This window comes from Moschus berezovskii, chromosome 14 (genome assembly GCF_049115385.1).
Source record: "Moschus berezovskii isolate FMDL1 chromosome 14, NW_MosBer_1.0, whole genome shotgun sequence".
Classification (NCBI taxonomy): domain Eukaryota; kingdom Metazoa; phylum Chordata; class Mammalia; order Artiodactyla; family Moschidae; genus Moschus; species Moschus berezovskii.
Window position 1 is genome coordinate 23994805 of NC_142473.1, and position 125119 is coordinate 24119923.

General features: G+C 39.3%; 1 protein-coding gene across 7 annotated transcripts; it reads left to right on the forward strand.

Moving 5' to 3' along the window:
• The first annotated feature begins 36975 nt into the window (after positions 1 to 36975).
• ZC3H12C (zinc finger CCCH-type containing 12C) lies at positions 36976 to 121667 on the forward strand. Of its 7 annotated transcripts, XM_055422987.2 has the most exons (8): positions 41170 to 41371; positions 72777 to 72836; positions 75291 to 75597; positions 76533 to 77281; positions 95922 to 96061; positions 111095 to 111329; positions 113322 to 113428; positions 114380 to 121667. In XM_055422987.2, exons 4-8 carry the CDS (start codon positions 76605 to 76607, stop codon positions 115777 to 115779), a joined length of 2559 nt encoding a protein of 852 aa, XP_055278962.1. In that variant the 5' UTR covers positions 41170 to 41371; positions 72777 to 72836; positions 75291 to 75597; positions 76533 to 76604; the 3' UTR covers positions 115780 to 121667. The 7 variants fall into 7 exon arrangements, with proteins under 7 accessions (XP_088699044.1, XP_055278960.1, XP_055278962.1 ...); XM_055422986.2 differs by lacking the exon at positions 75291 to 75597; XM_088842918.1 differs by lacking the exons at positions 41170 to 41371; positions 72777 to 72836; positions 75291 to 75597 and adding an exon at positions 36976 to 37239.
• Positions 121668 to 125119: the final 3452 nt, after the last annotated feature.

The window sequence follows — 125119 nt, forward strand, 5'->3', positions numbered from 1 at the left end:
AGAAAATTATGAAAGGGAAAGCTCACCAGTAAGAACAAACATAGAGTAGAGGTAGAAAATCACCCACACAGAAATATGCCATCCAAACCAGCAATCCTGAGAAGAGGAAAGCACAAATGCAGGATATTGGAAATGCATTTGAAATTAAAAGAACAGCAACTTCAAAAACCTCTTGGTAAGTACAAACAGAAAATCTACAAGGGATACACAACAAAAAAGAAAAGAGAATCTAAACACAACACTTAAGTTCATCAGCAAATCACAAGAGAACAAAAGAGGAATGGAAGTAAAAAGACCCACAAAAGCAAATTCAAAACAATTTAAATGGCAATAAGAACACACAGATGGAAAATTATCTTAAACATGAATGCTCCAACCAAAAATCATAGACTGGCTGACTGTATACAAAACAAGGATTAAATCCAAGAAGAAGATATAACAATTGTGAATATAATTCTCACCCAACAAAGGAGCATCTCAAATGCTAACATCCATAAATAGAGAAATCAACAGTAACACAAGAAGTGTGTTTTAACACCCCACTTACACTCATGGACAAATCATCCAGACAGAAAATCAGTGCAGAAACACAGACCTTAAATGATACATTAGACTAAAAGAAGTTCTAAGAGGGGAGTTTGTAGCAATAATATCTTACCTCAACAAACAAGAAAAATCTTATTAAATAATCTAACTTTACACCTACAGCAACTAGAGAAAGAAAAACAAACAAAACCTGAAGTTAGTAGAAGGAAAGAAATGATAAAGAATAGAGTAGAAATGAAATAGAAATGAAGAAAGCAATAGAAAATATTAAGGAAATTAAAAGCTGGTTCTTTGTAAAGATAAACAAAAGTGGTAAACCTTTAGCCAAACTCATCAAGAAACAAAGGAAGACAGCTCAAATCAATAAAATGAAAAAGGAGAAGTTACAACTGACACCATAAAAATACAAAAGTCATAAGAGACTATTACAAGCAACTACATGCCACTAAAATGGAAATCTAGAAGAAATGGACAAATTCTTAGAAAGACTCTTAGATTCTTAAAAATCTCTGAAGACTGATACAAAAAGAAAAGAAAATATGCACAGACAAATCACAAATACTAAAGTTGAAATTGTGATTTAAAAATTCCAAGCAAGCAAAAGTCCAGGATCATTGTCTTCATAGATGAATTCTACCAAACATTTATAGAAGAGTTAACATCTATCCTTCTGAAACTATTCAAAAAAAAAAAAAAATGCAGAGGAAGGAACACTCCTAAACCCATTCTATGAAGCCACCATCACTCTGATACCAAAACCAAACAAAGATATCACAAACAAAAAAAAATTACAGGCTAATATTACCGATGAACATTGGTTCAGTCACTCAGTCGTGTCCAATTCTTTGTGACCCCCTGAATCGCAGCACTCCAGGCCTCCCTGTCCATCATCATTTCCCAGAGTTTGCTCAAACTCATGTCCATTGAGTTAGCGATGTCATCCAACCATCTCATCCTCTGTCATCCCCTTCTCTTCCCACCTTCAGTCTTTCCCAGCATCAGAATCATTTCAATTGAATCAGTTCTTCACATCAGGTAGCCAAAGTTTTGGAGTTTCAGTTTCAGCATCAGTCCTTTCGATGAATATTCAGGACTGATTTCCTTTAGGATGGACTGGTTGGGTCTCCTTGCAGTCCAAGGGACTCTCAAGAGTCTCCTCCAACACCGCAGTTCAAAAGCATCAATTCTTCGGCGCTCAGCTTTCTTCATAGTCCAACTATCATATCCACACATGACTACTGGAAAAACCATGGCTTTGACTAAATGGACTTTTGTTGGCAAAGTAATGTCTCTGCTTTTTAATAAGCTGTCTAGGTTGGTCATAGCTTTTCTTCCAAGGAGCAAGCATCTTTTAATTTCATGGCTGCAGTCACCATCTGCAGTGATTTTGGAGTCTGAAAACATTTTGGAGTCTCTCAAGGTTTCCATTGTTTCCCCATCTATTTGCCATGAAGTGATGGGACTGAATGCCATGGTCTTAGTTTTCTGAATGTTGAGTTTTAAGCCAGCTTTTTCACTCTCTTCTTTCACTTTCATCAAGAGACTCTTTAGTTCTTCTTCACTTTCTACCATAAGGGTGGTGTCATCTGCATATCTGAGGTTATTGATATGTTTCCCGGCAATCTTGATTTCAGTTTGTGCTTCCTCCAGCCCAGCCTTTCTCATGATGTACTCTGCATATAAGTTAAATATACAGCCTTGATGTACTCCTTTCCTGATTTGGAACCAGTTTGTTGTTCCAAGTCCAGTTCTAACTGTTGTTTCCTGACCTGCATACAGATTTCTCAGGAGGCAGGTAAGGTGGTCTGATATTCCCACCTCTTTTATTAATTTTCCACAGTTTCTTGTGATCAACAGAGTCAAAGGCTTTGGTGTAGTCAATAAAACAGAAATAGATGTTCTTGTGGAACTTTCTTGCTTTTGTAATGATCCGACGGATGCTGGCAATTTGATCTCTGGTTCCTCTGCCTTCTAAATATTCAGCTTGAACATTTGGAAGTTCACAGTTCACTTATTGTTGAAGCCTGGCTTGGAGAATTTTGAGCATTACTTTCCTAGCGTGTGAGATGTGTGTAATTGCACAGTAGTTTGAACATACTTTGGCATTGCCTTTCTTTGGAACTGGAATGAAAACTGATATTTTCCAGTCCTGTGGCCCCTGCTGAGTTTTTCAAATTTGCTAGCATATTGAGTGAAGCACTTTTACAGCATCATCTTTTGTGATTTGAAATAGCGCAACTGGAACTCCATCACCTCCACTAGCTTTGTGAGTAGCGATGCTAAGGCCCAGCTGACTTTGCATTCCAGGATATCTGACTCTAGGTGAGTGATCACACCATCATGATTATCTGGGTCATGAAGACCTTTTTGGTATAGTTCTGTGTTTTCTTGCCACCTCTTCTTGATATCTTCTGTTTCTATTAGGTCCATACCACTTCTGTCCTTTATTATGCCCATTTTTGCATGAACTGTTCCCTTGGTATCTCTAATTTTCTTGAAGAGATCTCTAGTCTTTCCTATTCTATCATTTTCCTCTTATTTCTTTGCATAGATCACTGAGGCAGGCTTTTTTTATCTCTCCTTGCTGTTCTTTGGAACTCTGCATTCAGATGGGTATATCTTTCCTTTTCTCCTTTGCCTTTAGTTTCTCTTCTTTTCTCAGCTATCTGTAAGGCCTCTTCAGACAACCATTTTGCCTGTTTGCATTTCTTTTTCTTGGGGATGGTCTTGATCATTGCCTCCTGTACAATGTCATGAACCTCCATCCATAGTTCTTCAGGTATTCTGTCTATCAGATCTAACCCCTTGACTCTATTTGTCACTTACACTCTATAATCATAAGGGATTTGATTTAGGTCATACCTGAATGGTCCAGTGGTTTTTCCCTACCTTCTTCAATTTAAGTCTGAATTTGGCAATAAGAAGTTCATAGTCTGAGCCACAAGCTTCCAGTCTTGGTTTTGCTGACTGTATAGAGCTTCTCCATCTTTGGCTGCAAAGAATATAATCAATCTGATTTCATTATTGACCATCTGGTGATGTCAATGTGTAGAGTCTTCTCTTGTGTTGTTGGAAGAGGGTGTTTGCTATGACGAGTGCGTTCTCTTGGCAAAACTCTGTTAGTCTCTGCCCTGCTTCGTTTTGTACTCCAAAGCCAAACTTGCCTCTTACTCCAAGTATCTCTTGACTTCCTGCTTTTGCATTCCAGTCCCCTATAATGAAAAGGACATCTTTTTCGGGTGTTAGTTCTAGAAAGTTTTGTAGGTCTTCATAGAATTGTTCAACTTCAGCTTCTTCAGCATTACTGGTTGGGGCATAGACTTGGTTTACTCTGATATTAAATGGTTTGCCTTGGAAATGAACTGAGATTATTTTGTCATGTTTGAGATTGCATTGAAGCACTGCATTTCAGACTTTTGCTGACTATGAAGGCTACTCCATTTCTTCTAAAGTATTCTTGGCTACAGTAGTAGGTATAACGGTCATCTGAGTTAAATTCACCCATCCCAGTCCATTTTAGTTCACTGATTCCTAAAATGGGAAACAATATCTGCAAATGAAGCGACAGATAAGGATTAATCTCCAAAATATACAAACAGCTCATGTAGCTCAATATCACGCAAACAAACAACCAATCTAAAAATGGGTGGAAGACATAAACAGACATCTCTCCAAAGAAGATATACAAGTACTCAAGAAGCACATGAAAAGATGCTCACCATCACTAATTGTTAGAGAAATGCAAATCGAAACTTCAATGAGGTATCACTTCACATTGGTCAGAATAGCCATCATCAAAATATCTGCATACAATAAATGCTGAAGAGGGTGTGGAGAAAAGGAAACCCTCTTGTACTGTTGGTGGGAATGTAAACTGATACATCCACTTTCAAGAACAGTAGTGGAAATTCCTTAAAAATCTAAACATAGAGTTACTATATGACCCAGCAATCCCACTACAGGGAAAATACCTGAGAAAATTATAATTCAGAAGGACACATGTACCCCAATGTTCATTGTAGCACTGTTTACAATAGCCAGGATGTGTAAACAATCTAAATATCCATCAACAGATGAATGGATAAAGAAGGTGTGGTACGTTGCCCAGTCATGAAAAGGAATGAAAAAGGCCATCTGGAGACATGGATGACCTAGAGTCTGTCACACAGAGTGAAGTAAGTCATAAAGAAAAACAAATATCTTATGTTGACATATATATGTGGAACTTAGAAAAATGGTACAGATGAACCTATTTCCAAGGTAGGAGTAAAACAGACATGGTGGACACAGCGGGAAAGCGGGAAGGGGATGGTGGGATGAATTGGGAGACCAGGATTGGCATATCCACACCACCATGTGAGAAACAGATAACTAGCAGGAAGCTGCTATAAAGCACAGCAAACTCAGCTCCACGTTCTGTGTTGACCTAAAGGGGTGGGTTTGGGGTGTGGTGAGAGGAAGGCCCATGAGAGAGGGGATAGACGGGATACATGCACCCCAAGCTTCACTGCAGTGTTGTTTACATCATCAACAGATGAATGGATAAAGAAGATGTGGTACATATACACGATGGAATGATACTCAGCCATTAAAAAGAAAGAAATAATGCCATTTGCAACAACATGGATGGACCTGAAGATTATCATGCTAAGTGGAAAATATATAATATTGCTTATATGTGGAATCTAAAAAAAAATGATACAAATGAATTTATTTACAAACCAGAAACAGAATCACGGAGTAAGAAAACAAAGGGGGAGGGTTACCCAAGGGGAAAGGTGGTAGACAGTGGTAAATTGGGAGTTTGGGTTTGACATGCACACACTATTTAAAGTAGATAACCAGCAAGGACCTGCTGTATAGCACAGGAAACTCTGCTCAGTATTCTCTAACAACCTAAATGGGGAAAGAATTTGAAAAAGAATAGATACATGTATATGTATAACTGAATAACTTTGCTGTACACATAAAATTAGCACAACATTGTTAATCAACTATACTCCAAGATAAAATAATTTTAAGAAAAAAAAAAAAGAAATCTTGGTAATTCTTCCTGACATCAGCCTGTCTGTTCCTTTATTTCTTCAGCATCTCCACTCTGGCCAGCCCCAACACCTCCCTGCTCCTTTGTGGCTGCTACAGTTTCCATACCATACTTTGCCCACTCATTCTTTCTCCATTGGTTTAGAAGCAAATAAAGTGGAATCCAAGGTAAAATGCACTGACCCAACATAACGAGGCATTTCATACAAATAAAGAGAATCATCCAAATTTTAAAATTCTTAGAAGAAAACATAGGCAAAAAGCATTGGTGATTACTTCATGTATGTGATACCAAAAGCACTGGAAACAAAAGAAAAAGGTTGAACTTTATCAAAATTAAAAATTTACATGTATCAAAAGACATTATTGACAGTGTGAGAAGACAATTATTACTCTAGAATGGTAGAATAATATTTATAAATCATATCTAACAAAGGGTTAATATCCAAAATATACAAAAGAACTTCTACAACTAAACAATAAAAACAAAAATCTGATTTTTAAATGGGCAAAAGACTTGAATAGACTTTTCTCCAAATGTTATACAAATGACAATAACTTCATGAAAAGATGTTTGGAATTTCTAGTCTTCAGGGAACTGAAGTCAAAGTCACAATGAAATACTTCATACCCACTAGGATGGCTGTTATTAAAAAAAAAAATAGAAAATAAAGTGTATTGGCAATTGTAGAATTGTAGAATTTTCTTCATCATGTACACACACTAATTTAAGATGCACAAATCTTATGTTCAGTTCACTGAGTTTTGACAATTGCGTTTTTTGACAAATCTGCATTTACCCATTCAAGCACAACCCAAAGTAAAAATCTCCTGCAAGGAACTGTAGGAGACAAAGGTTCGATCCCTGGATTGGAAAGATCCCCTGGGGAAGGAAATGGCTCAGTTCAGTTCAGTTCAGTCGCTCAGTCGTGTCCAACTATTTGCGACCCCATGAACTGCAGCATGCCAGGCCTCCCTGTCCATCACCAACTCCCAGAGTCCACCCAAACCCATGTCCATCAAGTCGGTGATGCCATCCAACCATCTCATCCTCTGTTGCCCCCTTCTCCTCTTGCCCTCAACTTTTCCCAGCATCAGGATCTTTTCCAATGAGTCAGCTCTTCCCATCAGGTGTCACATTAAAATATTGCTTTATGATGTACACACACTAATCTTAAGATGTACAAATTTTGTGTTCATTTCATTGAGTTTTGACAATTGCATTTACCCATTTAACCACCACAATGTAAGGCCTAAGACAGTTTCCTCAGAAAATTCCTTCATATCTCTTTCCAGTCAATTCCTCTCCTCAGTCAATCCATAAATTCAATTTAAATCTGGATAAAGCTTCAACAAGAATAGTATGAATCCTTAGCTGATGCTAAGTTTCATATGACAAAGAAAATATGAGTTAATAGCAAAGAATTTTTAAAAAATATTATGAGGAAAGCACTCTCCCAGACATTCTTTAAAATATTTTGAAGCTATAGTAATTAGATTAATATGACATGGATGTAGAAATACAGAGATAAATGAAACAGAATACAAAGTCCAGAAACACGTTCGTAAGTAAATAGGACTTCAGTATATTCCATAAAGTTGACATCACAGTCAGTTAGGAAATATACTCATTGAAGAAATAATATTAGAATGTATGTCTATTTGGAAAAAATAAAACCAGACTTTTATTTCAACTTACACATATACAAAACAATAGTGGCAAATGTAATAGAGAACTAGAGGCAATATATATAAATATTATAATAAAAAACAAAAGTAATTTTGAAATCTTAAAATTGATAAGGCTTTCTTGAACTGTGCGTGTGTGTGTGTGTGTGTGTGTGTGTTAGTTGCTTAGTTGTGTCCAACTCTTTGCAACCCCATAGACTGTAGCCCACCAGGCCCCTCCATCCATGGGATTCTCCAGGCGAGAACACTGGAATGGGTTGCCATTTTCTTCTCCAAAAGGAACTATAGAAAGAAAGAAAGTGAAGTCGCTCAGTTGTGTCCGACTCTTCGTGACCCCATGGACTGTAGCCTATGAGGCTCCTCCATCCATGGAATTTTCCAGGCAAGAGTACTGGAGCAGGTTGCCATCTCCTTCTCCTCTAGAACTGTAAATCTCCAAAATTCAAAATGGGAAACACTGATGGATTTACTTAAATAAAACTAAAATTTCTTAATGATGAGATTTGCCATAAAGTTAAAAAACAATACCAGTAAGAAATAGTAGAATGTAAAACAAATGGAGAATCAATATTCAGTCCACACTTTACCGTATGAGCCACTGGGGAAGCCCAAGAATATTGGAGTGGATAGCCTACCCCTTCTCCAGGGGATCTTCCCGACCCAGGAATCGAACTGGGGTCTCCTGCATTATAGGAGCTACCAGCTGAGTTACCAGGGAAGCAATATTCAATCATATAAATCGAAGCTTGTAAAAGATAATTGGTAGAAGAAATACAAATGGCCAATAAAAACCTATCAAAAAGTGTCTGACCTCACTAGTAATCAAGGAAATAAATTTCAATATAATATTTTTAAAGATAATATTATATTTCCCTCATCAGATTAATTAGAATTTAGATGATTTATAATGCCTAGTATAAGCAAGGATATGGGAAAATAGTTACTGCTAGTAGATAAACTGGAAAACTCTTTTGGGAAGGGAATTTGGCAGTACTTAGTGAGATTTTAGATGCATATACCTCTGATTCATTTATTTCATTTCTAGAAATTTATAAAAATTTTATTAAAAAATATACATTAGGATCTCCATTTAGTATCATTCAAGACATTTAAAAATATAGCTACATGTTAAAAACAAAATTAATAGCAAATATTGAGGTTAAATGAACCATGAAACAGTCATATGGAATGTATTACTATTACTAGGATGAGGCAATCTGGATTTTCTGAAATGCAAAAATTTCACATGCATAGTACAATTTGTAAAGCAATGCTTATATAACAGACCCATTAATGCATTTTAAATTATATATATCTATGTCGTGTAAATATTCAGAAAAAGACTTGAAGGGTACACTTCCAGAAGTTATAGAGGTTACTTCTGGTAAGAGAATTGTAAAAAGTAAGAATAGACAGTTTCTTATATTTTATTCGTGTATTTTCTATTGTTTGAATCTTTTATTAAGTTATACCTCTTTTATTAGATTGGGCTATTTGAAATTTTGCCCTACAAAAAAAATAAACTTCATAAGACCCAGTTTAATAGAAAAAGAATATTTTGTGTATTGCCTTTGTAACTTAAACAAATGGATAAGAAAAGAGAAAACTAGAATATGTATACACTCCCTCCCGGACTGAGTTAAATGAGCAGCATCAGCCAAGACCCTAAGGATTTACAGGAAGCTGACCAAGAGGAGGGCCACCTGAGTCACTTCTCATTTTAAATGGCTGCTTATTCATCATGTTGTCCTTCCTGCTGTTTGTCCAGGAGTTGTACAACCTTTTCAGCTTTGGAGAGACAGGACCTCTTGCCTTCTCCCTGACCCTGGGACCCTGCCTATTGAGTGTGACAGTGGTTCTAGAACAACGTGTTCCTCTTTGAACACATCTTGACATTTTTATGTGCTAGAAATAAAAATTCTACATTTTAAAAAGCATTGAGAAATGTGATAGTCACTATTTTTACACCTCCATTAGTACTTTTCTAAAATAATCCTGAGATCAGTGGTGTGTTACTGTAAAAACAATGACCCAGACATATATTTCTTTTTTTTTTTTTTTTGCATTACCGAAAACCCCATTAGCAATCTTATTCGAATAGACTGAGCCTTTTCCTGTAACCACTACAAACAATTTTTAATCAATCCGTCTTTTTTCTTAATTGAACATAGAGTTATTAAAAGTTTCATTTTTTTTTTAAACCTTGCTTTTTGAATGATCGCTGCACTGATTTACAGAGAATATATCATCTTAGTTAAGAAAAGAATCTCTCCTAGTCTATTGAAAGATGACAGGTATAATAACCCACTTTTTAAATTTTTACCAAAGTCAATTTGAATAAGGTCTGTAGGTTAGATAATAATACTAGATTGATGTTAATTTTCTGATTTTAAAAATTGCTCCATGGTTATATAAGAGCATGCTCTTATTTTTAAGAAATACACGCTGAAGTATTTGGAGGTAAAGGAGTCAATATATCTCAACTTATTCTAAAACATATGAGAAAAGATTATACACACACTTACGGGGAGAACTATAAAATAAATAATAAAGCACACGTGGTATGATGTAAAATTCCAGATAACTATGGGTGAAAGGTAAACAGGAATTTTTGCACTATTTTGCATATCTTTAAAGTCTGAGATGATTTTAGAATAAAGATTTTTTAATCTATATTTTCTCCCAAAGTGACCCATAGATTCACTAGTAATAACAATTTCTAATACCCGCCCCCCCCCCCCCAGTATCTCTGTGTGCCAGGTATTGGGTCAGGCCTTTACAATTCCAATCCCTGGGAAGTAACACTGCTATCCTCATGCTCCTGAGCTTGTAAGGGCCTTGGCCAGGAGTTCAGCTGTATTCTCCAGGGCCTGTGGCTGGAGGCCCTGACCTATGGCTTTAAGGGCCGTTCCAAGCCTGCACCGCTCTCTTGAAGTCCACTTCCCCCATCACTCCCCTAACACCCTCCACCCCCTCAGCCCACTAATTCATTTCTTTGTTCTTTCTGCAATTATTTCATTTCTCTTCTGTGTGTTCTGAACCTCTTCCTCTCAGCTGACCCCTTCAGGCTATACACGCACAGAAAAGTTACTCTCATCCTATTGAAAAAGTCCACCCTTAACTCGGTGTATTTCTGTGGCTTCCACCCTCTGTCTTTGTTTACAACCAGGACTTTGAAAAGAATAACCCATAGCTCCAATCCTCACTTCATTCAAGACAGTAGAGAGAGAATCTATATCCCACACTGTGATTGATTTTTGTTGCTTTTTTGGTATGGGTGTCTAATAAACAGGAAAATTTTTAATTAAGAAAAAGATAGTGATGGTGCCTTCAGGAAGGAAAAGGCAGACTTTCTCCTTGGTATGCAAAATGTACAATAAATGGAACAAATAGTTCCTGGGTATCTCTGTACTAAGCACTCTGAGGGATTCATTGCTGGATGTTTAAGAATCTTGTTCATAATCGATTTCTGGTTGTAAACATAAATCTCATGACCAGAAACAAAACAAATGCTAAAGACAAAGATTCTTAAAGTAGTGGGACACTATCAAACAAACCCCAGCTTTTTAGGTCAAATAAGATACTGGCAACCAAGGACAAGGAACAAAATCTGCTGCTGCTGCTGCTAAGTCGCTTCAGTCGTGTCCGACTCTGTGCAACCCCACAGATGGCAGCCCAAAGGCTCCTTTGTCCCTGGGATTCTCCAGGTAAGAACACTGAAGGGGGTTGCCATTTCCTTCTCCAAGGACAAGGAACAAAATCTACACTCAGTTGAACCTGAATCTTCTATTACCAAAAGAGAGTCAAGTAACATTCTCACTTAAAGAAGACTTAAAATCTAGGACAGTTTGGGGCTTTGCTTGTTCCTTTTGGTTCAAACTATCCAGTAGATACCAATCTTGAGTTAAATGAGCCCCTCCCAGTTGCCTTCTTCCTCCAGGAGGGGGTTGTAGGACATTTCCTCACCATTTCCTGAGGGCAAGCCTCCATTGTCTGCATCTGGACATTTAGCACTATGCAAAGACAAATGGAGCCACAGGAACAGGGGGCATCATTCAGCATTGTTAACTGAAAGGATGAATGAATGAACTGTATCTCTAGTACCCAGCACATAGATGAAATTTTAGGAATATTTCTTGAATAAGTAAGTTAAATTCAGCCCAATAGATGAAAGTTAGGGCAGAATTTCTGGCCTTGTGGTTATAATTCCAGTTTCCTCATTGCCCTCCCTCATCCCCAACCTCACCCCTCTCTTGGAAATATCTGAGGAATTAGATGAGGCTGAAGACCATAAGCTTTACCTAGGATCTTTTCTGATCTTAATGCAGGCAAAAGCAAATAACTCACAGAGCCAGCTCAGTGGTGTGGATGGATGGGTAGCTCAGTTCCATAAGTCAGCACTGCGTAGTTTTTCTTAGTTTCTTTGTTTCATTTATCCATTCATTTAACAACTAGCTATTTAAACATTTTTGTAGGGCTTCCCAGGTGGTCCAGTGGTTAAGAATCTGCCTGCTAATGTAGGAGACATGGGTTGGATCCCTAGTCCAAGAAGATCTCACATGCCTCGGAGCAGCTAAGCCCGTGCACCCCAACTACTGAAACCCAGGCGCCTAGAGCCTGTGCTCCATGCAAGAGAAGCCATGGCAATGAGGTGCCCTCACATCGCAACTAGAGAGTAGCCCCCACTCACTGCAACTAAAAAAAAAAGAAAGCCAGTGCAAACCAACAAAAGGCCCAGCACAGCCAAAAATAAATAATCTTTAAAAAATAAAATAATAATAATAATTATTATTGTGAGCCAGTTTTCTAGTCCCTTGAGGCAGAGCAATGGACAAGCCAACAGTGTTCTTTCATGGAGTTTACCAGTGGATATACATTCCTGCCTCCATGAAGTTTACATACCAATAGATGAAAACCAGAAAAGAACAAATACTGACATATTGGAAAGCAATAAATCCCAGGGGTTTACAGGTACTGAAACAGGAAAGGAGATGGAATGTGGATAGAACGTGCAATAAGGTGGTCAAGATAGAATTCACTGAGAAAGTGATACTGGAGCCAAGTCTTATAGGAGGATAGGGAGCCGGATGTCCAGGGAAACACATTCTAGGAAGAAAAAAGCAAATGTAAAGAGTTGGGAACACTCTTGGCTTGTTCAAGAAATAGCAAAGAGCCTAATTTGATTGACGTAAAGCAAATAAGGAAGAGAAATGAGATGAAGTGGGGGCAGAGGGAATTGTGTCGAGCCTTTTTGGCCACTTTATAGACATTTCCCTTTCCTCTGAGTTAGGAAGCCATCAGATGATTCCTAACAGAGGAATAATGTAGTGTGACTCAGGTTTCAGCAGGATTGCTCTGGCTGCTGAGCCAGGAACAGGCTATAGTGTGGCAGGGACATGCTGTGATACCTGCAGGGTTTTGTAAGCCAATGGGTGTTGTTCTAGTGAAAAGACAAGAAACGATGCTCCAAGGACAAGAAGGGATAACTGCTGGGAAATGCACTGAGTGGGCAAGAGAGCGGGGGTTTGGTATGCAAGCAGAGGAGCGCACAACACAGAGGTTCCATCAATAGTCATGGGGGAAGGCAGAGTTTATGGGCATAGATGAATGTAAGTGGGTAAATGTGATGGGGGAGCATGTGTTATTTGTTTCACATTTCCCTCGATCTTTCACTGAAGTAGGAAGCAAGACCATCAACAGAGAATGAAGATGGAGTAGGCAGTATTACAAATTTGAGGAGAAAAGAATCATCCATATATGAATGCATTTTTAAATAATGCCCCCAAAATCAAAAGATAATACACATAATACTAAAATTTTGGCTATAGATGTAGTTTCAGGGAAAAAAAAAAAGATCAGAAAATATTTTTACACACACAGCATATGTAAAGCCATCTGAGTACAACAACATGTACAAACCAAGTGACATGATTTGGCACAATTACATGAAGCAATGAAAACTGTAAATCAATTCCGTAAATTCTATTGAGATTTGAATTGGGTAAACATCTGTTTAAGGCTTCCCAGGTGGTGCAGTGGTAAAGAATCTGCCTGCCAACCCAGGAGAGGCAAGAGACACGAGTTTGATCCCTGGGTCAGGAAGATCCCCTGGAGTAGGAAATGGCAACCCACTCCAATATTGTTGCCTGGAAAATTCCATGGACAGAGGAGCCTGGTGGGCTGCTGCCCATGGGGTGGCACAGAGTCGGACACGACTGAAGCAACTTAGCAGCAGCAGCAGCAGCAGCCAGAGATGGGGAACCTGAAATTCCCAGGAATATTTTTACCCTTCTCTCCTCAACCCACAGGACCACTACCAAGGAACATGCTTAGAGTACACTCAGTGCCACTACTACTGGATTTTACCAGCTAGATAAGACAACCTCGTGGTGCACCATGCACACAATGAAGGTGAAGAACAAACCCAAACACGTCTGTCTATTAAATTTGTTTTTTAACCCGGAACATTTTAAAGTATTAGGCGCCTTCTTGCTATCTTGGGAGACTGTCCTCCAGCTGAAACCTTGTCAACATTGTCCAGCAACCAAGGCTGTTTGTTGGTACACCAAGCCGGGCCATGTACAGCTATTTCGTAGTGCAGGGACCCAGTTGTCCCACAGCACACAGAGCATTTAACCAAGACAACCTGTGGGCATGGTGGGAACCAGCAGTGCAAGGGGCAGACAGAGGCCACAGGTCTTTGCTCGGGTCCATCAGCAAACCAGGGACTTACCTTGGAAGTAAGTGGCCTCATTCTGGAAGCTTTGAAGGTTTGTCCTCATGTGGAGAGCTTAGAATTTTTATCTGTTTTGCATTTTTCGCTTTCATTTCTAACTTTTTAAATTTCTCAATCTCGGCTTAATTGCATTATTTTAACATACTGTGTGCGTTGCTGGACTTTTTTAAGAAGAGTGTGTGCTTCTCATTTTATATAAATTTATTTATATACAATATCTGTGGACATAAACAAAGACCAACCAAATGAGAAAAGCAAAACCAATTTATTCAGAGCTTGCTATAGCAAAAGAGTGAACTGCATCACTTGGGTTTGGCTCAGAGAAACTTAAAAGCAGACAGAGGAGTAGGAAATGTTCTATTAGCAAAAAGAGAAGGCTTCAGGTGTGCCCTGACTGGAGGTTGTTGGCATGGGGATGCCGTGGCTGGGGTAGCTAGGACTGGGGCATCCTGTGTGATTGGTTAGGGGTACACATTGGGCTTTCTCCTGTTGGCCCTCAGTTGGAAGCAGGGACAAAGATCAGGGAAGCTGTTAGTTATTAATCACATTCTGGTCATTTCGGAGTGGTTGTTACAGAACTCATTGTTTAGCTCCCTAGATTATCACTAGAGATAGCAAGCTGACCTCCCTCAAGATTGATTTACAGTGGACTGGCTTCCTAGGCTCAATTTAAGGGGGTTGTTTTCCTGGTAGGTTGCTGCAGGTTGTGAGTTAGAATTTTATTTGTGTATACGGTCTAGCCATTGTCTGTATATTTAGTCTCTCATGCTTCACTATTGTTTAGTCTCTAACTTAGGTCTGACTCTTCTGCGAACCCATGGATGGTAGCCCTCCCAGCTCCTCTGTCCATGGGATTTCTCAGGCAGGAATACTGAAGTGGATTGCCATTTCCTCCTCCAGGGCATCTTCCCAACCCAGGGATCAAACCCATGTCTCCTGCATTAACAGGTGGATTCATTACTGCTGAGCCATCTTAGAAACTCACACTTTACTATCAGTTCATTCTGTCAGTCGTGTCTGACTCTCTGCGACCCCATGGACTGCAAAACGCCAGGCCACCCTGTCCATCACCAACTCCCAGAGTTTGCCCAAACTCATATCCATTGAGTTGGTGATGCCATCCAATCATCTCATCCTCTGTCGTCCCCTTCTCCACCTACGTTCAATCTTTCCCAGCATCAGGGTCTTTTCTAATGAATCAGTTCTTCGCATCAGGTGGTCAATGTATTGGAGTTTCACCTTCAATATCAGTCCTTCCAATCAATATTCAGGACTGATTTCTTTTAGGATAGACTGATTGGATTTCCTTGCAGTCCAAGGAACTCTCAAGAGTCTTCTCCAACACCACAATTCAAAAGCTTCATTTCTTCAGCACTCAGCTTTCTTTAAAGTCCAACTCTCACATCCATACATGACCACTGGAAAAACCATAGACTTGACTAGATGGACCTTTGCTGACAAAGTAATGTCTCTGCTTTTTAATATGCTATCTAGATACAACCAGTCCATTCTAGAGGAGATCAATCCTGGGTGTTCATTGAAAGACTGATGCTAAAGCTGAAACTCCAATACTTTGGCCACCTCATGTGATGAGTTGACTCACTGGAAAAGACTCTGATGCTGGGAGGGATTGGGGGCGGGAGGAGATGGGGACAACAGAGAATGAGATGGCTGGATGGCATCACCGACTCTGTGGACATGAGTTTGAGTAAACTCTGGGAGTTGGTGATAGACAGGGAGGCCTGGCGTGCTGTGATTCATGGGGTCGCAAAGAGTCGGACACGACTGAACTGAACTGAGGTTGGTTACAACTTTTCTTCCAAGGAATAAGTGTCGTTTTATTTCAGTCACCATCTGCGGTGATTTTGGAGCCCAAAAATATAAAGTCTGCCACTGTTTGCACTGTTTCTCCATCTATTTGCCATGAAGTGATGGGACCAGATGCCATGATCTTAGTTTTCTGAATGTTGAGCTTTAAGCCAACTTCTTCACTCTCCTCTTTCACTTTCATCAACAGGCTCTTTAATTCTTCTTCACTTTCTACCACGAGGGTGGTGTCATCTGCATATCTGAGGTTATTGATATTTCTCCCAGCAATCTTGATTCCAGCTTGTGCTTCCTCCAGCCCAGCATTCCTCATGATGTACTCTGAATGTAAGTTAAATAAGCAGGGTGACAATATACAGCCTTGATCTACTCCTTTTCCTATTTGGAACCAGTCTGTGGTTCCATGTCCAGTTCTAACTGTTGCTTCCTGACCTGCGTACAGATTTCTCAAGTGGCAGATCCGGTGGTCTGATATTCCCATTTCTTTCAGAATTTTCCACAGTTTATTGTGATTTATACTTATTAACAAGCATATTTTGTGTAATATATTTAAATTGTATATAAAATTATCAATTTAAATTTTATATAAAAATAAAGATATTTAACTGTGGAAAAGACAATAAAAAATCTTTAAATAAAGTGGGCAAATGAATGACATAAAGGAGAAAAATGCCTCCTCTCCTTAGCACTTACATTAATATGGTAGTGGTTCTCAAACCTATTTATATACATCATCACACTATTAAAAAGAATAGGAGTTTATTAAACTAAAATGGGAAGGATGATCCTATTTGTATGGGAATCTTTTTTAACTGAAAGAACTCCTAAATGCTGCTTTCGGTTGCCCTAACTATATCCTACTGATAGATTGACAGCCCCATCCATCTGCTACAGGTGTTTGCTGAGGACTGTTGGGCAGCAAGAATGAACCTGGTTTGGTTAGCTAGGCAAAAGGGCAAGTGATTGCCAAACTGCCCCAGAAACACCATAATCAACCATGCTAGGCACTTGCCCCAAGTCCTCTCATTGAGGAAGTTAAAACTGAAAAAATACCTAACTTGAGGAGAGTTGGGGCAAAGGAGTTAACAAACAAGTGAGCCAAATACTACAGCAGAGGTGAGGCCGGCTCCTTAAGTAAGCCTAGAGTCACTAGAACTTGCCTTTTTTTGCAACTGGAAAGAGTCAAGCTAACACGTAACCACTCAAGAAATAAATATTTCAAAATTTTGAACATATTTTATTAAAAAGTATTAAAAAATATCAAGATGGCAGGTCCTATGCTTAGTTTGTAAAGATGTATTTATTGACAGTTTTTCACTGTGTGTGCATGCTAAGATGCTTCAGTTGTGTCCAACTCTGTCCAACCCTAAGGACTGTAGCCTGCCAGGCTCCTCTGTCCATGAGATTCTCCAGGCAAGAATATTGGAGTGGGTTGCCATGCCCTTCTCCAGGGGACCTTCCGAACCCAGGGATTGAATCTGTGTCTTTTACATCTCCTGCATTGGCAGGTGGGTTCTTTACCAGTAGTGCTGCATGGAAAGTGTTTTCAGAAACGATACTGGAAGCCCAGACAAAAACTAAAGTCTGAACGGCCTATTTCTTCTAGCTTTATAATTCTAAAGGGACCTTGTGTGTCTTCAGCTCCTCAAGTTTCCAAAACTCCAAGCTGTTCTCAAACGGAACCCAGTCACTACTTTTACAATTCATCTGAACATATCTCTAAAATTGAAGTTTAGGGGGACTATGCTTTGTCACAGAGCCATTTAGTATCTACTCCCAGCACTGACTGGAGAAGGAAGTGGCAGCCCACTCCAGTATTCTTGCCTGGAGAATCCATGGACAGAGGAGCCTGGCAGGCTACAGTTCATGGGGTCGCGAGAGTCGGATACAACTTAGCAACTAGATCATCACCCAACACTGACTGTAACACTTTCATCTCACAGAGAAATCAGAAAAGAAAAAGTTAATACTGGAGTGAATGCCCACTTGAGAATAAATTTCCATTATTTTCTTTAAAGTGAAAGTTGCTCAGTTGTGTCCACCTCTTTGCAACCCCATGGACTGTAAAGTCCATGAAATTCTCCAGGCCAGAATCCTGGAGTGGTTAGCCATTCCTTTCTCCAGGGGATCTTCCCAACCCAGGGATCGAACCCAGGTCTCCCTCATTGCAGGTGGATTCTTTACCAGCTGAGCCACCAGGGAAGCCAAAGGGATACTGACTCACCTCCTGCTACAGAAACGGGAAACTTGAAGATTCATCCCTATAGAGGGGTGGGTAGACATTTAGTGCCTCCACCCTTAGGCCAGGGTGTAGGGATTAAAGTTAGGCAGCCTGGAAAGGAGGATGTTAGGATTTAGTGCAGCTACATTTCCAAGGGGTGCATGGGTAGTTAGATAGAGTGACAATCTATAAAAAGGAGAACATAGCCCCATTGGCTGGAAAAGAGGGTGAGAGAGCCAAAAGGTGAGGTCACTGGGGATTAGAAGCTGGATGGGATGAAAGAGTTGTGTCACAGAGAAGAGCAGGCACCTCCATTACTACTGCTTGCAACTCTCAATTGCCCTTTCCATCAGGCAGCTTGCCTCTGAGCCAAGCTGCATGAACTTAATATAGACTCTGGCTATTTATATTCACGCAAAACGAGGGTAGGTACAAGTGACCTCCTGAGAAGTCAGATGATAACCTCCAGTGGTTTATGTTCTGGCCCCACTTCTTTTTAATTTTTACATTCATAGCTTAAAATTGCTTTAGATGGCCTGGAGGGTATCCCCTCCCATACTTATTAAGAAGACAAGTATCTCACTACATGCTATTAATAAGGTTTTATTATGAATAGGGGATGGATTCACAAACAACTGGTTCTTGAATCTATTGCCAGAAAGAGAGTCTTGGTATTAATTATGCACAAACTAAAGCATATTGTCTTTGATAGGCTCCAAAATTAACTCCAAAGGTTAATATAAAAAAACCACTTCAGTTCAGTTCAGTTCAGCTCAGTCGTGTCCGACTCTTTGCGACCCCATGAATCATAGCACGCCAGGCCTCCCTGTCCATCACCAACTCCCGGAGTTCACTCAAACTCATGTCCATTGAGTCGGTGATGCCATCCAGCCATCTCATTCTCTGTCGTCCCCATCTCCTCCTACCTCAATCCCTCCTAGCATCAGAATCTTTTCCAATGAGTCAACTCGTCACATGAGGTGGCCAAAGTATTGCAGTTTCAGCTTTAGCATCAGTCCTTCCAATGAACACCCAGGATTGATCTCCTTTAGAATGGACTGGTTGGATCTCCTTGCAGTCCAAGGGACTCTCAAGAGTCTTCTCCAACACCACAGTTCAAAAGCATCAATTCTTTGGCAATCAGCTTTCTTCACAGTCCAACTCTCACATCCATACATGACCACGGGAAAAACCATAGCCTTGACTAGACGGACCTTGGTTGGCAAAGTAATGTCTCTGCTTTTTAATATGCTATCTAGGCTGGTCATAACTTTCCTTCCAAGGAGGAAGCGTCTTTTAATTTCATGGGTGCAATCAGCATCTGCAGTGATTTTGGAGCCCAAAAAAATAAAGTCTGACACTGTCTCCACTGTTTCCCCATCTATTTCCCATGAAGTGATGGGACCAGATGCCATGATCTTTGTTTTCTGAATGTTGAGCTTCAAGCCAACCTTTTCACTCTGCTCTTTCACTTTCATCAAGAGGCTTTTGAGTTCCTCTTCACTTTCTGCCATAAGGGTGGTGTCATCTGCATCTCTGAGGTTATTGATATTTCTCCCGGCAATCTTGATTCCAGCTTGTGCTTCTTCCAGCCCAGTGTTCCTCATGATGTACTCTGCATATAAGTTCAATAAGCAGGATGACAATATACAACCTTGACGTACTCCTTTTCCTATTTGGAACCAGTCTGTTGTTCCATGTCCAGTTCTAACTGTTGCTTCCTGACCTGCATACAGGTTTCTCAACAGGCAGGTCAGGTGGTCTGGTATTCCCATCTCTTTCAGAATGTTCCACAGTTTATTGTGATCCACACAGTCAAAGGCTTTGGCATAGTCAATGAAGCAGAAATAGATGTTTTCCGGGAACTCTCTTGCTTTCTCCATGATCCAGCGGATGTTGGCAATTTGATCTCTGGTGCCTCTGCCTTTTCTAAAACCTGCTTGAACATCTGGGAATTCACGGTTCCCATATTGCTGAAGCCTGGCTTGAAGAATTTTGAGCATGACTTTACTGGAGTGTGAGATGAGTGCAATTGTGTGGTAGTTTGAGCATTCTTTGGCATTGCCTTTCTTTGGGATTGGAATGAAGGCTGACCTTTTCCAGTCCTGTGGCCACTGCTGAGTTTTCCAAATTTGCTGGCATATTGAGTGCAGCACTTTCACAGCATCATCTTTCAGGATTTGAAATAGCTCAACTGGAATTCCATCACCTCCACTAGCTTTGTTTGTAGTGGTGCTCTCTAAGGCCCATTTGACTTCACATTCCAAGATGTCTGGTTCAAGGTGAGTGATCCTGCCATCGTGATTATCTTCATCGTGAAGATCTTTTTTGTACAGTTCTTCTGTGTATTGTTGCCACCTCTTTTTAATAGCTTCTGCTTCTGTTAGCCACTTAGCATAAATAAATTTGAATCATTACCTAGAGATACATTTTGCTGTTAATTTATCTTAGAAAATATCCCAAGAAAGCAACTGAAAAGCTTTCAAATCCATTTCTTCATTTTTATCAACTTTGCTGCTCTTCAGTGTTTCTTGATTGGACAGTCACAAGTGAGTTCTAACAAGTATTTCATCCTGACTACATTCAATGAACCCACTCTGCCCATACATATGTGTGAAAATATACAAGTCCCACTAGCTGACACTCCCAGCTTCCATCTTTGGAATTTACTCAGGCCACCTCCTGCTCCATATATTCCAATCTGGTATCCTTCACTCTTGACTCTTCTGGGTCTCTGACTCTAAGCTTAATGGTTTCCTTTGGACAATTCTACTCCAACTCAACCCCAGTATCTCTCTCACACAGAATCCTGGTGTTCACCTCATATCACCCTCCACCTAGCACTTGGGTAAGAGAAACCTCTAACCCTCTCCACAACAGTCTTTCAGCGCCTAGGCCAAATGAAACTGGAAACTTCCTAGTTTTAATCACTTTATCTACCCTCTAAACTGAAGCCAGATTCATCTCTCTAAAATTAAAATTCACCCCTGGTTAAAATTCTGCAATGGCTCCTGCAGCCTGACTTCAAGAGAAAGTCGGAACTCCTCATGGCAAACGTGGTAGACAACGGTGTTCATGATGTTGTCCCAAACTTACCTTTTCCTGCCTCCTTACTCACAGCCCCTCCCCAACCACGTCTCTCTTAACTAGTATGATATATTTGCATTTCCTGCAATGTACCATGATTTTCTTTCCTCTCCTATCCCCTCTTTATAGAATGCTTTTGTCTGGATTATTTACCAAGTTAATTCTAATTCAGTCTTTAAATATATAGTCAGAAAACTTTCCTTCACTTCTCCGAGGAAAGTTTATCATTTCATCATGTACATCTACAGTGCTTTTTACTAATCTCTTTATTTATTACTATAATCATTTGTTTTTAATATTTGTCTTCTCAATAATTATTTTTGAATCTCTAGTTCCTTGCATCGTATCTGGCCCAAAATTATTGTTGAGTGAAGGAATAAATTTGGGTCGCAAAGCGTCGGACACGACTGAGCGACTGAACTGAACTGAACTGAAGGAATAAATTAATGTTAAAGTAGATGCAAAACACATTCTTTAAAAAAAAATGTAACTCTACCAGACTTTGGTAATATAGCTGATTCCTTAAGGTGGATGAGAAGAAAAAGAGACATGTATTCTCTAGTTTGAACAATATTTTGTGAGAGTTTCTCTGGGACCCTGGAGATTCCTGCACATTATCCAGGAATTCTGAAATAGAAGAGGTTGTGAAGGGAAGGAAATGAAAGAAATTTAAAAAGATAGTAGCTGAAGGCTCTGCCAGGTTAAAAAAAAAAAATAAAACTTTTCTTTGGTAACATTTTCAAATACATAAGTTACTGACAAAAAAATATTAACCAACCAATACTGTACAAGCTAGGAGGTAAGGAAAATTTACACCCAGTGATGTAAGTCTGTAAGTGATGCTTTGAGCAAACATAGCAGGCAGGACATCAGCCTGGAAAAGATGACACTATAGAATCGCTATTATTAAATGAGTTATACAAGGTGTTCATAATTTTGCTGTTGCTGTTCTCTGTATTACTGAAGGAAAAATAAGATATTTTTGTGTGAATAAATATCATAGAATATCAGAGAGAGAATAAATAGAACCCTGAGGTCTGTTTTCAACATAACATAGCTGATTGTATATAGTTTTGATAAATTATAAATAAAACATAAAAATATGTTTCAAAATTATATAATACGTAATATATTATATATATCACATATAATTATATATAAAATTCATGATATATAATTGAATTTTAATTTTTTTTAATTCTGAAAAGTTGGATGGGGAGAAATAAGTTTATTCTTCCACCCTACATGTCTCAGATGTTTTTGATTTTCTGATCCATTTCCACGTGGAGGTAGAAATGATTATTCCAGAGTGCACTGAAAGAGCTTATATATTAATAATAGGGTGACAATATGACCTCTATTGTTTTTATTTTCAAAGCACATATCGACCTCCACCAGCCCCAGAGACCCCTGGACATATCAGGCACCAGACAGAGAAGGTGCCCTCAGTATGATCTGCCTCCTACTCGGCTCCGATCAAGAGCCTCTCTGAGAGTGGTATGATTTAGCAATTGTCTTTCAGGAAGTGCAGTCCCTCTGTTCCTCTAGGTACTATGTTACTGCATCAAATCAAATCAAACCATCAGATGAGATGCTTATCAACAAAACCTGTAAGAAATAGTCACGCTAAATCCTCTGTTTGATTCCCTATAAAATTAATGACCATCCCTAACAAAAAATTTCATGTGTAACATTTCTTGAGATAAAAAGAAAAAAATAACAGGACTAGGAAGGTCTTAGCTACTCTGAGAGAAATTGTGTATGATTCCTCCTTTTTAGCAAGGGAAGCCAAAATTTCAGCCCAGTAGCTGATTTCTCCAGGTCCTCTGAGCCCAGTTCACAGCAGCAGCTCTGCTAGCCATTAGCAGGTGTTACAGCCACTCCAGCACTTACTTGCTATCTCCTGAGTTTACAAGCTAACTTCTCCACTTATTCTTGCTTTTCGTCTCTTTTCTTTAGGCTTAAGCCTTTTTTAGTGGCAAATTCTCAGTTTTACTGTTTTATTCATTCATTCAACAAAATGTATTGTGGTACACTGAGAGCCCACTATGTGCCAAGTCTTGGAGGTTGTGATTAAGACAGAAATAGTGGGAGTTGGGAGGGAGGTTCCAGAGGGAGGGGATATAGATATACTTATGGCCGATTCACTGTTGTATGGCAGAAACCAACACAACATTGTAAAGCAATTATCCTCTAATTTAAAATTTAAAAAAAGACAGAAGCAGTCATGGAGTTTACAGTCTAAGCTAGGAATCAATTCATGTTGTTAGTTTTGGCTCTTTTACAAACTTAGAATTTCTCCGTCAAAAACTCCAGGCTCTTTGCAATTCTCTGAGCCACTGTATTGGCCTCTCCGAACCAGAGAACTCTGTAGACAGTACCAGAACCATGCCTGTTAAGGACCTGAGCAGCAGGGTAATACAAATTTCCATTCTACCCCTGTACAGCCCCTGACCCCAAGTTCAAAACGGCCCTCATGTGAGATGTAGTTTAATATAGGTACAGATTCTACCAGAGGCTACTGACATGAGGATATTCTAATTCCCATGACATGATCCTCGTCTAACTCTTCTGCCTACTCTGTTCCTTGCACCAAACTACCACAGTTCCCGTGAACACATGATGTCTTCCAGTTCTCAAATCGTTGCAAATGTTCGCTGCCACCCTTCCTTTGCCAACTTGTCCATCTGACGTACTGCTCTCTGTCATTCAGATCATTGCTTGAGGAACACCTCCTCACTGATGCCTGCTGGCCTCCCTCTTCCCTTTCTCTTCTCCTTTCCCAAAGTAATCACTCCCTCTTCCGTGCTGGAGAGGTACAGGGCAATGGTTTCTGAATTCAAATCAATCTGAGTTTCTCTCCTGGCTCTACCACCTAGCAACTATGTGATTTTGGATGATTTATTTAACCTAAAGAGCTTCAATTTCCTGATCCGCAAAAAAGGAAAATAATAGTATCTATCTTATAGGGTTGTTAGAATTAAACAAAATGAAGGATTAAAAGTACTTAGGTTCTGACACATAGTAACCATTGATCATATTATACTGGGTTGTAATTATTTATTTCAGTTTCATTCTACCCAACGAGACTGGCAGCTTCTTAAGAGCAAGAATCTTGTCTCATTCATCACAGGAACTGGAATAAAGTAAATGCACAATAAGTGGGTTTTTTGTTGTTGTTTAGTTGCTAAGTTGTGTCTGATTCTTTTGTGAACTCGTGGACTATAACCCACCAGGCTCCTCTGTTCATGGGACTTCCAAGGCAAGAATACTGGAGTGGGTTGCCATTTCCTTCTCCAGGGGATCTTCCCGATCCAAGAATCAAACCTTCATCTCCTGCATTGGCAGGTGAATTATTTACCACTGAGCCACCAGGGAAGCCCAAGTAGGTTTTTAAATATATATATAATTCTTCCAATTTAATGTAATTCAAACGAAGGGCTTTTAATTAACTTCTACTGTACTAACTGCAATTACAGAGTATCCTTCTCCCATGCCCCCTTTAAAATTTCCCACTCTTTTATGACTTAACATCAGTTACTCAACGAAGTTGTCTATCTAGTGTCTACCATGTGCTAGGCTGTGAAACTTTCTTAGTAAATATAAAGCGGTCCCAAGACTCTAGAAAGGAGACAGACAAGTAAACCAGTTTACGTAACCAAGTCCTGTGGGAGTCACAGTGGAGTAACACAAAATGTCATAGAAAAACTTAAGGAGAAGCAATTGTGCAAATTTTGGAGTTAGAGAAATGAAACCTGGCTGAAATTCAGAGCACAGGGTCTTTGCAAAGTTTACCCGCTAAGTTAACAGTTGAACAATCAGCTGCCCAGGGGCACTCCTGGTCCAGAAGCGCGCTTCTCTAACTGTTAATGACAGGTTCTAGGGTACTTTGGCGAGCAGTACCCTAGGGTCTTGGGCGTCCCCAGCTTTCTTGCAACATTATTCCTTGTTGTTGCTGTTGTTCAGTGGCTAAGTTGTGTCCAACCCTTTGCGACTCCATGGACTGCAGCACGCCAGGCTTCCCTGTCCTTCACCATCTCCCAGAGCTTGCTCAAATTCATGTCCAATGAATATTCAATCTTTAGATGATGATACATGCAAATGTGTTGTGAAAAATATGAGATGCCTGGGCCAGTAGCATCTGGAGTCTCCGTGCCTCCTGGAAATCACAGCAATGTCTTTCTGTTTTAAACAACCACATGTCTCTTCTTGGAAGGATTCAGGAGTTTTTCAAAACACCTGTTAAAGTTATACACGCAAAAACTATTTTACTATAGTCAGCAAGATTTTTCGTTCTTTCTGCCTGTAACCTTTGCTCTACATACAAAACATTCTGAGACAATCTCTAAGTTCTTTCATTAAATGAAACATACTCTGGGATATTATGATTATCACCATAACCCCAAGAGTTATCAGAGCTTGACTTTTTAATTGTTTATTTCCTGACTCAGTTATCATGCACAGTTTTCCTACACCTGTGGGTTTATTTATATAGCCAAGTAATTTGGGAGAAGTGTAAATACACTGAAGAAAAATAAAAGTCAACAGAATCCTTCCTCAGAGATTAAAGCAGCTTCTAGTTATGGCTCGAAGGACCTCATTCTGGAACTTCCAATCTGTTTAGCAAGGGTCCCTTCCTTTGTCTGAGCAGCCCACTGGGGCAGTTGTCTTTAATTCACATTTTCCTTTCCATGTGACATACAGCGCTTTCCCCCTCCTATTACCAACAGAATTTAACTCTAAATGTTGAATTTGAGTTAACTGGTAAAGGTTAAGAGTTCTGGATGTCAGGCAGACTGGATTTTAATTCTGTCTCCAAATCATTAATTAGCTACATGACTTTAGAAAAGTCACTTAACATCTCTGAATCTAGTTTTCTCATTTGAATAGAATTATCATAAAGATTAAATGAAATAACACTTATACATTATCAAAGTGTAGTCAAAAGTTTAACTACACTTTGCTCTAAGTACTTTGTATGTACTAACTAATTTACCCCTTGCAAGGTGTCCATCCCATATCAGATGCTTAGGGATAAATATCATGTGACCACTTTACAGTGAGTTCTACTAGCCCACATCACCCCTACATGCCATATTTTGTACTTGCCAGTCACAAAATAAAAGCAGTTTTCTTGCCATGACCAGCCTTGACATGCTACTAACCCTAGGCATCCAGCCCTGACCATTTCTGAACAGGGCCTTCCGTGTGCTCAGCATGGCTGCTTGGCTCAGATAGGCAGCCTGCAGCCCTTTGCACTAACTGCTAATGCATCACTGCATTTTAATCCAGCAGAGCTGGCTTTGCTGACAGTGAGGACGTGATGCAAAGCACAGCTCTTTAGTTTCCAAATGAATGAAAACTGCACACTGAAAGAGAGGCTGGCCACAGCTTCGAGCTAGAAAACAATAATGACTCACAGGAAAGACAAAGAACTGAGTAAGCACCAACGACAAGCCACTCATCCCTTCAGCATCACTTGGGAAAATGTGATCTCTCCATGGAACAACCAAAAACATATGGACAAAATCTCTCAGGCTTCTGAGGATGGTCTAATTCCCATCTGGCTTATAAATTTCATAACTTCTAAATTAACTACACTAGGAGTTGGGGGAAGATGTACAGGGACCATAGATATTAGAAATATTTACATGTGGTATGCATCTGCATCGTGACTGGCATTGCTAATCAACTGTGAAACAAATGTTAAATAGCTTTGATGAGAAAGCTTGTTATTTACAGTCTGATGACAGTACAGAAAATATTCCACTGGTGACAAAAGGAGACTGAATCTTCTTTCTGTATGTAGACACTGTCAGAGGTCTGGACAGAAATCTAAAATAAATCTAAAAATATATAAAATATTTATATATTTTATAATATAGAAAGTGTGATACTCCTTCCCTAATGATGATGATGATGATTTCCAACATATAATGCTACCTAATCACAGAATATCTTAAGTAAGAAAGTGTCTTATTAATCCATAACTTTTTCTTTAACCTATTCATTATTTTATGGGTGATTAGTCAATATATTCATAACTATTTTTGTGTAAAAACTATCACACCCTAATTTTTAATGCTAGTAAATGTTCAAAATTTTGAACTACGCAAAAGTTTACATAATATCTCACAGTGGAAAAAATTACTTTGGTAAAAGGGTCTAATGAACTGGTCTTGCCTTCACTTTCTTTGGCATTTCTCAGGAATTGCCAACAGGAACTAGAAGCTAAAAGGAAATGTCTAGAAGTCTGAGCATGGTATGCTAAAATATCTTGTACTATCTAAATCAAGAGGTTGTAACCAAAACCAAGAATTCTTAGAAGACATACCTTCCAAACACTTTTAATGTCTGGCTCCCCAGAATCTAAACCTCTTTGTTATACATGAGAAACCTTACAAGACAGAACCCACCTCCGTCTACAGAAGCTCCAGGTACTTGCCTAGCCTCCCTTACATGAACTGTAAGGCTGCTGGCACATGGTCTACACTCCTCTGACTGGATGCAGCCACCTCCAATTTTGAATCTGGACCAAAGAAGGAGGAAACTCAGAGTCCATTCTGACAAGACTGACAATAATTATAAGAGTAATAATAGCAGGGATAGAAGCTGCATTGTTTTCCAGAGCACGGTGACTCCAGACCAACTGCAGTGCCAGCATTAGACAAGTGTCTGAACCTGTGAACAGAGACAGTGATATCTTACTGGGAAACTTCTGCAATGTGATGGTGGACATGATGCCTGGTTCTATCACCTACAAGCTTGGTTTTCAAGCCCTTCTAGAGATGATATCAAATTGTTGCTGTTTAGTCAGTCAGTCATGCCAAACTCTTTGCAACTTCAAGGACTGTAGCATGCCAGGTTCCCTGTCCTTCAGTATCTCCTGGAGATCGCTCAGGTCCATGTCCGTTGAGTTGGTGATGCCATCCAACCATCTCATCCTCTCATCCCCTTCTCCTCCTGCCTTCAATCTTTCCCAGCATCCGGGTCTTTTCCAATGAGTCAGTTCTTTGCATCATGTGGCCAAAGTGTTGGAGCTTCAGCTTCAGCATCAGTTCTTTCAGTGAATATTCAGGGTTGATTTCCTTTTAGATTGACTGGTTGGATCTCCTTGCAGTCCAAGGGACTCTCAAGAGTCTTCTCCAACACCACAGTTCAAAAGCATCAACTCTTTGGCACTCAGCCTTCTCTATGGTCCAACTCTTGAATTATGATATCAAATACCAAACATTTAAAAATAAATTTTATTGTGTAAGACCAGAATCCTGATTATTTTCTTTTATTTATTTTTAAATATTGAACTCATTACTCCAGCTATATGTGGTAGCTTGAGGTAGGTGGCAGTTTTCTTCTAGGTTAAAAGAAAAGGAAACATCGAAACCTAAGCACCACAAGGCAGCTGGCAGTCATTGCAAAAACATTTACTCTTGGCGGGGAGTTCTTACTTTGAATTCCAGCATGTACTTTTCAGGTGTCAATGGCTGTGCCCTACCATGTGATGTGAATTAGCATTTAACTGTTCTCTCTTTCCTGTCCTATAGTCCTCACACCACATTATGGCTTCCAAACTGCTCTTTCTCCACCTCAAATGACCCCCTCAGGGTGCCTGACTGGAAGTAATTCCCATTCACAGTCACTGAGAATAGCTTTGAAATCCTAGGTCAACCTTTTGTTCCATGGGACTTTCCTTCATTTTATTAATTCTCTTTACACTATTTTGTCAGAGTTCCTTAGTACAATATTCTGCTTCTTTGAAGAGGCGCCTTAATTAGCTCTTCTTACCCCATTTCATCCTACTTCTTAGGAGATAAATTCACCGATGTCAGTGTGCTTGCTGGTGTTACCCTATTAGCTCTCATTAGCATTTAGGAATGTCTTTTCCCTATACCTCTGAAAGATGAGAAAATCTTTTGTGGGAATTGTATCTTTGTTCTATTCCCAAAGAGTAGTGCTACTTTACGTAGTATCTTAACAAAATTTTCAGTAAATAACTAATTAAAACCATCCCTCTTCCTAAGGAAAAAGGTTATTTGGGACCTGCTGGTGAAGTTCACATAGAGCTTTCCAAAGCAAGCATCTATGAAATTATGAGCATATCCACTTGATGAAGGAGCAGTTGGGCATTAGAGAAACTTACTAACTTGCTCGAAGTTAGTTGAAAACACTCAGTAAATATTAGCTCTAATTACAGGCACATTGAACCAGACAGAGCTGGTTCAAAGCAAAACTGAATTGCTGGGACTCAAAAACCAGGCTTCAAATCACCTACTTTTCCTCTGCATAACTGCCCCTCTCAGCTCGAAGTGTCATTCATGGTACCTGCCACACCCAGAATCCAGAGCCACTTCTAAGGGAAACTATTCCCTCTTGAGTCCCTGCTGACAGGCAGCCCCTTCCATGGTGGTTTGGTCACACCCTCTCTGGGCTCCACTAATTGAACAAGGCTGGTCAGCTGATCAAAAGGAAGCAAATTCACAGACTGGCCAGCTGTCTATGAAGTGGCCTGATACAAAAAGTTTTGATTCAACAGACCTAATAGTCTCAAACTTATTATAGATCATTGTTGTACACATTATTCTAATTAACACATGGAATGGAACAATCTTGTTCAACTTTCTTTCCACCACTCTCATGTAAACATGCCCTAATGGAACATCACATGTTGGAAGCTCCCAATCTAACCTCTGATAATTACTTTTCTTCTAGGTTCTGTGGCCTCAAACAACTTTGATTCTCTCCACTTTTCAGTTTGTCCTTCAGCATTCTGAGTGCTTTACAGAAATTATCTCATTTGAGATTCATAACAATCCCATAAGGTAAGCACTATCAGTATTTACATTTTACAGATGAAGAAAGCAAGACACAGAGAGATGGTGGTGGTTTGGATCAGGGTGATGGGAGAGGAGAAAAGAGGGCAGATTAACAGATACATTCTGAAAGTGGAACCAACAAGGGCTGGCTTCTAGATTCGATGTGGAAGTGAGGGAAGGGGAGAATCCAGGATGATGCTAAAGCCACAGGGTGAATTATGCAGGCATTTGTTCAGCCCACTTGTCATCTCTAACTGGATGTTCCAGAAGCCCTCCCAGAAGACAAAGTCAATGTGTCTAAAACTGAATTTTATCAATAATTTTTTCCATAAAAGACAGGCTCCTCTTTTTAATATTTTCTTTTTCAGAGAGTGTCACCATCATTGTATTAAGTGGCAAGTACTTTGCAGAAAGTACTAGGGCTTCCCTCGTGGCTCAGTAGTAAAGAATCCATCTGCCAACCCAGGAGATGCAGAAGATGTGGGTTCGATCCCTGGGTTGGGAAGATCCCCTGGAGGAGGAAATGGCAACTCACTCCAGTATTCTTGCCTGGGAAATCCCACGGACAGAAAAGTCTGGTGGGCTACAATCCATGGGGTCGCAAAAGAGTCAGCTACGACTTTGTGACTAAACAACAGCAGCAACTTTACAGAAAGAGACAGGAATGAGAGAAGCAGTTTAAGCGATAGTTTTAGATCCTACTACAGTGAGGATCTGTCTAGTGTTCAAATTGTTTTCTCCAGCTTATTAATGTATTTACTAGACATTTAGCTCCCTCATTTGACCATATGACTCTCAAGGGCAGAGACTGTGCCTGTAATGAGAGCTAACACATACTGAGTGTTTTCAAAATGTCAGGGCTGTGTTATCCCATGAAGTCAGTGGAAGCAGGGGTGGGTGGAAGAAGAGGAGGGGTTAGCAGTGAACAGGGGAGACTGAAGGAAACAGCAACTGCCTTCATCTTAGGGGTTCTCTAAGTCTGCTTTAGGAAGTAGGGTGCAACCAAACAGTACTCAGCATACAATAAATGCCCAATAAGCATTTGTTGAATGAATGAATGCTAAGGCAGACAGAATTATTTGAGATCTGCAATCTGGTGATGACAGCTGACTGAATGAGCCCCTAACATGGGCAAGTTTGGTACTTAATCATATTTAAATTGTGCTTTCTCTACATTTTATTCAGTTGTATGTCTTACCTTTCTGAGAAAATACTTGTTTTTTTTAAGTTATGGATTGTGTCTTTTATGATTCCAACTTCAATGATAGAACTCAAAAAATAAATCAGGAAAGGCAGTGGAATATACATATGTAATGGAAGAAAAAGTTAAACGGTGGTTGATTATATCTGGGTGATGGGATAAAAGATGATTTGTGTCTTTGAAACCGTATGTTTTTATATGTCTTAAAAAACTTTTGGTGGCTCAGTGGTAAAGAATCCACCTGCCAATGCAGGAGATGCATGGTCAATCCCTGGTCAGGAAGATCCCCTGGAGGAGGAAATGGCAACTCACTCCAGTATTCTTGTCTGGGTTATCCCATGGACAGAGGAGCCTGGAGGGCTACAGTCCCTGCGGTTGCAAAAGAGTTGGACACAACTTAGTGACTAACCAACAACAAAACAACAAAAACTTTCTACCATAAAAATGATACTATAAGGTACTAGATATTAAAGCCAGTGAAATCCACCTCCATTAACTCTTGTTCAAGATCCATACAGCTGATGTATTTGAGTCTCAATTTCACTATTGGTCAGCTACATATATTAAAAAAAAAAGTCATGGAAAATGCCAGCTCCTGCTTCTGTCCATAAAGAATTGACCACCAAGACAATAAAGACAATTGTTTAGATCCAATCCTACCAACACTCTAAAACGTTCTTGCAAGCACACATTTTAGCAAAGTAAACACAGAAAGTAGCAATAATCAATTTCATCAGGATAGGGTCTTCTAGTAAACAAGCTGTCCTTGCCAAAGCTTGTCGAGCATTTAGCTGCCTCTTACAGTTACAAGCAGCTCAAAAGGCTTCAAATCTAAGGATTGAATTATATATGAGCCAAGCCCTGACAGCCTTTCTACTCTTGTTTTCTCTTTCTCTGCGTTCTACTGTATTTTGACAAAGTTGTGTTTACAGAACCACTGGTATCCCAAGGCCCTCCTGATCAAAGAGCAATAAGATGTTTCAAAATTGCTCCTGTGTTTGTGTTGCCATGTGAACTTTTCCCTGAGAGGAAGTATTAACATTGAGACTCTGGCCCCAGATCAGTATCTTCTGTGAAAATGGATACTGATGAATGATACTCAAAATGGCCTTCTCTTCAAATGTGAGTTTAATGTAGTTTGTTAGTCCCAGACTCAGGCTAAAGCAAAAGTCTTAGGTCAGGGAGGTTACTGCTATGTATGTTATAGACTTCAGTTCTCATTAAAATATTTACTGAGAGAAAAAATATGTAAGTAAAAATTAAAAAATAAAGTGACAAGTTCCTGAATTTCTCTAAGCAAGATTGCAATTAAAAAGTAGGAACTGTCAAAGACAGAAAATGCTCACTTTTAAAAATACATGTTTGTAAAAATGACCCAAAAGGCCTAAACCTTCTCAGTAAACCAGGGGTCTGTGTACAAAACTAAAAAAACTAGAGGAAGTCATGTGATAACTGAAGAGCTAGAGAAACATTTCAGGGGAATACTGACTTGGTTTCAAATTAGGTAAATGTTTGAACCAAAGGAACAGTCATGAGACACAGAAACAGATAAATGGCTGTTCAGTTCAGTTCAGTCACTCAGTCGTGTCCGACTCTCCGCGACCCCATGAATTACAGCACGCCAGGCCTCCCTGTCCATCACCAACTCCCGGAGTTCACCCAAACTCATGTCCATTGAGTCGGTGATGCCATCCAGCCATCTCATTCTCTGTCATCCCCTTCTCCTCCCGCCCCCAACCTTTCCCAGCATCAGAGTCTTTTCCAGTGAGTCAACTCGTCGCATGAGGTGGCCAAAGTATTGGAGTTTCAGCTTTAGCATCAGTTCTTCCAATGAACACCCAGGATTGATCTCCTTTAGAATGGACTGTTTGGATCTCCTTGCAGTCCAAGGGACTCTCAAGAGTCTTCTCCAACACCACTGTTCAAAAGCATCAATTCTTCGGCGATCAGCTTTCTTCACAGTCCAACTCTCACATCCATATATGACCACGGGAAAAAACATAGCCTTGACTAGACGGACCTTTGTTGGCATATCCAAAACCATTAAAAGCCATCAGATAGCTCCAATCTTTAGTTCCTCTTTGCTTTTTGCCATTAGGGTAGTATCATCTGCATATCTGAGGTTGTTGATATTTCTCCTGTCATGTACGGACGTGAGAGGTGGCCCATAAAGAAGACTGAACGCCAAAAAATTGTTGCTTTTGAACTGTGGTGCTCAAGAAGACTCTTGAGAGCCCCTTGGACAGCAGGAGATCAAATCAGTCAATCCTAAAGGAAATCAACCCTGAATATTCATTGGAAGGACTGATGTGGAAGCTGAAGTTCCAATACTTTGGCCACATGATACAAAGAGTCAACTCATTAGAAAAGACTGATGTTGGGAAAGATTGAGGGCAGGAGGAGCAGGGGACAATAGAGGATGAGATGGTTGGGTGGCATCATCAACTCAATGGACATGAGTTTGAGCAAACTCTGGGAGATGGTGAAGGACAGGGATGCCTGGCATGCTGCAGTCCATGGAGTCACAAAGAGTCAGACACGACTTATCAACTGAACAACAATAAGCTCTAATCTATTTATCTCTTCAGCTAGATAATCTCCTGACTCTGCCTGTGGCACTTGCTTATGAGAAGACTAGAGCCATCTGACTGGACTCCTCATTTCTGGCTCCTGGATGCTCTGCCTCCAGGGGATATTTATCCCCTGGAATGTCTACATTCAAACAGAAAAAGTAGACACTATAAATGTCTCATTGATTTCTACTCTAAGGTTTGACGGGAGTACCTGGAACCCCGTTGTTACTGTAGTTGTTCCGTTGTTCAGTCATGTCTGACTCTTTGTGACCCCATGGACCATGCCAGGCTTCCCCGTCCTTCACTTTTTCCTGGAGTTTGCTCAAACTCATGTCCACTGAGTTGATAATGCCATCCAACCATCTTATCCTCTGTCCTCATCCCCCTTCTCCTCCTGCCCTCAATGTTTCCCAGCATCAGCTGTTTTCCAATGAGTCAGCTTTTCACATCAGATGGCCAAAGCACTGGAGTTTCAGCTTCTGCATCAGTCCTTCCAATGAATATTTAGGGTTGACTTCCTTTAGGATTGACTGGTTTGATCTCCTTGCTGTCCAAGGGACTCTCAAGAGTTTTCTCCAACACCACAGTTCAAAAGCATCAATTTTTTAGCACTCATTCTTCTTTATGGTCCAACTCTCACATCTGTACATTACTACTGGAAAAACCATAGCTTTGACTATGCAGACCTTTGTCGGTACCTAGGGTGACTGTCTCTTTATCCTTCAGACCCCAGCATCTAGGCTCACTCACCCCATCCTAGACTCTGAAACCAATGTAGACTCTAAATCAAGGTGACTCCCACTTCAGCCACCTAACTCTTCAGTGGTACAGTGACTCAGCAGCAAGCTATTCTGTTTATAGTCCTGTTCTTTCTGTAAACAGCAGCCCTTAATTATGCAGTCATCTCTTCTATTTTATTGTTGTGCTATTTGTTTGTTTAGGGAAATTTCTTTGTTTTCATTTGTTTGCTGGTTGGTTATGTTTCTTTTCTTTCTCTTTTTTTAAGCCAAGCCCCTGCCTTGTTCCACTACTTCAGTAGTTGGTTCCTTGCCTTGTTCCTCCATGCTTAAGTATTTTTCTAATGTCCCAATTGCACTGAGATTTGAATTCTGCTTTGCCCAATCTTTCAGATGCTGTTGTTGTTAATCTCTAAGTTGTATCCAACTTTTTTGCAACACCATGGACTGCAGCCCGAAAGGCTCTTCTGTCCACAATATCCTCCAGGCAAGTATACTGGAGACTGTTGCCACTCCCTGCTCCCTAGTGGGTAGGGATCTTTCCTACCCCGGGATTGAACCCATGTCTCCCTGCATGGACAGGCAAATTTTTTTACTGCTGAGCCACCAGAGATACCCCACTCTTTCAAATACTGAAGCCCTAAAATTTGGTTCCCCTGCCTATGTCTTTACTGCTTTCTAAGAGATTAAGGCCTAAATAAGTAGTCACAAGCTACTGAGTGTATGGTCCCCAGTTCCATCAGTCTAGAACCAAGCCAAGTGCCTTCTACACACCAGGCACTGGAGAACCGAAGACACTGCAGCGAACAGAATAGACAGAGTTCCTGCTTTTGTGGAGCTTACATTCTGATGTGGAGATACATAATAAAATGAATAAGCAAATACAATGATGATGAGTGTCATGGGAAAAAAAAACCCAAAATATGCTTCATCTGCCCAGGCCTACTGTTGATTTACAATACCTATTGCTTATTATAGGAATTTCTCCTGCATCTGTTGATGAGAGCTTCCCTTAGTTAAAGCAATTTCTATCAGAAATCTTCACAGAATCTGAGTTTGGAGCTTTTGACAATTACATTGTTTAAAAAAAAAAATGATCAGTGTTATTAACACTGTCTGGGAATCTTTTAGCAATTACGGGATCTCCCCTTCCACATGATCATAAGAATCTTCCCCTCTCCTGGGAAGCCCCAGACTCCACACGTGCAACTCACAGGACTCCCTCAACTTCCTCTTCTCTTTCTCTTCCTTTTCAACTGCTTGAAAAAAATAATATCTGTTTATTTATAGAATCAAATAGAATGACGTGAATAGTAATGTGTGTGCTAAGTTGCTTCAGTCATGTCCAACTCTGTGAGACCCTATGGACTGTAGCCCACCAGGCTCCTCTGTCCATGAGATTCTCCAAGCAAGAATACTGAAGTGGGTTGCCATGCCCTCCTCCAGGGGATCTTCCCTGGGGTAGTACACATCACCAATAAATGCAAACTTAAATTTTTTTTCCGAATAGCTAATTCAAGTACCCAGTTCAAAATTCAAAAGTCATTGTTGAGTGTAGAATAAAAAGTGAATGTCCTTTCCTCCCTTTCTTCCAAATCATCCAGTTTCCTTGTCCAAGATAATACTTACTTGTTTCTTATGTTTCCTCCCAGAGATGTTATATGGATATATAAGCAAACACAGAGATATTCTTTGTCTTTCACACAAATGATAGCATTCTATATACACTGGTTTTTACCTTACTGTTCCAATAAATAAAGGGTCTTGAAGTTTATTCCATACACATAGGGCCACTTCACTCTCTTTCATAGGTGAATGGCACCCTAATATATGCAACATTACAACTTATTTGAATAGTTTCCTATTAATGTACATTTAAGTTGACCCTAATTTTTTTGACTTTGCAAGTAATGCTGCAATTAGTAGTCTTGTGATTTAGCCTTTTAACATAAGTTGTACTCTAACCTGGAAATTCCATAATTCTGTTTCCAACTGTTTCACTTTTGTACATTTGTAATTCTACATGCCTACTTCCTTCTAAAACAACAGATGCTTGCAGAGGTGATGAGGATGTTTTTGGTACATTTGAAAATCCATGTTGAAATAGCAGTTTTAAAACTTTTGGGCAGAATGATCTGCAACGACAAGTGTGGTCCTTATCAAGATGGCAACATGTCACCTTAGGAGTATTTCTTGAGTGTTTGTTTTTTCAAAATGCCTATGTTGATCAAATATGGTGAAATGAGTGCAACCACACTGTCCAGCTTAGGTAGAATAATCACACAAATGTATGACACAAGCATATTGAAAATCTTGCTGTCTGACTTCCCACATGCTGAAAACAAGAGTCATGCTGCTGATATTGAATCCTGTGGTAACGCATCAAAAGAAAGAAGTCGTGGGATTGGCCAACAGCCCATATCTCATACCCTCTAGTTTCCTTTCCCTAAGAACTCAGCATTAAAAAGCAACTCTAACCAGTAACTGTAGTACATAGAAAAGAAGTGTTTTATCCTTCTGTGTCCATACACAGATTATGTGCTTGGGAAGTGGCTGTTTAGCGTAATAATACTAAGGAAGCGTTACATATCATGGGTTGTTGGAACTAACAAGAACTTCTCTGAAAGACAGAAAAGAAACTGTGAATGGAAATTCACAGTAGTCATCTGGATATATGAAGCTCTTCAATCAGAGGAAATCAAGTGCTGGACAAAATGCTGGAGAAGAAGATGCATCCAATGGTCTAGAGACATCACTTCAACTAAGGTAAGTGTTTTGGCATAACTGATAAAGCAGGAAATGTGAGAACAAAGAAAATAATTCTCATCCCCACGTGTAGCAGGGGATGAGAATATTCCTAAGGGCACCACTAGGAAATAGAATTAGAAGTAGTTTTCGGGAATGTGTACCAGTTCTGAACCTGAAGGTGACCTATGGGCCATCAATTTTGAAGCTCCTAGAGGTCTTAGACAAGGTGACTGGGCATCTGGATGATGAGGCAGCCAAGTAAGGTGTGATGGGCTCCTGAAACTCGGTCTTTTTAGGTTCAAATATGAATCTCTGTGTGAGATAGTCTACCTGGAGCTACATTTTAAAGAAGTTCTGCTGTTGCAACCATTCTTCCTCCCACCTTCTGCCTCCAAGCTGTTCTTTCCAAAATATTTGCTTTTAATTAATGAGGCTGTCCCGTCTTTGCCTATTATGGATCCATAGCCTCTCAAATTCTTTAATTATATGCAATTCAAACTCACAATTCAAGGTCCAGGCTGCTTTTATAAAATACAAATGGGCTATCCAGCATTGATAATTAGCAAATGTGCCATATTTGCCTAATGCCTATTTTTGAAGTTTTAACATCAGACATTCAAAATTTGATCCTCAGTTTCACCATTTGCAAACAGAAAATTGTGGTCAGGTTTAATAATCTCTAAAATTTTCTTTCATCCATCTGACATTCCCTGAAGCCATGAAATTTCTTTCCTATATATCTCATTTTCCTTTCAAGTAAATAGAACTTGGAGTAAAGAGAAGAGGAATTCCCTAAAATTTATCTCAGAGCCACAGAAGGATTGAAATATTCTTTGAGTAAACTCTTTGGTTTACTTAAGATGAACACCGTGGTTGGTTATTGTTATAATTTTGACCATATAAAATGTTCATACTTACTCTCTCAGTAGCAAATGAAAGCCTCATTAGCCCAACTTTTTGCCTTTTCTAGATAAAGCTATGAAAGACTTGCCCAAGTATATCCCCACTATTACCACAAACGCAGGCCTAAAACCAGACTCCTCTAAACATTTGCTCAGAACAGTAGTTCCTCTATCCCCACACTTCCCTTTTTTCCAGTCAGAGATGTTACAGGTTTCATATTGATACTCCTAAGACATTTTGGACTTCTGCTTTTTCTTAGGTTAGTCTCCATTAAGTGTATCCAATCGTTTACAAAGTCTCAGTGACTTTTGTCACAATGTCTCACTAACTGGTTCCTTCATTCCCATCTGTTCTCCCATTCTGACCTTCAAACTTGTATCCCTGCGTCAATCCTTCCCCTTTCCAAACCATCCAGAACCAATACAATATTTATTTTACTAAATTAGAAATGTTCTCCATGTCACCGTCTGTTCAAAACCCTTCACAGATTCCTGTGTTTAAAGGCAACATGAGCTCAAACTCTCTCTCTCCCCATTTCTCCCTCTCCCTCTCATTTGTAAATCTCTGTGTAATTTGGTCCTACTTTTCCTTTCCAGCTCTTTTTAATCCCTATTTTTCAGATTTCCCTGGCATTTTATTTTTGCTTACGCTGTTTCACTCATATGCCCTTCCTTATCCCCTCTGCTTATCAAAGTACTATGCATCTTCGTTATCCAGTTTAAATCTCCCCGTTTTGAAACCCTATCTTTTCATCCATTCCATCTAAAGTGATTCCTATATTTTCTGAACTTTCCTTGTCTTTATTTCCCATGACACATATTTAAAACTTAAAAGTTCTTTTGTCTTCTTTTAACTTTCATGTTATTATCTCCCAACAATGTAGTAAGGTAACTAAGGGTAGTTACTGTATCATTCACATAATGAGTCCTGAACTGTAGAGTTAAACTGCCTGTGTTTTAATCTTTGTACTGTTATTTACTGACCTTAATTTTGGTCTCAGTTTTCTCGTTTGTGAAATGGAAACAGTGTTATTTATTCCCTCACAGGGGTTTTGTGGGTGCTATGTTAAAGAATAAACGCAGAGTGCTCAGAATAGTGCCTGGAACATAGTGAACATTCACTAAATGTTATCTATTTTAATACTTCTTCCTATCTCTCATCTCCAAAGTACCTAATATAGTACACAATCATGCAAAATCAATATTGAGTGGAATTCAGTTGAGTCAATTGAGGGAAGTAAGATAGACTATGTGGGTGGTATTATTGTGGAGTAGGGGAACTTCCTGGCATCACTAAAATCATGTCACAGATGCCGTCACTTACTGTTGTCAGCAAGCCAGCCTCTTTCTAAGTCCCTGCCACTCCCTAATACTGCTCAAGAGACTTCTGAGGGTTTGGCTCAGAGAACATGGAATGCTTTCCCAAGCATCCCTCCCTCACTGCCAATTCAAACTGACCTGGCTGCAGAGAGCAGGCTGCCAAAGTTCCTAAGGCAGTACTAAAAATGTAGACCACAGAATTCACATATACCCCCAAAGAAGGCTACTGGTCTACTATTTCAGTTACTAGGCCCCAAGACTTGGCCCACTGTGGCGGAAAGCAGACTCAGTGAGGTGCTCGCCTTTCATCTTGCAGTGTCACTGTGCCATGAACACCAGCCAGCAGGACACTCTCAGCTGGGACCTTGTATCATCCATAGCTAAAGAGTAACAGATGCTGGCCAAAGATGTGGAGGCATCTGTGCTGAACCATAAAAACAGGGTTTTTTTTAAAATAGAGAAACTGGAAAGTGTGAACCCCAGTTAGCATCATAGATATCACTACCATTAAGCAGCCCAATCAGATAAAGCAGAACCCAGGCTTAAAGCAAGTATGCCCCTATTGAAAATAATTCAGAGAGGCAGGAAAAATTTTGTTAAAAGGTGAATAATGTGATCAAAAGTGTGATTCAAGGTCCCCTGAAACAAATGTGCTTTCAATGAAGACGGACCTGGGACCTTCTTATGCAAGCAGGGTCATTTGGGGAAATTTTTCTTAGTTTTCTGTAGGAAAAGGGGGATTATAACACCTAGCTCAGGTGGCTGTGGTGACACTTAAATGAGATAAGGTACTTAAAGCAGCTGCCTGGTCTGTGACCCCTGGGAAGGGCACAATTGTCTCCAGGGAGACAATTCCCTCTCCCTCTAAAAGTCCATGCATCCTGCCCAAGGCTAGGAGTGAGGCGTCAGGAGACAATTCCACAGGCAGGTGAGTGAGACGATTTGAACACTGCTGAAACGCTGGCCTAGGTCGTGCTGGATGTTGGACATTCCGCAGAAGTAGAAAGGCCCGATGCGCTCAGTGCTTTCACACTCCCACCTCCGTGCTGTCTCCTCCCAACCTCCGGAAAAAGATCTGGATTCAACCTGGCTTTCGCCTCCATTTTGACATGTTGCCACTTTCAACAGGGCCAGTTTCCTTACTGCAAGGAGTGCTTCCCCTGGGTGAAATCCCAACAGCTTCATTTGTTTATTAATAAATTCCCTTATTGGTCTTGCTAATGCCGGGTGTGGTTTTTTTTCCCCCTCATTACGGAATACTGATAATAAGCAAACAAGCATGGGGAAACAGCGATTCCCAGGGAATGATTCGTGTTATTGCCGGGTGGAGGAGGCGTAACCGAGCCGAGAGGCGCTTGCCCGACCCGGGCAGGGGGCAGCGGGGCGGGGAGGTCGGGACCCCGGGGCTGGGCGCAAGGCGAGGCGGCGCGGGAACCTCGGGCGGCCGCAGTGGCCCGGTCGAGCCCGACAGGTTCCAGCAGCTCCCCTCACCCCTCTCCACGCCTCCCGGGTTTTCCCCTGGGCTCGGGGTTTCCTGTTTCAGTTCTCGGTGATCTCCAGCAGCAGGTGCTGGTTTGCCAAGCTCGGCTCCCGACGAAGCGAAGGAGGAGAAGGAAAAAGAGGAAAGGGGAGGAGGAAGCGGCGGCGCAGCGGCTGCGGCTGCGGCTGCGGGCGGGCGGGCGAGGGGCGAAGCGGCCGCGGGAGAGACTGGCTCGCCCTCCTCGCGGAGCGGCGGCGCGGGCGGCGGGCCGAGCCGGGGCCCCGGCGGGTGGCCGGCGGGCGGGCGGGCGGCAATGGGGGAGCCTCCCGCTCGCCCGGCGCCCTAGCGGCGGCCTGGGGCTGAAGGAGAGGCGGCCGCCCGCCAGCGGGTCCTGGGGCGGCCCCGGCTTCCCGGGCATGTGGTGATGGCCGATGAGGAGAGGCTGCAAGTAGGTTGAGCAACAGAGCGGGGCGCGCGCGCGTGGCGGGTGGGGTGCGCGTGGGGCCGGCCGGGGGAAGGGGCGCAGGGGCCGCGGCGGGCGAGGCGCCGAGCCGGCAGGGCCGAGGTGGCTGCTGTCGCTGCGGGCCCCGCCGCCGCCGCCGCGCGCCTCTCCCTCGCCGGGTCGGCCCTGCCGGGTAGCGGCCCCCAGGTTTGTCCCTCGGGAAGGGGGTGGAGGGGCGGACCGCGCCGACCGTGGCTGCTGGGGGAGCCGGGCGACGGGAGGGCTGCGGGCCGGGAGGCCGCGCCCGAGCGTTGGGCGGAGGGGCCGGCACCCGGGGCGGCCGCGCCGGCTCGGCTCCAGGCCCAGGGAGGGCAGGGTCCCGGGAGGTCGAGTCCCTGCGCCCCGGCCGTTCCCGGGGCTCGGGCGGGGTCGAGCGGAAAGCCCGGCGCATCCTCCCCCCGGGGGTCGAGCCGGCCCCACCGGGGATGTCGGGCGAGCTGAGGCCGGTCTCCCCGGCCCCGAGGCCTAGGGCTCTGGTCCACTCCCGGCCGAACATGGAGGCGGGCCCGGGCGCCCCGGATGGACACGGACCCACCGCCCGTCTCCTGCAGCTCGGACCCCGAGCGCCCGTGGGGTGAGGCGGCATCCGACCGCTCAGATCCAGCCCCAGGCATTCGATTTTTATTATCCGTCGGAGCAGCCAAACTGCCGCCCCCAGGCGGGCCGTGGCGAAATCCCCTCTGTCCTCCCATCCCGCCTGCACCCCTAACCCCTCACTCTCCAGACGAATTCTCATATTCGCCCTGCGCTCATTCAGCTGGACCGGTTCCCACGTTAAACTCCCTACAAAGAGGTGTTACAGATATAACTCGGAGAAATGAATCCTGCTTTTCTTCCCTTAACTGCCTTCTTGAGGTCCTTAAAAAGAGCCTAAAGCTTCCAAGGACTGATGACTCTAACTGGGTATCTTGCCGTTTGGGTAACCGTTAACACTTCTGGTTTGTGACAGATAAAGGGATGAAATACTAATCCAGATTTAGGGAAAGTTTTCCTATTGGTTGCAAGATTGTGTTGGAATATCCCCATGCCCATGAGACGCTTATTGATTCAGGTTTATTTTTTTTTAAATCATCTTAGAATAGTTGCAGAGATACTTGGGGCTCGGTATATTTAGAAATTTGACAAAGTTCATCAGTTCTCTTATTTCCTCGTTTAGTTTTTCTAATGCATATTATAAACGGAAAACAGTGATATGACTCATACAAGTTTTCGGACTTTATTAAAATCACAAGGAATATAATGTGTTATATATTTTTCAAAGTCAATATATTTAGGGTATGAGGGTATGACTTTCATTTACTTAATCACATATGCAGTTTTAGTAGCAGTTTCTCAATTTTAGTGTTATCTGTTGTTCGAATATAAGGATAGCTTCACCAAGTATTTGTAAAATTGTCTTACTGTTGATAACCCCAGGAAGGTTATTTCAGACTTGCCTCTCACCTGTTTTCTTCCAGTTTGGCATTCCGATTTTAAATTACCTTAATCTGTCTACTTGAAGGTACCCTAAAAATCAGAATGGTCTAGTAACTGACTGTGTATCTATAATTTCAAACGTTTGAGTATTTTATTTAGTTTAAGAATGCATTTTACTTTCAAAGTAAGTTACATTTCTACCTCCAGCATCACACAAGTACTTAAACACTATATGTAAAGTAAAATGAACTTTTAAACAAAACAACAACAAAAAAGAGGCCACTTTTTTAACCTGCTTTTAAAAATGAAAGTCTAATGAAATTAGTTTATTATAATGGAAAATATTAAAAGATAGGAAACAGAAACTTGGAATGTTTGTATGCTGATGGAAGTTTTTATTAGTCATTTCCTTTTACTGCATTTTTGTTTTAATTACTGGACCAATAAAAGTATCCTATTTTATGTTACTGGCTTCTCTGAGGCTATGTTTTCATGGATTATATCTGCCAAATTGAACCCCAGGTGTTCAGTGGATATCTCAACTGAGCAACTGTATTTTGGATCTGATGGCATAAAGATAATTTTCAGGTCTGTGATGAGATATCAGTTTTCTAACTTTGCTTTGGTTTTTATAGCTAACATAAGAATAGCTATTGAAGAGTCGGACACGACTGGGTGACTGAACAATTGTGCACAGATATGCCAATGTCATGCTTATCCTTTGTTTTTATTATTTTCATTCTGCAGATGAGGAAACTGAGACTGAAAGTTTAAATAACTTGCCCAAAGTCACACATCTGTCTAGTAAATTGCAGAAGGGAGTTTGAACCCCTGAGTCTGACTTTGAAAGTCATCCCTTAACTACTGGGCAGTTCTGCCTTACTTTTAAACAAGTTTTTTAGTTTGTCCTTTAAAATGTGTGTCATTGTGTGTTTGTATGTTGATAAATATAGTTTGAAAATGTAAAGATGCGTGATAATTCTTATGCCCAGTGAACTAGCATCAAGTAAAACCCATAAGCAGATGTCTGAACATTCGAAGCATGCTGCCTTTAAGATAAAAATTATCAAATCTCTAAAGGTGGATAGGGAATAAAACTCCCAAGGTCTTCCTGCTTGCCTGGAATATTCTTCCTCTAGTCCCTCTTAACCTTGTGCCTGGTTCACAGCTCATTACTCAGGCCTCAGCTTAGCTCTCACATGGTTTACACCATTGTAGGTTAAGATTGATAATAGTAGGTGACACTGTGCCAAGGACTGTTCTAAGTGCTGTACACACATTAATGAATCTAGTACTTACTGCACTCCTATGAAGAAGTATTTCAGTACTTTTTTTTTTCTTTTCTGATGAGGAAACCAAACTTACGTGTTTAAATAACTTACTAGAGGTCTCACAGTTAATAATGGCAGAGCAAGTGTTCCAACCAGTTGGAATATTTGATTCAAGTTGGCTAAGAACCAAATATTAAGGTCTCTTTAACTTAATGGATGTTAATAAATATATCTATTACTGTGAGATTTAAACTATATAGTGGAATCATCTCAAAGGTTTGGTTCTAAAAAGGTGTATCTTTTTCTTGTATAATTGGAATTAACACTGTCTGTGGGGCTTCCCTGGTGGCTCAGAGGTTAAAGCGTCTGCCTCCAATGCCGGAGACCCGGGTTCGATCCCTGGGTCGGGAAGATCCCCTGGAGAAGGAAACGGTAACCCACTCCAGTATTCTTGCCTGGAGAAGCCCGGTAGGCTACAGTCCACGGGGTCGCAAAGAGTCGGACACGACTGAGCGACGGAACGGACGGACGGATAGAGCATGGTGCTTCATCTTTCCATCCCCATTTAACATGCACTAAGGGTTTTCTCATGAGCTTAAAAATATTTCAGACATTTTCTTCCTAAGAACATATTTTATGTAATCATTCTCCCATTTCAGTATTTGTTACTCCCTAATATTTTAATGGCGTCCCAGGTAGCACAGTGGTAAAGAATCCACATGCCAGCCCAGCAGACACAAGAGACTCAGGTTCAATCCCTGGTTCAGGACGATTCCCTGGAGTAGGATATAGCAACCCACTCCAGTATTCTTGCCTGGAAAATTCCATGGACAGAGGAGCCTGGCAGGCTACAATTCATAGGGTTGCAAAGAGTTGGAGACTACTGAGCAACTGAGCACACACAATATTTTAATATCATACTTGAGTTGAACATCATAATAAAATTTTTTTCTGCATCTGTGTTCTTAAGATGAATTTGTAGAAGTAATGATCAAAGAGAATAAGCCTTAAGGTCTTTGATGATGAAAAAGTTTTCCAGAAAAGCTGATTGATATGTACACTCATCAGCAAAGAGACAGCTGATTTCATTCCATGTTTGAATGCACTATTAACTTTAAAATTTTGACAGTTTGCTAGATGAGCGTTAGCACCATTTTAAGCTGATTTTTTTTTCTACCTATATTTTAAGATATTAAAGTAGAGCAGGTTGATTAAGAAAAAAGCAGAGAAAAGTAAAACCACCTGAAATCTTATCCATAAATAGCTTCTGCAAATATTTTGATAAATACTCTATTTTTTTTATTGCTGTATTTATATGTTACAGAATTTTTACTTGGGTTTTAAATTGAAAACACAAGCATTTTCTAATCCCCCATCTTTAGGCAAAATTATTTACTTTCCTGTGTTTTCAAAATACTGTGAATCCGTCTATAGCACTTGCATATTTGGTGATAGCTGTTTCATTTTTATTCCGTTTTTGCTTTCTTCACCTGTGCTTTCCATCTATTAAAAAAAATACTAGTTAAAACCTAGATTTGTCATAAGGATTAACAGTAATACCAAATGTTTATAACCATATCTTATACTGTGTCTAGATCTTCTTTATCTTGTTTATAGTCTTTAGGCTCCTCAAGGACAAGGACTCTGGACTATAGTTTTATCCCAAGTCTTCTACGGCACCTGGTAGATACTTCATGAACATTAAAGGCCACAGAGTATGCTCTTTAAATGGATCTGCTGAGATGTGGTAGGATGAACAAAAGCCAAGAAATGGTTAAGAGATGATCGTAATAATCAGTGCAGAGCAAATAACACAATTGGTATACCCAACGTTTTAAAATTAGCTTAAAATGTATAATGTCATTTCTTGAGTGGCCATATACATTTGCCCTATAAAAATATAATGGGCCTTAGCTATCCCACTTAGCTGTGGAAGGTTATTATAAAAGTGAATTTCTATAAGTTAGTCTTAAGATCTTCCAAGAGCAAAACGTTTTAAGTTTTAAATAGAAAAATTTATACCCATGAATTATATTTTTCTACCTTCAAGTCATATAGCCTTTAAGTTCACTTACTGTAAAACATAATAATAGCCAATATTTATTGGGCACTAATTTATGCCAGGTACAGTATTAAGTACTTTACTTATATTATCTAATTTAGTGTAACATCAATTGTATAAAGTTTATACTGTTGTTTTGCCTACCTTCCAGGTGATGGAACAGAAGTTATCAAGATTTCTGATTTACCCTAACTAAACAGCAATGCTTGTTTAGCTTTATTATTATTATTATTATAGATTATGAGGGCAGCAGAATTCAATGACTTCTATTGATTTATAGCAGTGATTTTTGTTCTTCTTTCCTTGCTGACATTGTCACTTCCTCTAATTTGAAGCAGATAACTGCTATGGACTGTGAAGCTGAATGATAGCAGCTAATATTATGGCTAAAATAAAAGTATTTTAGGAGAAGGAAATGGCAACCCACTCCAGTGTTCTTGCCTGGAGAATCCCAGGGACGGGGGAGCCTGGTGGGCTTCCGTCTATGGGGTCACACAGAGTCGGACACGACTGAAGTGACTTAGCAGCAGCAGCAGCAGGCAACAATTAAAGGCCTGTAGGACTCTCAGATTGCCTCCGTTGGAGAACTGAGAGACTTTACTTTGAAAGAAAGCAGTTGGGCCCCCTGATGTCAGCTAGTGCGTGCATGCTAACTGGTCTCAGTCGAGTTCTGCTCTGCAACCCTGTGGACTATAGCCCACCAGGCTCCCGTGTCCATGGGATACTCCAGACAAGAATACTGGAGTGGGTGGCCATGCCCTCTTCCAGGGGATCTTCCCCACCCAGGGATCAAACCCACTGACTCCTGAGGCTCCTGCATCACAGGCAGATTCTTTACCGCTGAGCCACTGGGGAAGCCAGCATCAGCTAGATCTGGGTTTAAATCCCAGCTCTGTCCTTTACTGGCTATGACCCTAGATAGAACTCAATTTCTCTTTGATTTCTTGTTCAGTACTTTGCAAGTTGTTTTTACTAATTCAAGCTAAGGAGTGTAAAAGTGTCCAGAACATAGAAGACACTTATTGTTATTATAAAATGATTTAGCAGTATTCACTGAATTGATTAGACAGAGATTTTGTTTTGCTTTTCTGTCTGCTTAATCACTGACTCTTGTGTTCTGAGTAATTGGGATTACCAGATTTAAAAATATTTGTAAAATCAGATTTACTGCTTTTAATATGTCAGTTTACATTTTGGATTTTTCAAAATGAAAGTCGCTCAGTCGTGTCCAACTCTTTGGGATCCTGGAATTCTCTAGGCCAGAATACTGGAGTGGGTACAAACTTCCTAACCCAGGGATCGAACCCAGGTCTCCCACATTGGGGGCAGAGTCTTTACCATCTGAGCCACAAGGGAAATGCAAGAATACTGGAGTGGATAACCTATCCTTTCTCTAGGGGATCTTCCCCACCCAGGAATTGAACCGGGGTCGCCTGCATTGCAGGCAGATTCTTTACCAACTGAGCTATCTGGAATCTGGGAAGCCCTAGATTTTTCAAAGGGCTCGCAAATTTGTTACCTCCTGTCTTTTAGGGTGAAGCTAAAATTAGTTTCTGTTCTTTGTTTTTAGTCATCTCTACTCATTTACTATTCAAAATTATGTGGGCTTAATTTTATCCTTATTCTGTAACTTTGGTCAGTTTTAAATCTTGGCTTTTACTTTATAATTTATTGTTTTGTATACTTAACAGGGAGCAGGTTTCCCATGTAATTAAGGCTGCCTCCTCACTGTTGACTGTTTTTTATCTTTAAGTCATCATTTTCCTTGAATTGCTCCCACTGAGTTGGCGATTTTATGTATTTAGAGAATTTCACTATTTTAAATGATTAGTATAGATCTAAAATGCTGGAAATGTTTAATAAATTATCTATTTTGATAAAGTAGGTATTTCTGTTTTTGCTAAGATAGAAAAGTGCCTTAAGTAACATGAAATTTTTAAGTCATAAAGTATGTTAAAATTAGCAGTATCATGCATAGGAAAAAATGGTTTCAAATAGAGATGTTTTCTAAAGGGCATTTCTGTTATTTTGACCACTTCATTTTCTCTTTTAAAACTAAATTTTGAGTTAAAGTACTTTTTTTTTTAATTGCAAGATATTTGCTTTACAATGTTGTGCTGGTTTTTTGCCATACATCAGCATGAATCAACCACAGGTATGCATATGTCCCCTCCCTCTTGAACCTCCCTCCCATCTCCCGCCCCCTCTCACCCCTCTAGGTTGTCACAGAGCACTGGGTTGAGCTCCCTGAGTCAGATAGCAACTTCTCACTTGAGTTAAATATTTTAACACATTTATTTTATCACATTTTTTAAATAGAGAAAAAGTTTAAAAAAAAAAAAGATCCATAATTCTCCCCTAGAGATAACTTAAAGTTTTGGTAATTTTTTTTTTTAACTCTCCTACTAACTATAAACACATCCTTTAAAAAATTTGTATGCATTGGTAGTTTTGTTTCTTACTGTTCATTCAATAATCTATGTTTTCCAGTATCATTAAATATCCTTTTAAAGATCATTTTTGTATGTGAATATTGTGATTATTATTTTGAATGCCAAGTGGCATTCAGCATGTTCAAGTATGACTGTAATTTAATCAAGCTTATATTGTTAAGTATTTAGAGTATGACCATTTTTTTTATTGTTATAATGAACAATGATAAATGTCCATGTATGTAGATCTTTGTACACACTTATGAATGTATTTTATACAAATTCCTAGATGTGATCATGCAAATTGCCCTCTGGAAAATTTGCATCAATTTATATTCTTTTTAGAAATCCATGTGTGTTGCTCTCAGTACCCATCACTCTTTCCCTGCACAACCTGTCTTTGTTAATTTGATAGATAAGAATGACATAATAGTGCTAAGAAACTCCTTCAGTAGAGTCAGAAAGATTGAATTTTAATTCCTGTTCTGACATTTGTGTATTCTTGGGCAAATTTCTTGTATTTTCCTAAGCCTCAGTTTTTTGTGTGAAATTGTGATGATAGTACCTATTATCATGGTAATATCATAAAATATCATGATTGTGGATATTAACCAATAATGTATAGGCCCCTGAGAGATGTTAGCAATCATTATTATGAATGAAATCTTACCTTACTATATTTTATACTTGATATGCCTATATATTATACCTTGTAGTGGGTGGTATAAAGGAAAGTTATTCAATTTTAAATAACCTAGATACCCTGTGCTTAGTCACGTCCAACTGACCCCATGGACTGTAGCCCGCAAGGCTCCTCTGTTCATGGGATTTTCCAGGCAAGAATAGTGGAGTGTGTTGCCATTTCCTTCTCTGTGAGATTTTCCCAACTCAGGGATCAAACCTGCATCTCCTGCATTAGCAGGTGGATTCTTTACTACCCAGCCACCTGGGAATCCCCTACTGAACTTTTATGTATTGTTAGTTATACTGCAGGACTTACTTCCAGTACTTTTTCAGTTGAGTCTCTTGAGTTTCAGGATCTTGGTGACCCCAAAATAATACCAATTTTTTAAAAACTTCAGCTTTTTTTCTTGTCTTGTTGCATTGGTTGAAATCATAGAACAGTATTGATTAATAATAGGTATTTAAGCTTATTTCTGATTTTAATGGGTCTTTTTCTCTTATTTCATATTTTAAATGCCAATGGCTATTGTTTCCTGACATAGGTATCCCCTGCTTACATACATATATTCCTGTAAATATCTATAAAAGTTAAACATAAGAAGCTTGAAAATAGATTTATATATTATGGGAAGTTTCCCTTAAATTACTCAATTCCTAAGTATCTTTTAGGCACATCTTCAAAATGTATTTTAAGCATTTGACTCATGTTGTTTTCTTTTTAAATTAAGCATGCAGTCAGTCATTTTAAGTAAGGCTTAAATGTCAGTAAGGCTGAATTTTACTGCTTTCAGCCCACTTAATGACTCCATCCTTATCTCAGACTTTGAGACCCACTCTACTTTTCACCGTTGTCCACTACTACATGCTATTTATAAAATATGATTTAAAGTAAATGAAACAGATTTGTCTCTTGGAATAAAGCCTTTCTTCAAATAAAGTCTTAGCGTCCCAATGCCCTCATTACTCAGCCTCTGAAGCAGCTTGCAGAACACTTTAAAAACGACCACGATTCAGGTAATTTACAGATCACAAAAACGATACTGCTACTGAAACTGAAGTATTCAGAGGCCAGCAGGAAACCAACCTTGTGATATAACAAGGTTTATATTAAATAATTTTGTATCAAGGTCCTAATTTAGCTTGATTTCAAAAATAAGTATAGCAACATATATTATATGAAAATATGGTAGTCACAAATCTAGCTAGTATCTAGTGTCTTTCTGTTGTTAGATTACTAAAATTTGGATCCTGAACACTCTTTTTTTCTACAGTTTTCCATCCATCCAATACTGTATTTTTAAATACCATCTACATGCTGCTGCTGCTGCTGCTAAGTCACTTCAGTCTTGTCCAACTCTGTGACCCCATAGACAGCAGCCCACCAGGCTCCCCCTTCCCTGGGATTCTCCAGGCAAGAACACTGGAGTGGGTTGCTATTTCCTTCTCCAATGCATGAAAGTGAAAAGTGAGAGTGAAGTCGCTCAGTCGTGTCCGACTCTTCGCAACCCCATGGACTGCAGCCTACCAGGCTCCTCCGTCCATGGGATTTCCAGGCAAGAGTACTGGAGTGGGTCGCCATTGCCTTCTCCATCTACATGCTAATGACTACCAAATATTTATCTCCAGTCCTGACTTCTCTCTGTTACCCAGCTATCTTGGGACAGCTCTACTTGGATAGCAATTAGTATCTGAAACAAAATTATCTAAAACAGAATTTTTGTCCTCCCAAATTTGTCTCTTTCCGAGTCTTCCCCACTTTTGTAAGAGTTAATACCGACTTCTCAGCTGCTCAAACCAAAAATCTCAAGGTTCTTGGTTCTTCGTGTCTCTTTCATCTTCCATGTCCATCCAATTCAAGTCTCTAATCATTACTTAGGATTAAATGAATTGAATTAACAATGTTCAATATTAGAAAAATCTATTATCAGAAATTAAAATTACTGGCTAATGTGTATTATTGTAATTTGAATATACTATATAACTTATCTTTCTTACATTTAGGACTTTTGGATAAAGTATAAGTCCCTCTTTGTTAGGTTTGTCAACATAATTGTGCGATTCTCATCAGCCGGTTGGGATGTTTTTCATGTTCTTAGGTGTCCTAGAAAACCTCAGTAACAGAGTTTGCTCAAACATACCCATAGAACCTATAGGGTTAGTATTCTTTGTGAGAAGTGGAATGGAGGGTATGAATCTTAAAGTTCTTATTTCCTCCATGGTTGTTCACATTTAAAACCTTTTATTCCTTTGTCTGCCTTTATTTTTGGTTTGTTTGCTCATTTTGACCTTTGTAATTTAAATGTTTAATTGCTTTCTATTTTTTAAATACATTTACACCATTAATTTTTTCATTGAGTATCTGTTTGACCACATCTCACAGTTTATAACCCTATTGCCATCCATTTTTAATGTCCAAAATTTTATTTTTCTTTAACCACCAGGTTATCCGGAAGGGAGATTTAATAGTATATGAAACCATTTACCTCAGATTGAGACTTGAACCCATATGCCAGGACTTGAACCTAGCAAAACCCAGTTTGAGACTCGAAGCCAGCCAGAATCCTGCCCGGGACTCTAACCCATGTGGCTGGGACTCGAAGCCAGCCGAAGTCCACACTCTTCCACCTGAGATCTCAGACCTGGTTTTAGGACCTAATGAAGCTCAGTTTCTTGATGTCTCATTGCAGAAAGAATTCAGTGAGAGACAAAGTAATAGATAAAAGTGGCTTTATTCAGAGAGAAACACATTCCACAGAGTGTGGGCCTTCCCAGAGCGCGAGTGCAACTTTGAAATGTGGTGTGGTTTGCTTTATGGGCGGGGTAATTTCATAGGCTAACGAGTGGGAGGATTACGACAACCATTTTGGGGAAGGGGCTGAGATTTCCAGGATTGGGCCGCTGCCCACATTTTGGTTTCTGATGGTCGGCCTTGGAACTGTCATGGCGCCTCTGGGTGTGTTATTTAGCTTGCTGATGTGTTACAATGAGTGTATACTGAGGATTAAGGTCTAGTCAAGTTGACTTGCCTGCCATCTTGATCCATTTGATTCTATTCAGTTTATGTTGTGTCCTCCAGCTTTGTCATTCTTTTAAAGGTTGTGCCCTGCCACCTTCCCTTCTGTTTCATATAGATACTGAGTTTTTATTATTTAAGGCCTATGGATAAACTAAGTAAATCTAATGCTTTGGATTGTCAGGGCTTTGTGTCATCATTGTGTAAGGATAGGATGGTGTAACTTTCGAAATAAGCTAAGTTCCCAGTTTATTTTAAAAATATTTGTGTTCCATAAACGGGGCATATCTGCCTACAGATCTCTGCGCCTCTTGATCCCCATGTGCTCCCTTCTGTGTGTATTCTAGGATTTCCTGAGGTTGGAAGTTGAACCAGCAGCTCTGTTTTTCTATGCTCTTTACTAGTTTAAAGTATTTCAGGGTGCACCTTCCAGTTACTCCCCACTCTTACCCCCCAAACTGTAAAGCTTTGGAAATAAAAACTAGTTCTTTCCTGACCTGTTTCTGGATGGGATGAATAAATTGGCCAAGAGAAATTGCAGAATTATAGAAAGTACTCCACATTCTTTAAAATGGACGGTGGAGATGATTCTAGTTATCCCTATAAGTAAGAAAAACAAAATGCCTTAAATTGCTGCCCTTTTATTTCCCATTAACTTCTTTATTTTTCAGTGTTATTTCAGGCTTTTTGATTACATTAAAGAGACCTCTTTAGAGGTCCTAAGGTTTTTAATCTCTCCCTTTGAATAAGAACGTCTATAGGGAATCAGAGGCATCTAATATTTGAAGTCAGTCCTGATCCACAAATTAAAAACATTTTCTGCACTAAGAGAGTAGGTTCAGAATATAGTTACTATAAGTGTGATTCTGAAAAAAACATCAGGAGTTGGCTTATAAGAAAAAAAACTTCACAAAATTAATTTTGTGAATTTGGTTGATGTAGAAAATTTTACTACTGGCCTAGGTGACTGGGAAGCACTTGCCAGGTTGGCAGCTGCAGCTTAGCTTCTAGACCATCACATGCTGGGAAAGCACCTGAGTGAAGATCTGGCATGTAGAGAAAGCACTTTGGAATTCCTGAGTGACAGCCAGAAAGCAGAATGTGAATTTGGCAAGAGTGCTGCCAGGTGCTGAGTTTTGGGCCTGAGCAGTCCTCAAAATAACAGGTAGATCATAAATGTTTATTTCCCACATTGATAGCAAATGAGTACTTAAGTTTTGTGTGCATTGTAATAGACTGAGTACTTATTTGATGGTAAACACTTAGTATAAGCTAATTCATTTCAACATGGATTTATATTTGATCAAAGTCCTGAAATAATTTTCCTGTCAATGTGTACTTAGCCTCTTCTGCAATTTTTTGTTAGCTCTTAAAAAATAATCAGAATTAGAAGATAAAATAATTAGCTATTCATTTGAGAAATACTAGGTCTAGGGACTTCCCTGGCGGTCCAGTGGTTAAGAATCTGTATTTCCACTATAGGGGGTATGGGTTTGATTCCTGGTCTGGGAACTAAGATATTGCATGGTGTGTAGCATGGCCAAAACAAGAAAAAGTACTGAATCTAGAGACTGATCGTTTAATTGCTAAATCTTTGCTTCCTAATAAGGTAGTCTTTTGCTTACCAAACCCAATGGCTTAAGAAGCTCTTCTGAGAGTGAGAAATGCGGTGAACGGGTTCTGTGCTCCCTGCACCCGCTTCTCCCCATGCATGTGAGTGTGCACCACACACAACGCACACGACTACTCAGGCACAGAGGCGGAAAGGCACCGGCAAGGAAGGAGGTCCTGCGGCTGTGCCAAGTTTTTATATTTAACAGTCTTTCATCAGTCTTTTAATCTGAATAGTCACTTTGTTTAACAACCTATCCTTAGAGTATCCATTGTACCCCTTCCTCAAGAATCTTTCACACTTAGATGCTTCATAATTTCTGTAATCATATAAGCATCACACTACCCTCACTGATCTTTCGAGTTTTGATTTTTGTGGGGAGATTGGATGGAGCAACTGCTGCTAACTCGCTTCAGTCGTGTCCGACTACGTGCGACCCCATAGACGGCAGCCCACCAGGCTCCTCCGTGCTTGGGACTCTCCAGACAAGAACACTGGAGTGGGTTGCCATTTCCTTCTCCAGCGCATGAAAGTGAAAAGTGAAAGTGAAGTCGTTCAGTCAAGTCCGACTCTTAGTGACCCCAGTATTTGGACTGCCAAATGGCAGCATTAAGTCTCTAGGTATCTTGAGAGCTGAGAGAGAAGATTGAAGATGCATTTTAAAAAGGAGGCAGAAGAGCAACTAGAGTGCACCTCCTGCCCCTGAACGCTGGCAGTGCCCTGGCGGTGCCCGTCCTCACCTTGCACTCTTCTTTCCCAGTCGGTCCTGGCCCTCTGGGGCTTGTGGAGGCTGGGAAAGGACTGCAGAGTTGAGAGCGGTAGTCTGGTTAATTTTGACCGAGAATTGCAGGGTAAAGGAGAGCCAAGGCTTGCCTCATTGAACCAACTCTGTTTTCTCGTGTGTGCCTATGTGCTCAGTTGCTCAGTCGTGTCCACTCTTTGCGATCCCGTAGCCTGTCAGGCTCCTCTGTCCGTGGGATTTTCATGCAGGAACACTGGAGTCAGTTGCCATTTCCTCCTCCACCTGGGGATTGATCTTCCCCACCTGGGGATTGCATCTATTGCATCTCCCATATTGGTAAGCGGATTCTTTACCACTAACACTACCTGTTTTCCCAGTTCACTGCTATTCCTTCTTTTTTTTCCTCTTAAGTTATTGTCCTTTTATTTATTACTAATCTTTAATTCATACATAAGGGGGCATGCCTTTTTTCTCTCCTGCCCCATTGAATCGATTCTCCTGGTTTAAAGTTCTTAAAAGAAAAAAAAAAAACAACATATCTCTCTCCCCACCAAAATATCTTTCTATATCTTACTCTTTTCCTGCCAAACTTTTTAAAAGAATAAAATGCTGTCATGTCTTCTTCAGATCACACTTACTCCTTAACTGGGAGTTTTTAGCCTGTGCTCTGTGGTTCCCTGAAGCATCCATTGAGAGAAATTGGGCATTCTCTGATTTGAATGGGAAAAAAATTAGTATTTATATTCATATTCTCTAATTGAAATTTACTGTTTCTCTCAATTATTAATGTAAGCAACACGTCCAATTTTAATAACAGCAAATGTTTCCCTATCAGCCATAGAAATCAAATGTTTCCCTATTGTGTTACAGTTGAAATAAATATTCTTAACTATCACTTTTAACTACTTTTGAATCATCAGAGTTATTAGATCTGCTACACCTTGTTATTTTAATGTATTAATAAAAGGCATATATTTTACTGTATCACGTTTTTACACATTTTGATGACTTTTAATATAATTGATTTTTTGTAATGCAATCTGTTTTTATTTTACCCATTTAAAACCATTACTTTGAAAAGTGGTGTATAGTCTTCATTAGACTGATAAATGATCTGTGATGTAAAAACTTGGTTAGGAGCAGCTGCCTCTTAACCCCATCTGTCTTCATATCTCCAAAATAGCTCCCTCAGTGGCCACTCATCACCTTTACCCAATGTCCTCAGTCATTCTGCAGTGTATTTGTATCATTTGATGCCATCAATTATTTTTGTTACTCTCTCCCGTTTTGTCTTTAATATCAAATCCTTACTGGACCCATCGGCTCATCTTAGAAAATATCTCATAATACCTTCCTAACTTATCTTTGAGTTTCTTACCCCTCAAAACTAATGACAGCTGGAATTACCATCCTAAAATGTAGTTAAAAACACATCATTCACATTCTCAGAAACTTTCAGTGGTTCCCCATTCTTTATGTTTTTATTTCAAGTTTTATTTTATATTAGTGTATAGTTGATTTAATTACCTTTCTAAAATGTGGGTAGAACTACACCATTCCCTTTTTCAAAAACTTCAGTAATTTCCAGGTAACAATTGAGACATTAGTGTGGCATTCAAGACTTTGCATGGACTGTCTACATCTTGACTTTTTAGCATCTTCTACAGCAGTATTAATCTCACGTTTATTCTGTATATTTTATCACCTTTCATGTCTCTGGGCCTTTGATCCTGTTTTCTCTAGGGAAAAATCATTCTTTCCATTCCTTACTCCATTCACATCTTGCCCTACCACAGACACATACACATATTCCAATATACATAGGAATGTGCCATCATTGTCATTCTATTCTTAGCTTATACATCCCCCTCTCAGAACTTTCTCAAATCTGAGCCAATGTCTTTGTCTCTTGTATTCCATGATATCGGGCTTCCTTGATGCCTCAGTGATAAAGAATCCTCCTGCCAGTGCAGGAGACGCAGGTTCAATCCCTGGGTCAGGAAGATACCCTGGAGGAGGAAATGGCAACCCACTCCAATATTCTTGCCTGGAAAGTCCGTGGACAGAGGAGCCTGGTGAGCTTCAGTGTGTGGGTCGCAAAAGAGTTGGGCATGACTTAGCAACTAAACAACAACTCCATGATATATCACTATTTATAGCATTGGTTTTGATATGCCCTATATTGTAAAGCTATTCATCTATTTAGTTTCTTTAGTATATTTTTATTCCTTGGTGTAGCAGCTGTATTCATGCTTGACCCTCTGTCATCGTCACTCAGTGTCTCTCATAGTAGGCATTCAAATAAACACTTCTTGAGTGAATACGTGAATTCATTGAATACTGACTTAAGCTGGTTGATTTAGTTTGATTGGGTGAGCATGGACCAGGCTGCTATTGTTCTGCCTTTCGCCAGAGTGTTATAAAAAATATTAGTTGTGCACATTTAAAAATAGAATTTGGTCACCTAGCTAACATCTGCAAAAATGCCGTAAGAACTAAGTTACTTCATATCTAATGATAATGCTCTCAAGAAAATAGATTCCTAAGTCCTAGGATTTTTTTCACAAAAAATTTGTTAAATATCAGTTATTTAAGGGAGACAATTATTATGGCTTTAATTTTTTATAGTAACTTACAGATCTTAAGAGAAAGTGATTCTGAAAAGTATACTAATTTATTACTTTATTAAATGTTAATGAAATTATGAGAGAGGTGGAGGCAATGGCTGATCATTGTCTACAGCCCATTTATTTTAAAATAATTTTCCACTATCCGCCATCTATATTGCTAAACTGAAAGAAATGTTTTCTCATTTTCTATAAGAAAACCTTTGTTTCCTTTCAGTTGCTTATTATACTTCTAATTTTACTTCCATTTTCTTCCATATCCCTTCACTTCTACCCACCATCAAAATCAATGTATTTCTTGTAAATTACTGATTGCCAGTCTTTTAAAAAAAAACAGGAAATAGACCTCTTTATTTCTGCCTTGTTGTCCCTCATCCCAGCCATTTTTAAAATTTTTATTATTGATTTTTGGCTGCACTGGGCCTTTGTTGCTACACACGGGCTTTCTCAAGTTGTGGCGAATGGGGGCTTCTCTCTAGTTGCAATGAGGGAGCTTTTCATTGCAGTGGCTTCTCTTGTTGCAGAGCATGGGCTCTAGGTGTGTGGGCTTCAGTAGTTCTGGCGCATGGGTTTAGTTGCCTCAAGGCATGTGGAATCTTCCCAGACCAGGGATTGAACCCATGTTCCCTGCATTAGCAGGTGGATTCTTTACCACTGGACCACCAAGGAGGTCCCCCAGCCATTTTTATACTCATATTCTTTAGTAAGCTTTTTACCATTACCTTCTTTTTCTGGAATATTTTTTTTCTTCCAGTTTTATCAAGATATAACTGCTGTAGCACTGTATACATTTAAGGTTTACAGCAGAGATTTGACTTACGTATGTCATGAGATGATTATTACAATAAGTTTAGTAAACATCTATCAGTTCAGTTCAGTCGCTCAGTCGTGTCCGACTCTCTGCGACCTCATGAATCACAGCACGCCAGGCCTTCCTGTCCATCACCAACTCCCAGAGTTCACCCAAACTCATGTCCATCAAGTCGGTGATGCCATCCAGCCATCTCTCATTCTCTGTCGTCCCCTTCTCCTCATGCCCCCAATCCCTCCCAGCATCAGAGTCTTTTCCAGTGAGTCAACTCGTCACATGAGGTGGCCAAAGTATTGGAATTTCAGCTTTAGCATCAGTCCTTCCATTGAACACCCAGGATTGATCTGATACAAAATTAAAGAAATAGAAAAAGTGTTCTTCCTTGTGATGAGAACTCTTAGGATTTACTCTAAACTTTTATATATAATGTACAGCAGTGTTATTTAAATTTATCATTTATGCATTGCATCCCTAGTACTTTTTTATCTTATAACTGGAAATTTGTACCTTTTGACTGCCTTCCCTTACCCCTGCCCCTAGTACCACGAATCTGATCTTTTTCTATTTTTTTGTTTGCTTTGAAGTGTAATTGACCTACAGAATGTTAGTTCCTGTTACACATCATTGTGATTTGGTATTTCTATACTTCTCAAAATAATCACCAAGATAAGTCTAGTTATGATGTGTCACCATATATACTCATATTTATTGATACCATTGTCTTCTAATTATCCTTATTAGCCAAAGTATTCCATGACACTTAAATCTTGAATTGCTTTTCTTCTAAAAAAGAAAAACTTTTTTCCAAAAAAGTTTTTGACTTTTCCAAACTGTTATTGCCCTTTCCCTCTGAGAAACATTGTTCTAAATTATTTTATTAATTTAACAAAATTCATATTGTGAGATCATGAACAAAGACAGAACTTTAGAATTGTATTAATGAAAACATAAAAGAATTAAAATCAGGTTTTCTATCTTTTGTACTGAAGTTTCACTTTCAGGATAAACTTTTAAGATAAGAATTAATATTTACTATTAATTTTTACAAGTAATTAATATTACTATTAATATTTACAAGCACTATTTTTCAATCCCTGGATCAGGAAGATCCCCTGGAGAAGGGCATGGCAACCCATTCCAGTTGTCATTCTTGCCTGGAGAATCCCATGGACAGAGGAGCCTGGTAGAGCCATGCATAGAGTTGGACATGACTGAAGTGACTTAGCACACACACACGCACGCACGCACTATTCTACATTATTATGTATTTATTTCAGCTCTGTGCTCTTGGCGGTGTTATTCCCATTTTATGGTTGAGGAAACTGAGACACGGAGCCGTTGTGTCATTTGTCCAGGATATTTGGATACTTTCTGAGAGAGGGTGTGTTACGGTGTCAGTTCTTATGGCCCTTACATTATGAGATCTCTCTCTCGCTCATCCTGTTTTCTGTGAACACCATGCTGGAATAATCTCTGTCCTAGAACTTATAGTAAGGGGTCAGGTACAGGTTTCAGAATACCAGTAAATCAGATATTAGAAATAGTGGTGCATATATAGGAACACATGACCCAGTCTAGTCTAGTTCCCTTTGGTACGTGGGGCAATTACTTAGTCACTGAGGAGTTTGGATAAAATACCATATCCCTTTTCTAACATTAGCAAAATCGTGGTACCCAAATGTGGCAAAGCAAGTAAGTTAAAAAAAAAACAAAACTAACATGCTAGTCTTATGATTATTGATGTAAAAATTCATAGGGAAGTATCAGCATATATACAATAATCCTCCAGAATGTTTTGATATTTGTAAGTCTGTTAATTTAGTTCACAATATTAGTAACTCAAAGATGATTATGATCATCTTAATATATCATATTAATTCAACCCACATTTTTAATTTTTTTCCTAAATCTTTCATGTAGAAGGAAAGCATACTTCTATAAAGAACTTTCTAAAGGCTACATATTGTGTGGTATAAAAATATGTAGCTCTATATACATATAATTACATATTAGTAACAAGGCAATGGCACCCCACTCCAGTACTCTTGCCTGGAAAATCCCATGGATGGAGGAGCCTGGTAGGCTGCAGTCCATGCGGTCGTGAAGAGTCAGACATGACTGAGCAACTTGACTTTCACTTTTCACTTTCATGCATTGGAGAAGGAAATGGCAACCCACTCCAGTGTTCTTGCCTGGAGAATCCCAGGGACGGCGTCTATGGGGTCGCACAGAGTCGGACACAACTGAAGCAACTTAGCAGCAGCAGCAGCAGCACTTATTGAGTGCTTACTTTGTGCTTGGCACTGTTCCAGTGTTAAGTGATTTGTGTGTGTTGTAACTCATAAATCTCAAAACAACTATATTTATTTACAGCTGAAACATGAAGAGGTAAATTTGCCCAACATGATATAAAATTATGTTTTGTATGTATGTGTATGTACAACCTAACCAGTCATCAGTGTAATGTGCTGTGTGCTAAGTATAATGCTTGATAGTAAAACACTAAAGACATTCCCATTAACATCAGGAACAACACAAAATAATCACTGTTAACATTACAATGTAATTAGATAAAAGTGTGGGGCAACAGATATAAAAATTGGTAAGAAAGAGGCAATCTGATGATTTTACATAATTATATATGCCTGGAAAACCCAAGAGCCTCAGTGAAGCACTAATAGAAACAGAGTTCTCTGAGATACCTCATTCACTAAAGTTTCATATATGAGAATAAAATAAATTATTTTTTTAGACACCAACAATAACTAGTTAGAAACTAGTTAGAAAATATGAGGGAAGGAAAAAACCACCATTCATAGCAAGAACAACAGCAAAATATTTTGAGACAAGTTTAAAAAGAAATTTATAAGCCCCCTACAAAGAAATCTAGGGAACTATATTGAGAGAGGAAATTTAAATAAATTATTCCTGATTAAACAATATAATCTTTCATGCTTTAAAAAGCAAGTATTACTGCAACACACTCTCCATCAAACTCCCATTAGCTTTTTAGTTGAAACTTGTCAAAGCAGTTCTTAAGTATCTGGAAGAACATACATGCAAAAGATTCTCCTATGATTCAAATGGCGTGTAAAGTTTTGAGAAGCGTTGCCCTTCAAAGCTCTTCATGATGTGGCTTCTTCCCTGGACCTCGCCTTTCTGACCTCACTTTGTGACTCCTCCCCTTGCTCACCTGCCACCAGTCATACAGGCCACCTTGCTGTGTGATGCCCCCACACACTCAGACATTTATCAAGTCCCCACCGTATGCCAGGCCCTGTGCAATACTCAGATAATCCAAAAATGAGTTAAACAGTGTTCTGGGAAAGGTTTCAAGGCAGAGTTGGGAACCTTCAATACTAATAGGTGAGATTTTAACCTGTGAAGCTATGGAGAAAGGTATTTTAGGAGAAAGAATCTTTAAGTCAGCGTTCTTAAACTTGACTGTACATTGGAATCACCTGGCCTATGGCCATGCTTCACCCAGACCAAAAAAAATAAACGTCTCTCGGGATGAAACTCGTATGCCAGTATATTTTAAATTTCCCCAGATGATTCCAATGTGCAACCAAATTGAAAGAACTACTACTTTAAATCCTCGTGTTTGGCTGGAGTGCGGGTTATGTGAAGGGAAGTAAAGAACAAATAAATCTGGTAAAGAGATTTTTGGCCCAGTTATTGAAATGCTGTAATTTAGCACATATTTATTAAGCACCTGTAGAACTGGCAACCCACTCCAGTGTTCTTGCCTGGAGAATCCCAGGGACGGGGGAGCCTGGTGGGCTTCCGTCTATGGGGTCACACAGAGTCGGACACGACTGAAGTGACTTAGCAGCAGCAGCAGCAGGCACTCTGCTAGTGCTGGAGATACAGCAGGAAACAAAATACAAGAATCTTTTTTCTGTTAGAGTTGATGGTTGAATTGGTTTGGCAGCTGTTTAGGATGATTCACAGTCTAGATTTAACTTATAGTATTTGGTGATTTGCATTTAGAAGGAATCTTCTCCTAAATGCTCAGAATTCTAAATTTAATTGTAAATTACTATATCATCCTCTGATATGAATAGAACTCTGTAAAGAAAAAATTGTGTTGTGAACTTCTGTGCTAATCTTAGCGTTTTCTAACACAACCATTTTGTTAGCCTCTCAAGAGTTTTTCAATTTCCTGCACACTAGGAAAATTATCTAAAACCAGTAGTACCATTGGAAGTACTAACTCAAGCATTTCATTTCTCATCTTATAGGAATGGGTGTAGAAGAAACAACTGTCTTGATTATTAGTAAGAATTTATATTTAGATCGAACTTACAATTAACAAAGGACTTTAATTGGGTCATAGTTGGTTTGCAACTCCTTTTATATTATTTGCTGTAAGCTACGTTTTATTTTTTCCTGAGTTCCTTTATATTTAATATCCTATTATACTATCTTCTAGATCATTAGCAAGAACAGAGACCCCTAATGATAGAGTCCTCTTTTAATTCTGTCTGATATGGTTTGAGTCTGTCAATTTCACTTTTAAACTTTTGGTCAAGCAGTTTTGAATTAGCTTGCTAAATAGTTCAGTTCAGTTCAATTCAGTTCAGTTCATTTCAGTCGCTCAGTCATGTCCGACTCTCTGCAACCCCATGAATCACAGCAGGCCAGGCCTCCCTGTCCATCACCAACTCCCGGAGTTCACTCAAACTCATGTCCACAGAGTCGGTGATGCCATCCAGCCATCTCATTCTCTGTCGTCCCCTTCTCCTCCTGCCCCCAACCTTTCCCAGCATCAGAGTTTTTTCCAGTGAGTCAACTCATCGCATGAGGTGGCCAAAGTATAGCAGTTTCAGCTTTAGCATCAGTCCTTCCAATGAACACCCAGGATTGATCTCCTTTAGAATGGACTGGTTGGATCTCCTTGCAGTACAAGGGACTCTCAAGAGTCTTCTCCAACACCACAGTTCAAAAGCATCAATTCTTCGGTGATCAGCTTTCTTCACAGTCCAACTCTCACATCCATACATGACCACAGGAAAAACCATAGCCTTGACTAGACGGACCTTTGTTGGCAAAGTAATGTCTCTGCTTTTTAATATGTTATCTAGGTTGGTCATAACTTTCCTTCCAAGGAGTAAACGTCTTTTAATTTCATGGCTGCAGTCAGCATCTGCAGTGATTTTGGAGCCCGAAAAAATAAAGTCTGACACTGTTTCCACTGTTTTTCCATCTATTTCCCATGAAGTGATGGGACCAGATGCCATGATCTTTGTTTTCTGAATGTTGAGCTTCAAGCCAACTTTCCACTCTCCTCTTTCACTTTCATCAAGAGGCTTTTGAGTTCCTCTTCACTTTCTGCCATTAAGGGTAGTGTCATTTGCATATCTGAGGTTATTGATATTTCTCCCGGCAATCTTGATTCCAGCTTGTGCTTCTTCCAGCCCAGCGTTCCTCATGATGTACTCTGCATATAAGTTAAATAAGCAAGGTGACAATATACAGCCTTGACATACTCCTTTTCCTATTTGGAACCAGTCTGTTGTTCCATGTCCAGTTCTGACTGTTGCTTCCTGACCTGCATACAGGTTTCTCAAGAGGCAGGTCAGGTGGTCTGGGATTCCCATCTCTTTCAGAATGTTCCACAGTTTATTGTGACCCACACAGTCAAAGGCTTTGGCATAGTCAATGAAGCAGAAATAGATATTTTTCTGAAACTCTCTTGCTTTCTCCATGATCCAGCGGATGTTGGCAATTTGAACTCTGGTGCCTCTGCCTTTTCTAAAACCTGCTTGAACATTTGGGAGTTGGCGGTTCACATATTGCTGAAGCCTGGCTTGGAGAATTTTGAGCATGACCTTACTAGCGTGTGAGATGAGTGCAATTGTGCGGTAGTTTGAGCATTCTTTGGCATTGCCTTTCTTTGGGATTGGAATGAAGACTGACCTTTTCCAGTCCTGTGGCCACTGTTGAGTTTTCCCAATTTGCTGGCATATTGAGTGCAGCACTTTCACAGTATCATCTTTCAAGATTTGCAATAGCTCAACTGGAATTCCATCACCTCCACTAGCTTTGTTCATAGTGATGCTTTCTAAGGCCCACTTGACTTCACATTCCAAGATGTCTGGCTCTAGGTCAGTGATCACATTATCGTGACTATCTTGGTCGTGAAGATCATTTTTGTACAGTTCTTCTGTGTATTCTTGCCACCTCTTCTTAATATCTTCTGCTTCTGTTAGGTCCATACCGTTTCTGTCCTTTATTGAGCCCATCTTTGCATGAAATATTCCCTTGGAATCTCTAATTTTCTTGAAGAGATCTCTTGTTTTTCCTATTCTGTTATTTTCCTCTATTTCTTTGCATTGATCACTGAGGAAGGCTTTCTTATCTCTCCTTACTATTCTTTGGAACTCTGCATTCAGATGCTTATATCTTTCCTTTTCTCCTTTGCTTTTCGCTTCTTTTCTTTTCACAGCTATTTGTAAGGCCTCCTCAGACAGCCATTTCGCTTTTTTGCATTTCTTTCCCATGGGGATGGTCTTGGTCCCTGTCTCCTGTACAATGTCACGAACCTCCGTCCAGAGTTCATCAGGCACTCTATCTATCAGATCTAGTCCCTTAAATCTATTTCTCACTTCCACTGTATAATCATAAGGGATTTGATTTAGGTCATATCTGAATGGTCTAGTGGTTTTCCCTACTTTCTTCAATTTCAGTCTGAATTTGGCAATAAGGAGTTCATGATCTGAGCCACAGTCTGCTCCTGGTCTTGTTTTTGCTAACTGTATAGAGCTTCTCCATCTTTGGCTGCAAAGAATATAATCAATCTGATTTCGGTGTTAACCATCTGGTGATGTCCATGTGTAGAGTCTTCTCTTGTGTTGTTGGAAGAGGGTGTTTGCTATGACCAGTGTGTTCTCTTGACAAAACTCTATTAGCCTTTGCCCTGCTTCGCTCTGTACTCCAAGGCCAAATTTACCTGTTACTCCAGGTATTTCTTGACTTCCTACTTTTGCATTCCAGTCCCCTATAATGAAAAGGACATCTTTTTTGGGTGTTAGTTCTAAAAGGTCTTGTAGGTCTTCATAGAACCGTTCAACTTCAGCTTCAGCGTTACTGGTTGGGGCATAGGCCTGGATTACTGTAATATTGAATGGTTTGCCTTGGAAACGAACAGAAATCATTCTGTTATTTTTAAGATTGCATCCAAGTACTGCATTTCGGACTCTTTTGTTGACCATGATGGCTACTCCATTTCTTCTAAGGGATTCCTGCCCACAGTAGTAGATATAATGGTCACCTGAGTTAAATTCACCCATTCCAGTCCATTTTAACTCACTGATTCCTAGAATGTCTATGTTCACTCTTGCTATCTCCTGTTTGACCACTTCCAATTTGCCTTGATTCATGAAGCTAACATTCCAGGTTCCTATGCAATATTGCTCTTTACAGCACCGGACCTTGCTTCTATCACTGGTCACATCCACAACTGGGTATTGGTTTTGCTGTTGCTCCATCCCTTCATTCCTTCTAGAGTTATTTCTCCACTGAGCTCCAGTAGCATACTGGGCACCTACCGACCTGGGGAATTCCTCATTCAGTATCCTATCGTTTTGCCCTTTGATACTGTATAGTTATTTAACACCTAAAAAAGAAAAGAGCTGAGCCAGCCTCAGCTTGTATGCATACTCTGAGCTGAAATGAATGTGCATCAGTGAGCATGTGTGGGTGGGAAGTGGGAGGTACCGTGCTTTGGGGTCAGAAGGAGAGACTAGGCTTTGAGAGGGATGCTATGAATGTTATTATCATTACTGTCAGAGATAAGGTGCCAGATACACCATCCAGTTGTGTTATAATGCAGAGAATATGTCTTATATATCCTTCATATAAAATTATACAGTTTGGGTCAGCTTTTCCTCAGTTTCAGTCGTGCTTAATACAACTGTGTGTTTTGTTAGCATGGATGATATCATGTGCTTCATACTTCTTCTAAATGATATAGTTCCTTTTTCCCGCATGAATTTTCTATCTCCTGTTCCCCACACAGCTGCCTTAGCAACCTAGTACATCATTTTGGGTTCATTTATATTCCCTGAGCTCTACTAAAATCTCTCATTCCTTGAGTACTTGCAAGTTTTATAGGAATTGAAGATCATCTTTTTGAAAAACTTGCTTGTTTATTCGAATTTTTAAAAAATGTGAGATGGAGCTTGCGAGGGCTTAGGAGAGAGAACTGCCTGGCCATCCAGTGGTTAGGACACTGTGCTGTCACTGCTGTGGGCCCAGGTTTGATCTCTGGTCTGGGAACTTCAAGCCCACAAGTCAAACCGCACAGCCAAAAAAAAAAAAAAACTAACTAAATGGAAAGCTAGTCATTAGGAAGTATTTGAAGTCTTAGGATATGGGTTATATTATCACTTAAAGTGACTGTAAAAAGTTTCTTTGTTTTTAGATCACTGAGAAGAAATACTACTTTGTGGATTTACTATTTGTCTCTGAACCATAAAGAGAATCAAGAATTATCTTCTCTTAGTGATACGGCGCTGAAGTATTCTTATAGTGAAACCCTAAGAATTTTGACTTGGGGAAGCATTATCTTTCTTTGTTACAGATTGTTTCTTTTATTTCTTTAACTTTATTCCTTCATAGTATTTTTAAAGTGGTCTGTTCAGAGTTAATTTATGCAAGTATTTTCATCACCTTTTTTTTTTTCCTTAGTAGCTCTTTTTAACAAAACATTATTGAATCTTGTTTTTTTCCTGCTTTAGTTCTGAACCAACTGAGAAACAGACAAAGGAGCCAGGCAGATGGACATGAAAACAGCAATCTTGTTGATGAAGCTAATGCAGAGCATGACTTAAGAGCACAGCATAAAGGGCTTAGTAACACTGAACCCCCAAATTAGAAAGATTTAGTCACTGAATCTCAGGCAGCGCTGGAGAGCAAAGCAACTCTGCTGTCTGCACCAGGGCAGACCCCAAGAGAGTGTGCAGAGGGAGGGGCACTTGGCTTACACAGACCTCCTTCCCCAGGTGAGGAGTAGGAGGCCAGAGGGTAACTCCAAGGGATGCCTCTCTAGTCAGGAAGTTGGAGCCAGAGAAGGAGACCAAGAAGAGGCCTCTCATGACTGCCAGGCCTGAGCTTATTACTCAGTGGCACAGCTGCCCTGAATATTGAAAGCAGCCCCATGGCAGAGCCAGAGCTGTAGAAACATTGCAGATCACCGTGGGCTCTTTGATAAGCTCCCCCTGTTCACCAGGAGAAATAAAAGCTAGCAGGGAGCATTTTGTTCATGTGAATGCCTGCATTCAGATTTGCAGGAGCCCATTTCTTTACTGGTCCTGGTTTTCAGCCAGATGTCTTCTAGATAGCAGCACACTGCTGGGTACCATATAGGGTTTTTTTCTGTATGGATTATGGAAGATTAAGTGGATCTGCCCTCAAGGAGCTTACAGCCTGGTTCATAAGTAAATGCTATATTGTGCAGTACAGACTATTCATGTTATAGAAATTCAGTAAAAACTGGACTGGTCCAAGAAGATTTTATGGAAAAGTAAGCCTTGAGCTGGAATTAGAACAACAAATATGATCTGGGTAGGTAAGGCTGTGCAAGAGAACATGAGTGAAGGAACCGTTGTTGCAGCATCTGTGACTTCACCTTAATTGAAGTGGGAAGTAAGATGACAGAGCTTAGAGGAGCCCCCACTCTATGGGGAGTCTTGAGAACAGCACAGGGGACAAGAGATGTGATCTACTGCTGAGATTTTTTTTTTTAACTGAAGAGTGGTGTCAGTGAAAATTACTTTGGTAGGGATGTACTTAGGGAGTATTGAAGGAAGGAGATAAATTAAGAAACAGAAGTAATCTAAGCCTAAGGAAATGAAATATAGTAAGGATCTCTCATGCCCATCTGACTTACTACATATATTATAACTCTCATAGATTAGAGACTAGTCCCTGATTGATTTTGCTCCATTCTTTTACACCAGGTGTGTAAGTTAGGTTTTTGGTTAGTTGGTTGTTGTTGTTTAATCAAATTAATAAGAGTTTTTTGTTAAATTTAATCTTTCAAACTTTTGGGGACAATTGGGAAGATTTGAATTAAAAATCTTATTTCGATGATGGTGTTGTATCAAAAGAGATTGTAGTTTGAAAGAGAACAAATCCTTAGTAGGAGAAAGGTACCAGGAAGCCAGTGTGGATCACCCCTGACAAATAGAATTAATGCCAACGCCAGCATGACAGCCCATGTGTTTCACACTCATGCCTCAGCAAACAGCTGAATTTTCACGTTAGGAAAGCCTTTGACCCTGGCAGGCTTCAGTATGACTGCTGAAGCTGCACTGTCACACACCGCGCCCGGGGCTCAGTCGGTTATCGCACTGACCCGGACAGCCTAACCCAGCTGTTTGCATTTTCTCTGCAACTGGGAGTGGACCAGGGCCATTTGACTAAAAAAGGCAGGGGAGGGCCTCTTTTCACCTACAGATGTTTTAATGTGCTTATCAAGTTATCCAATACTAGCAACCAACATAGTCTAAATACCACAGCAGGATCTGATTAGCTTTTTCAGATCACTGCCTTTATTTGCTGTTTGCAAAAAAGCTTAATCCAGTACTAGGGATCAGACTGCCCGCTGAGCTTGTGGGTAGTTTTCTCTCATTCTTTGTGTTCACAGTGGCAGGAATTAGTGAGAAGATTCCTCCTCCTCCTGAATTAAAGCTGTAAAGTAGTAACTATAGTAGCAATGGGGAAAAAAAGAAGAAAGTCCAAGGGAAAGAGGGACTGTCTGTTCATACTAAAGAGTGTCTTTTTTTATATTCAAAAGGGACAAGGGTTCAATGTAAGTTCATGAATATTGACCTCACTATCTCTAGTCAGTACATAGCTTATGTTTTATTTGGTTTTAGTTAACAACTTTGCATGAATATTATATTTTATATTATATTTTTATCTTGATCTTATTTAATCAAATTCAGTTTTACCAAAAGCCTATTTATTAACCATACTAGTAGCCTTATCTTTCTTACCTTTCACTCATGAGATTTTTTTAAAAAGTACCAGCACACCCCCCAAAAAAAGATAAAATTCTAACTTTTTTGATTCCTGTGATGTTCATATGCGTAAAATTTGAACTCTATTAAATTCACTTTATAATTTGCAATAAACTGTAATATTAGAAATGCTTTATATTGATCTCTAGTGGCTGTATGAAATTAGGCCATGGGTGTAACTGTTGCAAAAACATTGCTGTAATCCTTGGTAGAAAAAGAATCGTTCTTCCTTTAGAAATTAGTTTGATACTTAGAATCTAATCATTACATTTAGTTTAAAAATATTTCCACAAATTTTAAAATTTTCTAACATTTTTGGAATGACATACTTCCATGGAATATTAAGTTCTTTTTGAGGAAAAATGTCTATAGACAAACAATGACCTACAAACACCATACTTCATTTCTGGAAATACCAATAATTTTTAGGCTTTTAGTAGGCATATGGAATGTTTTTGGTGAGGTAACTGAAAAATTTTAACCGTATAGAGTATATTTTCCTCTTATTTTGTAAACAGAAAGCATCTATCTGACTTACATTTGACTGGGCACAATAAAGACATGCCCAAGAGTCCCAACCAATATTAACTTTTTTCTAAGTTTTCTCAAATGGTCCTGTGAGTAGTGTCTGTATTTGTATGTGAGAAGAGAGATTGATTTAGATTGTTTGAGACTCTTTGTGGTGCCTTAGCCAAATTTTATACCTGTAGAGTGCTTGATTATGTAACGGGAAAGCCTAACCTCTGCTTAAATGAGCTTATATCAAAAAATTGTATTTTAAGAGGAGCTTTTGTCTTCACTCTTCTAATTTTCACTGGGATAAAAGAGGATGTGTGTGTGTGTGTTCTGCAACACATAAGCAAGTAGTAGAACAGCTCTAGATACTGTTTAGTTGGGAAATATTCTCACAACACCTGATGGTGTTTAAATTTTGATTGAATTTTCATAATCAGAGACCACTCAATATATCATTTATGCAGCTCTCAAAAGCAGATAGTCCATAACTTTATAAATACTCTAGTCTGGCGGTCTTTGAAGTAAATCAGGATAACAAGCTTCCTCATTGACAGGGATGATTTTTGTATACTTGGTACCCTTTAAAAATATTACAGTGTTTTTTCTGGGCTTCCCTGGTGGCTCAGAGGTTAAAAATATTACAGTGTTTTTTCTTTGTAAATAACTTCTTTGTTACTTGTTCCTGAACTGAAATTTGTACATCTTACAAATTTTATGAAATACAAATATAACACATAACATCGTGTTGTATATTAAAACATAATGAAAGATTTTTCTTTAATTAAATGATTAGTTTTGATAATAAAATAATTTTACACTACTTGACATAAAGTGGGTCATTTTGGTTGTTTTAGATTGAAATTAAATAGTTTTGTCTAAATATTCAGTTTAGATGACTCACTTGGCACAAAGTTGGACCAGACTTGCTTTATCTTACTACACTGTACTTCTAATGAACTTTTAAAAATCAGTTCTATTTATAAGCTTTTAAACCTTTTTCTTTTGCAGTCTTACTTTCATCATGTTTGTTTGTTTTATTGTCTTGCAACAAATCAACCAATACTTACAAATATTTTATATTTCCTAGTATTTCCAGGGAAGTAGTTCTACTCTAACCTCTGTCTCATTTCCCCTGTAAATCATTTATTAAAGAAAAGGGGTTACTGAAGTAGTTAATTACTACTTTGACACACCTCCTTTTCTTTTTTTCCCAGAAACAAAAAACTAAAAGACTAAAGGATAGCCTCAACTTTTAGGAAACATGCAACTTTTACTACTTTAAAATATAATTGGTTTCTTTGTTTTGTTTAAAAACAAGGCGGAAAAGCTGAAGTCTCCCCAAGCCAGGTGTTTCTTGTTGGCAGCCTGCTCCCTAATGACTCTGCTCTCAAAGAGCAGCTGCCTACTAGTCAGCTTTGTATGGCCTATTGTTGCCGCACACCCCCTCCTTAATACACAGGCTGCCCGGGGCAGACCCAAGAATGACATCAACTTGCTTATCTTAGAAACCTGCGAACCTGACGCAGGGTGCTGAGGTTGGCTTGCATCTGCCTGGCCGACTAATTGTGAGCTTTCTGGCCTGTGATTGGCTGTTATTCCACTCAGTAATAGGTTAAGCAAAGACATTGCCATTCCATCTGTTCACTCATTCATTGTTCTTCTTGCCTGCCTGGAAGTCTGCAGCTAAAATTGTGTTAAGGAGTTACTCCTGAAGCTGCTACAGAAACCAATGTCTTTGTATTTTCCTGTGAACGTGAGTATATGTGCTACTTAATGCCTTGGAAGTTAAACTTTGCTAAATATTCAGAATATTACTTTGAACTCTGTTAAGGATAGAATGCACACAGATGAAAGGCTACAAATTGTTACATAGTGCCAAAATACCAGAAAATGTAATTCTTTCTGTAAAACATGTCTGTGAAGCAGACTTTTCACATTTTTATATTCTGCACTTATATAAATGATTACTTACAGTTTCATAAACATTTGCAAGACAGTAGGCATGCAAGTAACCATTTGTACTTAAAGATAAGTTAAAATGTTATGATATTTTGATAAACAGTGAATTTAGATTTTATCTTCTTGTCACATTCCTAGTTTCCTTAAGGTGTCACTGTCAGACCTAGATGCTGCAAAATGATAGTAAGATTTGATAGATTTTTCCATTGTCTTAAAAATCTAGCTTGGGGAGATGGATTGCTATTTGATGTTTCATCTTGTTTTAATTACGATGATTAAGCATTCATTTGCTTTGTCAGCAGTTACAGTACTCATGTATAGATAGTTTCATGAGTTTCTTCCCACCTTTTTTTTTTTTTTGCTTGCATTACTTTTAGATATGAGATTGAAGATGTCACTTAGAGAACTGTTGCTTTCAAGAGATCTGTAATGGGGAAGGGAGGAGACAAAGACTCATCTATCAGTTGGGAGGAAAAGAAAGAGCATAAAGGGTTAAAAGGAGGTTTTCATTTCTACCACATGCCCTATTGTGTGAGCATATGCGTAAGTCTATTGAAAGTTTTCAGAAGATGGGCAGGCCACCAGTTGCTGGTCTCCTGCAGTTCCAGTAGACATCTGTTGCCCCAGAGCATTAACCAATCTGTTCAAAGGGACATCCTTCTTTTGTTAGCTAGAGGGATGCAGACAACAGCACTCACTGAAATACAATGGTAATTAAATACACAGAGACTACAGCAGTAGGTATTTATTACATATTCATTATTTTATTTTCATTGTTCTCCTACTATTACCATTTGGATAACAATCAGAACCCACTTTATGGCATTGTAACTCGATGTTACAAACAAACAGTTTGATGTAACAAGTTTATGGTCTAATATTCCTGATTAATATGATGCTCTTTAGAATATAAAAAAAAAATTTACTGGATTTGAGATAAAGGATTATCTAAGTTATCTAATGAGAACTTTAAGAAAAGCTCACTAAATGGGGGAATCTTTGTGTATGCAGCAGATTTTTAGTAAATAGCCATTGTATCATAAATCTGCTTTCAGCTAGTATAAAACTTCTTTTTTGCAATTAAAAGGATTGTTTATAATTTATCATCAACAAAATTAGCATGACATTTTAGTTCTTTTTCAACATATAATATTATTTTATTTTTTAACTTACTAGGCCTTCAGCAAGAAAAATTGTTCATTTCCAATACAATATTTGAAGGAAATCTAAAGCTCTGTAAGTGAAGAAATCTGTTTTTAGACCATTAAATGTTTCCCTAGTACCTTTTGTGTTCATGAATATAGTATATAAAGGCCAGTTATAATGGGTCTCTGATATAGAGCCTAAAAATTAAGCTTTATTCTTAGAGTTTTTTGATAACTATGGGAATATAAACACTGATCTACTTTGTGTATGAGACTGTCTAGGCTGCTTCTTCATGAAATGAGGAAAATTACTCTTGTTAATAGATGATTAAAGATGATTTATATGCGTTTGCATTTCAGTAAATGGCAAAACTTAAAAGTTCATGGTTTAAAAATTAAGGAGAAAAATGTTTTCTTCCTTGCATGTAATAGTAAATTTTGTGATGTTTTTGGAGTCTTTGCTAAATATTTTCAAAATTATATTGGTCATTTTTAAGGCACTGAACAAAAATTAAGATCATATACCATTCTTTGTTCTAAGATGTCTCATAATAAAAATTCCTTGTAAAGTTTTGCACATTACATTAAGTAGTACTGCAACCTATGAAACTTTTTTTGTTGGGTTTTAAATTTTAAGAATAGCATTTAATTTTTTCTTGACTGAATTTCAAAATATTGCCAATTTTTCTTAGTGCCATATTCATTCAGGGCAATCTTTTACTAATTACAAGTTAATAAGAAAACATTTTAGAGACTAAAGTTTTAAAAACTAAATCTTTACCATTTGGGTCAATAAAAATAAGTTATTTCAAATTTATATTATGTAATGGAGAAAATACATGCATCTTATAGGTCTGTAATTAAACTTATTTGTCATTATATGTACAACTTCATATTTAGTCTGTTGATTTATAGGAACTAAAAATTATTTAACTGCTTGCTTAGTACAAGATTACATTGGATAACTTTCTTTGAGGTAACCAATGAAATCTGGAAGATGAAGAGAGGCCTGTCAGTGTGAAAAAAAAGTTCAACCAGAATATTTTAAAAGAAAAGTTCTTTTGCCTAACAAAATTAGGTATAAATTTTTTGAAGTAGTGTAAATCAACCTTACACTTATACCTAATATTAAAAATCATGTTAGCTTACTTGGAAACATTTTAGTTTCATAGTATATATAAATTATATGAATTATCACAACCTAAAGGTGTGGTATTCACTCAGTAGAAATGAGTTTTATCTGGCTTAATATTATAAAAAGAAAACAACTGATAATACCATTTTATCCCTATCTAATCATTATAGTCCTGTAATAAAATTACACAGAGCAGATTTACATAGTGTTACCAACACTTTTAATATGAGACTGAAAGTGATAACAGAAAATATTTAAATAGTTTTTAGTATTTTTCATAAAATGTTCATTGTGTTTAAAACAGTTCAAAAGAAAAACTTTACAGCTCAATATTAAAATAATATTTCCTAGTTCAATTCAGGGATTTGGTTGGTGAATCATTATCTTGAAGAATTATCTCACAACAGCACTTATGTAAAATCCAAACTTTTTAGGGGAGATCAAAAATGTTGCCCATTAAATACACTTCCTGCAGTCAGAGCAGATTGTGAGGTTTACAGAACAATGATGTCGGAGCTTCCAGATTGGTTTGGCAGCTGCATTGTTCTCAGAGGGTAAACCAGACGCACTTAAGTCCCAGTCTCTTTTATAGGCTTTTGTTCATACCAAATTATTCTTTCACTGTGCTCACATTCATGATGGCACGTTAAAAGAGTGCCGCTTAGCAACCAGCTCTGGTTGCCAGGCAGCCCAGCTTCCAATAGGTTTTCCTTGTTTAAGATACTTTTGGTGGAAGCTCTACCAAGGCCACAATACAGATTTTTCTTTTTAACTGTATCCCTTTATTAGAATGCTGTTGTGATTTGTTGCTTGCATTATGGTGTCAGTATATTACAGTAGTTAATAAATCACTGAGTATAAAGATTTGCTTTCAAAATCCCTTCCTTTAATTCTAATAATTGGGCTCATGCACATCCATATTAATAGAAAAAAATTGAAATGGATACAGCGTCATAACAGAGCAGATGTATATAGAGGTCTCCCAAGGAAAATTCCCTTTTTTATCATTTGTGCAATCAGAAGCAAAGAGAGGGTGATGTTTCTTTAGAAACTAATGAATGCCATATTAGAACAATGATGTTAGAGTTATTTGTCTTCTCAAGGTATAAAACCTGAAGAAACTCCTGTGGAAATGTGTAGGAGTTCTACACTGGAGGGATTTTAAGTGTACTGTTATCAAGCTAAAGATGCCATGGTCTCTTCTTTAGTATTTACCATAGTTAATATAATTTATTTCATTATGTAGAAATACTTCACTCTGTAATAAGTTCACCAAATGCATTCAAATGTGCAGCTTCTTAGAAAATCACTTAGCATTTTCTCTTAGCATTTATATAATAGCTCTTTTCTACTGTAAATAAGATGTTGAGGAACTGTAGAATAAAATGTTTTTCCAATTTTCTTTTTCAGGTTATTTAAATAGGTGTTTTATGACAGTCTCAAATTCACCTGTCACTGGCTTGCTAATGTTAATCATGGATGAAACACTGAAATTGCCTTAATAAGTAAACTACTGATGTGCTTATAGTCCCTACAATGAAGCACAAGAGAAAATAATTTTATTTTGCTAACCTGTTCCTGGTAGAGAAATAATGATTAATCTCAATAGACTCTAAAGAAACTAGTAAAATGGCAAAAGCATTTTAAACGTATAAGCATTCCTGCGTGAGGAAAGTAGAAGAAAAGATGACTTTAACCAAATGCAGATAACAGTTAGGTAATTATCTAATGTGATACAGAAGTATTTTCTGCCATAAAATTCAAGAAATTAAGATAACATTTATTCAATTTTATTTTGAATAAATTTTATTCACTTATTCAATGTACTTAATTATCTGCTGTTAATGAAATATATTCCTATACTTTCTGTAATTGTGCTAGAATAAGAGCCTTTCCCCCTGGAATGAAAGAGACTAGTCTTTGGCACTTAATAAGAGCAGCGCAGTGTTGAGAGCTATATTCTGTTATTGTGTTCAGGATTCACAAAATAAAGATTATTAAGGCAAAAATATTCACTTCTTAAGTGGAATATAATTCACTTTGTAATTATTTCATTCCTTGTTGGCTCTTGTAGAATCTGTGCTCTTTTATTACGGTACCTAAATTATTTTTGAAAGTCTTTAGATTAATCCAAATTAACAACTTTTTAAATTATAGTAAGTTAATGTTTTCCTTTTCACATGGCTTTCTCTTTAAAAGAATTTTTGCAAATTTTTATGAATTCTTTTAGAGAAAATGTATATAACTTGTCATAGCACATCTAAAACATGCTTTTTTATAAATATAATATTCTGTGTGTCACTGTAGAAACAGGCCTTTCTAACTCTGGGAAAATCTCTTCCGTCTAGATTGAGAAGCAGCATGATACTGTGGGGAAAGCATGGGTTTGGAAACCAGACAAAACTGGGTAAAAAATAATCCAGTTCCTCCACTTATTTACTTTGCTGCCTTGGAGGGAATACTTAGCCTTCCTAATTCCTAACTTCATTGTCTGAAAAAGACATGATACTATCTTGGAAGGGTGTTACAAGTGATGAGAAGATATAGACAAAGTTGATATTCAGTAGTTTGATAACTCTCTCCCAACTTCTTTATTGAACCAGAAATGAACCAGTAAATATGAAATTCTAAATATTCTACATTTTTCTCTAGGAATACGGGGTGCTTTGCATTCAAGAATACAGAAAAAACAGCAAAGTGGAGTCAAGTACACATAACAGCTTCATGGGCTTGAAGGATCATCTGGGGCATGACCCAGGCCACCTTTATGTGGAGAGCACTGACCCACATTTAAGTACATCTATACCTTGGTCAATGGTAGAAACACCAACAATGGATAAAGTTAATTCCGGCAAGGAAGAAAAAGAGGTGTCCGAAGAGAATGCGAGCTCTGGTGACTCTGAAGAGAGCACAAATTCTGATAATGAGTCAGAACAATTGAGTAGCATTTCAGTAGAGCCATGCTTATTAACCAAGACTCACAGACAGCTATGTAGGTCTCCCTGTTTAGAGCCTCACATACTCAAATGCAGTGAAATTTTGCAAGACTTTAAACCTGAAGAGTCCCAGCCATCCAAGGAAATGAAAAAACCTCCTGATGTGGTGCGAGAATACCAAACAAAACTGGAGTTTGCACTGAAGTTAGGTTATTCTGAAGAACAGGTTCAACTTGTGCTAAACAAACTTGGTACTGATGCTTTAATCAATGATATTCTGGGAGAACTTGTCAAACTTGGAAATAAAAGTGAGGCTGAACAAACAGTTAGTACACTTAACATTATAATGCGGGAAACGTCTTCCCTGGAATCTCAGCGGTCTGAATCTCCGATGCAAGAGATTATAACAGATGATGGGGAAAATCTGAGACCAATAGTTATTGATGGCAGCAATGTGGCAATGAGGTAAGTAGGGAAATCTTCACTCGTTATTACTAAACAATCTTTAAAACCTATTTCTAATTTTGTGACCATTTCTTTTATTGTCAAAGTTGCTCTTCATCCCAGCATTAGCTTCCATATTTCTAATTGTATCTTTCTTAGTTCTCTCTCTTACTTCCAGAGTGGTCAGCCATTCTCACCTCATTTGTCCCTAAATAAAAGACCTCCTTTTCCCCAGATGTTTCCCCCCATTCATCTGGCTAACTTTACTATGATATAAAAATTAGCACATGTCCCAGTATAAAGTTAAATATTAGTTTTAATTGAAGAACTTGAGTATGATCATACTGAACAGTTTTGGAACCTAGAGGGATAAATGGCCAATTTCTATACAAAGTCAAATAACCATAGGATAAAATCCCAGTTCTTGAGAAGATTTTTTTTTGGGGGGGAACAAAGCTATAATTTCAGGTGTTCATTTGGTTTTTTTTTGTTGTTGTTGTTATTGTTCCACTTAAGAAATGTAATTCAAAAATAATTTTTTAGGATTTTGATGGCTTAAAATGTAAAGTGAGTCTAAATTCAACTTGTATATAGTTAACTGCCCATGATGTTCAGAATACTATGGGGATATAAAGATATATAACGGTATCGGTTCTTCTTTCAGAAAGCTTAACATTTCATATATTGTTTCTCAAAGTGATCTGAGAATAACTACCAAAGAATCATTGGGGGAACTTGTGCTAACTTGTGTACAGTCTAGAGCAGTGCTGTTCAATGGCACAATAAAAAACAAGTAAAATTAATATGAAAAACATTTTAGCTAGGCTAATGTAGACAAAATATTATTATTTCAATGTATGTCCAATAAAAAAATTGTTAGAGATATTTTGGCATTATTTCTTTCATAATAAGTATTAAAATTGGGTGTGTTACACTTATAGCACATCTCAGTTCAAACTAAGCATACTACAAATGCTTAATTTGTAGCCTGTGTCTACGTATTAGACAGTGTAATGTAGTTCTAGAACTGCCAAGTCCACACATAGACCTACCAAGTCTAGATCAAGGTATAGCTCAGCCATCTCCTTTTCTAACAAATACCCCCACTGATACTGGTGCCTACTAAAATTTGAGAACCGCTGTTTTTAGGTGCTAGCAAGCATTTCTGCATAGGGTATGAGAAGGACTAATTTGTAATCCTCAAAATAAAGCTGCTTCCACTTGATGGAAAGGGAAAGGTTATCTTTCGTTTATAAGCAAACTTGCCCATGGTAAAATGTAACTCACATCCAAATATGTCTGACTTCAGAGTCTATACATTTTTCATCATCTAATGAAAGGTAAAAAGCAAGTTAAAAATGTTCAAGTCAGATTTTCCAAAACCTCAAGTACCAAGCTAGAGAATTTAAACTTGGCTCCGAGCCACAGGTAACTGATAATTTTTGAGGAAGGAAATGTCAAGAGTAGAACTGTGCCTTAAACTGATAATCTGGCCATGATATTTATAGTTGATTACAAGAGGCAGGCGATCAAGTTGGATGCAAACAGCACGTTCTAATGGAGTAAAAAGGACCTTACGTATCATAAAGGTATGAAGTGTACATACAACTTTGAGAAGTCCTGCAGCAAAATCTCTCTGTTGTTTAATCTTTCCCACACTTGGCCATGAAATGATTTTTTTTTCTTACAAATAATCCAGAACTATTGAACAAGTTCCTTAGCAGAGTGATAATGTGTAAAGCTGAAATACCTTGGAATCGCCAAGCAAGCGAGTAATGAAGGAAGGCAGCCTAGAGAAACACCTGCCGCCATAGCCATATGCAGGCAAAAGTAGCAGAGGGGTTTTTAACAAAATGCATTTTCCAGGGCTCAACTCTGACTCATAAGTGTATGATAGCGCTCAAATAACCCTACAGTATTTTTAAAGAGCCCAGGTATTTCTGATGCACAGTCTGTGTTGAAAACCATTCATCATGAAAAGTATGGATAGCAATAGGTCGGGAGGTGGAAAAAACTGATGATCCAGGGAAAGAGTAGTTTAGAAAATACCAGTCTTAGTAGTGCTTGGTTTTACTACCAAGAGACACACAAATGCCATCAAAGAAGAGGCTTTAAGGAGAGAATATCCTGTGGGTTGAACTGAAAAAATATCAAGGACATGACAGCCAGGAAGTCATTGTCTTCAAGAGCCGTACGGTATTAAAGATAGAAACCCAGTTACCATATGTCAAGAAATGAAGGAATACAGCTACACTGTTATTCCAGAAAGTCGACAGAGGAAGAGGAGGAGCTGGGAAAGGACTTTTTAGTTTTACATAAATGAAACTCTGTCAGCTGAGGGGCTTGGGAGAAAGTCTTCGTAACAGCAATAATATGAGAGTTCAGTTTTTGAAGTAGAGTTCTCTGAAGGAGGAGACAAGAAAGACACAAGTGGAGAATTTGGCATTGGAGGTAAAGGCACTTTGGGGTTGTCAGAAGAACCACCTGGAGGGGAGAAACAGCATCAAAGCCCATAGAAGTTAATTCTTTTAAGTAGATGTCCTTGAGATAAATGATGTCACAGTTGAATCAACTCACATGATGGAAATCTAGTTCCCAGTAGCAATTGAAAAGTACTTTGATAACTGAAAATCTGCATAAAACTGTATAAACTTTTTGTATCCCAGATGATGAGATACAAAAATAAATGGCATAATGGAGGCATTTCAAACAATCTATTATATATAATTATTGAAAATACACTTGTGCTGCTGCTGCTGCTAAGTCGCTTCAGTCGTGTCCGACTTTGTGCGACCCCACAGGCGGCAGCCCACCAGGCTCCCCCGTCCCTGGGATTCTTCAGGCAAGAACACTGAAGTGGGTTGTCATTTCCTTCTCCAATGCATGAAAGGGAAAAGTGAAAGTGAAGTCGCTCAGTCATGTCCAATTCTTAGTGACCCCATGGACTGCAGCTTACCAGGCTTCTCCATCCATGGGATTTTCCGGGCAAGAGTACTGGAGTGGGGTGCCATGGCCTTCAATATAATTATTGAAAACACACTTGTTCCCCCACACTATTTGGGTCCTATTCTGTTCCTTTTACTATAAAGATGGAACAATGAAGATTCAGTTCTCACCTCCGTCATATATTTTATTATGTCATGTAAACTGAAATGCTTCAGGCATTTCAGGAGAGAACAACTTGACAGTAAAGTTTTATTATAGCAGGATTATACTGTAAGTCATAATGAAATATTGTACCATGCCCATAACTTTGAAAGTGCCAGAACTTATGGAAATTTACAGTAAACTTTTACATTCTACCACTTAATGAGATCTGCATAAAGTAAAAAAGTCATTTAGAAATGCATATCTACTTCAGATTCAAAGTCTTAATTTTAACAAAAATGCAGAGATTTTACCCATTTCCTGTTGTATAAAATATAAACAAACATGCTTTTACTTTTTAACCTAACATCCTACTCATGGTACTTTAGCAAACCTGTTATATAATAAATTTATACACATAATAAATTATAATAGGTAAATGTGAGGGTAAGTTAAGAATAAAGTATTATTTCTATTAGAGAAATAATAAGAGAATAAGTAGTAGAAATAATAAGAGAATAGAGTAGTATTTCTGATTTCTCAAGCAGATATATTCCATATATAAGATGAATATATTTTAATTTCATTTAAATGCTAGTAATACAACTGATATAAATGACTTTTTAGATGTAAATTAAAAGTAGGAAAGAAAGGCACTTTATTAAAATTACCAAAATGGGCTTTTAAAAAAGTTAGTTCTCTCCACACTATCTTTGTGATTCTGAGTAACTTGTTTAAACTGTCCAATCTCAGTTTTCAGGATTCTAAAAAGGGGGGAACTCTTATCTTGCAGGCTTGTTATTAGAATTAAAGATAATCAGTACTGAGTGCCTGGCATGTAAAGGTGCTCAGTAAATTACAATTATTATTACATTAAAAAGCTAGATTCTACATTTTAATCCAGAATATAGTAACTAATGTAATAAAAACTTAGTTGTTTCAGGTTTTTTATTCAACGTTTCAGTTCAGTTCTCACTCAGTCATGTCTGACTATTTGCAACCCCATGGACTGCAGCACGCCAGGCCTCCCTGTCCATCACCAGCTCCTGGAGTTTACTCAAACTCATGTCCATCAAGTCAGTGGTGCCATCCAACCATCTCATCCTCTGTCGTCCACTTCTCCTCCTTCTGCCAATCTTTCCCAGCATCAGGGTCTTTTCCAATGATTGAAGTGTATACTCCAGATATAGACACAGAAATAAAGCATAAGCAATATTTATCATGTTTCTAAAATGAAATTCTAAATGATGTGATTTTTATTTCCTCTCCGTAGCTTTACCATTCTTCAAATTCTGATTCTGTTAAACCTGTGGTAATTCAGCAGTTGAATATAGAATTATTCTCTATCCACATGTATCCGATAGTTTAAATTTGTTTTTCCTTAAATGAGTCCAGTGTTTTTATTTGCCTTTGGTTTTAGGTTCAGGTGACAGTTCCTGCCATTAACAAAGTACCATCTTGTGAACCATCAGGGAAGGGAGTCTAAGTTGGATGTCAGTGTTCTTAGATTCCTAAAAGTTTTTGATTTCTTCAGTATGGTTTGATGACCTAGTCACTGGACTTCATTAAAATTGTATCTCCATATTCTCCTTTCAGTTCAGTTCAGTCGCTCAGTCATGTCCGACTCTTTGCGACCCCATGAATCACAGCACGCCAGGCCTCCCTGTCCATCACCAACTCCCGGAGTTCACTCAAACTCATGTCCATCGAGTCGGTGATGCCATCCAGCCGTCTCATTCTCTGTCGTCCCTGTCTCTTCCCGCCCCCAATCCCTCCCAGCAGGCTTCTACCAAATATATGAAATAAGAGTAGTGAACAAGAAAAAAACCCAGAGCCTCATTACTACCTCTATGCCATGTGCAGCACAAATTCTCCTGTTTGATGGAATAGAAGCTAGGCGCAGCAGCCTTCTCTATTTGATAGGAACAAACTGTTAAAACTCCTCCTCACCACTACTCCCCTATCATTGCAAGTCCTCTCTCTTGGTCAGTAAATCCAGCCTTTTGGTTTTAGATCAAATCTCCTAACTGGTGGGTAGGCCTTATTGCTGCATGTTTGTGTAGACTATTAGGAAGATATTTTCTTTGCTAAAAATCCTAGGTGGGCCGTTTTTGACCAATAGGATCCCTTCCTGTATTGCCTCTATGTTTATATTTACCTTTAAGAAAGTTCACTCTATAGAGAAATTAAGAGAAGGATTTGAGCACTAAGACTGCAGACAAAGACATCTATTTATATTTGAAAATATATGCAGAAGTTAAATTGTGGACTTCTGGCAAAAGAACTAAGAATATTGCTTTTGTATACCAATCTAATGGCAGAGATTACAGACATAAAACAACCATCTGCTTGATCCCTACCCATCAAAAAGACTTGTCTTAGAAACCAGCTGGTGTGGCATATAGCTGAGTATTACCTGGGGTGTAGAAAAGCACTCCAGGTGAGTCACTGAAGTCATTTTCTTAAAGTCTGGACAGATACAGAGTCAGAATGTGAACAGAAAAATGTCCAAGTTGTGTTAACTTTTCTTTATATCAAGAATAGTAGACTAAGCCTACATATTTATAAAATACAAACAGAATTTAGCAGTGTTTATGAATAGGATTTATTTATATAGATTAATCTTTCTAAAGGCACAAAGGCTTTTATGTATCTAATCTGATTTGTCAAAATTATATGGACTTGAGAACTCTTTTCAGTGTGAATTTGAATATTGAAGTCTGTCTTGTCTAGGCTCCATAATTTGCCTTCGATTGTTGGGTGGGTTTGCCATCCTGTTGCCTGTTTACCATTTTGAAAGTGAAAGTGAAAGTGAAGTCGCTCAGTCATGTCTGACTCTTTGCGACCCCATGGACAGTAGCCTACCAGGCTCTGCCGTCCATGGGATTTTCCAGGCAAAAATACTGGACTGGGCTGCCATTTCCTTCTCCAGGGATTTTCCCAACCCAGGGATCAAACCCAGGTCTCCTGCATTGCAGACAGACACTTTACCGTCTGAGCCACCAGGGAAGCCAGTTTACCATTTTAGTATAGCCCATTTTAGTATAGCCCTATTTACCATTTTACTATACAGGTCTATACTAAATCCTCCTGGACACCTAATCCAAGTTTTTGGCTTAGGTTACAGATGAGCAACTGCAGCTTGCCAGGGTTCAATCGAAGTTGATTTTGGTTCTCAACAAAATGTCTCAAAATTGTGTGCAGTGGACCTGCATAGTCCAGTATGGTGACTACTGGCTACATTGTGGCTGTTGAGCTTTTGAAATGTGCCTAATCCAAACTGAGATAGTCTGTAAATGTAAAATACATAGCAGATTTTGAAAACCTAGTACAAAAATATGTGAAATATATCAACAATTCTCATGCTGAATATGTATAAAAATGATAATTTTTGATACATTGAGTTAAGTGAAATATATTACTAAAATTAATTTCACCTACTTTTTACTTTTTAAAAGGTAATTTTAAATTATGTTTGTGGTTCACATCATACTTCTATTGGACAGTTTCTCAGTGAAATGTTTTCTAAGTCCCAACTTAGTAAGGGCTTAACATCAATTAAAGGACAGCTTAATTTCCCTCTAGATGACTGTCAGCGTCATAGGTTCTACTTAAGGTTAGTTGGCAGTGTCCCATTCCTCTTACTGTTTTAAAGAAAATCCTGCTGCTGCTGCTAAGTCACTTCAGTCGTGTCCGACTCTGTGCGACCCCATAGGCGGCAGCCCACCAGAAAAGAATCAGAGAATCAGAACTAGTTTTTTTTGTTGTTTGATTATATCAGGGTGGAGTCTGACAAAGACAGATACTAGTTCTATTCCACCGCATCTCTTTATAACCCTAAGTGTGTCTTCTACGTGTCATCAGTCATGAATTTTAATAGATTGTCAGTAAATGGTCAGTAAACGTTCCTGTTATCTCATATGTGTTTATTTAAACCTTAACCCAGGAAATAGCAATGTCAATAATCCCATTACATATGAATAAAGTTATTGATAATTATAAATCACCTAGCTAGTGATTTTAAGAAATGGGAAAAGTCATCCAATTATAATAGGAAAAAGTGATTCAGGTTTTACATTTCTGCATGTACTTAACAGACAGGTTCCCTTCAGCATCTTTAGACTAATGACCCACTTGGATCTAGATTAGCTAGATGTGCTTCCTATTATTAATTCTGGCTTCAAATTGTGGACCTTATAAAGTGAGGAAATCTTTCTACTACCCTTTTTCCTAGTCCTTTCCCATTCTCAAAACTTTGGCCATGCTGCTCCATGTCTGTATCAACTGGAAGCTAAGAGTAAACTGTTTCATGTTAAGACTTCCATTGTAATTTTGGTGTTGAAATTTTCATTGTCCTAAATCAGTGATTTTTCAGACTTTTATTTTTTTAAAGCAGTTCAGTTCAGTTCAGTCGCTCAGTCGTGTTGGACTCTCCGTGACCCCATGAATTACAGCACGCCAGGCCTCCCTGTCCATCACCAACTCCCGGAGTTCACTCAAACTCATGTCCACAGAGTCGGTGATGCCATCCAGCCATCTCATTCTCCGTCGTCCCCTTCTCCTCCCGCCCCCAACCTTTCCTAGCATCAGAGTCTTTTCCAGTGAGTCAACTCGTCGCATGAGGTGGCCAAAGTACAATCCTGCAAATCTTAGAAGGAAGCCCACTATTTAAAACGAACAAAGGTAGAAGTGGGTGCTGTGTTTCCCACTTAAAAATTCCCTTCATTGCTCCCTACAAAGGCCTCTGAGCCACACTGGGATTTCTATTTAGGACACAACTTGATAAACTTGATCAAGTTATCTGCAACAAGGGAGCATAAATTTCTGTTTAGGACACAATTTGATAAACTTTGATCAAGTTTTTTGCAACAAGGAAACATTTTCTGGGTGTATTGCCTCCTGACCACTAGGTTTAGGTTCCAAGTGATCTTGGTGTAGTGGCAGAGAGATCAGAGAATAAAAGTTAAGTAGCTATAAGAGTGACAGAATTGGCATAAATTGCTCCTTATGAGTCTTGAACATAAAAAGTTCTAGATGCCCATGAGTCAGCATATGGAATTATAGATTTTTAAATATAATATGGAATTTAATTAGACTACAGTGATAGGAAGGAAAATAGTCTCTTGTTTGCATATTGAAGATGATATCCAGCTACACTCCTGTCTCCCTATTTAAGGGAAATGGGATAAATGTCAGAGAATTTCTTTTTAACAATCATTTAACACTGATAATGCATTAGTATTTGAAAGTGTTGCTTAAAATTAAAATCTATTTTCACATATTCAGCATGATTTATGTGCAATGAGGCCTAAAAATTGAAAAATTAAAGTCATCAAATATTTGAAGAGTACCTGCTAGGTATGTTAATAATTTAGTATTCAATAAATATTTGTTATTATTATTAATATAATTAAGCTAACTATATCTGAACTTGAAGGACTTAGGACTTTCAATACTAAAGATTCAAATATGGTTTTCTAGTTTAAAAGGATACATTTTACACATATTTTTCATTGTAAGTACTTCACTGACAAACTTGTATCCTTATCATTATATGTAGCTGATTCCCTGGTGGCTTATACGGTAAAGCATCTCCCCACGATGCCGGAGACCTGGGTTCGATCCCTGGGTTGGGAAGATCCCTGGAGAAGGAAATGGCAACCCACTCCAGTACGCTTGCCTAGAAAATTCCATGGATGGAGGAACCTGGTGGGCTATAGTCTATGGGGTCACAAAGAGTCAGACACTGCTGAGCAACTTCACTCCCATTAAAGTCACAAAAGTTTTATGATCATATTTGAATATTCCAGTGGAGAATGTAGCAAACTTATAGGTCAAGGTTTTGATTTAAATAAAAAATGATATGTAGAAGGTTATAAAAAACTGATGGATTATCTTTTAGGGTTTTTTTTTGGATTTTTTTTTTTTTTTTTTTGAGTCCCCTGATTAGCTTGATCTCATTTTTGGTTGTTTCCTTGTGGCTCAGCTAGTAAAGAATCTGCCTGCAATGCAGGAGACCTGGGTTCAATCCCTGGGTTGGGAAGATCCCCTAGAGAAGGGAAAGGCTACCCACTCCAGTATTCTGGCCTGGAGAATTCCATGGACTGTGTAGTCCATGGGGTCGCAAAGAGTCAGACATGACTGAGCGACGTTCACTTTGTGATCTCCCCATATCAAACACATTGATCTAAAAAAAAAAAAAATCACAATTTACTTTCAGTAGTGAGATTAAAGCTATTACAAATTTACTGGTTTCATTTTCATTCCAAAGCAGGCTTTTTTACCATTTTCTAAAAATTAGGACCAAGAGGATATGAGAAAGTGAGGAACTAGTATTTGTCGAAACCTTCTGTGTGCAGGCACTGTGTTTATTGCTCTGTGGATGTTACAGTGTTCAGTGCTCACAATCCTGTAATGTAGGTGGCATTACCTCCATTTTAAATATGAGAAAAGTGAGGTTCAGAATAAGTAACTTGCCAATGTCACACAGAAATGTACTAAAGAAAATACTTAACTTCATGTCTAATTCCAAACTTTGTTATTTTCAATGTGTTGACCTATTCATGAAAAGCCATCTCTCTTTAACAGTAATGCTAGTTAGTAGTAGTATTAGTAGCACTAATACTATCATGGTAATTAGTAGTGCTAATTTACTATTGCTTTCCTGGTGGCTCAGATGGTAAAGAATCTGCTTGCAATGCAGATTGGGTTGGGAAGATCCCTTGGAGGAGGAAATGGCAACCCACTCCAGTGTTCTTGTACGAAAAATTCCATGGACAGAGGAGCCTGGTGTGCTACAGTCCATGGGATCGCAAAGTCAGACACAACTAACACTTTCTTTAGGAAATGGCAACCCACTCCAGTGTTCTTGCCTGGAGAATCCCAGGGACGGGGGAGCCTGGTGGGCTGCTGTCTATGGGGTCGCAGAGAGTCGGACACGACTGAAGTGACTTAGCAGCAGCAGCAGCAGCAGTAATACTAAACATGCCTTTCTAGGTATGATTTTTACAATTAGATTTTAGATGAGTTAAGGAAAACCTTTTAAGAATGGTTTTCCTTTGATTATATACAAGTGTATAAAGGATACCCTTATTACATAAATTTTATAAAATAAAAACCACGTATGATTTCCAAGGTTCTTTACAAGCATTAGAAGTAACAAGTTATGTGTGTGTGTGCTTAGACGCTGAGTCATGTCTGACTCTTTGCAACCTTATGGACTGTAGCCTGCCAGGCTCCTCTGTCCATGGGATTCTCCAGGCAGGAATACTGGAGTGGGTTGCCATTTCCTCCTCCAGGGTATCTTCCCAACCCAGAGATGGAAACCATGTCTCTTACCATCTCCTGCATTGTCAGGCAGATTCTTTACCACTAGCGCCACCTGGGAAGCTCATAAGTAACAATTTATTTCAAAGCAAATACTCAAACTAAAGCAAAATCAAATTTGAAGAAATAACAGATAATTGGAAAAAGGTTGCTTATTTTTCTTTTTTAATGCCATGAAAAGAATTATAAAGAAGCTGTCCCTTCTAATAGTTGCTTTCATTCCCTTATTAGGTTTCTCCATGTTTTTCAATTGCTCCTAATGTCTGCCATGGGAAGATAACAGTTATAATTCTAAAATTACCCTTCCTTATCCTGTGGTTAACCTAGTAATGATATGTGTATATATAACTTATCAGTGTAATACATGAGACTATGTTTCCTAAATGCAGCAGATGGAATGGTTCACCCATTTTCCCTCTCTTCTAGGTCCTGTATTGAGGCAAGCTACATTAAAATGTGTGGTTCCCTGAATTTTTCTCTGCATCACAAAATATACCTTTGTAATTTATTAACCATCACAGGTGACTACTTTAATGGCACATTATAAGCAAGTGTACTTCAGTTCCCTAGTGGAAAGTATATATGATATTTTTATGAGATATAACAAATATCATATTAGTTTAAGTGTTTATGCAATTGCCCTTCTGTTGAAGACAGAAAAGTAGAATTGATGGGCTTTTCAAATTTGTTACAGTAGTATATGTAAGTAAATTAAAGATAATCCCATTAGATATAAGATAAAGTGAACCTACAAAATAATGAAAAGTTATGATAGTGAAAATTGTATAGACTATGTTTGTGAAGATAATTTGTGTTCATTTCAGCTCCCCTTGGTTTCTAGTTTCTAGTTCACTAGTAGGTACATATGTCTGAAACTCTGAGTGGGAATCACGGATACATGCAATGAGGCTTCAATTAGCCAAGTCCCAGACCTTCGTAGCACTTTTCATAGCCTGGTCTACAAATTAATTTCATCTTATTGTCTGGAATAAGCTCTACAATGAATTACAGAAATCTGCTGTGGAAGTTGCAATGACTAATAAATGAGCAGTTCATTTTCCATGTGGAATATTAGTTGCCCATGTACTAGAAAACCTCTCATTCAAAATTTGGACCCATAGCTTGGCACACCCCCAGCACATATTTACTCTCAGTATCAGTAAGCACATACTCATCATCTCCCAGGAGTTTCAAAAATCTTCTACTTGGAGTACAGAAGATGATCAGTTCAGTTCAGTTGCTCAGTCGTGTCTGACTCTTTGCGACCCGATGAATCACAGCAGGCCAGGCCTCCCTGTCCATCACCAACTTCCAGAGTTCACTCAAACTCATGTCCATCGAGTCAGTGATGACATCCAGCCATCTCATTCTCTGATAGAAGATGATAGCCTTTTGTTTATCCAGGAGGTTTCTTCCCAATAGTTGAATAGCATCTAGAGACAAGAGAGGCATGTTCCTCCAACAGAAAACCTATTTGCTCAGGAACCTTAGGGAAGAAGAGGTGGAAGGTTGTCTGGGGATACCCACAACTTGGATGTTTTTCTTGATACAGGTGAAATGAGAGGGGTCAGTAGAAATTGCAGAATATGTGCATGGTTCCAGTTCTGTAAGAAAGGAAAAGTCTAAGGCAGGAAAAAGAAACATATATAAGGTTTTTCCATGAGGCTCCTCTATTAGGTCAATTTTGCTCATTAATAGTTGGCACCACTTGCCAATTGTTTCCTATCTGCTTTCAGTGGAGCAGTCCCCAGTGGAGGTGGGAAAGTTTCAGAGTGAGGCAGCATCCCTTGTATCTCCCTCAGTTTCTGGCAGCGTTCCTTTTCCCAATGTCCAGCCTTCCTACGGTGGTAACATACTGAGTTTTCATTGTCAAGTCTATCCCCTGACGTACAGATACCTTTTCTCTTATTTGTGCTTGAATTCCAGCAACAAAGCTACTATGGAAGTGGAGAGGATTAGTGTCTATTCTGATTCACCCCTGAATCCATCCCCCTTAATTTAGAAAATACCTCAGTGAACCACTGATGGAATCACTGGGACTCAGGTAGCAGCAACTCTGCAGCTTCTCCCGCACCCCGTTTTGCAGAAAGACTTAAAAGTGTGCCATCAGCAGTGAGTGTCCAAGGCTTGAGGAGCCTCCTGAGTCGCTGGAGAAGGGACCCGCGGCCACGGCACTCCATTCGCCAGTCATGCCTGTTCCATCAGTCAAGTGTCCATCCTCACATACATGGCTGTAAACTGAAACCACGCCGCAGAAAACCTTGGCACATTATTTTCAGATCTTTCCAGGGCACTGGAAGATAACTCTTAAGGTGGATATCATCTAGAGAAAAGGGTTGTGGTGTCCTTACCATGTCTGAGCCACCCAGCAGTACTAAATTCTAAAAAGCATTAGAGTCCCTGGAGCTCCAAAGGGAACTCTCAAGTGGCTGATTCTTTCATCAAATGGCTGATCCTCTCCACATCTGATGAAAACTAAATTGGCTTGTATGGCCCTGTAGTTTCAGGCTCATGCTGCTGTTTTGCAGCCTGACTCCTTTTGTTTCCCCTTCCTTCCAAGTTATCAGGGCACCCATTTGCCAACGTGATGCCTTAATTCTAGGACAGTTTCTTATCCACATTCTCAGACTCCTTGTTACTTTCTCTTGATCATTTCTGCCTCCCTAGCTATGTTTTGCATGTTGAATTGTAGGAGGAGTCTTGGAGGTGGAATCCATACCAGAACATTCAAGTAAGTTATCCCCAGATCTAAGCCCTTGGGAACCATCTGTCCAAGAAGCCATCATCGCCTCCTCCCGGGTCCCAGATGAGCAAAGAAGACTGAGGGTGGGTAGAAGGGAGCAATCGCAAAGGGTTAAGAACCTGGAGAAAGAGAAAGGTGCTTTCCATTTCTTAATCTCTTCTTTCCATTTTTAAATTCATTCTTACTGGCTGTCCAGTTCATTCTTTCATTTTATTTCCTGAGATCCAGAGATGCTAATAATCCTTTTAAGTAGGGTTTTTCTAAGATTTGGTGTAAATATACCAATTTGTCTGCTTCAAATGAGCCTTCTCTGGCCACTGAAAAGCAAGATTTTTATAAACATGCCTATTCCCAACATGACAGAGTAAAATAAGCCCTTTAAGAAAGAGACCTACTGGCAGGCTCCTTATATTTTTCTGCATTAAAGGCCAGGTTTAATCAGACACAACCTTCAAGCTGTATTACCCATTTGCTCAACAGGAACTTAGAATTAGCAATGACTTTGGCGTTTTCCCTGGGAAACCAATCCCACTGAGCAAAAGTAGTCAAAATGATACTTTATAGCAAACACTTAGGGTCTCCTTCTTAATCAAAAGTGGCCACAAATCTTCTGAGTCACCAACAGGACTTACTTGCAGTGTACCATCCTATTGCCAAATTGTTGAAATAACAAATAGAGGCCCATAGGATCATGCCAATTCGTAAATATAGAATTAGCTATTTTTACTACTAAGCAAAAAACCCCAAATGCATACACATATAGCCTGTAAGTGACTACAGAACCGTGATGAATTTTCTTCTCTATTTATATAGCACGAGAACTACAGTTTGTAAACATCATCCTACTTTTTTAGTAAACACTCAACAGACAGTTAATTTGCACTGGTAGCTACACTGTGTTCACTCTGACATCCTGTTTTTCATAATTTTTTTATCAAGATCAGTCTCTTTTTATAATTCTTTATCAGAGCCTCCTTCAGTTGCTCCTTATATTATAACCAGCACATCCTTCAACACGCCTCATGAGGTTAGGTCCAGTTCAGTCTCCCCCAGCCTATCCCAGTCTGTGGAAGTCCCATCTGCAGTTTGGAGTCAACCAGTAGCTGCTCATTTTCCTGTTACTAGGAATGATTCTGGGCTTTGGCAGCTGGCAGGGACTTCCAAGACAACAGCAGCCATTCCCAGGGTTTCCTAGTTAGCATTCATTTCTTTGGCCTGTTCAGGAAAGGATTGGCTGGGGAAGTTTTGGACACCCAGGGACCAACCCTACACATCCCCAGGTGTCTGTCCCTTTCCCCACCCCAACCATAAAACAAAGAAGACATTACCCTGCCCCCATGTGAGATCTCAGGCTGGCCAACTGCTGAGTGCTTTCAATCTGATTTCAAGATACCACTGGATGTGGAATTACTCTGTTTGAGAGAAGACATGCTTTCAACTTGATAATACAGTATTGCCAAATTGCCTTCCTGAACAATCATACCAATTTATCCTCCCAGCTGTAATGTACGAGTTACTTCTGTCACCCATCCCTGGCAACATCTGGTGTTTGCAGACTTTATTTCTTCCCATATGATGGGTGTGAAGTGGTGTCTCACTTTGGCTTTAATTTGCATTTCTTCACCATTGAGCTTTTTTCATTTGTTTGTTGGTCATTTGGGTTTCCTTTCTTGTGAATTCACTGTTTATATCTATTGCCTTAAAAAAAATAAAAGGGGAGGATTACCCTTCTCAATGTACAGGAATACTTTATATATTCTGAGTACTAGTTTTTTTATCAGTCCTATGTATTGCAAATACCTTCTCCCAGTCTATGGCATTTTTATTTTGTTTATGGAATCTTTATCACAAAGAAGTTTTATGTGCTCAAATGTATCATTCTTTTCCTTGGTAGGAAAAAGAATTTCTCTATCTTGATATGAATGTCTCCTGTAATTTCTTCTAAAAGTTTTACAGTATTTTCATATTTAAATCTTTGATCTACATACAATTTATTTTTAAGTGTGATATGAGGTAAAAGTACAATTTTATTTTTTCCACATAAATAATTGATTGCCCTAGTACTGTTTGTTAAATGATCCATATTTTTCTTCATCTGTCTGTAATGTCACTTTTATCATTTACATTCATGTATATATGTGTGCGAGAGAGAGATCATCTTAGGTTCACTTTTCTGTTGTTTTCTATTTTTTAATCTTTGCTAATATAACACTGATGGATTTCTGTAGTTTTATGCTAAAGTACTGATAGCTAGTGGGGAAGTTCCTCCTTTTTCGTTCTTCAGGATTACTTAACTGTCCTTGGCCTCTTGTTTTTTCAAATGAACTTCAGGATCAACTTCTCAAGTTTTACAAAAAACCCTTTGATATTGGGATTTCAGTGTCCTAACATTAATTTGAGAATTACCATCTTCATACATTGAGTCTTACCATCCATGAAAATGGGATATTGTTCCTTTCATTTAGGTCTTCTCTTATGCTCTTTAATACAGATTTTCAATTTTCATTTTCTCTATAAAGCTCTTATAATATCTTCTTTATATTTGTTCAGTTTTTGTTACTGTTACAAATAGGGTCATTTTTAAAATTAAAATTTTAAATTGGTTTATGGTATATAGCAATATTAATCTTTAATAACATTGTCAAAGAACATTGTATGATAGATTCATAATGTCTGTTGAAATCTATTCTGTGGCCTAGTGCACAGCCAATTGTATAACTCTTGGTGTGTTCTTGAAAAGATTTTCTCTTTAACTCTGTGCAAGGTTTTCCATTTGTCTAGTAGGTCAAGCTTATAATTAATTATTCACTTGTCTAGATTCTTACTAAATGTATTCTGCTTTACCTGTCTTGTAGTATGACTGTGAATTTATTTCTTCACGTCATCCCATAATCTTTTTCATTATTCATATGGAGACTGAGTTCACAATTATAGCTTCCTTGTGAATGCTCCCTTTTTACTCTTATGTAGTAACTATTTTATTCCTAGTAATGTTTTGCCTTAAAATATATTTTTTCTGATATTAATAGAGTTTTGCCAGTTTTCTGTTGGTTTATGGTATGAATAACGTAGCAGTTAAGGATGTGTTTAGCTGCAACTAGTTTCTTAAACAAATGTTAGGGAGCTGTTTGTTCTCAAATAACAAAATCAGAGGTAGATGTGGGTCCAACAACAGTTGATCCATCCTATTGCCATTCATAGTGTGGCAACAGAGCTCATCCTCCTGCTTGGTTCCCCCTGTGAGGGTTTGTAGGATCGGAGTCAGGGCTGTGGGTAGAGGGAAAGGAGCTGATAATGGGAACAATCTATGCTGTTAAGTGTTGCCTATGGTATAATACCTGGGTTCTGTTCCGTTCCGTTCCGTCGCTCAATCGTGTCCGACTCTATGCGACCCCATGGACTGTAGCCTACCAGGCTTCTCCATCCATGGGATTCTCCAGGCAACAATACTGGAGTGGGTTACCGTTTCCTTCTCCAGGGGATCTTCCCGACCCAGGGATCGAACCTGGGTCTCCCGCATTGGAGGCAGACGCTTTAACCTCTGAGCCACCAGGGAAGCCCCAATACCTGGGTTAGAATCTATAAAATCTATGTCCTGTGTCTGTAAGTGGTTTGCTATTTATACACATTTTATGAAAGTTCTTTACTTACAAGACGGAATCTTTCTACAGTACAGGTGATGGTTGCCTTTACCAAACGAAGTTATCTGACACTAAATGTTTATGGTCCTCTCTTTAGAGCCAGAAGCAGTAAAACGCTCAGGTCTCAGTACACCAAATGTCACAGTGACTAGCAAAGCACAATACACTCAAATCTCAAAGCATTAATGCAAAGTATATTTATACTTGGCTCTCAGCAAGTTGAGTTTTGTATTGAGGAATAATTAGTATATACATCCTCACAAGAAAAATGCCATCATTTTTTATAGTTTTCAGAAGACTGCTTAAATTTCGGTATTTTCTAGGAAACCTAACATCACTCTACCATTTGCTGGGGCATTGTCGAAGCCATCAGGTGTCCCTTCTTTCCTAGCAAATGTACTTCAGACTCCCCCTTCCTTTGTCCCTTCCTCTGAAACTTTCAGTGCCTCTGATTTCACCTCTAATCTTGCTTGTCCTGAACCATTCAGTTCAGTTCAGTTCAGTTCAGTCGCTCAGTCGTGTCCGACTCTCCGCGACCCCATGAATCACAGCACGCCAGGCCTCCCTGTCCATCACCAACTCCCGGAGTACACTCAAACTCATGTCCACAGAGTCGGTGATGCCATCCAGCCATCTCATTCTCCGTCGTCCCCTTCTCCTCCCGCCCCCAACCTTTCCCAGCATCAGAGTCTTTTCCAGTGAGTCAACTCGTCTCATGAGGTGGCCAAAGTATTGGAGTTTCAGCTTTAAACAGGTCTATGGAACACAGACAGTTCCTGTGGTTTGCATTATAGCCTCCAGCACCTACAAAGCAAGTTAGTCTATTTCTGTTTTGTCCTTCAAATATGGTTAATCATATTTAGACAGTTTTAGTGCTTCCCAGAGAACCACCAGAACAATATATTTATATACCTAATGTTTGATTTGTGTTAAAGGTTAGCAGAGCATTTACTTACCTTATTCCATTCAGCCCTCCTTAGCCCAAGAATTAAAGAATTTCTGCCCCATAGATAAGAATAGAGCCTTCAGGGCTCAAACTATAATAAGAGTGTAATTATTTCAGTGAAAGCAGGAGACTATTTCTTTTAAAACATTAGAATAGTGTTACTTTGAATTATTAGGTTAAAGTGCACAAGCAGAGCCCAGTGCTAACATAAATATTTATTGAATGAACACACTGTTAGTTGGGCGTTTTCTTTTAGACACTAAAAGTGCTAATCCAATTTTGAATGCCCTTTTGTCATTAATCCTTGTCCAACACAATATTGTTAAACAGAAACCAGGTGTCTTTTCACTGAAGGACATGGAAAGTGCTTCTTGTATGAGATTAAGCATTGAATTTTTCATTTGAGTGCATGTGTCAATGTGTTTTACCTTAGTCACCTAATAAATTTTGTGCTTGTTTAATCATTGGATTGAAATATATGCATAAGAACTCTTGAGAAGGAAAAGTTTTTAGAAACTCTTATTAAGTATTCTGTTTCCACTGTTTTTACAGATTTTTTTTTTTACTATGTGATTTCTTTTTTACATTCGACTGAAATTATTCTCACTGTGCTCAGGCCCAGTTTTCCCTCTCCTATCAAAAAGAGCTTTCTCTTTCTAACTAGTTTACCTTTACAACTTCTCATTTAAAACATCACTTTTCTTTATTCTCCACACAATAATCCTAATTTTCTTTTTGTTCCTTACAATTTTCCATTCCTTAGTTATTTCATTGTTTCTCTGAGTCATAAAACTCCATCTTAAACTTAAATTTCTTATAACTATTTTAATTATGTTATCATGTCTGTTTACAAATTTGAATTAATGGAGTCAAATTTAGGTTTCGTTGTGTTTTAAGTGTTCTAAAATAATATTTCAGCCATGGAAACAAAGAAGTCTTTTCCTGCCGAGGAATAAAATTAGCAGTGGATTGGTTTTTGGAAAGAGGCCACAAGGATGTCACCGTCTTTGTTCCTGCTTGGAGGAAAGAGCAGTCCCGGCCTGATGCACTTATTACAGGTGAGCCCATGAGCTTCCGAGCACACCTGAGCCAGCGTCTCACTGAATAATCTGTGCGTCTGCCACAGTTTACACAGTCCCTTGGGTGGGACATTATCTTCTAGTTTAAAAACTATCTGGTTATATTAACTAAACAGTAATTCTTGCTACTTAAGACTTTTTTTTTTTTTTTTTACTTTGCAACTTTTTACTTCAAATTTTGTAAAACTTCTGACCTTTAGAGACGTGCTAGGAGTCAGGAGGCCTAGATTCAAATTCATGGCACTTTGAGCAGCACACTGACCCTTCTGGGCTCCAGTTTTCTCATCTGCTGTATGATACTAGGCAATAATCAAAAGACCCTAATGCTGGGAAAGATTGAAGGCAGGAAGAGAAGGGGACATCAGAGGATAAGATGGTTGGATGGCATCACTGACTCAATGGACATGAATTTGAACTCCAGGAGATAGTGAAGGATAGGGAAGTCTGGCATGCTGCAGTCCATGGGGTCAGAAAGAGTCGGACACAACTTAGCGACTGAATAACAACATGACCACAGATCAAAAAAGACCCTAGGGTCATGCTGTCTGGTGTCAAGTGGAGGAAACGATTCAATCCCAATAAAATACCCATGTTTTGCCTTATCTTGTAATTTTTAAATGATGAGTTTCAGGCAGAGGTGTCCCCGTAACTGTTAATTATTGCTGCTCAACATTTTGCTCAGGTCAGTGGTTCTCAAACAGCATTCAACCCTTCCTGCCCCTTTCTGCACCTAACATTAACAAAACTGAGGAACCCGTGTAAAGGAAGCTACACTGTTCAAATACAAAACCAATGGAGGGCGGTCCTAAGATGGTGGAGGAATAGGACAGGGAGACCACTTTCTCCCCCACAAATTCATCAAAAGAACATTTGAATGCTGAGTAAATTCCACAAAACAACTGAATGCTGGCAGAGGACATCAGGCACCCAGAAAAGCAGCCCATTGTCTTCGAAAGGAGGTAGGAAAAAATTTAAAAGATAAATAGAAAGACAAAAGAGGTAGGGACGGAGCTCCATCCCAGGAAGGGAGGCTTAAAAAAGGGAGAAGTTTCCAAACACCAGGAAACACTCACTGGCGAGTCTGTGGTGAGCCTTGGAACCTCACAGGGCAACATAACCAGGAGGAAAAAGAAAGAAATAATTAAAACCCACAGATTACGCGCCCAACGGTAACGCCCAGTGCAGAAGCAGCGCAGATGCCCACATCCTCCATTAGCAAGCGGGGGCTGGGCAGGGAGGTGCGGGCTGCATTGCTAGGAGTGAGAACCGGGCCTGAATGCCCCGAGGGCAATCTGAGGGAACTAACTTGAGATAGCAAAGCAGACTGGGAAAGCTACCCTGCAGAAAGGCAAAAAGCCCTAACCTAAGACTCTGCCAGACCTGCTCACAGAATAAAAGGCTGACTAGAGCTAGCTGGTTGCGGACAGCCCATCCACCACCAAGACAGGCAGGGGAGGGTTGCCAGAGCCGGAAGGGGGCAATTGCGGCCCCAGAGAGGCATCTGATACCAAACTGCAAGCGGGCTTCATTGCTAACCAAGACTTCTTGGGATTCTGGACGGTCGACATCTGCCTGAGAAGGTGCGCCAGTTGTACACCCAGAAAACCGAGTGGCAGGGATGGGGAGACAATAATTCACAGCGACCACGCTCGCCAAACACCTGGTCACCTGAGCTGCTCGGACCAGGGAAGGGCACAAAATGCAGGCCCAACCAAGTCTGCACCTTTGTAGAGTACCCGAGTACCTGAACCTGAGCAGGTTAGACCTGGGAAGTGCATGCAACCCAGCACCGGCCTTGGACAGTTCCCAGCAGAGCAACCTAGAGCCTGTGCAGTAGAGACTGGGACAGCACACATGCCGTAAGCGGGGACAAACCCAGTGTGGCCGAAACACTGTGAGCACTCCCCACAGCACGACTGAACAAGGGAGCCTAAAAAAGTGTCCACCACCGCCGCCTAGTGTCAGGGCAGAAATTAGAAACTGAAGAGAGCAGCAAACAGAAGAAGCTAAAACAGAGGGAACCACCTTGGAAGTGACAGATGGAGAAGTTGTGAGGCTACTGCTAGAATAAGACTAAAAACCAGAGGCAGGAGACTTAAGTCCAAATCCCGAGAACACCAGAGAACTCCTGACTCCAGGGAACATTAATTGATAGGAGCTCATCAAACGCTTCCATACCTACACTGAAACCAAGCACCACCGAAGGCCACACAAATTCTCCAGCAACACAGGAAAATGGCCCTGAGCTTCAATATACAGGCTGCCCAAAGTCACTCCAAACCCACTGACATCTCATAACTCATTACTGGACACTTCATTGCACTCCAGAGAGAAGAAATCCAGCTCCACCCACCAGAACACTGACACAAGCTTCCCTAACCAGGAAACCTTGACAAGCCACCTGTCCAACCCCATCCACAGCGAGGAAACTCCACAATAAAGAGACCTCCACAAACTGCCAGAATACAGAAAGGCCACCCTAAACACAGCAATATAAGCAAGATGAAGAGGCAGAGAAATACCCAGGGGTAAAGGAACAGAATAAGTGCCCACCAACCCAAACAAAAGAGTAAGAGATAGGGAATCTACCTGATAAAGAATTCCAAATAATGATCGTGAAAATGATCCAAAATCTTGAAAACAAAATGGAGTTACAGATAAATAGCCTGGAGACAAGGATCAAGAAGATGCAAGAAAGGTTTAACAAGGACCTAGAAGAAATAAAAAAGAGTCAATATATAATGAATAATGCAATAAATGAGATCAAAAACACTCTGGAGGGAACCAACAGTAAAATAATGGAGGCAGAAGATAGGATAAGTGAGGTATAAGATAGAATGGTAGAAATAAATGAAATAGAGAGGGAAAAAGAAAAACAAATTAAAGGAAATTAAGACAGTCTCAAAGACCTCTGGGACAATGTTAAAACGCCCCAACATTAGAATCATAGGAGTCCCAGAAGAAGAAGACAAAAAGAAAGACCATGAGAAAATACTTGAGGAGATAATAGTTGAAAACTTCCCTAAAATAGGGAAGGAAATAATCACCCAAGTCCAAGAAACCCAGAGAGTCCCAAACAGGATATACCCAAAGCAAAATACTCCAAGACACATATTAATCAAATTAACAAAGATCAAACACAAAGAACAGATATTAAAAACAGCAATTGAAAAACAACAAATAACACACAAGGGGATTCCCATAAGGATAACAGCTGATCTTTCAATAGAAACTCTTCAGGCCAGGAGGGAATAGCAAGACATACTTAAAGTGATGAAAGAAAATAACCTACAGCCCAGATTACTGTACCCAGCAAGGATTTCATTCAAATATGAAGGAGAAATCAAAAGCTTTACAGACAAGCAAAAGCTGAGAGAATTCAGCATCACCAAACCAGCTCTCCAACAAATGCTAAAGGACCTTCTCTAGACAGGAAACACAGAAAGGGTGTATAAACTCGAACCCAAAACAATCAAGTAAATGGCAATGGGATCGTACTTACCAATAATTACCTTAAACATAAATGGGTTGAATGCCCCAACCAAAAGACAAAGACTGGCTGAATGGATACAAAAACAAGACCCCATATATGTTGTCTACAAGAGACCCACCTCAAAACAAGGGACACATACAGACTGAAAGTGAAGGGCTGGAAAAACATATTCCATGCAAATAGAGACCAAAATAAAGCAGGAGTAGCAGTACTCATATCAGATAAAATAGACTTTAAAACAAAGGCTGTGAAAAGAGATAATAAAGGAAGCTACATAATGATCAAAGGGTCAATCCAAGAAGAAGATATAACAATTATAAATATATATGCACCCAACATAGGAGCACCGCAATATGTAAGACAAATGCTAACAAATATGAAAGGGGAAATTAACAATAACACAATAATAGTGGGAGACTTTACTACCCTACTCACACCTATGGATAGATCAACTAAACAGAAAATTAACAAGGAAACACAAACTTTAAATGATACAATAGACCAGTTAGACCTAATTGATATCTGTAGGACATTTCACCCGAAAACAATGAATTTCACCTTTTTCTCAAGCGCACACAGAAGCTTCTCCAGGACAGATTACATCCTGGGCCATAAATCTAACCTTGGTAAATTCAGAAAAATTGAAATCATTCCAAACATCTTTTCTGGCCACAGTGCAGTAAGATTAGCTCTCAATTACAGCAGAAAAACTATTAAAAATTCCAACATATGGAGACTGAACAACACGCTGCTGAATAACCAATAAATCATAGAAGAAATTTTAAAAAATCACAATATGCATAGAAACGAATGAAAATGAAAACACAACAACCCAAAACCTGTGGGACACTGTAAAAGCAGTGCTAAGGGGAAGGTTCATAGCAATACAGGCATACCTCAAGAAACAAGAAAAAAGTCAACTAAATAACAATTCCAGTTGAGCTATTTCAAATCCTGAAAGATGATGCTGTGAAAGTGCTGCACTCAATATGCCACCAAATTTGGGAAAACTCAGCAGTGGCCACAGGACTGGAAAAGGTCAATCTTCATTCCAATCCCAAAGAAAGGCAATGTGAAAGAATGTTCAAACTACCACACAATTGCACTCATCTCACATGCTAGTCAAGTCATGCTCAAAATTCTCCAAGCCAGGCTTCAGCAATACGTGAACCGTGAACTTCCAGATGTTCAAGCTGGTTTAGAAAAGGCAGAGGAACCAGAGATCAAATTGCCAACATCCACTGGATCATGGAAAAAGCAAGAGAGTTCCAGAAAAACATCTATTTCTGCTTCATTGACTATGCCAAAGCCTTTGACTGTGTGGATCACAACAAACTGTGGAGACTTCTGAAAGAGATGGGAATACCAGACCACCTGACCTGCCTCTTGAGAAACCTATATGCAGGTCAGGAAGCAACAGTTAGAACTGGACATGGAACAACGGATTGGTTCCAAATAGGAAAAGGAGTACATCAAGGTTGTATATTGTCACCCTACTTATTTAACTTATATGCAGAGTACATCATGAGGAATGCTGGGCTGGAAGAAGCACAGGCTGGAATCAAGATTGCCGAGAGAAATATCAATAACCTCAGATATGGAGAAGACACCACCCTTATGGCAGAAAGTGAAGAGGAACTAAAAAGCCTCTTGATGAAAGTGAAAGAGCAGAGTGAAAAAGTTGGCTTGAAGCTCAACATTCAGAAAACAAAGATCATGGCATCTGGTCCCATCACTTCATGGGAAATAGATGGGGAAACAGTGGAAACAGTGTCAGACTTTATTTTTTTGGGCTCCAAAATCACTGCAGATGCTGATTGCAGCCAGGAAATTAAAAGATGCTTCCTCCTTGGAAGGAAAGTTATGACCAACCTAGATAGCATATTAAAAAGCAGGGACATTACTTTGCCAGCTTAGGTCCATCTAGTCAAGGCTATGGTTTTTCCAGTGGTCATGTATGGATGTGAGAGTTGGACTAGGGAGAGAGCTGATTGCCAAAGAATTGATGCTTTTGAACTGTTGTGTTGGAGAAGACTCTTGAGAGTCCCTTGGACTGCAAGGAGATCCAACCAGTCCATTCTAAAGCAGATCAGTCCTGGGTGTTCATTGGAAGGACTGATGCTAAAGCTGAAGCTCCAACCCTTTGCTACCTCATGCGAAGAGTTGACTCACTGGAAAAGACTCTCATGCTGAGAGGGATTGGGGGCAGGAGGAGACGGGGACGACAGAGAATGAGATGGCTGGATGGAATCACCGACTCGATGTAGGTGAGTTTGAGTGAACTCCGGGAGTTGGTGATGGACAGTGCTGTGATTCCAGGAGTTGCAAAGAGTCAGACACGACTGAGCGACTGAACTGAACTGAACACCTAAAGTAACTAGAAAAGGAAGAAATGAAGAACCCCACGGTTAGTAGAAGGAATGAAATCTTAAAAATTAGGGCAAAAATAAATGCAATAGGAACAAAAGAGACCATAGAAAAATCAACAAAGCCAAAAGCCGGTTCTTTGAGAGGATAAATAAAATTGACAAACCACTAGCCAGACTCATCACGAAACAAAGGGAGAAGAACCAAATCAATAAAATTAGAAATGAAAATGAGAAATCACAACAGACAACACAGAAATACAAAGATTCATAAGAGACTACTATCAGCAATTATATGCCAATAAAATGGACAACTTGGAAGAAATGGACAAATTCTTAGAAAAGTACCACTTTCCTAAACTGAACCAGGAAGAAATAGAAAATCTTAACAGACCCATCACAATCATGGAAATTAAAACTGTAATCAGAAATCTTCCAGCAAACAAAAGCCCACGTCCAGACAGCTTCACAGCTGACTTCTACCAAAAATTTAGAGAAGAGCTAACACCTATGCTACTCAAACTCTTCCAGAAAATTGAAGAGGAAGGTAAACTTCCAAACTCATTCCATGAGGCCACCATCACCCTAATACCAAAACCTGACAAAGATGCCACCAAAAAAGAGAACTACAGGCCAATATCACTGATGAACATAGATGCAAAAATCCTTAACAAAATTCTAGCTGTCAGAATCCAACAACACACTAAAAAGATCATACATCATGACCAAGTGGGCTTTATCACAGGAATGCAAGGATTCTTCAATATCCACAAATCAATCAATGTAATATACCACATTATCAAATTGAAAAATAAAAGCCATATGATTATCTCAGTAGATGCACAGAAAGTCTTTGATAAAATTCAACATCCATTTATGATAAATACCCTCCAGAAGGCGGGAATAGAAGGAAGATACCTCAACATAATAAAAGCTATACATGACAAACCCACAGCAAACATTTTCCTCAATGGTGAAAAATTGAAAGCATTTCCTCTAAATTCAGGAACAAAACAAGGGTACCCACTCTCACCACTACTATTCAGCATAGTTTTGGAAGTTTTGGCCACAGCAATCAGAGCAGAAGAAGACATAAAAGGAATCCAAATTGGAAAAGAAGAAGTAAAACTATCACTGTTTGCAGATGATATGATCCTCTACACAGAAAACCCTAAAGACTCCACCAGAAAATTACTAGAGCTAATCAATGAATATAGTAAAGTTGCAGCATATAAAGTCAACACACAAAAATCCCTTGCATTCCTATACACTAATAATGAGACAATAGAAGGAGAAATTAAGGAAACAATTCCATTCACCACTGAAACAAAAAGAATAAAATGCTTAGGAATATATCTACCTATATATAGAAAACTATAAAACACTGGTGAAAAAAATCAAAGAGGACACTAATAGATGGAGAAATATACCATGTTCATGGATCGGAAGAATCAATATAGTGAAAATGAGTATACTACCCAAACCCAAAGTAATCTTTAGATTCAATGCAATCCCTATCAAGCTACCAACGGTATTTTTCACAGAGCTAGAGCAAATAATTTCACAATTTGTATGGAAATACAAAAAGCCTCAAATAGACAAAGCAATCTTGAGAAAGAAGAATGGAACTGGAGGAATCAACCTGCTGGACTTCAGGCTCTACTACAAAGCCACAGTCATCAAGACAGTATGCCACTGGCACAAAGACAGAAATATAGATCAATGGAACAAAATAGAAAGCCCAGAGATAAATCCATGCACCTATGGACACCTTATTTTTGACAAAGGAGGGAAGAATATTCAATGGAGAAAGGACAATCTCTTTAACAAGTTGGTGCTGGGAAAACAGGTCAACCACTTGTAAAAGAATGAAACTAGAACACTCCCTAACACTATACACAAAAATAAACTCAAAATGGATTAAAGATCTAAACGTAAGACCAGAAACTATTGAACTCCTAGAGGAGAACATAGGCAAAACACTCTCCGAAACATAAATCACAGCAGGATCCTCCATGACCCACCTCCCAGAATATTGGAAATAAAAGCAAAAATCAACAAATGGGACCTAATTAAAATTAAAAGTTTCTGCACAGCAAAGGAAACTATAAGCAATGTGAAAATACAGCCTTCAGAATGGGAGAAAATAATACCAAAGGAAGCAATTGACAAAGAATTAATCTCAAATATATACAAGCAACTTCTGCAGCTCAATTCCAGAAAAATAAACGACCCAATCAAAAAAGGGGCAAAGATATAAACAGACATTTCTCCAAAGAAGACATACAGATGGCTAACAAACACATGAAAAGATTCTCAACATCACTCATAATCAGAGAAATGCAAATCAAAACCACAATTTCACACCAGTCAGAATGGCTGCTATTCCAAAAGTCTACAAGCAATAAATGCTGGAGAGGGTGTGGGGAAAAGGGAACCCTCTTACACTGTTGATGGGAATGCAAACTAGTACAACCACTATGGAGAACAGTGTGGAGATTACTTGAAAAACTGGAAATAGAACTGCCATTCGACCCAGCAATCCCACTTCTGGGCATACACACCAAGGAAACCAAAATTGAAAGAGATATATGTACCCCAATGTTCATCGCAGCACTGTTTATAATAGCCAGGACATGGAAGCAACCTAGATGTCCATCAGCAGACGAATGGATAAGAGAGCTGTGGTATATATACAGAATGGAGTATTACTCAGCAATTAAAAAGAATACATTTGAATCAGTTCTAATGAGATGGATGAAACTGGAGCCTATTATACAGAGTGAAGTAAGCCAGAAAGAAAAACACCAATACAGTATACTAACGCATATATATGGAATTTAGAAATATGGTAATGATAACCCTGTATATGAGACAGCAAAAGAGACACAGATGTATACAACAGTCTTTTGGACTCTGTGGGAGAAGGCAAGGGTGGGATGATTTTGGAGAATGGCAGTGAACCATGTATATTATCATATGTGAAATGAATCCCCAGTCCAGGTTCAATGCATGATACAGGGTGCTTGGGGCTGGTGCACTGGGATGACCCAGAGGGATGACATGGGGAGGGAGGTTGGAGAGGGGGTTCAGGATGAGGAACACATGTACGCCTGGGGCAGATTCATGTCAATGTATGGCAAAACCAATATAATATTGTAAAGTAATTAACCTCCAATAAAAAAAAAAGAACATTAAAAATAAAAGTTAATACTTGACTCTACTAGTCCCTCTTCTAGGAATAATGCCCCAGAAAATAAACAAATGTACAGGGAAAAATTTTTGACCACAAAGACATTCAGTGCAATATTACTTATAATAGAAAAAAAAAGGAAATAAACCATACATTAATTAGAAAAATGTCTTAGTAAATAAATATATATCTATATGATAGAATATGTAGTATTAGAATATTTAGGCAGAATTTTTAATGATCTCAGGGAATACTTTAAAACAATTTTTGTTATTTTATGGGTGTGTGCACATATGTGTACATACATAATATACGCATAAAGAAGGAAAAAATACATAGAAAATGATTAGAAGGAAATATGCCAAAATATTAACAGTAATTGCCTCTGGGTCATATCTTATGAAGTCTTATTTTCTCCCTGCTTCTTAGTACTTTTTCTTTCCCAGTTTTTGATAGGAAACTATAATGCATTAATAATCAGGGGGAAGATAAACTGAAAAAGAAAAAGCAATATGTAAACGTATAAATGAAAGCTTCTTGAGTGTGAAAGGAATATGAGATCCAAAAGAAGGGAAAATGATAATACTCAGTGTGAAATGTGGCTGAGTTTAATCTTTAAGATAGTAGCACATCAGGTCTCTGGAACTCATCAGTATGCAGTTTACTTTGTAAAATGTGTACCACTATTGTCGGAGGCTATTAGGTGTTTTCTCCTCCAGGTAATAATTCTCTTGACTAGAACTGTCAACAAGGTAATAACTGGTAAGTTGAATAGTCCAGTCTTTTTTCACTATAGCAAAAAAGAAACTTGACAAGAAATATTTATGCCAGGTTGGATGACTCACAAGCTGGAATAAAGATTTCCAGGGGAAATATCAACAACTTCAGATATGCACATGATACCACTGTAATGGCAGAAAGCAAAGAGGAACTGAAAAGCTTCTTGATGAAAGTGAAAGAGGAGAGTGAAAAAGCTGGCTTAAAACTCAGCATTCAAAAAACGAAGATCATGGCATCCAGTCCTATCACTTCATGGCAAATAGATGGGGAAAAAGTGGAAACAGTGACAGACTTTATTTTCTTGGGCTCCAAAATCATTGCAGATAGACTGCAGCCATGACATTAAAAGATGCTTGCTCCTTGGAAGAAAAACTATGACAAACCTGGTTGCTGCTACTGCTAAGTCACTTCAGTCGTGTCCGACTCTGTGTGACCCCATAGACGGAAGCCCACCAGGCTCCCCCATCCCTGGGATTCTCCAGGCAAGAACACTGGAGTGGGTTGCCATTTCCTTCTCCAATGTGTAAAAGTGAAAGTGAAGTCACTCAGTCGTGTCCGACCCACAAACCTGGACAGCATGTTAAAAAGCAGAGACATCACTTTGCCAACAAAGGTCCATATAGTCAAAGCTATAGTTTTTCCAGTAGTCATGTACAGATGTGAGAGTTGGGCCATAAAGAAGGCTGAGAGCTGAAGAATTGATGCTTTCAAATTGTGGTGCTAGAGAAGACAACTGAGAGTCCCTTAGACTGCAAGGAGATCAAATTTGTCAACCCTAAAGGAAATCAACCCTGAGTATTCATTGGAATGACTGATGCTGCAGCTTCAGTACTTCGGCCACCTGTTGCAAAGAGCCAACTCACTGGAAAAGACCCTGATGGTAGGAAAGATTGAGGGCAGGGGGAGAAGGGGGAGACAGAGGATGAGATAGTTGAATGGCATCACTGACTCAATGGACATGATTTTGAGCAAAGTCTGGGAGAAAGTCAAGGAGAGGGAAGCCTGGCATGCTGCAGTCTGTGTGGTCACAAAGAATCGGATAGGACTAAGTAGCTGAAAAAACAGCAAGAAATATCATAAAGTTTTCAGATACAGATTCAAGCTTGCTCTTTAGCTGGGCTTCCACTGATTGAACAAATATTAAACAAATGAGCATAAGACTGTTATCAAGTACTGTGCTAGGAACTAGAGTTTCAATTAACTTGCCAGCTAGACTGAATTCATATTTATTTAAGTTAGGACTATTTATCGTAATTAATTATCACGAATTATCTTCCTAATTAGTGTCCTTTTAACCTTCTTAGCTGGTAAAGAAATTCAAATTAAGCAAGATGGTGATGACTTTTAGGCTACCATCTTACTCCTCCAGTCACTTCCAGGATCCAGGCATATCATACGTGAGTAAACACTCCCACAGATAAAGGTCCATGGATTATGCATGAACAGTGCATAAACTGGACAGTGAATAAACTGGAAGTCCTCAGAATACACATCTAACTAGCTTCCGTATTCCTTTCACAGTCATTTGTTGAGTATTCTTATGCCGAGTCCTGATGATGGGTACACTGATAAATGAGTTGTCAAGGGGCATCTCAAAATGTTTGTATGGGGCACACACAGTAACTGTAATATGGCATATCCTGTGGTTGAAACTGGGCTTTTTATTTTGTTTTGGTTTTCTATGATTTTCAAAAGAGATAAAAAATTACATGCATCTATTAAGGACTAGATCTGATAGACAAGAGTGCCTGATGAACTATGGATAGAGATTCATGACATTGTATAGGAGACAGGGAGCAAGACCATCCCAAAGAAAAAGAAATGCAGAAAAGCAAAATGTCTGTCTGAGGAGGCCTTACAAATAGCTGTGAAAAGAAGAGAAGCAAAAAGCAAAGGAGAAAAGGAAAGATACACCCACCTGAATGCAGAGTTCCAAAGAATAGCAAGGAGAGATAAGAAAGCCTTCCTCAGTGATCAGTGCTAAGAAATAGAGAAAAGGAACAGAATAGGAAAGACTAGCAATCTCTTCAAGAAAATTAGAGATACCAAGGGAACATTTCATGCAAAGATGGGCTCAATAAAGGACAGAAATGGTATGGACCTAACAGAAGCAGAAGATATTAAGAAGAGGTGGCAAGAATACACAGAAGAACTGTACAAAAAAGATCTTCACAACCCAGATAATCACAGTGATATCACTCACCTAGAGCCAGACATCCTGGAATGTGAAGTCAAGTGGGCCTTGGGAAGCATAACTACGAACAAAGCTAGTGGAGGTGATGGAATTCCAGTTGAACTATTTCAAATCCTGGAAGATGATGCTGTGAAAGGGCTGCACTCAATATGCCAGCAAATTTGGGAAACTCAGCAGTGGCCACAGGACTGGAAAAGGTGAATTTTTCATTCCAATCCCAAAGAAAGGCAATGCCAAAGAATGCTCAAACAATTGCACTCATCTCACACGCTAGTAAAATTCTCCAAGCCAGGCTTCAATAATATGTGAACCATGAACTTCCAGATGTTCAAGCTGAATATTTAGAAGGCAGAGGCACCAGAGATCAAATTGCTAACATCCGCTGGATCATCAAAAAAGTAACAGAGTTCCAGAAAAATATCTATTTCTGCTTTAGTGACAATGCCCAAGCCTTTGACTGTGTGGATCACAATAAACTGTGGAACATTCTGAAAGAGATGGGAATCCCAGACCACCTGACCTGCCTGTTGAGAAACCTGTATGCAGGTCAGGAAGCAACAGTTAGAACTGGACATGGAACAACAGACTGGTTCCAAATAGGAAAAGGAGTACGTCAAGGCTGTATATTTTCACCCTGCTTATTTAACTTATATGCAGAGTACATCATGAGAAACGCTGAGCTGGAATCAAGATTGTTGGGAGAAACATCAATAACTTCAGATATGGAGATGCCACCACCCTTATGGCAGAACTAAAGAGCCTCTTGATGAAAGTGAAAGAAGAGAGTGAAAATCCTGGCTTAAATCTCAACATTCAGAAAACTAAGATCATGGCATCCAGTCCCATCACTTCAGGCAAACAGATGGGGAAACAGTGCCCAAAATCACTGCAGATGGTGACTGCAGCCATGAAATTAAAAGACGCTTACTCCTTGGAAGGAAAGTTATGACCAACCTAGACAGCATATTAAAAAACAGAGACATTACTTTACCAACAAAGGTCCACCTAGTCAAAGCTATGGTTTTTCCAGTAGTCATGTATGGATGTGAGACTTGGACTATAAAGAAAGCTGAGCGCTGAAGAATTGATGCTTTGAACTGTGGTGTTGGAGAAGACTCTTGAGAGTCTCTTGGACTGCAAGGAGATCCAACCAGTCCATTCTAAAGAAGATCAGTCTTAAGTGTTCATTGGAAGGACTGATGCTGAAGCTGAAACTCCAATACTTTGGTCACCTGATGCGAAGAACTGACTCACTGGAAAAGACCCTGATGGCGTGAAAGCAGGAAGAGAAGGGGACGACAGAACATGAGATAGTTGGATGGCATCACCAACTCAATGGACGTGAGTTTGAGTAAACTCCGGGAGTTGATGATGGACAGGGAGGCCTGCTGTGCTACATTCCATAGGGTCACAAGGAGTCAGATACTACTGAGCGACTGAACTGAACTGAACTAATTAGTTGAAGGACACAGTGTTTATTGAGAGCTTGCTAAACACTGTGCTAGGTGCTTTCACACCTGATAACTCATTGATTCCTCCCAGCCAATAAACAGCATTTGAGAATGTAAAGAAGCAGGCTCCGTAAGACTACAGTTGCTAGATACAGAGAATGGCAGAACCTGAGATTTATCCATGAGTTACAAACTCTTAACACTCATGCTTCCACTTCTCTGCTACTTTTCTAAACCAAAGTTCTGGTCCTGAACTCATTTCGTCTGGGACATCATGAGATCTACATGCCAAGTTAACCCATGTCACTTCTCCGTCCCCTATACTCTGCTCATACTTCTGTTGTGGCAATTACAAGCCTGGTTTGCCCAGTCTACATGCTTGTCCAGCCTAATAACGGGCCTCCTTGAGGAGAGCATGTTCTTCATTTTGGACATCATTGACACTTAGCACAGCACATACCATAGAGTGGGTGTGTAGTGATTATCCACTGAAAAGAGGAATTTTTGAGAAATCAGTAACTCGAGTTAGTAAGCACTGAGGAGAAGTGAGCCTTCTTAAAAAATATTATGACATCTGTCAGCTCATACCCAGCACAATGTGCTAAAACTTACAATGGTGGGAAGTCCGGGATTGAAAGAGCTAAAGTAGGAAGAAGGCATGGTGAGAAGACAGTTTTATCATTAATCAAAATAGGAGCTCTGCTACCTTAAAAAAAACAAAAACAAAAAAACCCAAAACAGTAACAAGTCAGTATTAGAAAGTGCTGAAAGAGTGTGCCAATCAAAGAGTAAACGAGCATTCCCCTACCTGTCCATTTTTAATCAATGGCTGTTTTCCCCACATAATCACTTCTAATTTCTTACTCAGTCCAGCCCCACAAGACGGCTGGCCTTTGTTAATACCTGTCTCAACAGGAAAGGACACAGAACACAGAACAGCCTTGTCCAGAACAGCACTTGTGACTTCACTGCCTCCTTGCTCTTCGAAACTTTTACATCTGAAGACCCTTCCCTTTGCTATCTCGACGTCTTTACTTCTCACACTCTGCCACCATCACATCCACTAGTCAGAAAAACAGCACAACCAAATAAACATGGGGGAAAGAATATGTTGCTCAGACGTGAACCCACCACAACTGCTTTGTTAGGACAGTGTCGTGCTAGGGATGCGTGAGAAGCCAGTTCACTGTGTAGAGCTGGTGGCTCCACTATCAAAGAAAAGCTTTATGTAATGAAAATCAGACTTTCCTCAGTCATGTTTCAGTTTTATGCTTTTTTTAAAAGTTTTAAACTTTTCATGTTTTTCAGGTTCGCTTTTTTTGGCTTTTTTTAAACCTTTTTTTAATTGAAAATCCTGAAGGAAAACTGTTACTGGGAGCTATAAATTTGCTCCATCTACAAACTGTAAATCATAATCCCTAATTAAATGGGTGCATGCATCCAGTTCATGTTATAAAAACTGACTTTGTATAAAGTTGTGAGATGTGTTTTGTATGTATTTATTACTAAAAATCCTACCCTGATTATTCTTGCAGATCAAGAAATCCTACGTAAATTAGAGAAGGAAAAAATCCTGGTGTTCACGCCGTCGCGGCGAGTGCAGGGGAGGCGAGTAGTGTGCTATGATGACAGGTTCATCGTGAAACTGGCCTTTGAGTCGGATGGTATAATTGTGTCCAATGATAACTACAGGGATTTGGCAAATGAGAAACCAGAATGGAAAAAGTTCATAGATGAGCGATTATTAATGTACTCATTTGTTAATGACAAGTAAGTAAAACCACTTACAGTAACACTGCTTCCCTGCAAATCTAAGTATCCCTGGTAGCAGGCTACAGGCTTGTCTTTTTGCCACTGACCAGACCTAAGACAGTTTCTTCCAACCATTGATGTCCCCATTCATCCTCAGTGGGAGTCAGAAAATGGCAGAGTCCTGCCTCAGGAGGCCCTGTGTAAGATGCAGGCTGCCCTGAGTGACTGACATGCGGAGGCTGGCCACCTTCAGAGGAAGCAAATGCGGAACACACTGACCACCAGAACAGTGCCTTTCAAAATCTATGTTAGAGCATTGAGAGCTTATTTAAATATGTGATTTTTTAAAAATATTGTAGCAATGTAAGACTATTGATGATTAAATTGATAATGGACACGTGACATGCACAAAGATGTCAGGTCAACTGTATTTACCAATATGTGGGAAAAGCTCACCTGTTGATAATCAAAAATGAAAATTAAATCTACAAAGAGTATATTTTTCACCCATTTAATTCACAAAATTAAAAAACACATTTTTGTATATGCCTTATGCTATTATCACTGGAGAAGGAAATGGCATCCTACGCCAGTATTCTTGCCTGGAAAATCCCATGTATGGAGTAGCCTGGTAGGCTGCAGTCCATGGGGTTGCAAAGAGTCAGACACAACTGAGCGACTTCACTTCACTTCATTATGCTATTAAAGGCATAATTAAACTGATAAATTTGGGTATGGTTTAGCAGAAGTCTTAAAAATACCTTCTCAAAGCAGTGGTCTCATTTCTTGGAATATATAATGAGGGAAAAAGGAAGATAAAAAATATTCACTTCTGTATATTCATAATTGCAAGAATTCAAAGACAGCTAAAGGTACAATATAGAAATCAGTTACATTGCGGTACATCTCCTAGTGGAATATTATTCAGCTATTCAGAAACATGGAAAAATATCTGTTAAAAAGCAAAGTATAAAATTGCATTTGTGCTTGTAAAGTGCTGTATGCATAGAGAAAAATAACTAAAATGCAACACATAATGGAGAATAATTGTATTAAGGTTGTAGGATTGAGTGAGTTTGTCTTCCAGTTTTAATCTTAATTTTACCATATTGTGTGTATAATAATAGTAAACATCATAGTTGCTCAATGGTATTACTCAGGCATGTTAACACTTCCTTAGGAGTTGACAGATTATTCACATTTTACAGGTAAACATGTGGTTTATTTCATGTTCAGTAACATGACTAGTAATAGAACTCCTCTGTCATAACCTCTTGACAGTATTCATGCCATGAATTCTTACTTCCATTGGTCAGTCGATCTAAAATAATGTTTATTTCCTTAAGCTCTTTTCTATCTCAGCTAAGAAGTAACCTTGTTATAGTGGGAAGAAAATGAATGTGGAGTAGGACAAATTGAATCTTGGTTATACCATGTGAACTGAGATAAAAATACTTAGTTCATCTGAGCCTAAGTTAGAAAAGTGTACTCACCTGTGAAATGGAACTCGTTCTTCAAGGAATTATTGCTGAGATGAGATGCAGCGATGTGTGCAGGGCATCTGACGCATGCTAGGGGTCTGGGTCGTTTCAGTCTGCCCGAACCTTTTTCCCACCTCTCCCTTCTGTTCTTCAACTGCTTCTCCTGGCTCCCACCTGCCTCATATTGCTTCGGAAGATTAATGTTCTTAAAGCCTGTCCTAAAATGCCATTGTGATTGTTTTCTTAAGCCCTTACAAAATCTCATGAGAAAAGGAAGAATTAATTAGAACATGCTAGGCCCAAAACTTGTTTGAATTAAAACAAATGCACGTTCAGCTTGAAATATTTTAATTTTGTTTTCATTAAGAAAACTTTTTGTACTGGTTTTTTTGTTTATCCTATAAATGTTGAATCAAAATACTTGGATTAAAACTTCAAAATAAATACCTTAGGGTGAATATTCTTTGTCTTTAGAACTAAATTGTCAACCTTCTACTTTAGATATAATTTTGTATTATGTCCATGACAGGTTCATGCCCCCGGATGACCCTCTTGGCAGACATGGCCCAAGCCTGGATAATTTTCTAAGGAAGAAACCTATTGTTCCTGAACACAAAAAGCAGCCTTGTCCGTATGGTAACTTTCTTTATAGTATCTAATAAATGCCTTTAAGTAGCTCAAATGGTAAAGAATCTGCCTGCAATGCAGGAGACCCAGGTTCAATCCCCGGATCAGGAAGATCTCCCAGAGAAGGGACTGGCCACCCACTCCAGTATCCTTGCCTGGAGAATGCCATGGACAAAGGAGCCTAGTGGGCTACAGTCTATGGGGTCACAAAGAGTCAGACACACTGTTGATTACACTTCAGTTTTTTTCACTTTAGAGCACAATATTAAACGTTTGTTATTAAAAATAAACATTTAAAATTTTGGATGGCATATAGCATGTGGTTCTTTTGAATGGAATTAAAATTTTAAACAAATAATTCTTTTTACCTGGTTGGGTTCAGTGTATATGCATTTCCCCTGAATTAAAGCACTGTTCTAAAAACTCAGATAAATTCTACATAAAGTTAGTTTTCAGGTAAATAAAAACCTGGAGTTCTTCCATCTAGCTGCACATCAGATTAGAGTGGCTTTATCACATCACAGCAGCACATTTTGCTCTGTAAAACAGAGTGTCCTACCTGACTGCAGAGTTGTACTGGAAGAGGAGAGGCAGGTAGGGGTTGAGGACATGGAGGGAATTATTACTCAGTCAGCTGACTTTCTTATTGCTCTTGATAGCACTGACCTGGGAAGACTGAAAGGTGGCATTTCTCAGAAGCAGGGAGCAGAGTGGCGCTGAGCACAGCTCCCATTCCTGCGCTTGCTTCTTTCTTAAGTTCAAAGTGCCACACTGAGTGTTTAGGATCCGGCGGAATGCTGCTGCTGCTGCGGCTAAGTCGCTTCTGTCCTGTCCGACTCTGTGCGACCCCATAGATGGCAGCCCACCAGGCTTCCCCGTCCCTGGGATTCTCCAGGCAAGAATACTGGAGTTGGTTGCCATTTCCTTCTCCACTTGCCTAATTGATTTTACTCTTCATAGGAAAGAAGTGTACCTATGGACACAAGTGCAAATATTATCATCCGGAAAGGGGCAGTCAGCCTCAGCGGTCAGTGGCTGATGAGCTGCGTGCCATGTCCAGAAACACAGCAGTCAAAACTACGAATGAAGGAGGACTGGTGAAAAGCAACAGCGTCCCCTGCAGCACTAAGGCCGACAGCACTTCTGATGTCAAGCGAGGTGCTCCAAAGAGGCAATCAGACCCAAGCATAAGGACTCAGGTCTACCAGGATCTAGAGGAAAAGCTTCCCACCAAAAACAAACTGGAAACCAGGTCTGTACCTTCCTTAGTTAGTATACCGGCTGCTTCTACCGCCAAACCCCAAAGCACTACATCTTCAAGCAATGGCCTTCCATCTGGAGTTCACTTCCCACCTCAGGATCAAAGACCACAGGGGCAATATCCTCCGATGATGATGGCAACCAAAAATCATGGAACGCCAATGCCTTATGAACAGTATCCAAAATGTGACTCGCCTGTCGACATTGGATATTACTCCATGGTGAATGCATATTCAAATCTGAGTATCTCAGGCCCACGGAGCCCTGAAAGGCGTTTCTCCTTAGACACAGATTACAGGATCAGCTCTGTCGCCTCTGACTGCAGCAGCGAAGGGAGCCTGAGCTGCGGGAGCAGTGACTCGTACGTGGGGTACAACGACCGCCCCTACGTTAGCTCCCCCGACCCGCAGCTGGAAGAGAATCTCAAGTGTCCGCACATGCACCCTCACGGTCGCCTTAACTCCCAGCCCTTCCTGCAGAGTTTCCACGACCCCTTAACCAGAGTGCAGAGTTACAGTCACGAAGAACCAAAGTACCATCACAAGCCTCCGCTCCCGCACCTGGCCGTACGCCTGCAGCACCCGGCAGTGGGCGCGCGGTCCAGCTGTCCCGGCGACTACCCGTCCCCGCCCGGCTCGGCGCACGCCAAGGCGCCGCACCTCGGACGCTCCCTGGTGGCCACAAGGATAGACAGCATCTCCGACTCGCGGCTCTACGACGGCTCTCCGAGCAGGCCGCGGAAGCCCCACGCCCGCCAGGAGGGGCTGGGCGGCTGGGACCGGCAGAGCTATGGGCTGGACGCGTACGGCTACCGGCAGACGTACTCCCTGCCCGATAACCCCACGCAGCCATGCTATGAGCAGTTCACCTTCCAGAGCCTCCCCGAGCAGCCCGAGCCCACCTGGCGCGTCCCGTACTGCGGCGCGCCGCCGCCGGACCCCCCCAGGTACCAGGACAGCAGAGAAAAGATCTTCGTCAACCTGTGCAACATCTTCCCGCCCGACCTGGTGAGACTTGTCATGAAGAGGAACCCTCACATGACAGACGCCCAGCAGCTGGCTGCAGCCATTCTAGTGGAGAAATCACAGCTGGGCTATTGAAAGATGATGCATCTTTGTGGTGTTTAGTAGTTTTTTTTTTGTTCAGCTTAAACGCTGAGGGAGGTTTGCTACAATAGCACATGTGATCTCCTTCTCAGCAAGGAGGTTATATAGTATCCATTTATGTGAAATACTGTATCATGGAATCTGTATGTATAGCCCCACATAGTGGAAGTATCACGGGATTGCTTTACATTCAAACTTTTTTTTTTTTTTAAACATTTCCTTTTTAAAGCTATATATCCTTGGCTGGAAATTTTTCCAGTTTGATTTATTAGATGTATCTGTGATCTTTGATATTAATCTTTGGTGCATCAGGGGTTTATATGCAGCACTTTTTATCTTTGTTTCATGTTTTATTAACTGGGTGTTTGTCTTTCAATTGGAAGCAATTACAATACCTTCAGAATGTTGAACATTTGACTAGACCTAGCAAACTATTTTTTCAAGCCAAGCTTAATTGGAATCTTTTACAGCTTTTTAAGTTATTTTTATTTGGGGAAAGTGGGCTTCTTTGTGCTATAATCATTATTTATAGAAACAAAGATATACTACAGCACTGACTTTATATTTTAAACAAAATGTAAGTTACAAGTTTATGTTGAAATGGGTAACAGTATATATTAGAATGATTTACAATATGGCACTTTTCATTGTTTTATTTTCGTTTGGATTTTTTGTGTTAAGTAATTAGTTAATTTAATATGGTTGACTTAAAGGAAAGCAGATGCAATCAATGGAAAAAATCGTTTCCACTTTTTTATATAAAAAAGGCAAAAACCCTTTAACTGTTACAGTATAGAGCTTTGTTATCCAGCTATGATGTGCTTCTAGACAGTAGAAATGGAATTGAATTCCTAGACTTCCATTAACCTGTATTTTTTAATGTGTTTGTTTGTCTTTTTGTTTGGGGGCACAACAATACTGGATAAAATAACCCTTTTGCAGTACTTGCCTGTTTTTAATGAATCTAATTATTCTCAATGCAACTTTTATATTTAATATACTCTTTAGCTGTCCTGCTATTTATCAAGGCTGGCCTGAGGTGGTTTTATGTGTTGAGGATATGCAACATTTGTTGATACTGCACTATAGAAATGGTGATGGAGGAGTTGTAAATGGTAACTTAAAATTTTTGTAAGATACTGTATATTTTCCATTTTCCTGAAGGTAATTTTTCTGGGGGGGCCTGTCATATTATTAAGGCCAGATTCTTGCCACAAATAGTGTAGTTTTAGATACAGACTGAAGTCTGTTCTTGTATTAGTAAGGGATATTTCTGGTTTCAAAGTCATGGGTTTTGCTGAGTGTGGATTCGTTTTTGTTGTTGGTTAGAAGAGAGATGTTGCAATCCGTGGCAGACAGTTGTGTGACTGACATGAGGACTTCACTGTGGCCTCCAGTTTTTGAATTTTGCTTAGTTTAACAGACTCATTCTGAGTTGTTTGTGGAGTCTGCCTAGATGCCATGGTTATCCTGATTATTCTTCGTGCTACAGTTTGAAGTAAAGCCCTGAAAAACCAGAAAGTACCTTTTACTGTTGATACAAATTGTATCTTTTTAACTATAAGAACTATTTTGATTTGTAGATCTAGTTAAAACACAGATGTGTAACTGATTAGACTTTTGGGCAACATTTTATCCCTTATTTAAATACAAATTTTTAAAGTAAAATCAAAGTCTAGAGTAGGGTAGAAAATAAAAGTAACAATTTAGGTAAATAAAAGTGTCTGTCTTATAGTTTTATATATTAAAATATATTAAATGAATTTATTGGCATTTTCTTTCTCCTAAAACTTATCTAGTGTGAACTTAAAGGTAAAATGCTGCCTGAAAATAACGTCCAAGCACCTTTGACTAGTACAACATTTTCACTACTCATGTGACACTGTGTGTCGCATGAAGTAGGATTTGGGTTACAGTAAATGCTTCTAAAAGGCATTGTGCATATTGACATATCCAATAATCTGAACCGTGTTCAGCAAACCTAATTCAGGAAAGTGGGTTCACAGTCGCTGCTGCCGCCTGCGAGGTGAGGTGCCCCTCGCTGCGCCTGCAAAGGATATGGGAGCTGCCGCACACACCTGCTGCAGCGTCCTCTGAGCGACCTGCTCACTTGTGAAATCGTTCTCCTGATTTTCTCGGTCACTCTCTGTAAACAAGTTTAATGTAGACGCTAACCCAGTGCCAAAAGTAGGGTTACAAACGTGAAGTACCTTTCATTTCAGTGTTCTTCTAAGCTTGCTTTTTTTTTTTTTTAAGTATGAAATCACTTTTAAATTGTACATGTAGGTTTTGCTTCCATTTTTTTAATTTTTTGCATTTGAATTGTTTGAAGATTTTGCCAAACTTTATTACTTTTCTTTAAATGAGCTCTTAGGTGAAATGTATAGCACACCCTTTAATTTGATCTCCTAATGTCTGTAGCTAAGTATCTGTCATTGCTTCCTAGATTTTAGACTATGGCAAAACAGTGGAGCTTGCCACTGCCTGTCCTGACGTGAATAGCTCTGAGCAGCCACACTGAAATCCTTCAGTGTAATTGACTGCAAGTTAAGAAGTAGCAGTTTTCTTATGTCAAGAGGCAATCTGTACTCCTCTCCGTTTTTTTGGAAGCACTGATGTTGCTTTCGGAGCTTAAGAATGAGATACAGCAATTTGGCTGACTTTAGATACAGCAATTTCTTAATTATCTAAAGCAATAAGTAAAAGGATCATCATTAAATTAAATTCAGAGCTTATCTCAGAACTTCATTTTAGCCAAAACTCACTTTAATCATGTCTTCAGACTCACTAACAAATAACCGGAGAGAGGTGTGTTAGTAAGTAGTGAAGCTGCCAGTGGTGGTCAGCCGACAGAAGAGGGATTCGGACTGGAGTATTCTGCCCTGAGTGATTGACAGCTGACCGGACTTTACACAGTAACGAGCCGGCTTGTTGTCTCTGTGTCTTAGTACAGAGGGAGTTGTACTCAACTGGCCAAATTCTGGCCCTCAGTATTTCCTCCTTTCTTGCATGCGATACCTAAGTTTTCAGCCTCCTTTATATGATCCCTGTATCCTGATAGAGTGTGTCATTGACCTAAACATTTGAAAGAAATGCACACCAGTATAAAATATTTGGTACTGGTAGAAACTTGAACTTTGTGTTTTTATGAAAATTCATTTATGAGAATATGTAATATAACTAAAAAAGAGTGTTTTATATATATATATATATATACACACATACATGCATACACATTTGTTAAGAAGTATTAAAAATGGAAGAATGTTACGCTTTTGATGGCTAACTTTTCCTTAATTGAACTGTTTCTTTGAGTTACGGACGACCAAGTCTGGAGTCTGGATGACCAATGATAAGATTTAGAACCACTTGAATGGAAAGCAACTCTTTACTGGCTTTATTCCTGATATTTTTAAAGAATTATTTTAATAATTTTAATAGAATGTGTAATTTTAAAACACAAAAAAAACTTAAAGTAGTATTGCTTATACATATAATTATTTAACATGTCTTTTATGGATGTATCTATATGTATATAGACAGTAATATATTTATAAAACAAATATACTTTATGTTGTAGTTGTTGTAATAGATGGGAGGATGGATGGCTCTGGATATGTCTGTGTGTGTTTTGAAAACACTCGAGCTGTTTTTCCCCTACTTAATGACAATTACCCTAAGGGATATTTGCTATTCATTATTCTTCTTGCTATTCAGCTTCCTTATTCAAGATAAATAGGATGTACAGTTTCCTGGCCATTCTTTTAGATGTAGCTCATCCATTTTATTATCATTCAGCTCCTGGAGAATTTCTGAGTGACCTAAAATCAAACAGATTATGGCTGGAGAGATCAGTTGTGTTCCAAATATGTTAAAAACAGAAATTCAGCTAGTATGTTGAGTTTCCTTGTTATACACTGAGAAAGCAGAGTGTCAATAACAGTAGAGAAATAAGTGCATTATTTTATATTGGTCTTGGAAACCCTGCAGGGCAAGGGTTGACAAAACTTTTTCTGTAAAGGATAGGATAGTAAACAATCCAGGCTTTGAGAATCATATGGTCTCTAAACCATTCCCCTCAGCCCTTAAAGTGAAAGAAGAAACCACAGATAATACATACATGAATGGGAATGGCTGTATGTCAGTAAAACTCTCACAGCAAGGGGCTGCAGGCCAGATTTGGCCCAGGGGCCATAGTTTGCTGATTCCTACCCTAGAGGGAGAAAAACAAGCATATTAAGCAGCAAATACTGATATACATTAAGAAATCACACTTATATTTCAGTTGACATTCAAAGAAAATCCACTATTGATGACCTTAAAAAGGTTTCTCAGATAGTCACATATTAAAAGCATCTTAATTCACTTATGTTTTCTGCCTGGTCACACCCATTATTTAGTAGAGATAATTTCTTGTGTTTAACCATCCAAAAAAAGCATTCTGTAAAAAGATGTTTTAATAAGTATTGGAATTTTTTCATGAACTGTACTGATAAATGGGAATCCTTACCTACCTTTTGGTTTTCTAAGGGCCTCATGGACCAAAAATTCTGTTGTATTTTGAAAATTAGCATATAATTAGCCATAAAATATTTTAAAGACTGCATTTATCAGTTACATTTTTCTGCTGGTTTTTTATTTCTAAAAAATGACAGATTGGCCCTTCTTTAAAAATGGTTTTAAAGAAGATCAATATATTGTAAGTTTACATGCTATAAACTTTATTCTGTAAAATTAAAAATTGTGACTAGTATAATTGTGAGTGCACTTGTTGTATTGTGACTCTCTTTATAAGAAACAAAATGTATACCTGCTTTTTCTATCCAAACCTTTAGTATAGATTTAAGACACCTTAGGACTGTCCTCAGTGAATGATACTCTTAACAGGATCATGTATGGTTTTAAATTCACTAGAGTACACCACTGAGCGTGTTCATTCACAATGCTTTGTAAATGATGTTAACATCATAAAATCACATCTGTCAGAACAGTAGTTTTGAATGTTGTCATCCACTTAAGTTGCTACACTTTCTTTTAAGATTGGAATATAATGCTAGTTTTAATGGGTGTTTACTGTTTTAAATGTTTTTTATTTTTTTCTTTAATGTCCTCTGTTAACCTGCTTTTTGCTTCTGTTACAATAACACTTTGTTATGTTGGGTTGGGAGTGGCTTTTTCTTTAAAGCTCTTAGTCTTTCAGATTGAAAAACAGTTTAACATTTTGACCACTTGACAATTTGGCAGTAAAAAAAGAAATTCTGTGCATGTTTCAATTCAGTTTTATAGATAGTGTAAATTTTCATTTTTTAAACCATATACCGAATTTGCCAATTTTCTGTCTAGATATTTCACATGAATAGTAAATTGTTCATTTAAAGCTTTTGACCCCATTCTTGAAGCAACTTGTGTCTGAAGGGAAGATAACATTGAAGAACAATGACTTTTTTTTATAAAGAATATGTTTTAAATATGAAGATTTTCTTCAGTTTGGGGAAATTATAAACATCTCATCTAATACAGAACACCCATTAACATGCACACTTCCACAAACATGTGGACATGGCATTGCCAGTGAACCCAGTTACTGACTTTATCTTTTCCTTCTAGGTTTTATCCTCCCAAATCAGAGTCGTTTGCTGAGAGTAGAAATTCCAATTTGATCCTTCAAACTTATAAGAAAACAAGGCAAAGAATATGTTTAGAATAACCGTCTGATGAATTCATGTGATTCTATTTATTCTATGTCTGTTCCGTGTGTTTGTGTAATGGCATTTTTACAGCTCCAAAAAAGCAGTATTTTAGACCTACCAGAAGTCCATATCAAAACAGCTATGTGATTCTGCCACTGAGAAAAAAATATATTAAAAAATTCAGTTTTCTTATGGTGGTTTGCTTTTGTTTCATGAAGAAACTGACGTGCAGCAGCACAGAAACCCTCCAAGCACAAGCGTCCTCCCCTTGCCCTGTGGCTGGCCTGCCTGCCTGCAGCGCCTAGGACAGATGTGCAGTGCCTGCCTGCACGTCCTCTGTAGCATCAGCACACAGTCAGTATCAGCGTGTGTGAGAGCTGTAACTAACTCATATGACAACAAGAATCAAATGTCAAAGACAACTAGTCCTACCTTATGGTTCTAATAATGTTCCATCATTGATTAACTTAGGCTGTTTGTGGCTTTGCCTTGAGGCTTCTTTATCACCCCTTGTGAATCTTTGTTGTAAAGGTCTTTCTGCATCTCTCCTTGCATGAATCAAGTTTAGTATCTTACTAATGCTGGCCCCAATAGGTTCACTTCACTTCTTTTGTGACCTCCTAGGAATTTTTCATTTCAGATATGGTTACAGTTCTGAAATGATCTCATGTTCTGTGTCAGTGAGAAACTGTTGTATTTCAGATAGCAGATTTCTTTTACCCCTCATTGCTTTTCAGACTTTTGCTTTTCTTCTTATTTTTTTTTCCTAAAGTTGCTATTTGCCATTGTTAAGTATACTCTTCCCCCACCACCCGCCCCCCACTTAAACTTTTTAACTAAGATCTTGCATATTTAGGTAACTTGTTTCAGCTTTGTCAGCAAAGTTGATTTTTCATGTTCAACTGTGGTTGGCAGAGAACTCAGCAAATCCACAGCATTATGTGGGAGAGTCTGAACTGAGAATCTCAGGGAATGTTAGGCTACAGTGTTGGCTAGGGCTACTACTGCTGCTGCTGCTGCTGCTAAGTCACTTCGGTCGTGTCCGACTCTGTTTACCCCATAGACGGAAGCCCACCAGGCTCCCCTGTCCCTGGGATTCTCCAGGCAAAAACGCTGGAGTGGGTTGCCATTTCCTTCTCCAATGTGTGAAAGTGAAAAGTGAAAGTGAAGTCGCTCAGTCGCATACGACCCTTAGCGACCCCACGGACTGCAGCCTACCAGGCTCCTCCATCCATGGGATTTTCCAGGCAAGAGTACTGGAGTGGCTTGCCATTGCCTTCTCCGTGCCTAGGGCTAGTAGTTTATTTCTCCCCCACCTAGAACCTTTGTCTAAAGAGAAAGGATTCATACACACTGATGAGTCAATTAACATTCAGGAAGAGGATATTGTAAAAAGAAACTGTAATGATGAACTTATTCTAAACAAAATACCTCTAGTTGGCCCTCTCCTTAGTTAGGGTATGTACTTAATATCATTTATCCTCAGCCTCAGATACTGTTTTTAAATTAATGATGTTCATTTGGTGTTTTAAGCCTTTTTATAAGTGTGTTTTATTTTTTTTTAGTCTTTCAGTGTTTTAAAGGTTTTCTTTTAAGATCTTTAACCTTTTTAAAAATGTATTTCTATGTTAAGAGGCATAGAAATGGTGCCTTTGGAGGTACCATCTTGCCGCATACATCCTACAGGTAGACACGGTCACGTTACAGACGTAATAATGCCCCAAACCCTAGGCTTGTTTAGACTAAATGAGTTAAACCCTCTGAACACGTAGATCCGTACTGTGCATTTAATGACAGCTATTGTTAGGTGAATGCGAGGTACTTAAAAACAGTTGTTTCAGATGTTTTCATGAGAGCCTTCCTGTCTATACGTCATGTTGCAGAAGAGTTGGAGTCTAGCCATTAGTGTAATGAATAGTCCATGCCCATGTGCCTTGCAGAGGGACACTTTCACCTTTAAAGAGTTCTTGGCACCGGACGTCCTTGCTATCCCGGCTGTCCCTTCTTGCCTTACAGATTTTGTATAGTATTTTAATGAGGAAATAAATGGAATAACAAAAATAATAACAAAACAGAAACCCTTCCAGAAGCTATAGTTCAGTAGGCTGTGGGCTGAACTCCGGTTTCACTTCTGAACATGAGGCTGGGCAGACCTGTCTGCCCCTCCCCCCTGTCCTGTAGGAAGCAGATATTGGCCCCTCACCATCAAAACCTACAAAGCCAGTCTGGATAGAGGAGCTGGTGCTTCATGGTTTATAACTAACTGCTGCTCTTAAGGGCTTCCCTGGTGGCTCAGACAGTAAAGAATCTGCCTGCAATGTGGGAGACCTGGGTTCAATCCCTGGGTTGGGAAGATCCCCTGGTAAAAGGAACAGGCTACCCACTCCAGTTGGAGAGAGAGGGCTGAGGGGAGACCACTCACATGTAAAGGTCTGGTACAATAGATAATCACACGAAACAGGCATTATCCCTATTTTAGAAATGAAAAGACTAAGACTTTAAAGCACTTGCTCAAAAGCAAACGCCTCTACATGCTTCCAAACTCCTTTTTTCTTATTATTCTGCTGCAAGACAGTAATAGGAATGAACCCATGATCATCCTCAGTTCAGTTCAGTCGCTCTGTCATGTCCAACTCTTTGCAACCCCATGAATCGCAGCACGCCAGGCCTCCCTGTCCATCACCAACTCCTGGAGTTCACTCAAACTCACATCCATTGAGTCGGTGATGCCATCCAGCCATCCCATCCTCTGTTGTCCCCTTCTCCTCTGGCCCTCCTGGGTGTGTTCTTTTACTAAAAAGTCTAGTTCTGAGGAATGCTGCACCTTTGGCATTGTGTACCCACTGTACATTCTTAGACGTGCTGACTTACCTGGGGGCAGGGCAAGACCTGGAAAACTGCACCAGAAGGTCACTAGACCCACACCGTCCACGCTGGTTCGTGGGGAGTCATGAGGAGCCTGTCTCTTGTGTGGGAGGAAAGTTTTCCCAGAGAGCTGCCGGTCGGGAGGCCTGTGAAGACTGGCCCTGGCCCAGCTGCTAGGTCCACGGCCCAGGCCACAGCCCCTCCGACAAGCAAAACGGTTCTGTGGTGGATGGAGGTGGTTTTACAGTCTGGACCCCCATCTCCACTCCTTGGCGCTCTTTGTAGGCCTCGAGAGGAAAAGGCAGCACCCTCATTTCTAACGTTTCCGGTCACGCACAGAGTCCCCCTCAGGTGTCTTTTTCAAAGCCCCAATTAGCTTTTGGATCCCTGACAAGGCCTTCTGAGCACACAGCAGCTTCTGTGTGAGGCAGCTGCCATTTGCATTTTCCATTTGCACAAATTCAGCATGAGATTAGAAATAGAAAAGTTAAATTCGTTGTCGAACAAATTCCCAGGAAAGCCGGACGACGGCCCGAATACAGTGCTGAAAGAATGTAAGCAAAACGCTGCGATGGACTTCCGGCCCTCCCGTCCCGCGGCCTCGGGTCTGGGCGGCCGGGCTGGCAGCGCGGGGCGGCCTCCGCCCTCGGGCCGCGGGCCCCGGACAGTGGGGTCCAGGAAACTGGCCTCGTCACCACCTCAGCCTTCAAAGCTCTCCTCTCCCCCTCGACTCTCTAAAGATTTAATTCTCATTCATTTGAATAATTATTTCAAACATG

Coding starts and splice junctions, on each gene's coding strand:
- ZC3H12C (XM_088842919.1), top strand. CDS start 74,788: ATGCACATCCATATTAATAGAAAAAAATTGAAATGGATACAGCGTCAT. Junction 74,914..76,532: donor CAATCAGAAGCAAAGAGAGG/GTGATGTTTCTT, acceptor ATTTTTCTCTAG/GAATACGGGGTGCTTTGCAT. Junction 77,282..95,921: donor GGCAGCAATGTGGCAATGAG/GTAAGTAGGGAA, acceptor ATAATATTTCAG/CCATGGAAACAAAGAAGTCT.